We start from the raw sequence: 121,896 nt of genomic DNA on the forward strand, positions 1-121,896 counted from the left end.
GGTTCTATTTTATCATTTAAAAATAAATTGGATAGGTATATGGATGGGAAAAGAATGGAGGGTTATGGTCTGAGTGCAGGTAGATGGGACTAGGGGAAAATAAGTGTTCGGCACGGACTTGTAGGGCCGAGATGGCCTGTTTCCGTGCTGTAATTGTTATATGGTTATTAACACTATCCTACACACACTAGGGAATTTGCACTTATACTAAGCCAACTAACCAGACCTTCAGTCCGAAACATCACCCATTCCTTTCCTCCAGAGATGCTGCCTGACCCGCTGAGTTACTCCAGCACTTTGTGTCTATCAGTTTAAACCAGCATCTGCAGTTCCTTCCTGCACGTGTACCTGTCCAAATGCCGTTTAAATGTAATTGTGGTAATTTCAAGTGTAGAATGAAGACAAGAGTGTTTAGTTGTCACGTGCAGCAACATCAGAACAATGACATTCTCAGTTGCTGCACTTTAACAGGCCGGTTAAAGCAACAACACAGAGATACATGTACTGTAAATAGATTGATTTAGTTTACTATTGCCACCTGTAGCGAGGTACAGGGAATAGGTTTTGTTGCGTGCTATCCGGTAAATGCAAGCAAGCCGCTCACAATGTACAGATAAAGGAGAACGGGCGTAATATATATAATCAATAATATAATGGATTAACAATCAGTAATATTGGGTAATCATCCCGACATATCAGCAGAGGCCCAAGTATTCGCATTACAATTAATGCCCCACAGCGCCGGAGACCTGGGTTCGATCCTGGTTTCGGGTGCTGTCTGTGTGGAGTTTGCACGTTCTTCCTGTGACTGCGTGGGTTTCTTCCCACATCCCAAAGACGTGCGGGTTTGTAGGTTATTTGGCCCTCTGTAAATTGCCCCCTAGTGTGTCGGGGATGGATGAGAAAGTGGGATAACATAGAACCAGTGTGAACAGGTGATCGATGGTCGGCATGGACTCGAGGGGCCGAAGGGCCTGTTTCCACACTGTATCTTTGAACTAATTATAATATTGAACAAATCAACTTACCTATCATATTTGAACAAGAACAATATTATCCCAAGGTTGCAGAGTATTTGAATGACATTTACTGCATAATCCCTGATTGATAATTCATTGTAAAGTGAAGGGCAAAGTTCATCTCTACAAGTTTCATTTTCTGAAGTTAATTTGTAGTTAATATTTACCATCCTGCCTTTGCTTATTTGTTCCCGCGATACATGTATCCAAGACTTACATTTAAAGATGAACAAAATATCAATTTAAAGACAGATATGAACTAATTTCCCCGATTGAGTATGAATAGCGATTTCTTTAACATCACCTCTATCTCCGTCCCTCCCCCACCCGAGTGGTACTAGCTTCAAAGTCGGCTTGTTGGGTCTCATTGTGTGAGAAGGAACTGCAGATGCTGGTTAAACCGAAGAGAGACACAAAATGCTTGAGCAACTCAGCAGGACAGGCAGCATCTCTGGAGAGAAGGAATGGGTGACATTTCGGGTCGAGACCCTTCTAAAGGTTTCAGGTCGAGACCCTTAGAAAGGTCACGACCAGAAACGTCACCCATTCCTTCTCTCCAGAGACGCTACCTGATCCATGCCGGTACAGAGACTTAACGGCAGCGGCACAACGCTTCCGACGGCCCAGGACTCTTGCACTGAGGCTGCTCCATGGCCGGAGCTGCAGCGAGCGACTCGCCAGCCCGGCAAACATTCGCCAGACCTGGCTCCCCGTCCGCATCTGCCTCCGCCGCTGCTTCCATCCCTCCCTCCGCCCTGGCTCTCCACCCACGGACCATGCAGTTGAAATTCTTGTTGATCACCGAATTTCTCACGACAGAGCGTGATAAATTTGTGATCAGCGTGAGAGCGTGAGAATTTGTCGAAATGCGTGAGTCTCATGCCAAAAGCCTGAGAGTTGGCAGCCCTGAACGTATCCACTGACTTGAACTCCACAGCCCTCTGTGACAATGAAAGCTTACTATTTTCCATTTGTTCACAGGGCTTGGATGATGAAAATCAAGCTGAAGGGGTCCTGTTGGGACAGTATACGTATAATGAAGAAGGGGATTCAATCCAGACGTTTGAGGTGCAGGTATGGAAGTGCATAAGGGATCATTGATTCTTTGCTGGAACAATCCTATAACCTTGGCCTTTTCCTGCAAGCTTTTATTTTCCTGTGCCTCAAATATTTATCTATCTTTTACAAAAATAGGCTTTGCGATGTAGTAACTGTTAACCAAAATCTGGCATGTGCCAATATTTGACAGTTAGCGCACTGGTGTTTGAATTGTGATTCTGAGTTTTCGTGCAGACTTCACCCATGTTTGAGTTTAGCTTAAAGATACAGTGCTGAAACAGGCCCTTAGTCCGCACCGACCAGCGATCCCCGCACACCAACAGTATCAATAGACAATTGGTGCAGAAGTAGGCCATTCGGCCCTTCAAGCCAGCACCGCCATTCAATGTGATCATGGCTTATCACCCACAATCAGTACCCCGTTCCTGCCTTCTCCCCATATCCCCTGATTCCGCTATCTTCAAGAGCCCTATCTAGCTCACTGTTGAAAGTTTCCAGAGAACCCTCCTCTGAGGCAGAGAATTCCACAGACTCACAGAGGTCATAGCCACAGACTCACAAGACACATACGAGCTGCCGTATGCAAGGGAATCCCTGTTCCAGCGCAGGTTCGCAGAAGCAGCAGGTACAGTAAACACAGTACCTGGAAACGACGAGGCCTCCATTGTGTCTGGAAACGTGGCCGACGGGCAGGATTTCAGGTCAGACTGACGCGCAGGGGACTTGGACCCCCTCTCCCTACCATCCTCCTGACAAATGTACAGTCCCTTGAAAATAAAGTGGAGGACATAAGAGCAAGGCTGCTTTACCAATGGGAGCTGAGGGAATGCTCTGTGTTCTGTTTCACACAGACATGGCTCACCACCAGCTCCCCAGACTCAGCAGTCCAGCCTGAAGGTTTCTCCATCCATTACATGGACCATACACTGGCATCTGGGAAAGGGAGAGGAGGGGGCGTCCGCCTCATGGTCAACTCTGCGTGGTGCTCAGACATGGCAGTTCTTTCCAAGTCCTGCACGCCGTGGTCAACAAACACCAGACGGCTTGCCCCGAGGCATTTACCACCATTGCCGGGGATTTCAACAAAGCCAACCATAAAGACACCTGAAGATGGCGGTGCGTTCAGACGCAGCGGCTTTGCGCTCCCAAGTCCGAGTTAATTCGGAGCAGCCCGGTACCGAACGCGGCTGTGAAAATAAGGTATTTAAAAACCTCAGAACCCCGAGAACCCCTAGAAACCCCAGTAACCATAGGAAGAAACTCACCTCCAGGACGAGGAAATCCAGGACCCGCATCGCTATCCCGGCGGGTCACACATGGAGCCGCACGGAACTGCTCAATATCGGACATGGCTGCGAGAAACTGGCTTGTGAGTACTACAGTACCCTTACCAAAATCCCGATAGAGCTGGGCAGAACAGCCCCCTGGATCACCACTCCGGAGGGTAGGAGACGGAGCAAGCGACGGGAGTGAAAGCAGAAACGTGGAAAGCGAGCGGGGGTGCAGGACAGGCTACGGAGGGCTCCACAAAGACCATCGCTTCCAAGTGTCTTTCTCGCGAATGTCCGGTCACTCACCAACAAGCTGAATGAGGTAAGGCTCTGGATCAACACCCAGCGATCCCTGAAAGACTGCTGTGTGCTGATCTTCACAGAGACCTGGCTCAGCGCGCTGGTTCCCGATGGGGCTGTGGACCTAACCAACCTGTCACTGCATCGTGCTGATAGAACAAAGGACTCCGGTAAGAGCAAGGGTGGCAGGCTCTGCATCTACATCAACAATGGCTGGTGCACCAACCACACTGCAGTAGAGAGCTACTGTTCCCCAGACCTGGAATACCTACTGCTTAAATGTTGGCCATTTTACCTGCCTCGGGAGTTTACTGTGGTTATCATCATGGCCATATACATCCCACCACAGGCTAATGCTAACCTAGCACTAGCACAGCTGCACTCAGCCATCAGTAAGCAGCAGGATGCTCACCCCGACGGTGCCTTCATTGTTGCAGGGGACTTTAATCAGGTCGACCTACGAGCCGCACTCCGCAAATTCCACCAGCATGTGCAGTGCCCTACCAGGGGCTCAAACACGCTGGATAAAGTGTACACCAACATCAAGGACGCTTACAGAGCTCTCCCCTGCCCATCCCGGGGACAATCCGATCCCCTCTCACTGTTTCTACTGCCTGCATACAAACCCCTCATCCGTAAGACCAAACCTGCAATAAGGACGGTCAAAATATGGCCCGAGGACGCAACCCTACAACTCCAGGACTGCTTTGATCGCACCGACTGGGACCTGTTTGCCCAACAGGCAACCAGTGGTACAGAGATAGACTTGGAGGAGTACACATCCACTGTGCTCTCCTACATCAACTGCTGTGTGGAGACTGTCACAGTGGACAAGCAAATAAAGATGTTCCCAAACCGGAAACCCTGGATGAACGAGGAGGTTCAGGATCTGCTAAGGGCACGCAACAATGCCTTTAAATCCAGGGACACTTCTGCCTACAGTGCGGCCAGGTCGAACCTGAACAAAGGCATAAAAAAGGCCAAAGACATCCACAGGCAAAGGGTGGAAGACCACTTCAATGCCGCGGACATCAGAAGCATGTGGCAGGGTGTCAGGGACATCACTGACTACAAGAGCAGCCCCGCCTGCCCCCACGGTGATATCACAGTGGCCAATGAACTAAACACTTTATTTGCCCGCTTCAAAACTGACAACACCACCAGGAGTGGAGTAACCCCGTCCATGGCGGAGGGCCAGGCGGGGGGGAGGGGGGGGGGGAGGGGGGGGCAGAGGAACAACTCCAGGACTGTTTGGAGTCTGTAGATTAGGCAATGTTCAGGGACTCGACAACGGACCCGAATGAATACGCCACAGTCTCTACAGACTTCATAAAGAAATGTGTGGAGGACTGCATAACAATCAAAACCTTCTGAGTGATTCCTAACCAGAAGCCTTGGATGAACCATGAGATCCGCATTCTTCTGAAGACCAGAACCCAGGCATTCAGGTCTGAAGATAGAGGTCTACAAGAAATCCAGATATGATCTTGGCAAGACCATCAAAAAGGCCAAAAGGGACTTCTGCTGCAAGCTGGATGATGAGTCGTATGTTTGGCAACTGTGGCGAGGCTTGAATGCAATCACTTCCTACAAGGCGGAATCAGGAGACATCTCGAATGTCAGTGAAGCATCACTCCCTGATGAGCTCAATGCGTTTTATGCACGCTTTGCAACGGAGAACATTGATGTGCCTCAGAGCACCAATTCGCCGTGATGGTATTTCGGTCACAGTCACGGAGGCTGACGTTAGAAGATCCTTCAGGGGGGTTGTTAGGTATGTAATAGAAATGGTGTTACCTGCCTCCAAGTTAAAGGGGGAGGAGTGTTAGGTATGTGATAATTAGCATAGGTAATTAGTGTCTTGTGATATCTGGTGCAGGGGGAGACTCAAGGTGGCGTTCTGCAGTAAAGAAGCTTGTAAGATTACTCCCGTGTCCGAGCCTTTATTCAAGTTGTTCAAAGCATCCAAATACACAACAGGGGTGAACCCTCGAAAAGTGCCTGGACCTGATGGTATATCCGGGCGTGTTTTGAACACCTGTGCGGACCAACTGGCTGGAGTTTTTATGGACATTTTCAACCTCTCACTTCTGAGGTCTGAGATTCGCACCTGATCTAAAATGGCATCAATAATATTGGTACCCAAGAAGAGCAAGGTGATGTGCCTCAATGACTATCGACCAGTGGCACTAACGTCTGTGGTGATGAAGTGCTTTGAGAGGCTGATCATGGCGCAAATCAACTCATACCTCGACAAAAACCTGGACCCACTGCAGTTCGCTTACTTGCCACAACAGATCAATGGTGGATGCGATCTCACTGGCTCTCCACTTGGCTCTGGACCACTTGGACAACAAAAACTCATATGTCAGGCTGTTATTCATTGACTACAGCTCGGCATTTAATACCATCATCCCCTCCAAGCTGGTTACCAAGCTTTCAGATCTCAGCTCAATTGCGCATCCCTCTGCAATTGGCTCCTCGACTTCCTCATTCACAGACCACAATCTGTCTGTATTGGTGGAAATGTGTCATCCTCGATAACAATCAGCACGGGAGCACCTCAAGGCTGCGTGCTCAGCCCCCTGCTGTACACTCTTTATACTCATGAATGCGTGGCCGGACATAGTGCGAACTCCATCAAGTTCGCCGACGACACCACTGTTGTGGGACGTATCACAGATGGGGACGAGTCAGAATATAGAAGTGAGATCGACCGATAGACCAAATGGTGCCAACACAATAACTTGGTTCTCAACATCAGCTGAGAGGAGCTGATTGTGGACTTTGGAAGGGGAATGATGGGGACCCACAGTCCTGTTTATATCGACGGGTCAATGGTGGAAAGGGTATAGAACTTCAAATTCCTGGGCGTGCATATTTCCGAAGATCTCTCCTGGTCCCAGAATACTGATGCAATTATAAAGAAAGTACATCAGCGCCTCCACTTCCTGAGAAGATTACAGAGAGTCGGATTGTCAAGGAGTGCTTTCTCGAACTACAGGTGCACAGTAGAGAGCATGCTGACTGGTTGCATCATGGCTTGGTTTGGCAACTTGAGCATCCAGGAGCGGAAAAGGCTGCAAAAAGTTGTAAACACTGCCCAGACCATCATCGGCTCTGACCTCCCTACCATCAAGGGGATCTATCACAGTCGCTGCCTCAAAGAGGCTGCCAACATCATCAAGGACCCCCACAATCCTGGCCACACACTCATTTCACCGCTGCCATCAGATAGAAGGTGCAGGAGCCTGAAATCTGCAACATCCAGGTTCAGGAGCAGCTACTTCCCCACAGCCATCAGACTATTAAACACAACTTCAAACAAACTCTCAACTATAACAGCCTATTGCACTTTATCTGTTTATTTATGTGTGTATATATATTCTACAGTATATGGACACACTGATCTGTTCTGTATTTATGCCTACAATATTGTGTTGTGGTGCAGCAAGCAAGAATTTCATTATCCTATCTGGGACACATGACAATAAACTCTTTTGACTTGACAAACTGGTATTTGGTGTGAAAGGAAACCGAAGATCTTGGAGAAAACCCATGGGGAGAATGTACAAATTCTGGAACCCGGAGCTGTAAGGCAGCAACTCTACCGCTGCGCCTCCGTGCCGCCCTTTTCTCACTTAAAACATATTTGCTTCAGGCAAAGGCTTTATAGAATGCCAAGCTCATTAATTCCAGTAATGGAGATCAAGGTGGCAAATATCAATCATATGATCCAGTGAGTGAATGGGGATGAATTCCAGTGAAGGCAACTAAAGCTTGAAATTCTGGCACGGTGCTGTTTTCATGCAGTGCCTTGAAATTCCTTTTACTCTGGAAACGACAGTATTTACTATGATTGTCCCTGTTGTGCATCTGATGTGGTCTCCGCATTGGTCTTTGCAGGGTGTTGTTGTTCTTTCTTCTTCTGGGGCATTCCCGCAAACGTTCAACGGAATTGATCATGCCCAGGATACTGCGTCATAAAGAACCTGCTTTTTTGTGTTTCTTCCAACCAATTTTCTGCATGATATTTCATCTGCATGTCCCTGCTCATTCATTTCAGATTCAGAATCACACTTTATTCACCAAGTATGTTTTGCAACATACGAGGAATTTAACCTGTCATTATCCAAAGAAGCCTCTCCTAATCCTGTTCAGCTCACACAGCCACCCTGGTTTGGTTAGCAAACTTCTACATATTTTGATCCCTTCGTCCAAATTATTAATGGGACTTAGTTGGACACTTTCTGAAAGTCTAAATACACACCATCTTACTCCTGCTAGTTAACCCTTTAAAAAAATCTTGAATGGATTTCAAGTTCAAGTGAGTTTATTGTCATGTGTCCCTGTATAGGACAATGAAATTCTAGCTTTGCTTAAGCACACAGAAAATAGTAGGCATTTACTATAAAACAGATAAATGTGTCCATATACCATGATATAAATATATACACACACATGAATAAATTAACTGGTAAAGTGCAAATAACAGAAAGTGGTTATTAATAATCAGAGTTTTGTCCAAGCCAGGTTTAATAGCCTGATGGCTGTGGGGAAGTAGCTATTCCTGAACCTGGTTGTTGCAGTCTTCAGGCTCCTGTACCTTCTACAACAAAAACTCATATGTCAGGCTGTTATTCATCGAGCATTTAACACAATCATCCCCTCCAAACTGGTTACCAAACTCGCAGAACTAGGTCTCTGCGCATCCCTCTGCAACTGGATCCTCGACTTCCTCGTCCACAGACCACAGTCTGTTCGTATTGGTGGAAATGTGTCAGCCTCAATAACAATCAGCACGGGAGCACCTCAAGGCTGCGTGCTCAGCCCCCTGCTGTACTCACTCTATACCCATGACTGCGTAGCGAACCACAGTGCGAACTCCATCATCAAGTTCGCTGACGACACCACTATTGTGGGGCGTATCACTGATGGGGATGAGTCAGAGTACAGAAGAGAGATCGAGCAACTGTCCATATGGTGCCAGCGCAATAACCTGGCCCTGAACACCAGCAAAACCAAGGAACTGATTGTGGACTTTGGAAGGAGTAGGAGGGGGACCCACAGCCCCATTTATATCAACGGGTCGATGGTTGAAAGGGTCAAGAACTTCAAATTCCTGGGCGTGCACACCTCTGAAGATCTTTCCTGGTCCGAGAACACTAACGCAATTATCAAAAAAGCTCATCAGCGCCTCTACTTCCTGGGAAGATTACGGAGAGTCGGATTGTCAAGGAAGACTCTCTCTAACTTCTACAGGTGCACAGTCGAGAGCATGCTGACCGGTTGCATCGTGGCTTGGTTCGGCAATTTGAGCGCCCTGGAGAGGAAAAGACTACAAAAAGTAGTAAACACTGCCCAGTCCATCATCGGCTCTGACCTTCCTTCCATCGAGGGGATTTATCGCAGTCGCTGCCTCAAAAAGGCTGGCAGTATCATCAAAGACCCACACCATCCTGGCCACACACTCATCTCCCTGCTACCTTCAGGTAGAAGGTACAGGAGCCTGAAGACTGCAACAACCAGGTTCAGGAATAGCTACTTCCCCTCAGCCATCAGGCTATTAAACCTGGCTCGGACAAAACTCTGATTATTAGCAACCACTTTCTGTTATTTGCACTACCAGTTTATTTATTCATGTGTGTATATATTTATATCATGGTATATGGACACATTTATCTGTTTTGTAGTAAATGCCTACTATTTTCTGTGTGCTTAAGCAAAGCAAGAATTTCATTGTCCTATACAGGGACACATGACAATAAACTCACTTGAACTTGAACTTGAAGGTAGCAGGGAGATGAGTGTGTGGCCAGGATGGTGTGGGTCTTTGAGGATACTGCCAGCCTTTTTGAGGCAGCGACTGCGATAAATCCCCTCGATGGAAGGAAGGTCAGAGCCGATGATGGACTGGGCAGTGTTTACTACTTTTTGTAGTCTTTTCCTCTCCAGGGCGCTCAAATTGCCGAACCAAGCCACGATGCAACCGGTCAGTATGCTCTCGACTGTGCACCTGTAGAAGTTAGAGAGAGTCTTCCTTGACAATCCGACACTCCGTAATCTTCTCAGGAAGTAGAAGCGCTGATGAGCTTTTTTGATAATTGTGTTAGTGTTCTCGGACCAGGAAAGATCTTCAGAGATGTGCACGCCCAGGAATTTGAAGTTCTTGACCCTTTCAACCATCGACCCGTTGATATAAATGGGGCTGTGGGTCCCCCTCCTACTCCTTCCAAAGTCCACAATCAGTTCCTTGGTTTTGCTGGTGTTGAGGGCCAGGTTATTGCACTGGCACCATATGGACAGTTGCTCGATCTCTCTTCTATATTCTGACTCATCCCCATCAGTGATACGCCCCACAATAGTGGAGTCGTCAGCGAACTTGATGATGGAGTTCGCACTGTGGTTGGCTCCGCAGTCATGGGTATAGAGTGAGTACAGCAGGGGGCTGAGCACGCAGCCTTGAGGTGCTCCCGTGCTGATTGTTATCGAGGCTGACACATTTACACCAATACGAACAGACTGTGGTCTGTGGATGAGGAAGTCGAGGATCCAGTTGCAGAGGGATGCGCAGAGACCCAGTTCTGCGAGTTTGGTAACCAGTTTGGAGGGGATGATTGTGTTGAATGCCGAGCTGTAATCGATGAATAACAGCCTGACATATGAGTTTTTGTTGTCCAAGTGGTCCAGTGCGGAGTGGAGGGCCAGCGAGATCGCATGCACCGTCGATCTGTTGTGGCGGTATGCGAACTGCAGTGGGTCCAGGTTTTTTTCGAGGTAGGAGTTGATTTGCTCCATTATCAACCTCTCAAAGCACTTCATCACCACCGGCGTTAGTGCCACTGGTCGATAGTCATTGAGGCACGTCACCTTACTCTTCTTGGGCACCGGTATAATTGATGTCCTTTTAAAGCAGATGGGGACCTCAGACCTCAGAAGTGAGAGGTTGAAAATGTCCGTAAAAACTCCCGCCAGTTGGTCCGCACAGGTTTTTAGAACACGACCGGGTATACCATCAGGACCAGGTGCTTTTCGGGGGTTCACCCCTCTGTAGGATTTCCTGACATCGGCCTCTGTGACTGAGACTGAAATGCCATCACAGCGAATGGGGGATCGGGAAGGCACATCAGTATTCTCCCTGTCAAAGCGTGCGTAAAACGCATTGAGCTCATCAGGGAGTGATGTTTTACCGACATTCGAGCTGCCTCCTGGTTTCGCCTTGTAGGAGGTGATTGCATTCAGGCCCCGCCACAGCTGCCGAACATCTGTCTCGTCCTCCAGTTTGGAGCAGAAGTCCCTTTTTGCCTTTTTGATGGCCTTACCAAGGTCGTATCTGGTCTTCATGTAGACCACTGTATCATTGGAGGTGAATGCCCTGTGTCTGGACTTCAGGAGACTGTGGATCTCAAAGTTCATCCAAGGTTTCTGATTGGGAAACACTCGGAAGGTTTTTGTAGGAATGCAGTCCTCCACACATTTCTTTATGAAGTCAGTAACGACTGTGGCATATTCGTTCAAGTCCGTTGCCGAGTCCTTGAACATTGCCCAGTCTACAGAACTTGTCAAACATTTGTGATTGAAAATCAATCTTGACCCTACTCAGCCTATTTATTTTAAGCATCATGTTAATACTTCTGTATTAATAGATTGCATTATTTTTCATAACTCTAAAAGGCAGATTGATCTGTAACTTTCCATTTTTTTAATCTCCCTCCATTCTGGAATTTGCTACCTTCTGTTTTGTGGGAAAAGCCTACAATTTATGGAATTTTGAAAGATGACAACCACTGTTGCAATCGCCATCTTTCAAAATATTAAGATGTAGTTTGTCCAGCCACGGGGATTTATCATCTGTTGTTACTTTATTTCCTCCAATGCTTTTTTGTTTTACTCTCCCCGAGCTCCTTCATTCAGGATGTATTATTCACAATTTATTTCTACTTCACAATGCAACACTGGTTAGAACCAAACCCGTGGGAGCTATGGGTTAGTGGTGCAATATTGCATTGTGGAACAGGTTGCGTTGGGGGACCAGGCCTCCCGTGTGACAGGGACCCAATGGAGAGCAAACTCAACGGGTCTGCACTTGGTCTAGTTGGTCTTAATTTTTGTTATTTTGGGCGAAGTTCACCCTTTCTGTCTTACTTTTACTTTTGTTACTATCATCATTTTTTTTTGCTATTGTTTTGGGCGACGTTTTGATTGAGTTTTTCAGCGAGTCGAGCATGCTGCTGGATCAGGATGGTGCACAGGTAGAAATTAGTTTATCTTGGGCATAGACACTGTGGGCCGAAGGGCCAGCTCCTGTGTACTGCTCTGGGTTGTGTTTTATTTTTGTTTTGTAAACGGTGCAGGAGGAGGCCATTCGGCCAGCACCGCCATTCATTGGGATCATGGGGGGAGGGGTGGGGTGGGATTGTGAGCGCGCATTCCAGGTGGGGCAAGAGGAAGAGAGAGAGGGGCGGGGGGGGGGGGGATTTGCGAAGAGAAGTGTCATATCTAGCTCTGATTTAATACATTTTGTTCTTGGCTTTGAAAGCAATTGATTTTTATGATTGCTGCATTTAACTACAGAGTTCCAATATCTGTTTGTAAAATATATGGTTGAGAAATGATTGCTTATAACTTAGATAATTAGTAGAGAGATCTGCCGGTAAATGGATCTGTTAAAGAAAATGAGGTGGTATCAATCTGAAACCAAAGGATGCTTGCGACACAATGCACAGTCGATTATTTAGCATCAGAATAAGTTAGGTCTTTATTCTCTGGAGCGCAGAAGGTTAATGGCCGGTTCTCACGGTGCGACCTGACGCAAGATGTCACCAGAGTGAAGTGGTCGTGGTCCAGCACGAGTTCCGCACGATATAACGATAAAGAGTTCCCACGGTACTCGGCAATTCTGTCATTTGTGCGAGTGACTTGTCCGTCTCCCGATCTTTCCCGTTAATCGTGAATGAACATCGTGGACTGTAGTGTAGTTAATCACGTGGCACAAATGATGTCACTTTTTTTCACACACTATATAAATATCCTCCGTTCGTAGAATTGGCTCATTTGCAGACATGCCTATACAAAGTTGGTTCGAGTACAGGCTGGTTGTTATTTTCATTGACGCGCTGTATGCATTAGCGCAACATGTGCATCGAAAACGCTTGCGTGAAGGCAGAAGGGTGAGATTAATTAAAAAGAGAATTAAGAGGAAGTCTCACTGGGTTAAGCCCATGTTTCAACGGAGACCTCAATTTGGACAATATGAGCAACTGCTTAATGTGCTGTGCGAAGAGGATAAAAGTGCATTCAAAAACTTTGTCAGAATTTCACCCGAGCTCTTTAATGAGTTAAAGAATAATTTGGGACCTCTGCTGAAGAAGACTGACACTGTAATGAGAAAGGCACTGGAACCAGGGTTGCGCATAGCAATCACCCTCCGCTACTTGGCCTCAGGCGATTCTTATAAAAGTCTGTCTTACAACTTTCTTGTCGCCACCAACAGCATCTGTGGTATTGTCCGAGAAACCTGTGAGGCGATCATCCAATTTTATTCAGCTGAAGTGATGGAATGCCCCAGTACACCAGATGCGTGGAAGAGAGTTGCACTGGGGTTTGAAAACAGGTGGAACTTTGCTCACACATGTGGGGCTTTGGATGGCAAGCATGTGGCAATTCGTAAACCACCCAGAGGTGGCTCAAATTATTTCAATTACAAGAAATTCCACTCAATTGTACTCATGGCGGTGGTTGATTATAACTACAACTTCCTGTATATGGATGTGGGCACACCTGGAAGTGTTGGTGATGGCCGGATTTGGAAAGAAACCTGGCTTGGAAAGAAAATGGAAGGTGGAACAGCAGGCATGCCTGATCCAGAACCTCTGTCAGGAGAAGACAGCCCATATGCGATGGTTGCTGATGAAGCCTTTGCACTACGGCCCTGGATTATGAAGCCATATCCACAGAGGAATCTAACTAGGGAACAGAGGATCTTCAATTACAGGCTGTCAAGGGCCAGGAGGGTAGTAGAAAATTATTTTGGCATCTTGGCAAACAGATTTAGATGCTTGCTCAAGACAATGGAGCAGAAGCCCAAGAATGTGGAGAGTATAGTATATGCAGCATGTGTTCTGCACAACCTGATCCAAATGAGAGGTGCAGCTGCTGGATCAGCAACATCCATCCAGGACGGTGACATAGTGGACAGTGACACAGGGGAAGTAACACTAGGTGCTTGGAGAAGTGGTGCGAACAAGTTGAAAATGGCCTCACTGCAGCGTTTGAAAGGTAACTTGGGCACATCCAGTGTGAAAGAGCAAAGAGACCATCTCTGCGCTTACTACAATTCACAATTGGGGAGTGTGCCGTGGCAGGACAGCTATATTGATGGGTAGCCGACCACAGGAACACTACTGCATGTTATAAGCTGACTTCCTAGTGTTGTCCTCTGAAAAGTGCTTCCTATAAGATGTTCGTCCGCAAAACCTGCCGTTTAGAACATTGCATTGTCCCTTTAAATGCCTGAGTTCACGCTTGTAGCGGAGGTTGATGGATATAATGTGTTTTAAATAATCTCGCGTGCCTCATTTGTTGTATTTCGTGTTTGCGAGGCCCTTTTACAGACAAATGTTTTGTGTGATGCATCTCCTCTCACTATGTGACAGAATTCGTCTTCTTATATTGTCAAATAGGAATAAAGACTTTGTATCACATTTACCGTGCTGATTGTCTTATTTCATTTTCTACCAAGAGGTGAAGAACACGTTTAAATAGCTGAACATTTCAGGGTCCTGCACACTCAAAAATGTAAGTGAGTGAAAATGTGAATATATCACTTCCATTAAGGTATTTTGTGTTTCAGCATGAGAGGGATTATAACATTAGAGACATTCATCTTGTAGTGATGTATTAATGACGATTTGCAGACATCAAGCTGATAGTAAAAAATAAATTTATTTAGCAGTGAGGTAAACAAGCAATGACAATCAAAATGCTGAGGTAAAAGCTTTATCACACTTCAGGATATAATAAAATGTGGAGCCACCAACATGAGCATCACATCACCACTCACATGAGCACCCGGGATACTCCGCAGCCTTCGTCTCCAGCAGGTTGCGCTTTCTCTCCCTATTTCTATAATCCTCTCTGGATTTGTCATAGAGAATCTCATTGCATTGGTACCACTCCACCAGTTCCCCCTCTTGTTCCCTGTTGAAGTTATATGGCCTTACCTTCTGCCATCTTCCCTTTATGTTATTGTCTGCTGAGGCTATTGGGGAGGCAACAGCTACTGGGGAGGCAATCTCAAATCCACCTTGATCACCCTCTCCCTGCTCCAAGGAGCCCACAGTATCTCTGGCATCTCCTCTTGCCTCTCCACCTGTCTCTCTTGCTGAGTCTCCTCATCATTTACCTGCATGGCTAAAACCTTTCTGACTTTCTTTGACCCCTTTCTTTGCGCTTTTCTGAGAGGCATCTCTGCAAGTCTTACTGTGAAAAAGATTCTCAAACAATGACAATTAGGTGGGACGTCCTCGATGGACACATGGTCCATTGGCGATATTGAGACCACCTTTTTTACTCACCTTATGTCCCCTCTGTCAAGCTTCCGGGTTTACCGTTCGCAGGAGTTCCCATGGTAGCCGCAAGTCATTACGGATATCGCACGGATATCGCACTGGCATCTGCGTTCATACAATGTTGCAACGCTGCTCAAGTCACTCTTGGAGAAATTCAAAACATTTTGAATTTTCTCCCGACCTTACAAAGTTACACGACTACCTGCCGTTAGCGCCACGGAGGTCCTCGGTGGTCCACGAATGCCGTACTGCTATCGCAGAAGGTTCCCATGATGTTAAACTCTTGTTAAGTCTTGCTTCAGGTCGCACCGTGAGAAAGCCCTTTAAGGGGGGACATGATAGAGGTCTTTAAAATGATGAGAGGGATAGACAGAATTGATGTGGATCAGCTTTTCCCTTTGAGAAAAGGGAAGATTCAAACAAGAGGACATGACTTCAGAATTAAGGGACAGAAGTTTAGGGGTAACATGAGGGGGAACTTCTTTACTCAGAGAGTGGTAGCAGTGTGGAATGAGCTTCCAGTGGAAGTGGTGGAGGCAGGTTCGTTGGTATCATTTAAAAATAAATTGGATAGGCATATGGATGAGAAGGGAATGGAGGGTTATGGTATGAGTGCAGGCAGGTGGGACTAAGGGAAAAAAGTTGTTCGGCACGGACTTGTAGGGCCGAGATGGCCTGTTTCCGTGCTGTGATTGTTATATGGTTATATTATATGGAGAGGGAGAGAGAGAGAGAGAGAGAGAGAGAGAGAGAGAGAGAGAGAGAGAGAGAGAGAGAGAGAGAGAGAGAGACAGAGAGATAGAGAGAGAGAGAGAGATAGAGATAGCTCTATCTCTCTCTCTCGATCTCCATCTATCTCTCTCTCTCTCGCTCTCTCTATCTCTCTCTCTCTCTCTCTCTCTCGTCTCTCTGCTCTCTCTCTCCTCTCTCTCTCTCTCTCTCTCTCTCTCTCTCTTCTCTCTCTCTCTCTCTCTCTCTCTCTCCTCTCTCTCTACTCTCGTCTCTCTTCTCTCTCTCCTCTCTCTCTCTCTCTCTCTCTCTCTCTCTCTCTCTCTCTCTCTCTCTCTCTCTCTCTCTCTCTCTCTCTCTTATCTCTCTCTTCTCTCTCCCCCTCCCCATCTCTCTCTTTCTCCCATCTCTCCCTCTCTCTCTCTGACCCACTATCTCTCCCGCTCTGTCTCTCTCTCTCTCTCTCTCCCGCTCTGTCTCTCTCTCTCTCTCTCTCTCTCTCTCTCTCTCTCTCTCTCTCTCTTCTCATCTCGAGTCCATGATCATTCCTGTTTCTAATCAAGAGTTTGGGTTGTTCCGAATGAGTATGCTGCTTGAATCATAACACTAGTGTTTTGAGAATTTGAAAGTTTGCACCTTAAGAGGTAGTTGCTAGACTTGGGCTTAGTTCCTCCCACGCTGTTGAGTGCATTGGTCAGCAAGCTTTCGCCATTCTGTTCGGTCATGTGCAACGTCTTCCACCCTCGATATGTTAGCATCCCAGGCTTCCAAAACCTTCTGGAATTTTTGCCTCCATGTGAGTTTTGGTCGGCCTTTTTTCCTTCTTCCGTCAGCTTGCCATATCATTGCTATCTTAGGTGCACGTTCTGGTGACATTCTGAGTACATGTCCTACAGATTTCATCCTGCGTCCCTCTATGTCCTGGCTGAGAGGCTTTGTGCAGTATCCCAGTAGACAAATGCATTCTCGGGTGTCTTTCCTTTGAGAACCACCAACTTACAAGAGATACAGCTGTATCAATAGCTGAAATGAAGTACGGGAAATCAGTGATGGCATTGCCAGCATAAATATTGACTGGGAATTAATTAATTAAAATGTTAAAATTATTAAAAATATGTTTATTTTTGTCTTTGTAAATGCAGTGGAAAGGAAGAAATGAATAAACCAAACACACGCAGAATATTGAAAATCGTGAACTTGGTGGGTAGTGATATAGATGCACAAATTGTTTTAATATCAATCAATTTAAATAACATTCATATCAATTTCTAAAGTGAAGTTTTCAGTTAATGTTTACGTACTTTATGAATTCTAAACTAATGCTATCTATAATATAACGCAGGTGTAGCGGGCCTGGACAAAGAAGCGATGATTAAAGGTGACCATTCCCCACAAATTCTTGTTGGCCCTTAAGTGTAGTCAGATGGGGGAACCTGTGGACAGCATCCACCCTGGCGGGCAGAAGCACCAGTTGATGGACAAACCAAAATCACTGAGGCGCAGACAAAGCCGACTGAGATGAATGTAGTGCTCCTGCCGCGAGCGACTGGCCACGAGTATGTCATCCAAGTATACGAATACAAAGTCCAGGCCGCTGCACACACAGTCCATCAGCCGCTGAAAGGCCTGCGCAGTGTTCTTCAAACCAAATGGCATCCGTACAAATTCAAACATTCCAAATGGCGTTATAATGGCTGTCTTCGGGATATCGTCGGGGTGGACCGGAATTTGTTTGTACCTTCGCACGAGGTCCACCTTGGAGAACACCGATGCTACGGCCAGATAGGCATTCAGTCCTGAATGTGCGGGACCGGGTACCTGTCGGCGATGGTCGTATCATTCAGGTGGCGGTAACCCCTACATGGGGGCCAGCCCCCTCCCACTTTAGAGACCATGTGGAGCGGTGACACCCATGGGCTATCGGAGGGACGCACGATGCCCATTGCCTCCATCAAGCGGAACTCCTCCCGAGCCAGACGAAGCTTGTCTGGTGTGAGACGACACGCCCGGGCGTGCACAGGCGGGCCAGTAGTAGGAATATGGTGCTCCAACCCGTGCTTGGGGGTGGAGGAGTGGAAGTGGGGTTCAAGGACATCTAGAAAATCAGCCAGCATCCATAGACAACGGGGGGATACGAGATCACCAATGCGGATGAAGACCGGCTCCAGCGTGACGGAGTGCACCAGGTGCAGCCGCTTGACATGCACGAGCAGTGAATGGGCTCGAAGGAAGTTGGCGCCCAGCAGCGTCTGGGAAACATCGGCAATGACAAACTCCCACGAAAAGGAGCTGCTGCCAAAGTTGAGGGAGATGGTGCGAAACCCGTAGGTGCGAATAGCACTCCCGTTCGCCGCGGTGAGGAGGGGTGCCCGCATGGATGTCAGCGATAGAGGGAGGCAGAACACTCACTTTTGCACCAGTGTCCACGAGGAATCGAACCCCAGTGCGGCGATTCCAGGCAAAGACGCGATGAATCACTGACGACCGGCCCCTTCATTTCCCGGGAATGAACAGGGTCGGTGACATTGCCTGACTGCAGCTCCCCAGCGACGATGGTAATAACACCAACCCCCTCTGTTGGCGTCTGGTGGAACTGCAAATGAATCTGGCCGGTTTGAACGCCAGCGACCTCTGCCGGCATTGGGTGGAACTACAGGCGGGCCGTGCTGGAAAGACTTGCCTGCAGTGGAATGCCCAATGGAGTCCGGATTTTGCCATGGGGGCCGATAGGGAACAGCGGAGACGCGGTGGATAGCGGCCCCGACCTGCTCTGAGTCTCCAAACACCGCGGGAAGGACGGTCAGCACTTCCAGGTCATGCTGGCAAGACATCCACAGCGCCTGCATGTCGGTAAAGGGATCCCTGGAGAGCTGCAGGTGGATGTCGAGCGGGAGCTGCTGCAGGTAAGCAAACTTAAATAGGAAACAAGGTTCGTGGTCCCCCATTAGGGTGAGCATGTCCTCCAGGAGGGCACACGGCCGGCGGTTGACCAGGTAGTCCATTCGGAGAATCCGAGCTGCCCGCTCAGATTCACCAAGGCCAAATCTCCTGATAAGGAATTCCTTAAGGCCCCTATATCTGTTAGCTACGGGGGGCTTTAAGGAAAGGCTTAACTCGCTTCGCAGTCACTTGGTCAAATGCGTTGACCACGTAAAAGTATTTTGTTTCATCCGCTGTTATCCCTCGCACAGCAAATTGTGCCTCTGTCTGCTGGAATCAGACGTCAGGCTCTTGGGTCCACAGAGTAGGGAGCTTCAGTGCAACAGTGTTGCTATCCATCACGTCGTGTGATGAATGGTGGGGTCACCAGTTGTAGCGGCCTGGACGAGGTCAGGGAAAGGCCAGACGCCAGGCAGGTTCAAACAGTAGTCTTTAATCACACAGCGAGAGAACCCGTGGCAGACCAACGCCCCTGTCCCTCAATCGGCGAGGGGGATGATCCAAGGAGTGGCCTACCCCCCAGGGACCGCCACACAGGTAAAGTTCACGTTATAAGCGTAGAATTGGGCCAATTGGCCCATTGGGTCCACTGCCAATCAATCATGGCTGATCTCTGCCTCCTAATCCCATTTTTCTGCCTTCTCCCCATCTCCTTGACACCCGTTCTAATCAAGAATTTGTCTATCTCCGCCTTAAAAATATCCACTGACTTGGCCTCTACAGCCCTCTGTGGCCAAGAATTCTACAGATTAAATACCATCTGACTAACAAAGTTCTTCCACCTCTTCTTTCTTATAGAGTGCTCTTTAATTCTGAGGCTATGACCTCTGGTCCAAGACTCTCCCACCAGTGGAAACATCCTATAGCCTGGGACTGGATGTTAAGTATCCTGACAGGGTTTGGGAGGATGCTACTAGCTAGAGACAGACATATCAAAACCCTGGGAACAGGTGAACAAAGAAACATGGTCACATGATGAACATCTGGTGAGAACAGAGCAGCACGTAATTTAATTGCTAGGCAGTATAGCCTTGTGAAGATTAGGTGGCTGGGAACGGCCATTTTGCAAAGGAACTGTGTGAAGAGAATGAAAATGTTGATAAGGAACGAAGATGCGTTTTGTTTATTCAGCCCTTGGATGAGTAACAACTCAAAATGATTGACTTTAGAATTGTGAGAGCCTTGGGTTAGAAAAAAGGCTTCCGTTAGGAGATTGAAGGAAAATTAGTATAAAAGAAGGGCGGTCTGAGACGTGGGCAGCGACAACCCGGGAACAACCATCACAAGAAGGAGGGACCTGAGTTCAAAGCTCAGAGAAGACAAACCCCCTATCAACAGAGTGAATCGGTCCAATTCATTCATAGGGTCAATATCTGACTTTGTGATTTAGTTTAAGAAGTGATAAATTGAAATAGTAAATTAAAGGAGAAGTTATTAGAAGTCAAGTGTTTGCATGCATGTTTTAAGTACTCGAGTGTTAATAAAGATTGTTGTAATAAACATAATTAAACCTCGGTTTAGAGTCTTGTTTGACACGTCAGTTGATACCCTATAGAGGTAATAGGGTCATCAATCCTTTCCACATTCCCTCTATCCATGCTTTTCATTATTCTGTAAGTTTCAATGTGATCCCCTCATCCTTCAAAACTCCAGGAAGTAGATTCCCAGTACTGTCAAACGCTAATGTATTAACCCACTCATTCCTGAATCATTCTTGTAAACCTCCTCTGGACCCTCTCCAGAGCCAGCACATCCTTCCTTAGATAAGGGGTCCAAATTTGCTCACAGTACTCCAAATGCAGGCTGACCAGTGCCTTATAGAGCCTCAGCGTTGCATCTCTCCTTATAGAGCCTTATAGAGCCTCAGCATTACATGTCTTGCGTAAAGGTTTATAGTTAAGTCTGCCTTAACTGGGCTGGTGAGCACCTGGATCAGGATGGTGTGCAGGTAGACATTAGTTTATCTTGGGCATAGACACTGCGGGCCGAAGGGCCGGCTCCTGTGTACTGCTCTGTGTTTTGTTTTTGTTTTGTAAACAGTGCACGAGTAGGCCATTCTGGAGTATTGTGTACAGTTTTGGTCTCCTAATCTGAGTAAAGACATTCTTGCCATAGAGGGAGTACAGAGAAGGTTCACCAGACTAATTCCTGGGATGTCACGACTTTCATATGAAGAAAGACTGGATAGACTCGGCTTGTACTCGCTAGAATTTAGAAGATTGAGGGGGGATAGAAATGTACAAAATTCCTAAGGGGTTGGACAGGCTAGATGTAGGAAGGTTGTTCCCCATGTAGGGGAAGTCCAGGACAAGGGGTCACAGTTTAAGGATAAGGGGGAAATCTTTTAGGACCGAGATGTGAAAAACATTTTTCACACAGTGGTGAATCTCTGGAATTCTCTGCCACAGAAGGTAGTTGAGGCCAGTTCATTGGCTATATTTAAGAGGGAGTTAGTGGGAGATGTGGCCGTTGTGGCTAAGGGGATCAGGCGGTATGGAGACAAGGCAGGTACGGAATACTGATATGGATGATCAGCCATGATCATATCGAAGGGCCGAATGGCCTACTCCTGCACCTATTTTCAATGTTTCTATGTTTCTTTTCCAGTACCTTCAGTGTAGCAATCTTACTGTAGGACTTGTCGAGGACCGACTCAGTTTCTCGGACGAACCTGAGGTCATCCACTTGCTTCTCCAGTTCCCCAACACGGTCCGTCAGGAGCTGCACCTGGATGCACTTCTCAAATTTGTAGCAGCCAGAGGCACCAGCAGTGTCATTGACCTCCCACATACTGCAAGCATCACACTGAATCAGCTTGCTTGACATCTCCTTCTTACGTCTCTCCATCTCCAGTGTTTTGCGTAGCCTCTTCTCCGAAGACTCTCGAGCCAAAGACTCACACATTTCTCACAGGGCACTTCCTTCACTGCCGCTCCCTAAGAGCCGTCCTGCTTATATTGACTGATATATTGCCTAATTTATCAATTTACAAACCAAATTCCTCAGATTTAAACTGTTTGCCCCCTCTGACACACTTCTAACTCCTCCCACTCGGGCTAGAGCCAATCAGTGCTTTTTCCTGCATCTCTTTGCTGCTGTTTCTTCAAAATCCACGAGAATGCAGCTCCATCTTCAGCTCCACCTCCATCTCCAGTTCCATCTCCAGCTCTAGTACCATCTGCAGTTCCAGCTCCATTTCCATCTCTAGCTCTAGTTCTAGCTCTATCTCAATCTCCATCTAAATTTCTAGTTCTAGCTCCATCTCCAGCTCCAATCTAGCTCCTTTTCCAACTCTAGCTCCATCTCCAGGTCCAGCTCCATCTCCATCTCAAGCTCCATCTCCAGCTCCACCTCCATCTCCAGCTCCATCTGCAGCTCAATCTCCAACTCCATCTCCTGCTCTAGCTGTAGCTCCATTACCAGCTCAATCTCCAGCTCTAGATCTTGCTCCATCCCCAGCTCCATATTTAGCACTATCTCCAGTTCTAGCTCCATCTCCAGCTCCATCTCCAGCTCCAGCTCCAGCTCCAGCTCCAGCTCCAACACCAGCCCCAACTCTATCTCCAGCTCTATCTCCAGTTCCTTCTCCAGCTCCCTCTCCAGCTCTAACTTTAGACCCATCTCCAGCTCCAGGTCTAACTCGATCTAAAGCTCAATCTCCAGTGCTAGCTCCATCTCTAACTCCAGCTCCAGCTCTAAACCCACCTCCACCTACAGCTCCATTTCCAGCTCTAGCTCTATCTCTAACTCTAGTTGCATCTCCAGCTCCATCTGCAGCTCTAGCTCTAGTTTTATCTAAAACTCTCCTCCCACTCGGGTTAGAGCCAATCAGTGCTTTTTCCTGCATCTCTTTGCTGCTGTTTCTTCAAAATCCATGGGAGCTGTGAGTTAAATCTGCCTGTGGTATGCCTCTCTTTTTAAACAGTTTTCCCCGACTCACTTCTAACACTCCTCCCACTCGGGTAAGAGCCAATCAGTGCTTTTTCCTGCTTCTCTTTGCTCCTGTGTCTTCAAAATCCATGGGAATCCAGCATAATCTCCAGCTCCAGCTCCCTCCAGCTCCTGCTTCAGCTCCATCTCCAGCTCCATCTCCATCTCCATTCCATCTCCATCTCCATCTCCATCTCCATCTCCAGCTCCATCTCCAGCTCCATTCCATCTCCATCTCCATCTCCATCTCCATCTCCATCTCCATCTCCAGCTCCATCTCCTTCTCCATCTCTATCTCTATCTCTATCTCTATCTCTAACTCCAGCTCCATCTCCATCTCCAGCTCCAGCTCCATCTCCATTCCATCTCCATCTCCATCTCCATCTCCAGCTCCACCTCCACCTCCATCTCCAGCTCCAGCCCCATCTCCAGTTCCAGCTCCACCTGCAGCTCCATCTCCAGTTCCACCTCCATTGCAGCTCTAGCACCATCAGCAGTTCCAGCTCTATCTCCATCTCCATCTCCAGTAGCTCCATCTCCATCTCCAGCTCTAGCCCCCGCCACATAAAGCCAGGCAGCCGCACTGTGCAAAATGAATTTAGGGCTGCGAATCGGTGCTAAAACAACAAAGACGCCAAAATCTTTCCTACCCTCGATCTCCAGGCACTCTTGGCAGTCCGCCAACAACATCCATACCCTCGGCAATGCAGAGAAAACTCAGGAATTTCACACTGGTGGACGAATCCCAAAGCAAAGGAAAGTTTCAGCAGTCCAACGATAAGTTAAACTATGAAGCCTCTCTGCCTCTGTTCCTTCTCCATCGACAAAATCCTTGATAGGCTGCTTCAAACCTTCTCAATTGCAGAGAAAAAAGCATGACCTCTCTCTCTCTTTTTTATTCCTTTTCAAAAACTTTATTCAACACAGTCATATGATACACGACAAAACATAATCTGAAATTACAATAGTTCAATTTCAAGTTCAAGTTTATTGTCATGTGTCCCTGATAGAACAATGAAACTCTTGCTTTGCTTCAGCACACAGAACATAATAGGCATTGACTACAAAATACATGAATAAATGAACTGAAGTGCAAAATGACAGATAATAGGTTATTAATGTTCAGAGTTTTGTCCGAGCCAGGTTTAATAGCCTGATGGCTGTGGGGAAGTAGCTATTCCTGAACCTGGTTGTTGCAGTCATCAGGCTCCTGTACCTTCTACCTGAAGGTTGCAGGGAGATGAGTGTGTGGCCAGGATGGTGTGGGTCTTTGATGATACTGCCAGCCTTTTTGAGGCAGCGACCACGATAAATCCCCTCGATGGAAGGATGGTCAGAGCCGATGATGGACTGGGCAGTGTTTACTACTTTTTGTAGTATAACAAAACACTATAACAAATAATCATTATAGTACAACAGTGCATTCATGTTTACAATACTCTCAACCCCACATGGTGACCACCGCCCACGGAAGGCCTCCAAAGTCCCCGTGGACACTGCGTGTTCCCTCTCCAGGGACACACGTGCATGGACGTAAGCCTGAAAGAGGGGCAAGCAGCCGAATCTAGCTTGACCATCGACCGCCCGCTGCCTGGACCCACGAATGGTCATCTTGGCCAGGCCCAAGAGAAAACCGACAGGGACGCCCCCCCCCCCCCCCCCACACACTCATCTCTCCCCACACCCTGCCTTGTGTCCAAACACTAGAATCGTAGGACTAAAATGCAACCAGAACTTTAGGAACAACCCCTTGGTACAGGGGCAGTAACCTCTTACACTCCATATAAGCGTGGAATACGGTCTCTTCCTTGCCACAAAATATACAGGCAGCGGACGAGCCTGTGAACCAACTCAAAAGTTTATTACACGCCACCGCTCTGTGCAGCACTCTCTGCCCCAGGTCCCCAATGTAAAGGGAGACAACTCCTTTGTCGAGAGACCTCCACTGGGGCCGCCCCCGTCTTCGGGTGGTAACACCATCCGCCATGTGTCGGGATGGAAAACAAAGGCAAGGAGGTTCAGAATGTGCAGGAACATTCTGTGCAGTGAGCGTCTCTTCGCATCACGAAATGGCACGCTGGTCATCTCAGAGAGGCGGCTCTGGTTGTGTGGAGCCGGTGCCCGAGAAATAACCCGGAGCCTAGGCACGATGATGGAGATCTGACAGAGCAGGTGAAAGCTCAGTCAGAACCACACTAGGCGCGCTCCTCTCCTCGACACCCGCCATGACAGAGTGAGGACTGGCCAATCCCGCAGCCGCAACATCCCCCTCCCCTCGTGGAGCAACACGCTGGCTAAAAAACAACCAAATTCCTCACTCTTAGCACATCCCGGTAGAAAACAGGCAAGCCCCTTAGGGCGGGTCGACTGATGCCCGCCACCGGGAGCCGCGAGACCCCCCTTAGGCAACGACCCTGATGGAAGAAATACGTGGCCAGAGCGTGCCATCTAGGGGGGTTTCTTTACATACATATACCTCTGCAGAGTCCTGAGATGGAGAGCCGCCACCTGGGTACGCATGCATACCAAGGACTGGCCGCCCTCAGACTCAGGACTGCTGCGGAAACCCAGTGCTTCCTATTTCCCCAAAATAAATCTACCAGCTTCTTCTGTAAAGCAGTTACAAATATGGAAGGTGGGAAAAGATTAGCCAGCCGGTACCATAACATGGAGGCCACCAGCTGGTTTATGACCAGCACCCTTCCCTTAAAGGAAAGAACTCCAAGCAGGCCTGACCAGCGCCCCTGCCGGGCAACCACTTTCATCTCCAACTCCTGCCAGTTTGCCGGCCAAGCATCCTCAGTGGGACTCAGGTACACCCCCAGATAAAGGAGGTGCGTGGTGCTCCACACATACATTGTCATCCTCCGCACATACTCTGCAGGTCACCAGGATCAGTGAACATGAGCAGTACATCATCGGCATACGCCGAAAGAACCACCTCCACCCCCGGGCCTGTAAGGGCCAGGCCTGTCAACCTCCTCCGAAGAAGACACAGGAACGGCTCCACACAGACCGAGTACAACTGACCCGACATGGGGCACCCCTCCCAAAATGAAAGGGAGCCAACAACGCACCATTAACTTTCACTGCAGCATACAAAAGCCGGACCCGGGCCACAAAATGCGGTCCACATCCGAACGCTTGCAACGTCCCGAAGAGGTATTCATGCTCTACCCTATCAAAAGCCTTCTCCTGATCAAGAGACAGAAAAGCAGCTGACTGACCACTACCCTGGGCTGGATGAATCAGGTCCATGTGGATGTTATCCTGAATGGACCGGCCAGGGACTGTATAGGACTGGTTAGGATGAATCAGTTGAGACAATACGGAGCCCAGGCGACTTGCCATCGCCCGTGCAAAAACGTTATACTCTGTACATACGAGAGAGACTGGGCGCCAGTTCTTCAACAAGCGGAGTTCGCCCTTCTTGGGCAGCAAGACAACAACTGCCCTACGCCACGAGAGAGGAATCTCCCCGATCGCCTGGCTCTCCCCCGTCAACTCATCCAGCCCGGGGGACTTACACCTCCTGAGCTGATTCCGAATCAACTCCTCCAAAGATAAGGGGCCATCAAGTAGATCGGCCACCTCCCTATCTACAGTCGGTAGACCCTCCCACAGGTCCTGCTGAGCATCCCTGCTGAATCCACCTGCGGAGAACAGGGACCCATAAAAGGATCTGACCAAGGCACTGATCCTCTCTGGATCAGTGACAGAGGAGCCATCATCTGCGAACAGCTCCACGAGCTGCTTGTGGGCTCCCCGCCCTTTCTCCAGAGAGAAAAAGAAAGGTGAAGCTCGGTCCAGATCGTGCAGCATCTGGACCCGCGACCTCACGTAAACGCCTCGAGAACGCTCAAGTTGCAGGTTCCTCATGGCTTCCTTCTTCTCCTGAAACTCTCCCCATTTGCAGGTCACCACCAACCCGACCCTGGCGAGACTCTATGTGGAGTAGCTCCCTCTCGAGCCTCTCGACTGCTGAGTCCCGCTGCCTAAGGGAAGAGAAGCACCTCTGCCTCTCTCTCCACTTAACCCAAAACCGACTGAATGACTCCCAGAAACACCGATCCTCCAGCATCCTGTTATTAAAGTGCCAGTACGCGGACCCAGCCTGAGCGCACGCTGGATTAAAATCCACACGCACTAGACAGTGGTCCGAGCACGGCACCAGCTGCATTGAGGCGCTGAGACACGGGAAACAAACGCTCGGGAAATATATATTCAATCACTGCGGGAACCACCGCCCTCAGACCTCCGCGATTCCAGTGGAATCAGGGTGGAGGTCCCGCCATGTATCAACCAACTCAAAGGAGTCAATCAATCCTCTCAGCGTATTCGCTACAGCAGGGGCACACTGAGTACCAGAACGGTCTCGCACCTCAAGTGTGGTATTAAAGTCCCCACCAAGGAGACACACTCTCCCCAATCAATAGTACTTAACAGAGCAGTCACCTCCTGAAGTAGGCCGGCCTGCATCGTGCCGGATCTAGGGGCATACACGTTAATGAAAGGCAACGGCATGCCATCCAGGCTCACGGCCAGATGGAGCAAACGTCCTGGCATAACTTGTTGCACTTTTAGAACATTTGGCAGGAAATTCTGGGCCAACAAAAAGGCCACCCCACTCGAATTTGAGCTGAGATGGCTCATGTAGACCCCCCTTCCCACTCCAGTCGCCAGGTAGGTTCATCACTGACAACGGTATGCGTCTCCTGCAGAAAACACACTGCAAATTTCCCCTCTCTAAGGACTGATAAAAGCTGAAATCTATAAAAGCTCGCACTGCTTCCATTTAAGTTTAATGTGGCTATTGCAGGCACACTAGATTGAGAACCTCGCACTCAAGACTCAAGGTCTCAAGAACTCTCTCTCTGAGGAACTCCAAAAAGTCTCCAAACTGGTACATCTCAGAGTCAGGAAGATCACTATCCTTCTTGCCAAGCAAAGCCTCGTTAGTCTTAAGCAAAACTGTCAGATCAACCTCCGTTTGCAGCCTCCGTTTTTGTTCTGACGGTACGGCTTGTTCTTAGGAACTCTCGCACCTCACGGATAACACTTGCCTTAGAGCCTGGGCAATCAGCCAACCCACTCGCACCTGAAAAATCAAACTCATCTGCACAGCGCTCAAGGTCATTGTCAGAAATCGAAAGACCAAAACTCTCTGAAAGTTCACTGACCCCACTACACGAACTGGCCTCGTCACTCACCCCCTCCTCCGGCATGACACCACCCCCAGGATCAATGCCGGGGAAGGGTCCCGAATCCCCTGACCACAACAAGCAGCCCACTGAATTCTCTCTCCCTCTCCCCCACCCAAATCACACTAGGTTCTTGTTTTCACCCGACGAACAGTTTCCTTTATCATTGTCACCTCTTTACATATCTTTCATTCATTGTTATTTATTTCTCCACATCACCGTCTATATCTCTCGTTTCCCTTATCCCTAACCATTCTGAAAAAGAGTCGTCCCGAAATGTCACCCATTCCTTCTCCATAGATGCTGATTGTCCCGCTGATTTACTCCAGCATTTTGTGTTCATCTTTATGTAATAGATGGATACAGGTGAGGGGGGAGCGGGGTGATTGGCAGATGGGTGGACAAAGGCCAAAGATGGGAAGAACAGAAAAGGCTGTGAGTGAAGATGAGCAGAATGAAAAGCCAGGGAAAGGGATATTGGTGAAAGGGGTAGGGGAAAAGGGGGAAACGTGTCCCATTCAGGTGATGTACAGGGAAGAGAGAGGGAAAAAATTGGATGGACACAAAAGCTGGAATAAGTCAGAAAGTCAGACAGCATTGCTGGAGAAAAGGAATGGGTGACGTTTTGGGTCGAGACCCTTCTTCAGACTGAGTCAGTGAAGAGGGAGACTAGAGATATGGAAGGGTGAGGTGTAAAAATGACAGAACTAAGCATTAGCTTAGTTCTGTCATTTTTACACCTCACCCTTCCATATCTCTAGTCTCCCTCTTCACTGATCCAAATGACAAATGACAATGTTAATGGAAATGCCATTGTTAGCTGTGGGCTTGGTGAAATCAAGTTACAGACAATGAACCTCAACAAGATGACTTTAAAGCTGGTATGACTGGTGGGGGAGGGATGGAGAGAGGGGGGATGTCAGGGTTACTTGAAGTTAGAGAAATCAATATTCATACTGCTATCAATAAAAGAGAGGTAGGTTGTTGGAGAGTTAACTAAAATCAGAGAATGACATTTCTCAACTCGAACAAAATTTGACAAGGAGCCAAGTGTCCCAACCTGAAATATTGCCCATATTTTTCCCCAGCACTTTTTGCCTATATTTGGCTGACAAAAGGAACTGCAGATGCTGGTTCATGCACAAAAAGGCACAAAGTGCTAGAGGCAGCATCTGTGGAGTACATAGATAGGTGGCGTTTCGCAGAGTGCTAGAGGAACTCAGCGGGTCAAGCAGCATCTCTGGTCAACGTGGATAGGTGACGTTTCAGGTTTGAAGAAGGTTCGTGACCCAAAAAAAGCCCCTATCCATGTTCTCCACAGATAAACACAAAATGCTGGAGTAACTTCGCGGGACAGGCAGCATCTCTAGAGAGAAGGAACCTTCTTCAGGCTGAGTCACAGAAGATGGAGACACAGAGATAAGGAAATGGAAGGTGTTACTCCAGCACTCTATTGAATGGTGTCAGGTTAGGAAAATGGGAAGTACAACGAGACCTGGGTGCCCATGTACATCAATCACTGAAAGTAAGCATGCAGGTACAGCAGGCAGTGAAGAAACCTTGTTGGCTTTCATAATGAGAGGAGATGAGTTTAGGAGCAAAGAGGTCTTTCTGCAGTTATGCATGACCCTGGTGAGACACCTGGAGAATTGTGTGCAGTTTAGTTCTACTAATTTGAGGAAGGTTGTTCTTGCTATTGAGGGAGTGCAGCATAGTTTCACCAGGTTAATTCCCTGGATGGCGGGAATGACATATGATGAAAGAATGGGTCGACTAGGCTTGTATTTGCTGGAATTTAGGATGAGTAGGTATCTTATAGAAACATTTTAAATTCTTAAGGGATTGAACAGTGTAAATGCAGGAAACATGTTCCCGATATTGGGGATGTCCAGAACCAGGGGTCACGGTTTAAGAATAAGGGGTAGGGCATTTAGGACTAATATGAGGAAAAACATTTTCACCCAGAGAGTTGTGAATCTGTGGAATTCTCTGCCACAATTCACTAGATGTATTCAAGAGAGAGTTGGATTTAGTACATAGTGCTAATGGAATCAAGGGATATGGGGAGAAAGCATGAATGGGGTACTGATTGTGATTGATCAGCAGTGATCATATTGAATGGCGGTACTGGCTTGAAGGGCCGAATGGCCTACTACTTTTTCTTGTGTATGCCGTGTGCAGCCTAAAGTTGTAGATCAAGGATAGACATCCAGGCCAGGACAGCATCAATTTCTGGGTGGATGACTTTGATGCCACCAGGGAAAAGCCCCAGAGAGCAGTCATTCACGATGTGTGGGATAGGCTGGTGTCTGCAGTCGCAAGCAGGGCTGTCTGTCAACCCCCACTTAGCCATTGCTAGCGACGGAGGTCAAAACCCGGTGGTTTCACTGTGGGGTCTGTGATGACCTCTCTGTTGTTGGTGTTGACATCTTTCCAGGCTCAGTCTTGGAGTCAAAGTCTTCCAGGGATTTAATGGAAAACCAGAAGGGTTTGCGGGACTTCAGAGCATGTTGGGTAGATTGCATACTCCTGTACCTAATGTCTATGTTTCTATGTAAAAGCTTTTCACTCCACATCACCATCTACAGTGGCTTTCAAAAGTTTTCATACCCCTTGAACTTTTCCACATTTTGTCACGTTACAACCACAAACGTAAATGTATTTTATTGGGATTTTATGTGATAGACCAACACAAAGTGGTGCATAATTGTGAAGTGGAAGGAAAATGATACATGGTTTTCAAATTTTTTTACAAATAAAAAGCTGAAAAGTGTGGCGTGCAAAAGTATTCAGCCCCTCTGAGTCAATACTTTGTTGAACCACCTTTCGCTGCAATTTCAGCTGCAAGTCTTTTGGGGTATGTCTCTACCAGCTTTGCACATCTAGAGACTGACATTTTTGCCCATTCTTCTTTGCAAAATAGCTCAAGCTCAGTCAGATTGGATGGAGAGCGTCTGCGAACAGCAATTTTCAAGTCTTGCCAGAGATTCTCAATTGGATTTAGGTCTGGACTTTGACTGGACCATTCTAACACATGAATATGCTTTGATCTAAACCATTCCATTGTAGCTCTGGCTGTATGTTTAGGGTCGTTGTCCTGCTGGAAGGTGAACCTCCGCCCCAGTCTCAAGTCTGTTGCAGACTCTATCAGGTTTTCTTGCAAGATTGCCCTGTATTTGGCTCCATCCATCTTCCCATCAACTCTGACCAGCTTCCCTGTCCCTGCTGAAGAAAAGCATCCCCACAGCATGATGCTGCCACCACCATGTTTCACAATGGGGATGGTGTGTTCAGGGTGATGTGCAGTGTTAGTTTTCCGCCACACATAGCGTTTTGCATTTAGGCCACAAACTTCAATTTTGGTCTCATCTGACCAGAGCAACTTCCTCCACGTTTGCTGTGTCCCCCACATGGCTTGTGGCAAACTGCAAACGGGATTCTTATGGCTTTTTTTCAACAATGGCTTTCTTCGTGTCACTCTTCCATAAAGGCCTGATTTGTGGAGTGAACAACTAATAGTTGTCCTGTGGACAGATTCTCCCACCTGAGCTGTGGATCTCTGCAGCTCCTCCAGAGTTACCATGGGCCTCTTGGCTGCTTCTCTGATCAATGCTCTCCTTGCCCGGCCTGTCAGTTTAGGTGGACGGCCATGTCTTGGTAGGTTTGTAGTTGTGCCATACTCTTTCCATTTTCGGATGATGGATTGAACAGTGCTCCTTGAGATGTTCAAAGCTTGGGATATTTCTTTATAACCCAACCCTGCTTTAAACTTCTCCACAACTTTATCCCTGACCTGTCTGGTGTGTTCCTTGGGCTTCATGATGCTGTTTGTTCACTAATGTTCTCTAACAAACCTCTGAGGCCTTCACAGAACAGCTGTATTTATACTGAGATTAGACTACACACAAGTGGACTCTATTTACTAATTAGGTGACTTCTGAAAGCAATTGGTTGCACTGGAATTTATTTAGGGGTATCAGAGTAAAGGGGGTTGAATACCTTGATCAACTGCAATACTGACACTCCTGATTTTCCCTTCTACCTCTCAAATTGTAGATTAAAACTTATCATATTATGGTCACTACCTCATCATGGTTCCTTTACCTCGGGTTCCCTTGTCAAATCTGGTTCATTACACAACACTAAATCCAGAATTGCCTTCTCCCTGGTAGGCTCCAATACAAGCTGCTCTAAGAATCCATCACGGAGGCACTCCACAAACTCCCTTTCTTGGGGTCCAGTACCAACCTGATTTCCCCAGTCTACCTGCATGTTGAAATCTCCCATAACAACCGTAGCATTACGACATGCCAATTTTAACTCGATTCAACTTGCACCCTATATCCAGACTACTGTTTGGGGGCCTGTAGATAACTCCAATTGGGGCCTTTTTACCCTTACAATGTCTCAGTTCTATCCATACTGACTCTACATCTCCTGATTCTGCACCAGCTCCTCAGCCCCACATTCAGATCCCCTTTCTCCCTGTTCCTGCCCACACCAGCACGAGGAACTGGAAGCAAACTGGAGATAACCACCCTGGATGTCCTGCTTTTCAGCCTTCTTCCAAGCTCTCTGAATTCACACAGCAGAATGTTTTTCCTCTTCTTCCCGACGTCATTTGTGCCAACATGCACTACCAGTTCCGGCTGCTCTGCAATCGGTCCGTGACGTCCTGGATCCTGGCACCAGGTAGGTAACATATTTTTTGTAAAGATTCTATTAGCTGTGGAGGCTATTTATTGGAACATATAATATTAGTAAGGGTTTGGACATGCTAGAAGCAGGAAACATGTTTCCAATGCTGGGAACAAGCATCCAATGAGTCTAGAACCAGGGGCCACAGATTAAGAAAAAGGGGTAGGCCATTTAGAATGGAGATGAGGAAATACTTTTTCACACAGAGAGTGGTGAATAGACATTACACAATAGGTGATGGAGTAGGCCATTCACCCTTCAAGCCAGCACCACCATTCAACGTGATCATGGCTGATCATCAATAATCATTACCCCGTTCCTGCCTTCTCCCCATATCCCGACTCTGCTATCTTCAAGAGTGGATTGGCTGTGGAGGCCAATTCACAGTGTTGAAAACACGTCACAGGTTTACCGGATTTCCCGAGTACCCACCGTTACTCATACGAGCCGCTACGTGACATCCACGAGCTCCTATGTACCCGCTATGTACATTACAAGAGCTCGAATCAGGGGAGAACTCGGGAGAACTCTTGAATTACCTCATACAGTGGGACAGGCCCTTTAGCCAATCCTCAGCCTTTCCCTCTGACTCACCGACTCCCAACCAACACTAGTTCTTGCTGCTCCTGGCTTCACCTTTGTGACGTCGGGGCCTGGGAAGGCGGGACCTGTTCCCATTGGCCTTTTGCGCTGTGCATCAATGGTCAGGGGGCGACACTCTCTCCCATTGGCCTCTTACGCTGCCTGTCAGTGGGGGGGAGGGAGGGGGGCAGGATCCGGTTGCCGGTCACATGATACGTGTCGGTACGTCACCATGGTCGAAGGGAGCTCAGAGCCTGGGAGCTTTTTCTTTTGTGACCTTATGCTATATAGTGGCTCGCCACTGCTGTACACATTGTTGTGCTATTGAAGTGTTCAGTGCAAGGTCTGCAGTAGTGCATGGATTATCCACCAATGGGTATTGCAGTAGGTGTTGCATTGTCTGGGTCTGTGTACCACAGTCGCAGGTTGTTGTACCCTCGATGTAGCCCCATTTGTGCATTGTCACCCTTGACCACCCGACCCCGGTTCGTAGTCGAATGAGACATCTCCAGTTCAGCCAGTGTTCATCAGCACCTGGTGATGAGCACTCTACTGCTGGTATGTGCCCATCTTGGCTGAAATAGGGACAGTGCCAAGTCTGTTCTTCCACATCTGGAGGCGAGCTTCAGTTGGTGTTGTTTCCAATGGGGTGATGCTGGTTCGGAAGCTCTTACAGGATTTTAACCACCAATGAGGGGCACATGGTTATGTAATGGGTGTCAATCATCTGTCAGTTGTTTCAGATGCTCTGTCCTACTTGCAACGGCTCTCCTGATGTCTGGGGGAGCGATGCCAGCCAGAGAATGGGCAGCGGAGGACAATTCTCTGGAAGCTTTTAAGAGAGAGATAGATAGAGCTCTTAAAGATAGCAGATAGCAGAAGGGATATGGAGAGAAGGCAGGAATGGGGTACCGATTGTGGATGATCATAGAAATGACCATTGGCTAGCCAGAGAATTGGCAGTGGAGGCCAATTCTCTGGAGGCTTTGTCCGTAGATTGGAGACAACCAGCAATGCTACGGCAGCTGGCATTCAAGGATGAGTCGATCTTCTTCTCATGTGTAGATCTCTCCCAAGCAGGGCAGGCGTATTCTGCAGCAGAGAAGCAGAGTGCTAAGGCTGTAGTACGTACTGTTGTTGGGTTGGTACCCCGTTTGGTGGTGGTGAGTTTGTTCAATATGTTGTCGCGGGTGCCCACCTTTGCTTTAGGTTTTTCCACATGTGCTTGAATGTTAAGCAGCGGTCGAGTGTGACTCCAAGGTAGACTGGGTTTGGGCAATGTGTTAGTGGGAGTACGGATCATATGACGTGTAGTTGATGGTTACCCTCTTGGTTTCTCAGGCGGAATGCACAGACCTGTGTTTTGGATGGGTTGGCACGCAGCTGGTTTTCCTCACAATATGAAGATAAACCAGTGAGTGCCTCTGTCGGCGTTGTCTCAACCTCTTGGAACTATGTACCCTGTGCTGTTATACAGAGATCATCTGCATTGAAGAAACGCTTAGTTACCAAGTCAGTTGGCTGGTCATTGGTGTAGATGTTGTACAGGATCGGTGCCAGGACACTTCCTTGAGGGAGGCCATTCTTCCGTCGTCGCCATCTTCTGCATTTCCCTCCTTTCTCGACAAAGACCCTTTGATTTTGGAGCATTGTTTGTATTCGCTCGGTTAGATGCAGATCTTTTGTCATCTCAAGGATCCTGTAGAGGAGTCGTTTGTGGTTGATAGTGTCATATGCTGCTGACAAATCGACAAACACTGCTCCCGTGATTTGCCCTTGTTCAAAGCCATGTTCGATATGTTGCGTTCGATTGAGGAGCTGGCTTGTTGTGGACTTGCCTGGGTGGAATCCTGCCTGTTCTGGTATTAGGTTCATCTACATATGGAGCAAGGAACTTGAGGATGAGTATCTCAAATAGTGTGTAGGTGTGGCAGAGTAGAGAGATGGGTCTATAACTCTTCGCCTCTGAGTGGTCCTTCCCTGGCTTCAGTAGGGCGATTACTTGAATCTGGCGCCAAAGCTTTGGGATTATCAGATTGGCGGAGCATGAGTTGTAGAAATTTAGAAGCCACTCTCGTGTCTGGTCCAAAGTGCTTGATTTTCTCAGTGGATATGTCATCTATCCCTTCTGCTTTCCCATCTTTAAGAGTTGCGATACCGGCCTCTAGCTCTTCTGTTGTGAGTTTATGAAGTATTTATGGTGTATTTAGTGGAATCTAGTTTTTGCTTCTTGGTAGAGGTTGATGTCCAGATGGCCTTTAGTTGTTAATATGTATGAGGTTTTGCAGAAGGAGCTAGGTCCAGCTGCAAATGCATGCTTGGGATTGGTTGGGAAATGATGGGTTACAATAATGTAGCGAACTATGTTGCATGGTCTTCGTGCGGTTACTTGTGATTGGTCCAGGAGAGGAGCCTTGTCCAAACTGTTTACTTTACCTTGTATAATATTTCTTTACTTAATAGAATTGTTTCCCACTAAGTGCAGCGATGTTATAAAACCTACCTTCAGCGGCGCTGCAGATCTGCCACTGGCTGTGTGTGTGACTCGAGCCTTTGAGGTGGGGGCTGGATTAAAATGCAGGTTTGTATTGCTTGTCGGAGAGGGATTTCCTCGGGCTTCTAGTTGAAGAAGAAAAATCGATCGGACTTCCGTTCACGTTTTTTTTAATCGCTGGACAATTTAATCGATGGATTAAAGTAAAAGGTGACATCTAACACCCTCAACGCCTTCAACATCACGGATCGCAATATCAGGACAAAACAAATGGCTTTGGAAGGAGTAGGAGGGGGACCCACAGCCCCATTCATATCAACGGGTCGATGGTTGAAAGGGTCAAGAGCTTCAAATTCCTGGGCGTGCACATCTCTGAAGATCTTTCCTGGTCCGAGAACACTAAAGCAATTATCAAGAAAGCTCATCAGCGCCTCTACTTCCTGAAAAGATTACGGAGAGTCGGTTTGTCAAGGAAGACTCTCTCTAACTTCTACAGGTGCACAGTAGAGAGCATGCTGACCGGTTGCATCGTGGCTTGGTTCGGCAACTTAAGCGCCCTGGAGAGGAAAAGACTATAAAAAGTAGAAAACACTGCCCAGTCCATCATCGGCTCTGACCTTCCTTCCATCGAGGGGATTTATCGCAGTCGCTGCCTCAAAAAGGCTGGCAGTATCATCAAAGACCCACACCATCCCGGCCACACACTCATCTCCCTGCTGCCTTCAGGTAGAAGGTACAAGAGCCTGAAGACTGCAACAACCAGGTTCAGGAATAACTACTTCCCCACAGCCATCAGGCTATTAAACCTGGCTCGGACAAAACTCTGATTATTAATAACCCATTTTCTGTTATTTGCACTTTATCAGTTTATTTATTCATGTGTGTATATATTTCTATTATGGTATATGGACACACGTATCTGTTTTGTAGTAAATGCCTACTATGTTCTGTGAGCTGAAGCAAAGCAAGAATTTCATTGTCCTATACAGGGACACATGACAATAAACTCACTTGAACTTGAACTTGAACTTTATTTCACATATAATCTTGCTTCTTGGGGTGGCTTTAGTCTAATTTTATGATCCAAAAATGTTATTAGGCCCCATACGAATCGGCAGTCTTGCCTGCAAATATGGGCTTAAAATTCACGGCAACGGCAACGTTCCAATCGATCACATTCCAGAAACACCCAATCGCAAGATGATTTAAAACCTCTTTTTTTTTGGACAATCATGTCATAAGCTCATCTAAATCGTCTATATTTTGTGTTATTGTCTACCCATAATCAATATTTTTATACTAAATATCCACAACAGTTTTGTCACATGTATTATGCAAAAAATAATAATTTTGATTATATTGAGAGTGGATGTTTCTAGATTATTTGGATACTTAGGCTATTTAAAATGTTTTGCCTTTTCTTAAGAAATGGATGGATGTTTAGATCTAATAATAGAATTTAGATGAATTGATTAGATGAATTTAGATTGATGATTTAGATAGATGATTAGATTGATTTGATGAAACTGATGAATCTGAATTTTTTGTTGGGTGTTTACTATTTGTTTTTGTGTTTAACTTTATAATTTCTATCTTTTTTTCTAAAACTGCAAATAATAACTTTTTTCTGTTAATGCTGTTCAGTGTTTTTTTTCCTTTATATTTTAAACTGATGACTCCGAAGAAGAAATGCAAAATTGTCAATCGAAATGCCCAGCAAAAGAGACTGATTTAGACAGCATTCACAGAGACTATCCGAATTTGGACTACTCCAAATGATCTACACGACATTCTTAATGGGAAAGTAGTGGGCAGAAAGGCATGTCATGCATGGTTTGAAGAGCAAAAACCTGTAGTTTACAATGCCAACAATGAAAAGTTGAGGAAAAACATGGTGTTCAGAGTTGCTTATTGGTTACAACCTGAGGAGTATGATGATGCTACTGATTATGATATGCCAATGTACCAGCTAGCAACTGATCTTCTCCATAAGGACTTGGTCTATTGCTAGAAATTGTAATTTATTTACCTATTTGTGACGGACTTACAGCATATAATACAATAATATTAAAGTTCTGATTTTGAGAATATCACATTTTTGAATTTCGAAAATATATTATGTGATGTTTTGTGATTGGGTTCGGGAACTGTCATTTAATGTAATTTGTAACCCTTATTATGATTGGCTAGTGGGGGTTCCCCTCCCCCCCCGCCCATGTATATTGCGTCAAGAGTCCGTAAGGTATTAAAGAGGGGAGAGCATATTGGGGTGTGCCGATCTTCTGGGATAGCGCATGGGAGTGTGCTGAACTTCTGGAGTTGTTCTATTCGCATGAGGCTGATGGGCTTGAACGAGTAGAGACAAGGATCGGAGCGGCGGTATTGGACTAGGTATTGTATTGGTGTTCTATAGTAAAGAGAGTGGGATTTCACTGTTTTGTATTCGGTGTTTGACTGTCCCAGACAAGGGGAGTAAAATTAGGACCGGAATTACAGTCTCATAGGCAAATGAATCTGATTGGAATTGCTTCTTGTGTTTCTCATAGAAACATAGTAACATAGTAACATAGAAAATAGGTGCAGGAGGAGGCGATTCAGCCCTTCGGCTGATCGTCCCCTATCAATAACCCGTGCCTGCCTTCTCTCCATATCCCTTGACTCCACTAGCCCCTAGAGCTCTATCTAACTCTCTCTTAAATCCATCCAGTGACTTGGCCTCCACTGCCCTCTGTGTCAGGGAATTCCATAAATTCACAACTCTCTGGGTGAAAAAGTTTTTTCTCACCTTAGTCTTAAATGACCTCCCCTTTATTCTAAGACTGTGGCCCCTGGTTCTGGACTCGCCCATCATTGGGAACATTTCCTGCAACTAGCCTGTCAAGTCCTTTTATAATTGTATATGTTTCACCAGAGAAGACACCCAGCAACTGGTGATGTCCATGAATTGCAGACTTCAAGCAGTCATTGCATGCAAAGGATATGCAACAAAATACTAAACATGTTACTTTCATTGACATGACATTGCTGTGTCCCAAACATTATGGTGCTCTTGAAATGGGGGGCTACATATAAACACTGCAGTAATTTCCACATGGTGAAATTAAAATGTATAAAAATGGCCTTTATTAAAATCTGACAATGTGCACTTTAACCACGTGTGAGTTTTTCTATTGCAAATCTCAAATTGTGGAGTTCAGAGGCAAATAAATAAATGATGGGTCTTTGTCCCAACCATTATGGAGGGCCCTGTATTTCATTGTAGTACAACTTGGCTCCAGCAGGTTAACGAGCAACTGCAGCCGGAGCCTTGCGGACGTCCAAGAGCGGAGAGCGAGCGTGATCCTACCGTTCAGAGTTGAGGGGTAATTGCCGGGGGATGGAAAGCGGTGACTCTGGATTAATCCTGACACCTGAGATGGCCCACGGGGGGGAGCTGTCAACGACGGGTCAGCTCGGACCTTGCATCCAATCCCAAGAATGAACACAACATGCATTCTCGACAGGGCCAAGGATGGCTTATTTTAGGAACTATGACGTGAGAGGCAGGGCGACGTGTCATTGGTCTGACCCCCTGTCTGTCAGCGTCAAAGGTCAGCGATTGGTCCATCACATCACTGGCCGGGCCCACAAGCACTCCAGCACCAATCAACATCTTTGTGAATCTTTTGCCACACACTGCTTCTAACAATAAATGCTTCTTGTAGTTGGTCTGTGACCAGAATAGCAACACACACACACAACACTCACTCCCAAGTATTGACACACACATACACACCAATATCTTTTGTATAGCAGCTCCAACACGATGTCCCTACTAACTCTTGTACTCAATGCTCTGACTGATGAAGGCAAGCATGTTTGACAAACTGCTGCTTCTTCATCACCCGGTCTGTCTATCTGTGTTATCATTTTCAGAGAATTATGCACTCGTACTAGTCTCTCTCCCCCTCTCTTTCTCTCAATAAGTTTGTGGACAGCAGCAGCAGCAGCAAAATTGGTGAAAGACAGGATTTTAAAAGCGATTGACTCTCTAAAATTGCAGCAGGGTCCAGATCAACTGGAAATGTGGGCCAAGGAATGACAGATTGAATTTAACTTGGACAAGTGCAAAGTGGCAAGTTAAATCTGTGCAGGAACAGCAGCAGGACTTACACTGTAAATGGCAGCAGAGCCCCAGAGAATGTGGTAGGTGTATACAGAGGCCGCTGAATAGTACGAATGCATGATTCTCTGAAAGTGATAACACAGATAGACCGAGAGGGTGATCAAGAAGCAGTTTGTCAAGCTTGTCTTCATCAGTCAGAGCATTAAGTACAAGACTTAGGACATCATGTTCGAGCTGTACAAGAAATGTTGGTGAGGCAATACAGTGTGTTGGGGGGGGGGGGGGGGGGGGAGAGAGGGGGGGGGGAGGGGGGGAGAGAGAGAGATTGGGGACAGAGGGGGGAGAGGGGGTGCAGTGGGGAGAGAGAGACAGAGGGGGAGAGAGGGGGGTTGTGGGGATAGAGGGGGGAGAGAGTGGAGAGTGGGGTAGTGGGGAGAGAGGGGAAGGGTGTGGGGGGGAGAGAGGGGATGGGGAGAGAGTCTTACGGGGTTTGCCTATTATCTATCGGGATGTGCTAAGAGTGAGGAATTTGGTTGTTTTCAGCCAGCATGTTGGTCCACAGAGGGAGGGGGATGTTGTGGGTGTGGGAGTGGCCAGTCCTCACCCTGTCATGGCAGGTGTGGAGGAGAGGCGTGTGCTTAGAGAGGTTCTGACTGAGCTTACCACCGCTCCGTCGGATCTGCTCATCGGGCCTAGGCTCAGGAATATTTCTCGGGCACCGACTCCACACAACTTGAGCCCCCTCATCGAGATGCCCAGCGTGCCGTTTCATGATGCGAAGAGACGCACACTGCACAGAATGCTCCTGCACATTCTGCACCTCCTTGCCTTCGTCTTCTGTCCCGACATGCCTTGGCGGTCCGTGTTTCCACCTGAAGATGGGGGCGGCCCCAGTGGAGGTCTCTCTACAAGGGAGTCATCCCCCTTTACATTGGGGACCAGGGGTGGAGTGTTGCACAGAGCGGTGGCGTGTAATAAACTTTTGAGTCAGTTCACGGGCTCGTCGGCCGCCTGTATTTTCTGTGGTGAGGTAGAGAACGTGTTCCACGTGTATATGGAGTGTGTGAGGTTACTGCCCCTGTACCAATTTCTGAAGGGGCTGCTCCTCAAGTACATGTTGCATTTTAGTTCCATGATCCTGGTGTTTAGACACAAGGCAGGGTGTGGGGAGGGCCGATCGGGGGAGGGGGTGTGGGATATCACTGTCGGTTTACTCTTGGGCCTGGCCAAGATGGCCATTCGCGGGTCCAGGCAGCAGGCGGTCGATGGTCACACCATGGTCGGCTGCCAGCCCCTCTACCGGGCCTATGTCCATGCTCGCGTGTCCCTGCAGAGGGAACACACAGTGTCCATGGGGACTCTGGAGGCCGTCTGTGAATGCTGGTCGCCCCGGGGGATCGAGGGCATTGTTCATATTGATTACACCATTGTATTATAATGACTGCTTGATGTATTCTTTATGTACTTTGGTCAAGCTATAATACTCAATTTGGAAACAAATACAATTATCTTTAAAATTAAGAAATTTATCATTGTTAATGCCAATAGCGAATAACCCTTTATTTATACCATCTCTTATTGATAAAACATATAACCAATGGGAAAGTCTCGGAATTAGAAGGATCGGGGATATGTACAAAATGGGAAACCTACTATCATTCCAACAATTACAATTAAAATTTAAACAACCAATATTTTAAATATCTTCAGATTTGCGATTTCATGAAAAAAATATATACAAGGATATCAAAAAATAACTCCTGAATTATTGGAAGAAGCAATCAATATTGAAGCTGACTCACAAAAATTAATATCATATTTATATAATAGTATTCTAAATATAGACCTACCATCGACAGAGGCACTTAGAGAAGTGTGGGAACGGGAACTAATGATAAAAATTACGAAGGTTACATGGGAAAAGTACTTGATGTATATTCACAAATGTTCGATTAATGTAAGACATAATCTAATTCAATTAAAAATTTTACATAGATTATATTATTCAAAAACAAGATTGAACAAATTTTATCCAAATATATCCGCCATTTGTGATAAATGTCTATCCCAAAATACTATAACGCACTCCTTAGTTTCCCGCATAAAACTTTATAGATTTTGGAGTGATATTTTCGAAATATTTACTAAATTATTTAAGATAAGAATGGAACCTAATACTGAAATGATTATATTTGGCGTAATGGAAGATGGGAATAAATTGAACACATCTCAAAATGTATTTTTAAATTATGGTTTAATAATAGCAAAAAATGGATAATTAAAGTTTGGATAAATACATCAATACCAATGCTTAAAATGTGGATTGCAAGTATGTTGGACACCGCACATCTTGAGGAAATGCGATTCCTCTTAATGGATAAATCAGACCAATTCATAATGAGTTGGTCTCCATTTGTCGTCTTTTTGGAATCATATGGTGCAACACAATTGTAAAATATAACTGTTTCAGGACTGGACGAGGGTTGGTCAAGATTATAAACAATGATCTCCTTACTTCTTTTCTTTGTTTTATTCTCTTTTCCTATTTTCTTTTCTTCAACTTTTTTCACTCATTCTTTTTTCTTCTTCTTCTTCACACACTATATATCTCACGTCTTTCTATCCTTTACTATCTAATTTCTTTTTCTGATAATCTTGAACAAGTTGGGTCAATAGACAATAGGTGCAGGAGTAGGCCATTCGGCCCTTCGAGCCAGCACCGCTATTCAATGTGATCATGGCTGAAGAACATTAAGGTGGCTAAAACAACAGGGATTGGCCAGATCTTTCCCAGGCTATTGAAGGAGGCATGAGAGGAGATAGCTGGGACCTTCAAAGAGATCTTTGTATCTGCTTTAGTTACAGGTGAGATCCCAAAGGACTGAAGTATAACCCATGTAGTATTCGGCTGAAGGCAAGGGCATATAAGGTAGCCAGAGATAGTGGGAGGGTAGAGGATTGGGAAGCATTTAAAGGTCAGCAAAAAATAACTAAGAGATTAATTAAGACGGGGAAAATAGACTATGAAAGGAATTTAGCAAACAACATAAAAACTAATAGTAAGAGTTTTTATAGCTATATAAAAAGAAAAAGGGTGGCTAAGGTGAACGTTGGTCCATTGGAGGGTGAGACTGGAGAGTTGTTGGTGGGGAACATGGAAATGGCAAAGGCATTAAAAGAGTATTTTGTATCAGTCTTCACCATAGAAGACACAAAAAATATTCCAACGCTGGATAAACAGGGGGCGGTGGGAATGGAGGAGCTAAATACTATTAAGATCACCAAGGAGGTGGTATTAGGGAAATTAATGAGACTGAAGGAGGATAAATCCCCTGGGCCTGATGGATTACATCCAAGGGTCTTGAGGGAGATAGCGGTGGGGATTGTGGATGCATTGGTGATAATTTTCCAAAACTCCCTGGAGGCAGGAACGGTCCCAGTGGATTGGAAAATGGCCAATGTAACACCTATATTTAAAAAAGGAAGTAAACAGAAGGCGGGTAACTATAGACCGGTTAGTCTAACATCGGTGGTGGGTAAAATGTTAGAGACAATTATTAAAGAAACACTAACGGGGCACTTGGATAAACATGACTTCATCGGACAGAACCAGCATGGTTTTGTGAAGGGGAAGTCCTGTTTAACAAATCTGCTCGAATTCTTTGAGGAAGTAACAACCCGGGTGGATAAAGGGGAACCGGTGGATGTGGTATACTTGGACTTCCAAAAGGCTTTTGACAAGGTGCCACATAAGAGACTATTGCTAAAAATAAAAAATTATGGGATTGGGGGTAATATATTAGCATGGGTAGAGGATTGGCTAACAAATAGGAAGCAGAGAGTGGGGATAAATGGTTCATACTCGGGATGGCAACCGGTAACTAGCGGGGTTCCGCAAGGGTCGGTGCTGGGACCCCAGTTGTTCACAATTTATATAAATGATTTGGAGGAGGGAACCAAGTGTAATATATCAAAATTTGCGGACGATACAAAAATGGGAGGAAAAGTAGGGGATGAGGAGGATAGGAAGAGTCTGCAAAAGGATATAGATAAGCTAGGTGAGTGGGCAACAACTTGGCAGATGAAGTTTAATACTAATAAATGTGAAGTCATTCACTTTGGGAAAAAAAATGATAGGGCAAGTTATTTTCTAAATGAGGAGGAGCTGCGTTGTAATGCAACGCAAAGGGATCTAGGGGTATTAGTACATGAATCACTAAAAGTTAGTATGCAGGTGCAGCAAGCAATCAGGAAGGCCAATGGAGTTTTGGCCTTTATTGCTAGGGGGATTGAGTATAAAAACACGGAGGTCTTGCTGCAGCTGTACACAGTATTAGTGAGACCACATTTGGAATACTGTGTACAGTTCTGGGGTCCATACTTAAGAAAGGATGTACTAGCCCTGGAGGCAGTGCAGCGAAGGTTTACAAGATTAATTCCTGCAATGAGGGGATTGACATATGAGGAAAGGTTAAGTAGGCTGGAACTCTACTCTTTGGAGTTTAGAAGAATGAGAGGCGATCTCATTGAAACATATAAGATCGTGAGGGGCCTTGATCGGGTGGATGCACCGAGGATGTTCCCAATGATCGGGGAAACTAGAACTAGGGGACATAGTTGCAGAATAAGGGGGGGCTCTTTTAAAACTGAGATGAGGAAGAACTTCTTCACCCAGAGGGTGGTTAATTTATGGAATTCACTGCCCCAGGGAGCAGTGGAAGCAGAAACTTTAAATATATTTAAGACTAAAATAGATGGTTTTTTAGCTGCCAAGGGGATAAGGGGCTACGGGGAGAGGGCAGGGATATGGACCTAGGTATGGTTAGTATAGTAAGACCTGAGTGATCTCCTGGACAAGTGTCGATCGCCTGGATTGGGGTCGGAGAGGAATTTCCCGGATTTTTTTCCCGAATTGGACCTGGGTTTTTATCCGGTTTTTTGCCTCCCCCAGGAGATCACGAGGTTTTTGGGGTGGAGAGGGGTGATAGTGGTATAAAGGGGAGGGTAGTGTCTTGTGTTCTGTGTCTTGTGTCTACTGTTTGTGGGTAAGTGTGTCTGTTTAGTGTTCAGCCATGAGCGAATGGCGGTGCGGGCTCGACGGACCTGGTGGTCTACTCTCGCACCTACTTTCTATGTTTCTATGTTTCTATGTTGCTTCATTGTTTAAGAGGGGCAACAGATAATAGTCTAGAGAACTTTACATCAGTGGTAGGGAAATTACTGGAGAAGATTCTTAGGGATAGGATTTATACAGTCAGTGTGGCATTGTGCAGAGGAGGTCATGTCTTCAGAACCTGATTGATGAGGGCACTGGATGTTGCTTATATGGACCTTCAGTAATATTTCAGCAAGATCCTCATGGTAGGCTGATCCAGCACATAGGATCCATGATGATCTGTAGACTGGATTAGTCCTGGATAGAAGACGGGATAGTTGTGGAGGGATACATTCTGACTGGATACCTGCGACCTGTGGTGTTGTAACAGGATCAGTGGCAGGATCTCTGTTACTTGAGAGAGGAACTAGCTGGGTTAGACAACATGGTTTTCATGGATAAGATGGGCCAAAGACATTCTGTGTAGGTCCACGATTCAATTTTCTCAAACATCCACTGTCCATTAAAGTTCTAGAGGTGATCTTAGAGGTGTATAAAATCATGAGAGGAATGGATAGGATGAATATGGGTCTTTTACCCATGGTAGGGGAATCAAGAACAGGGGGAGTATCAAAGAAGGACTGCAGATGCTGGTTTACACTGTAGACACAAAAAGCTGGAGTAACTCAGCAGGACAGGCAGCATCTATGGAGAGAAGGAATGGGTGACATTACGAGTCGAGACCCCACGGGGGGAGATGGGTTAAGGTGAGGGCAGGATTGATGGGAACCCGGGGGGACACTTGGACAGGTATGTGGTTTGGGTGGGTTTATAGCAATTTGGGCCAGGCACGGGCAAATGGGACTACTTAGATGGGGCATTTTGGTTGGCATGGATGATTTGGGCTGAAAGGCCTGTTTCCATGCTGTATGACTCTACAACCTCTATATAAATTATTTGGATGAAACAAAAAAGTGGGCTTATTGACAAGTTTGCAAAAAAATGAGGAATTGTGAATAGTGAGGAAAGTTGTCAAAGGATACAGCAGGATATAGATTTGTTGGACATTTTGCAGAGAAATGGCAGGAGTTTAATCCATACCAATATGAGGCGTTGTATTTTGGGAGGTCAAATGCAAGAGGAAACTACACTGTTAATGGCAGGACCCTTAGTACTGTATTGATGTACAGTGCTATCTTGAAAGTGACAATACAAGGGAAAGAAGTGGTAAAGAAGGCACATGGCATATTTGCCTTCATCGTTCAAGATGTTGAGTATTAAAGTAGGGAAGTCATGTTGCAGTTTTATTAACCTTTAGTGATGTCATTTTGGAGTACCATGTACAGTCCTGGTCACTTCATTACAGGAAGGATGTAGGGGTTTTGGAGGTTCAAGTGGATGGTCGACACAAAACTCTGGAGTAACTCAGCATGACAGGCAGCATCTCTGGAGAGAAGGAATGGGTGATGTTTTGGGTCGAGACGCTTCTTCAGTACCTGGATCAGAGATTATTAGCTGTAAGGAGAGGTTAGATAGATTTGGATTGTTTTCTTCGGATCTGATGGGCAACCAGATGGAAACATATAAAATTCTGTGGAGATAGATAGGGTGGAGTCAGTCTACTTTCCCAGTGTGAAAATGTCAAAATACCAGAGGGCATCGTTTTAAGGTGAGAAGAGGAGATTTATTAAGCAAGTTTAAAAAAAAAAAAAAACATAGGTGTTGGAACAATCTGCCTGGAGAACTGGAAATTTCCATGTGGAAAGATGCGTGGATGAACCAGCAGTTTTGTGAAGATTCTATAAACATCAGGTTCTTGTGAACTTTTCCAAACTAAATAAAAAACAGCACAAATGTTAGAAGTGCACACTATATTCACAAGTACTTTACTCAGAGAGTGGTAGTGGTGTGGAATGAGCTTCCAGTGGAAGTGGTGGAGGCAGGTTCGTTGGTATAATTTAAAAATAAATTGGATAGGCATATGGATGAGAAGGGAATGGAGGGTTATGGTATGAGTGCAGGCAGGTGGGACTAAGGGAAAATAATTGTTCGGCACGGACTTGTAGGGCCGAGATGGCCTGTTTCCGTGCTGTAATTGTTATATGGTTATATGGTTATAAGTACAAACTTGTTGCAGTCAGAACTGAAACAAATCAAAATATTTAAGTTTACACAAGGATTCAAGAAACTAGGAATAAAACCCATTATCAGAATTAAGGGCTATATTAAAAAAAATCTAATTTCTTTCTATTTCAGCAGACAGTGTATTGAAATCTAGTTGGTAACATCCTGTACCCAAATAAATCTCCCTTTTTTGTGGTGATGATCCACCAGGTTCAGGATGTTTGTATAAATACCAGACTTTAATTTGCATCTTTTTTGCAATGAAATTGTCTTGTAGTTTGACTTTTAAGGCTATTTTTATGAAAAAATAATCTAAAAGAAGCCATGTTACAAATTCATCAGGCTAAGGAAAAATATTATGTAAATAATTTTTTAATTTACACAGAGTCATCGTCAATATATTTAAGTTCATTTATTAATAGCATTGAACATGTATATAAAAGACAGTGATCGAATGATAAATTAAAGATTACAGGACGTTAGAAGAAAACATTTTCTCAAATAGGAATGCAGTAGTTTGGAATGAAATGAAACAAAATCAAATTAGGAAATCCACCCACAAGCAAGATGCGACAATGAATGCAAGGCAGTCATAATTCAAAACAAAGATTTGACATGAATTCACTATTTTCCTGTGCGCTTCTGCACCAGCTTGATTTATGATGAACTAGATACAGCTAACTTTTTTAGATGGTCCATAAAGACCTGAAGGCTAACATCATCAGTCAGGATTGGTGCTCCAGATTCCTGAAGAATGCATAAAAATTAACTTATTATCAGCTACTATTAAATAATCCATTATACCTAAATACAAAAATAGCTTCACATAATCTGCTTCAGCTCATTGTCAAATTAATTTCTGCATAGTTGATTTTTATTTCTCTTTAATTTAAAAGTATTTGGACACTTTTCTGCTACTACTAATAATTTCCATCAATATAGTTTCTGTAACAGTTCAATAGGCAACAACGTATTTTAATCATTTGTTATCTAGCAATAGAAACAGCACTGTTTTACATTCAGTCTTAGATTACTATTAATTACTAAGCAATTGGACTTTATTTTGGCAAGTTTTATAGTCAATGGCAAAAACGTTGCACTCTCACCATCGACGGCACCACTGTCTCCCCATCTCCCCAGGCCCACAACCTTGGCGTGATCTTTGATTCCACCCTCTCCCTTGAGCCTCACATCCGCCATGTCATTAAAACCTTCTTTCATCTCTGCAACATCGCCAAACTCAGACTCTCTCTCACACCGCCCGCTGCTGAAAGACTCATCCATGCCTTCATCTCCTCCCGACTGGACTATTGCAACTCACTTCTCCTTGGCATCAGCTCCACCTACATCAACCGACTCCAACTCGTCCAGAACGCAGCTGCCCGACTCATCACCCACACCAAATCCTGGCATCACATCACTCCAGTCCTCAAACAACTTCACTGGCTTCCCATCTCCCACCGGATCACCTACAAAATCCTGGTCCTCACCTACAAAGCCCTCCACCATCTGGCCCCCCCATATCTCACTGACCTCCTCTCCCCCTACCAACCCTCACGGTCCCTCAGATCCACATCAGCCGGTCTCCTCTCCATCCACAAGTCCAACCTCCGCAGTTTTGGGGACAGAGCCTTCTCCAGGGCAGCTCCCAGGCCCTGGAACTCCCTCCCCCAACTGATCCGCAATTCCGTGTCCCTCACCATCTTCCAGTCCCGCCTCAAGACCCATCTCTTCACCTCTGCCTATCCTTAGCCCCACGTCCCCGTCCCTTTTCATCTGTGCATGAATTGCCTCATACTGTGTTTTGTATTGAATTCTGTCTTTACTTTGTGTACTAGTCATGTCTCTACTATTTATTTCATTCCCCTTACATGTTTTTCCTCTACATGCTCAATTTTTGTAAGGTGTCCTTGAGACTCTTGAAAGGCGCCCATAAATAAAATTTATTATTATTATTATTATTAGATGTGACATGACAGATTAGAATTTACGATTTTCACAAATTTTAACGAAACACACTCATGCTAAAGTGCATTTTCACAGGTCTCTCATATCTAATACAATTGGTTATTATTCATGTGTGAATTGTGATCAGCAGATTAGCAAAATGCAAACCCAGTGTACAAATCGTCCCGCATTACATAGCACACCATGCACACTTTTTAAGTGCAGTTTGGTGGATACTAAGGTGGAGTTGTGAATCATTTTCTCTCCTCTGTCTGTGTGGCCAATTACTAAATACTGTCTTACAGACTAACTGAAACCAGATCAGGGTAATAATCTGTACCCTTTATTCCCATTTAAAAATCAAAAAGACTGTTGTAGGGTCATACAACACTGAAACAAGTCCTCAGCCCAACCTGTCCATGCCAACAAAGCTGTCTTCATTGACTGGTCTTGTTTGCCTGCATTTGACCCAGATCCCTCCAAACTTCTATTCACAAACCTGTCCAAATGTATTTTGTATGTTGTAATTCTACCCGTCATTACCACTTCCTCCAGCAGCTCATTCCCTATACCCAACCCCATTTGTATGGAAAAATGTGCCTCTTAGGTCTCCTTTAAATCTTAAACCTGTGCCTTCTAGTTTCAAACAAAAAACTGTGACAGCCTATCGTATTTAGGCCCCTCACGATTTTATAAGCCTTTGTAAGGTCAAACCTCAGCCTCCTTCACTTCAGGAAAAATACTCAACCAAAATACTCAACCAGTCCTGATACCCAAGCTTTCCAAACCTGGCAACATCCTTATGACTCTTTTCTGCACCCCCTTCAGTTTAGTCACATTCTTTCCATAGTATGGTGACCAGAACTGCATTTAATACTGGTTCAAATCACACTTTCCTATCTGATCTTGATGCAGCTTTTGATGACCCTATTAACTGTCCAAGACACCACCAATTTGGGAGTTATTGACAAATTTTCTATCCATGCCAACTGCATTCTCAACCAAATAGTTAATATCCATGACAGACAACGGTGGACCCAGCACCAATCCGAATTTGAAAAGCAAAACTTCCCGACCACACCGTCTCCTTCCATCAACCTAATTTTGAAACCAATTGGCTAGTTCATCTTGTAAATTACTTAACGATAGTGACATACATAGCAAAGAAAGTGAGAACACAAAATAAAACTTTTGGGTTTGTTGGGTGTATATTAACCAGTAAAAGTGCCTTTCTAGAGAATACCAACCTGTTCACAAGCATACATATTATTATGAGTCTGTGATGGGTTCACTTTTGATAGAAGAAATCGAGCCTTAAAAAGAGAAAGCCAATCACCATCAACATAAAACACATTTGTTTCTTCTGCAAAACACCATTAAGTTTCGGACAATGAGAATCTTAAGAGCCTTTGCTATAAAGGTTTCTGGCTAAAAGTTTTTCCTGTAAACTTATAATGTTACAGTAAGCAGCAGTGGCACAGTCCCACACTCCAAAGATGTACAGGTTTGTAGGTTAATTGGCTTGGTATAAATGTAAATTGTCCCTAGTGTGTGTAGGATAGTGTTAATGTGCGGGGATCGCTAGGCAGCGCGGACTTGGCGGGCTGAAGGGCCTGTTTCCGCGCTGTATCTCTAAACTAATAGCAGCTAGTACAGACAATGTTATAAATGGGCATGATATGAACTCATTGTTTGTTAGCTAGAAGAGAATGTAATGTAATTGAAACCTCTACCAAAGATTTATTTCAGCGTTTCTACGAAGAGGAATCTTTTACATTGAATGTTGAAAAACGTAGGTACCTGACTCCCTCCATGTTCTGTGTCAACATAACGTGGCATTGGGAATCGAGTCTGCAGTATTTCCTGTGCATCATCCAGTGGAGCTTGCAGAAGCTGTTTGAAGTTTTCATACTCTTGCATGTCCTGATATCCAGCTTTCCGCCATTGAGAAATGGTCTTAGAAAAAGAACAAAAACTGAATTAAATATTCACAGCAAATTAATTTTAATTACACTTATCACTTTCCCCTCAATAATCTTTCAATTGCAACATTTGAAAACAAAGAAATAGTACTTTTAATTGGTTCAATATTTAAAAGGACATAACTTGATTTAACAACAAAATGGTTTAGCTATTCTTTATAAATCATAATAACGTTCAATCTATGCAGTTTAAAACAACTAGTTATACTCAAAGGATTTATATGGATTAATGCTACAATCTAAATAAAATGTAAATATAATCATTAATCAGCCTTTATTATTCTACATGCCTCAGGAATATGTGATATTCTAGCTGATTGAGTTTTGGGCTTGTCACTTTGCTCTGTATCATGAGACAAGCATTTCAGCACCAGAAGGTATAAATCTCCTTATAAGCTTCTGACAATAATTTTTCATCAAGCATTTTATTCCAATGTTGCCCCAAGTGCATTTATAAATTAAGAAAATTATCTTTATTTAATTTGAACTTTTGAATCATGTTGTTATATAAAATAGTCCATTCAGTAAAATACAACTTTCAAGGGATGGTTTCTCTGGACTACTTTCATATTGTCTAAACTAAAGATTACTAATGCTTTCAGGTTGCTCAGCTAAATTAATTCAAAGGGATTTTCCTGTGTGTGCTTTTTTTGTATATCAAATAGTATTTGCAAAGACTACAAAATATGCCGATCCCTAAAGTTTTGACTTTATGGTTAATAAGGTTTGAAAGGTAATGACTAGAGCCAGGATGTTTAGGCGCTAAAAACCTCTGAAATAGGCAGGCAAAAAGGCATAATAAAATTACAAAAAAGGCACGAAAAAGGCATTTATTGACAAAAAAAAGCATAAAGCATTTATTTTGACCACCAAAATATGGTTAAAATGATAATTAAAGGTATACTACATTAAATGACCAAAGTTGCCTGGTTGCACATAACTACCAGCATTTTTTCAAATTATCTGGTGTTAAACTATGCCGTCGGTCAGACAGAATATGCTAGTTGTGAAAAACTTCTTTCTACCCCAGCTGAGGTCACTGGTGCATACCTGAAACAAGCTACAAACTCTACATTCATGCCGATATCTTGTGCATTACAACTACCTTTGAGAACTTCAGATATGTTTTGTATTTCTTCAAGATCTTTTTTAGCTAAAATCACCCTCTCACATTTTCCTTGTATGTCTTCACCTACATCGCCAGGAACTTTACGTACAAAGTACAGCAAGTGAAGATGTAAACAACTGAGCAATAGTTGTGCGTTTTGACTTCTCCAATACTTCCAATGTCAAAAAATACTCCTTTGATGGTTGACCTGCCTCCAGTGTACCAATGACCACATTGGCAACAAATCTTCCCGCAGCATCAGTTATCTCGTCTACTGAGATCCATATTTTGTTGTATGCAACTTCATCTCTAATTTTCTGCACAACAATGTTGAAGTTGCTGTCAACATAATTTTTCCGTAATGACTTGCTTGGTACATGTTTCTCTGGGTATTTCCCTAAAACACCTCAGAGATTTATTTTCCAATTTCCACAGTGGAATTCCAGCATCGATGAATGCGTTGCACAGATCACTCGAAAACTCAGATTTGCGATTGGAGCCAGCAGTAAATGTCGTGAGGAGACAAGCTTGCGTATTTCCTACCTTCTGTTTCTCTGCCGCCAACTTGTGTTTAACTGTTTCTACATGCATGGAGATGAAATATTTTTCTCATGATTCACTGCTTTCTCACATGCATTGCAAAACAGCACACAGTTGTCTGCAGAGAATATATCACTCCCGTTCAGTTTTTTACAAGGCGTTGACTTGACTTTAGGCATTTTTACGCTTGCTGGGGTTGATCCTACAGGAGCGGAGATGCAGACCTCTACAGGAACGCCAAGTACAAGCTAAGAAGAGGAATCAGAGCTGCCAAGGAAAGGTTGAGGAGCAAGTTCTCAGCAAATGACTCTTCTTCAGTGTGGAAGGGCTTGCAAGAAATCACAAGCTACAGCTGACCAACGACCTGAACGAGTTCTACTGCAGTTTCGATAAACAGAAACTTAACCCTGGTAACCCCAACCGACACTTCACACCTACTCACAGTTTGACTCCAGTTTGAAAAGACTGGACCTTCCCCACCTACTCCTCCCCAATCACCACTTACAGCCGGGTTTAGCCCAGGTGGTGTAAATTTTCTTGTAAGTTACGTTAAAACAGCAAAAAAGGTTGATTTGGGCACTCAATCGTGAAAAAGGCATTATCTTCCTGAAATCATCAAAAAAGGCACATGGCATCTATGGCAAAATCCTGGCTCTGGTAATGAATATAGTTTAAAAGGTAATAAGTTTTATTCTATTTTTAGCCTTTGGACAACTTGGAAAGGTTTTAATGAAATGAGATTTATGATTACTAGATGAAAACAACGTTGCAAAAAGTTGAACAAAATTAATAAATATATTTAATGCATTGTTCTTGAAGCTGAATAAAAGACCTTTCAATAAATATAAGATTATTTAATGAGCATCATTAATCCAAAACCATTAAAGTAAGCACAATAAATCAATTAGTATAGGTATAACGTTTATGAATTTTGCATCCTTAAACACTGACCTCTCCATGGTAGATGACAATCTGGAAGAAAGTGTCCATGAGGAGTATTCGGTCTGGTAAGATGCTGCCACTGTCTAAAAGCACAGGCTGAGGAAAAGATGAATAAACGTTTGCCATAATTACTTACGAAAAAGATAACCAATGCTACACAATGCTGCGGGCGGAGCACCAAGGCAGATTCCTTGTATGTGAATACTTGGCCAATAAACGTATTCATTCATTCAAATACAGACGATATTTATGCAGAATAGCACACATATCCCCAAGCATGCTCTAGGAAATAAGAAGGTACTTCTGCATACCGATTGTGAATGTTTGAAAATGTTTGAAAATCTTCCCCCAAATGACATCTAGTGCTGGGCTAATGGTCAAAATCAAGCCTGAACAATTTTTTGTTAACCGCAAGATATTAAGAGGTATAGGCAATTGTCAGTGAATGGTGGCATAAATTTGAAGGATTAAATGACTGACTGACCCTTCATATTTTCCTATCTATCTTGATCGATTCAAAACCATTCATCAATGCTCATGCAGTTCCAGTAAAAGTGGCTGGACAGGAATCAGGATAAAGAACATCTGCAATTGATTCTTTAACCATCCAGAAGTTGAGGTCAGTTATACATTGCTCCAACTCAGACCAGGTAAAACTACTAACGAGCCACTCAACTTATTTTTAAAATGTGCCACATAAAAGTCTCTGAATTAGCTGATGAAATAAGAGATATTTTGTTTATAAACTCTTCAACAATCAGTCATGCAAGATTTCTAATTTGTGACCAAACCTCACCTCAGGGGGTCCATAGAAAGAATAAGAGTAGAGAACAGGCTGAATCATGATCAGTGACTGCGTCAGGTCTTGTCTCATGAAATGATGACGGTAGTATGATGATTCATCAGGACTATTATTGAAAACTTGAAGGAAAGGGGATCTTCTCAGATGGAACATGAACTAAAATGACAACATAAAATCACTCAGAACATCACTGAATATATTCATGCTCTAGATAAAAAAGCTACCTAGTTTGATGAAATTAAAACTTGCATCTATCTTGCTAAAGAGAAAACGTTTACTCAAAAGTAAAGCTATCCTTCACCTCAACATTTTATTAAAAAATACTTCCATTAACAACCTTTCCTTGTAACTTGTTGGGATATTGGGATTTTCTGAATTAGGGGAGGAAGAGGATGTACTCCTCATTTAAGCAACCATTAATATTGTAATTCTATAGATCATAGGTGAACTATTCCCTCCCTTCAATAATCTTGCAGACACTAGAGCTACCTATTGCCATCACACCTGAAGGTTATGGATCCCACTACCCTTTGTATTCTTCATCCATGAACTAGGACATGATTGGTCGTCCATTCATCCATTCTAGGAGGGGATGAAATCAGAACAGAGACTTTTTTAACCCACAAATGTTAGTACACACATTCTGCAGTCCAACACCAGGCTGATTAGAAACAGGAACCCTTGCTGACATATCCCTGTTTTCTGGTTACGAAGGGTATTCCACACTGCTCGAGGTACAACCATGTAACCCAGTGGAATTGAGTGACTGAATCAAGAAACTAAACAAAATATTTTTTTTCCCCTGAAGGTATTATGGTATGTATCTATTACAATATTTTAGAATATGTTGACATATTTTGCCAGTCTGCAGACCAGACTGCATTTTTGGAATATAATTTTAAATATTCTCCAACAAATTCATTTTGCTATTCTACTTACCTGCGGATAGAGGGAAAATGTTTCAGAAAGCTTGAAAGAGTTGGAATCATCTTTGTGGAACTGGCCAAATTTCTGACACTGATGGAAAAAGTGGAAGAGTAATTAGTAGTTTTATGGTTGCTTCAATCTTAAATTTAATTAGCTGTCCTTCCAAGTTGATCATAAGTTCTTGAAGGGCTTACCAGTCGGATTAACTGTCTGTCCAACCAACGAAGCACATCGGGTCCTTCTTCAGACTCAGCTTTGAAAACACCCAGTCTTGCCATCAGCACAGCTGATGCCTCCTGATCAAATGCTGCTTCTATATGCTGGAGTTGGCTCTGTGCATCCGCCCAGCTGAGAATCCAGGCAAGTATTAAACAACATTTCACTGCACAATCAATGCCTAGTAAACACCTAAACACCTCCCCACCACCTGTGTTCCAAATCATTTTGATTCCGTAATGAAATGTGATAATGTCAAGTATTATTGCATCACTCTTACATTGGAAAACAAAATTAAACTAGTCTTTATCCTTCCCTTTTCAGATTCAAAATGTATTCTCAGAACTGACAGTCTTTCATTGAAGAAAGCTCATTTAGAGAAGATTTCAAAATGAAGAGAAGACATCGATATCTTTTCGTTTTGCTGGTGTTATTAATGACATCACTTTTTAGGTTTGTTAATTTTGTACCCGAATGAAAGAGAAGCAGAACATTTAGTTGTCGTACAATCCAAAACTTGTACATGATGAAAAAGGCTGCAAAATACACATATTGGAAGACATTCAGCAAACTTACTTTCTGGCTACTGTAGTAACTCGGATGCGTCTCTGACTGCTGGAATGCTGGTAATGGGTGACAAACTGAATAGCACCTCGTCCACCCTGAGGGATTGGTGCATTATGCTGCAAAATTTAGTTGAACAGAAACTAGATATCACTGAATTCAATATTTTTTACAAGTTTTTATATTTTTCACACTTTACACACATCAGTCAGAGTATTGAGTGTAGAAATTGGGAGGTCATGTTACAGTTCTATCAGGCATCGGTGAGGCCACACTTAGAGTATTGTGTTCAGTTTTGGTCACCCTGTTATAGGAAAGATGTTGTTAAGCTGGAAAGGGTGCAGAGAAGATTTATGACAATGTTGCCAGGACTCAACATCAACAAGGGCCAGAGCTACAGGGAGAAGTTGAGCAGGTTAGCACTTTTTTTGTTGGAGCGCAAAGGGATGAGGGTTGATCTTATAGAGGTGTACAAGATCATAAGAACAATAGATAACGTAAATGTATTTTACCCAGAGTAGGGGAATCGAGTACCAGAGGGCATAGATTTAAGGTGAAGGGGGAAAGATTTAATAGGAACCTGAATGCCAACTTTTTTTTTTTTTTTAAACACAAAGGTTGGTATGTATATGGAATGGGCTGCCAGATGAGGTAGTTGAGGCAGGTGCCGTCACAATTTTTAAGAAACATTTACACAGGTACATAGATAGGACGGGTTTAGAGGGATAAGGGCCAAATGTAGGCAGGTGGAACTAGAGTAGATGGGGCACGTTGGTCTGCATGGCAAGTTGGGCCGAAGGGCCTGTTTTCACGCTGTATGACACTATGAAATGTGATGTAAACAATGAACACATTACAATACAAGCTATCTTTGAATGTTGAATTTGGTATTCATTTGTTATTTGTTGTTGTTATGTTGCTATTTGTGATATCCTAATTCTTCACCATCGCAACACTAGTAAAAGACAGTAACCACCAATGTCTCATTGTTGCATAATCCAATCTTCCTCTTAGCATGCATTTGAAAAGCATGTTAATATAGAGATTCATTCAGCTTAAATCGAACAGTGTTAATTTGGAAACTTTGCAACCAACATGTTTAATGTATATTCAATAATGGTCTATAGAACAAGTAACAAGATGAGTGAACAAGTAATTTGCATGAACCTCTCAAGTTGACATATTTTTGAGTAAATTTGGACAAATTACAACTTGCTAAACAGAAAATATTTACTTAACAAAAATAAAGGTACATTCTCACTGGCCCTCACCTCAGAACAGTAGTGCACTGCTTTTAGGCATAGCTGGTGGAGGAAACATCCTCAATCAGTCAAATGAGGCCACCAACCCCATGGTAGAAGGTATGACAGTTCAGAAGGTAAAGAGAGTTAGATATAGCTCGTAGGGCTTATGGAATCAGTGAATAAGGGGAGAAGGCAGGAACGGCATACTGATTTTGGAAGATCATATTGAATGGTGGTGCTGGCTCGAGGGGCTGAATGGCCTGCTCCTGCACCTATTTTCTATGATTCTGCCTGGTTTACTTATTTTACTTCTTTAATTATTTGCTATCTTTGAAAGTGCTTTCAAATAAGTGATTTTCACTCATTTCTAATTATTTGATTCCACCTGAGCAGTTTTTAAACTATCAGAAATATTTAAAGAGCACTTCAAAAGGCTGTGATTAGTGGTCAGGGCCTCAGGATGCAGCATTCACATCCTCTTACTGCATGGCACCTACTCTGCTTTGTGGGGTAACCCTCATCGATGGACAGTCAGCTCAGGTAGCTCCCCATATCTGGAAGATCAGCGCAGAGGTTGACACAATGATGGCACATTCAAGTTCTTTATTTAGTTCATAATAATTCAGATCTTGTAGAACAGTTAAAAAAAAAAAATCATAAACATGGTCCAACCAAAAGACCGACACTAACTGACACCAGGACAGTGAAAATATGCTTTAAGATGCAAAGAAAGGGAGGAAAGAACAAAACGACCCAGATAGGGTGGATGGAGAAGAAATTAAAAGACAGAAGGGATCATACTGCAACACAAAAGGAAGTTAAATAGAGAAAAATGTGGTTCTAGAGCAAATATAAAAGAAGGTAACTGAGTCAATGTGTAAAACTGCTTAACTCATTGACAAGACTAGAAGGTTATGTGTGGCTGCTCAAAAGGTGATCCTTGGGCACTCATTGAGATCAACTGTAACATTGAAGTAGGAAGAGGACAAACGGGAGTGGGATAGAGAATTGGAGTGTGTGCAGCAGAAAATACCAAACCAAATACTAAATAAATTACTGCGTCACCCAAAACTATGATTGGAACCCTGACTGAGTTCAGAATGGAAGCAAAACAGCAGTTGCTGGTTCTATGATCCAGGAAAGGGAAAGGACGATTGCTGGCAAAATTGTAATTTTATGGCAGGAACGATCCGTTTGGAATGGTGAAAGGGGAGCAAAGAGAAAGATGTTTGATGATGAAGTGCAGAAACAGCAGAGAAATGTCCTTTGTATATGAAAACGTTCGGATTGATCATGACATGAGGAACCCTATTTTACGTTGAGGGAAAAAGGATGTACAAAGTAGCAATGTTACAAAATGTTGAGATTTTAAAAACCAAGTCTTTTATTTATCCCATCAGATAAAGCATAAAACGATGTTTAATTTGACACTTTCATATCTTCAGTACTAAAAAAGTTATGGCCATTTCCATATTCAGAAATTGGCATCTTGTTCCCTATTGCTTTTTCATTGACTTAACACAAAAGCTGTGATCGAGAACATTTAAAAGCTGATAACTTTCTTAAAATTTAAGAGAACTGAAAACATTTATCAGTTATTATAGATTGAAGCATTCTGAAACAAATATGAGACAATCTTACTTAGACGACTTGAAATTAAAGCATATAATTAATTAGTTACCTAATTGTAGCTAATTACAAAATTCAATTACTAGATCTAAACATCTATCCATTTCTTAAGAATAGATTAACATTTTTAAATAGCCTAAGTGTCCAAATAACATTCACACAAGAATTCAGAATATAACCTAAATTTTAAATCTCATTGTCATGGGTTTATAGGCCAAATTGAAGGAATTTAATGTTTAATACAGGTGCACAACCTTTTATCCGAAATTCCAAATAACGAAAAGCTCCAAATAGCGGACCTTGATCCTTTTTGGTCCTTGAAGAAAGGTCCCTGAAGACGTTCACCGAGGGCAGCCAGCAGTGGTGCCAGCGGAACATCCGGTCAGTCCTCGAAGAAAGGGGAACTAAATCCCCACTCATAAAAGAGAAGGTGAGGGTATATTGCACGGGAGGGTTAATAATTGACAATCTGCTGCTGCCTGCCCGCTGAGTTAAAAAGTTCCCACGGTAGACTCACGATACAGTGTATCGTGAGTCTTGCGTGGGAACTTTTTAACTCAGCGGGCAGGCAGCAGCAGATTGTCGCTCCCTTCAGTTTCACCCCACCTACACCCCTCTACTTCCCGGCCATGTGTGTGACCCCTTCCCTCCCCGCTCCAGCTCCCTGCCCATTGCACCGGCGCGGGGGCTCTGCACTGTCTTCACGTCGGCGATGCCAGCAGGTCAGTGCCAGTCACCAGAGACGTCAGGACCAACGGGACACCGACCCCCAGGCCCACTGGAAGCACGGAGATCCCAGATCAGCAACTCCAGCCCAGCCCCACTCCAACTCCAGAGGAGTAGGGGCAGAAGCTGATGGTGTGCAAGGTAGGTCTTGTTCTTGGGGTGGCGCAGCTCGGGCTGTGGGCGAACTGCCACTTGTCGCCGTAGCGGCCCATCGGGGAGCGGATTCCTCTGGAGTTGGAGAGACAGGGAGACACAGCGGCTTTTGAGAATGGTGGGCAATCACTTCCAAAGTTCTGCCCACAGCCAGTACACCAACGGTGCTCCGGTGGCTGGGACGGCGTTCTGGCGGCGGTGACCTGAGTCCGGGGTTGAGCCGCGGGCCAGCGGCTGCGTATGCTGGACTGGAGGGCGGCAGCTTCGACCACCCCCGGGCCGCGGTGTTTGAACCGGCCCGTTTGCGGGGTTCGGTGAGCCGCGGGACTGTTGTGCCATCGCCCGGTGGGGAATCGCCTCAGCGCAGAGGGAGAAGAGGAGGGAAGAGACAGTAACCCTAAGATTTTTGCCTCCACCACAGTGAGGAGGTGCTTGGAGGACTCATTGTGGTGGATGTTAATTTGTGTTTATTGTTGTTTATTATTGTATGATTGTATGTATGACTGCAGGCACGAAATTTCGTTCAGACCGTAAGGTCTGAATGACAATAAAGGTATTCAATTCAATTCAATTAAATACCTCTCCTACACTTGTCTCCTCCACTAAGATCATCTCGCAGAGAATGATCCCAGCCTAACCCTCCCTATTCTCTCCTATTCTGCAAGAAAAAACTACAAATGATGAGAGGGATAGACAGAGTTGATGTGATCAAGCTTTTCCCTTTGAGAATAGGGAAGATTCAAACCAGAGGACATGACTTCAGAATTAAGGGACAGAAGTTTAGGGGTAACATGAGGGGGAACTTCTTTACTCAGAGAGTGGTAGCGGTGTGGAATGAGCTTCCAGTGGAAGTGGTGGCGGCAGGTTCGTTGGTATCATTTAAGAATAAATTGGATAGGCATATGGATGAGAAGGGAATGGAGGGTTATGGTATGAGTGCAGGCAGGTGGGACTAAGGGAAAAAAAAAAATTGTTCGGCGCGGACTTGTAGGGCCGAGATGGCCTGTTTCCGTGCTGTAATTGTTATATGGTTATATGGTTACATTGAACTCAAACTCGCGATCGAGTAACTGCCGGGATCGAGGCGCAAACTCGCGACCTTGCGGACATGAGCCGAGCACTCTACCACTGAGCCAGCCGTTAAAATCTACGCTAAAAATCTTCCATTCCGAAAGCCGAAAAATTCCGAATTGCGAAAAGTGTCTGGTCCCAAGGCTTTCGGATAAAAGGTTGTGCACCTGTACCTGTAAATTAATGGCCATTTAAATCAGCTTGCGAGTGGGATTTTCTGGAACGGGACCATTTGGAACGTTCAGGATGCGATGAATTTATACCCCCATATCTGCAGCAAATACACTGCCGGTTCTTTGGGGGAAAAAATCATCGTTTCGCAACTTAAAATGTGAATTAAATACATCTTAAGAAACACGTTTATACATAAAAATAAACTACTATCTTTTACTTGGTCCTCCATAAAATCCATCCCCGTTTTCGGCATTGACGGCTTCAGAAGCTGATTTTAAAATCATTCCAGCGATTAACTTGTCGGGTGATTTTTTTAAAAAAAACACACAGAACGGCCGTAGGAACGATTCTTTAGCAACATCTTGCACTCCAACAAATATAATTCAGGACCAGGTCGGGAAAAAACCCCGTTTTAACCCCGCCCCCCCCCTCCCCCTCAAACGCGCCAAAATCGCGCACACGGCCAGTGGCAGAATTGCAGCGCCTCTGAAGGTAAGTTTTGTAACATACCTATACAAAGCCAAGCAAATATAAAGGAGCCTGCCAACAAAGATGGGAATCCTGAAACATGGAAAACAAGACAGCAGATGCACTAGCAAAACAAATGATATCATCAAGACATATTTAATGGAAATTGAGATGGGGAGAATGGAATGGTCTAATTCTGATGGAAGGTCTTCAACCTGAAACATTTACTCTGTTTCCCAGTAATATGGCCAGACCGAAGGAAATTTAATTCAGCCAGGCCAGAGGAAATTTCCATCCTGAAATGGATGCATTAGACACGAGGAAGAATATTCAGTCAGCTCACCTGATTGACCACTTCAAAATAGATACTTAAGGTGGTGCTGGGATCCAAGCCACATATTTTCCACTGGCATGTACCACCAATACCCAATTCCTTAAACAATAAAAGAATATGAAAAGTTACCAAAGTACAGAACTTCTGAATTATCTTTACATACTAAATAGAGGAAAAAATATGACCGGAGAAAAAATTAAAGCTGCTGCAAAAGTTAGATATTTCAGATCATCTTCAATAATTAAGTCCAGCTATATTTACATTGCAACCTTGTCATGGTCGGGGAGCTTGTGTGTCTCAGTGACCCCTAGAGCTATGCCAGCGGGAGATTCGTCTCCTGTTAGGGTCTCCCATGCTGGACGGGTCGAAGGGTAGAGGCGAGACGAAGAGCGATCCACTGGTCCTCCAGGTTGGACGTTGAGCACAGGGCTAACAACCCTGTCTCGTAAAACAAATATGTTATGGAAACAGCAACTGAAGGAATTAACACTACTGAGTGGAGGACCTTCGTTGCTGCCCTACATGCCAGGAGGCATAATAGGCAGTAAGTAAGTAATATTTGCATTGGTTAGAAAATTCGGCAAAAAAATGCTGTCTGAAAGGATTATATTTTACCCAGATCTATGCATTGCCTTTATTACTTTTTTCTTGAGACTTAGTGGGAAGACTCTGAAAATGTTTTCTGATCTTATTCAATTGCAGAGCACGCACAAGAGTCGCAACTCCTGCTTCTGTTTCTTAAGTTCTTCTATAGATAATGTGCTATTAAGTTTTCCATGTAAGTTACAAGACTTTGGATTACCAATAACAAAAACATCCTGCCCGAATCCAGCTGACATTTTTAGCCACACATATCATGTAAATCAACTTACATTTTCAGATACTGAAGGGCCTTTGGAGTTCAGCGACACACAGGTCCCTATTGCTCCGGCAATTTTAAGTTCTCTGGTTGTCTAAAATAAAATATTTTACATAGGAAAGTCAGTATAGTGAATTGGCTATTTCTCTTTCACAACTACATCTGCAATAATGACAAAATAAGAGTAAAAAGCAATTTTTTAGAATACAAATAGCCTGGCATTATTCTCCACGCATGTGTACCAGAAGATTATCTAATGGATTTGTTGATTAAAGTTCAAAAGTTGCCTTGTCACTCAAGACAAATGTCTTTGCAAACATCATCAGATAGGTGGAAACTGTTGGTTGCCATAATCAGGCTGGTAGTTGGGAGAGAGGCCACATGCCTTTTGTTTTATCCTTATATCTCAATAAGTTGCAATGATCTCCCAATAAAAAGTATCCACAGCACAAGAGACACAAATTCCACCAAAGGCTCAGAGCAGTTAGAATCATAGGGTCATAGTGTGGAAACAGGCCTTTCGGCGCAACTTGCCCACACCAGCCGACATGTCACATCTACATTCGTCCCACCTTCCTGCATTTGGGCCATGTCCCTCTAAACCTGTCCTATCCATGTACCTGTCTAAATGTTCCTTAAACGTTGCGATAATACCTGCCTCAACTACCTCCTCCGGCAGCGCGCTCCACATACCACATTGTGTGAAAAAAGGGTGCCTGTTGATCGAGATCAGCGACAACAAAATTATAAGATTGCTCTGAATTATCTTCAGTAGCAAATAAACTGCATTGAATGTCTGAAGAAGGGACTCGACCCGAAATGTCACCTATCCATATTCTCCAGAGATGCTGCCTGACCTGCTGAGTTACTCCAGCACTTTGTGTCCTTTTGTGCACAGAATCAGAGCAATGAACAGTAACTGGAATAAGGAAGCAAAGGCCTGCAGGTAAAGTGGATAGATGATGTTTCAGGTCAGGACCCTTCTTCAGACTGAATGAACGGGGGTGGGGATGGAGGGAGAAAGTTAGAAGAGAGGAAGGGCAGGACAAAGTCATGCAGGCAATAGGTTGATACAGGTGAGGAGGGATTTTGCTAGGCAGATGTTTGGACACAGGCCAGAGATGAAAAGACAGAAGGTGTAAAACAAAGGTATTGAAGAGATGCAGAATGTGAAGTTAGAGGAAGGAATATGCATGAAAGGGGAGGGGAGGGGAGAGGAGATATAGTTGCAAGTCCAGGTGGGGCAACAGGGAGAAAGGGTGAGAAAAGAAGGGAGTGTATAAGGGGGAAGAAGGGAAAGGGGAACAGTAGGTGCAGGAGTAGGCCATCTGGTCCTTCGAGCCAGCACCGCCATTCACTGTGATCATGGCTGATCATCCACAATCAGTACCCCGTTCCTGCCTTCTCCCCATATCCCTTGACTCCGCTATCTTCGAGAGCTCTATCTAACTCTCTCTTGAAAGCATCCAGAGAATCAGCCTCCACTGCCTTCTGAGCCAGAGAATTCCACAGATTCACAACTCTCTGGGTGAAAACGTTTTTCTTCATCTCCGTTCTAAATGGAATACCCCTTATTCTTAAACTGTGGCCCCTGGTTCTGGACTCCCCCCACATTGGGAATGTTTCCTGCTTCTACCTTCAATCCCTTAAAAATATTATATGTTTCAATAAGATGCCCTCTCATCCTTCTAAATTCTAGTGTATATAAGCCCAGTCACTCCATTGTTTCAACATATGATAGTCCCGCCATCACGGGAATTACCCTTGTAAACCTACGCTGCACTCCCTCAATAGCAAGAATGTCCTTCCTCAAATTTGGAGACCAAAACTGCACACAATACTCCAGGTGTGGTCTCACCAGGGCCCTGTACAACTGCAGAAAGACCTCTTTGCTCCAATACTGAACTCCTCTTGTTATAAAGGCCAACATGCCATCACAAAGCAAGGTTTCTTCACTGCTTGCTCTACCTGCATGCTTACTTTCAGGTTACGTAGTTAATTACAATGGGAGAATTGAATGTTCATACCGTTGGGTTGTTAGCTACAACAAGGTGTTGTTCCTTCACGCTGAGTGGCCACATGCAAACTGGAGGAACCACACCTCTAACAACCCTAATCCCAACAAACAATCTGAAGAGTGGTCATGACCCTAAATGTCATCTACCCATGCTCTCCAGAGATGCTGTTCGACTCCGAGTTACTCCAGCACTCTATCTTTTTTTGTAAACCAGCCTGCAGTTCTTTTTTTCTGCCTTCAGGTATGTTATTCTTATTCCAATATGTGATTTACCTCCTCCACTGAGGCAAATCACCACCACGGCTAAGTAGCCACATACAGTCCACCGGCAGACTATATTTCATGGTAACTTATCTTTCCAAGCCTGACTCTGTCATCAGATGTTCAAATAGATTTGAACAAATTCAGCAGACAAGTAGAAACAATTTTTCAACTTTTTGAATTTTCCACTATCAGTTGTCACTCCCACCTGGTGCTTTTAAAATTAAAAAAAATTAACTAATGGACATCTAAACACTGATGAAGAAAAAAAACAATCATGCTGACAAGATCACATCACAAACTGTACGAGTAAAAGTATAACCATTTATTACAGATTCTGAACTATTGAGATTTTGCTCACAGATATTAAGTCTTTGTGGGCATCATTATGAATATGCCCTGCCTTGGTTTAACTTTCCAAAATGCTGAACATCTCACTTGTCCAAGTGAAATTCCATTTACCATTCCTTTGATCATGATCTTAGATAACCTTCGTGTCCACTACACCACCAGTTTTGGGGACATCTGCAAACTAACCTACATTCTCATCGTTAATATATGTGGCAATCAATATTGGACCCAGCATTGAACCCTGCATCACACCACTGGTCACAAGCCTCCAACCGTCAACCCCTCACTACCACCTTCTGTCTACTAACACTTGACAGGAAGGCTCTGCAGAGTAGTGCGTTCAGCCAAACGCACTATGGGAACTACACTCGCCCCCCTGCAGGACCTATACATCAGAAGGTGCAGATCCAGAGCCAGCAACATTATGGGGGACCCCTACCACCCCAGCAACGGACTGTTCCAGCTGCTACAGTCAGGCAAACGCCTCCGCTGTCATGCTGCGAAAACAGAGAGGATGAGACGGAGTTTCTTCCCACAGGCCATCAGGACTGTAAACTCTTATCTCACCAGGGACTAATTTACTGTACTAATTTACTGTTGTGTTGTGTCCTTTTAAAATTGTTGTTTTGTTTCCTAATATGTAAATACCGATTCTGGTCTATTCTGTTCTGTAGTTTTTGCACATTCCGCAGGCATTGCCACTTTCATTTCACTGCACATCTTGTATGTGTATGTGACAAATAAACTTGACTTGACTTGAACAGCACCTAATTTCCCACCCCTGGGTAGTCCACACCAGCATGACCACTGAATTCTTCAATTTTAGGTAGCCTGCACCCACTCTGTCCCTTTCTGTTTCCTCCAATCTACCCTGGTCCTCTCTCACATCTTCTCCCTTCCACCTTCTTCTGTGCAGTTAGCTCCTCACTTGTTCTGCTGCTACCACTTGCTACCCTCAATTAGTTCCATTCTTCCCCTTCCATTCCAAACAGATTCCAGAAACTGTAGCTTTTTGTTCTCCTTTTATCACTTCAAGTCAATCTCCACCTTTCCCTCTCTCATTTAACTTTCTGCAAATCAATGGTTCAACGGTACTTTATTGTCACGTGTACCTAAGTGCAGGCCGTCAGCGACTTACATTGTAGGGGAGTTACATAACTTGCATTTACGTAAACAGTTCACAATAGACCCCATTCTCGTTTCCTGAATGACCTGTGTTATTGCAATGTGAGGATGGCGAGGAATTCCCGTCCACTTCACAGATATAAAAGAAGCGCCCGGACTCGCTGCTCTTCCAGTTTCTGCCATTGTCAGTGCGACACTGGGGAGGCGAGTGAGAACGAGGGTGGCGGTACAGAGCAACCTTTCCACAAGATGCACAAGTGAGCCCTTCTTCACCAGCTGCCGCACCATCGGGTTGACCCAGCTGTTGCTGCGGCTCACACTGTAGCCTCTGGCCGACAGTGCTTTCTCCCCTCTCACCGTCTGCCGCTTCTTCTTGTCGACCTAGTCCCCTTTATACATTTTAAGTCCTCCCACACCTCCTTCATAATGTTGACATCGGTGTTTCCTCCCCTGAACTCACTGGTATCCATGACCTTCTCCACGGTAAATAGAGAGAAGCATTCATTTTGCAACATTACCCTTCATGATGCAGGGAGTAGTAGATAGGGAATGGATGTACGCAATAAAACAATCATTAAAAATACATATTTCAACTACAGGGAAACAATATTAAATGGTTTGTGAAACCATAAACTTGGTGATAATGTCTACTCAGGTGATAGACGGTCAAGCCAGTACTATTTAAAGTGCTAGACCTGTATTAAGATATTTGCTTACCTTAATCTCTAAACTGGCACCAAATGACATTCTGAAATCTCCTTGCAGACCTTTACTGAAAACCCTTTGGAATGTTTGCTTGAAGAGGGAAGTGTTGAACGAGTCTGCCATCACGATGTAACCTCTAGATGTGGAAAGATGGAGGCAGGCTGTGAAGTTATTTCACTACAAATATCCATCAGTGTAAATTTTTAAATATTCAGTAAACAAACACAACTGTTACAGGTACACACACTGAACTTTTTTTTCTCATTTATTAAACAGAGTACTATGTTTTGAGTACTATCTGAGGAAAGGTTTCAGCCCGAAACGTTGCCCATTTCCTTCACTCCATAGATGCTGCCGCACCCGCTGAGTTTCTCCAGCACCTTGGTCTACCTTTGATTTTCCAGCATCTGCAGTTCCTTCTTGAACAACTATGTTTTGCATGGTAGACAAAAATGCTGGAGAAACTCAGCGGGTGAGGCAGCATCTATGGAGTGAGGGAAATAGGCAATAACCATATAACAATTACAGCACGAAAACAGGCCATCTCGGCCCTACAAGTCCGCGCCGAACAATTATTTTCCCTTAGTCCCACCTGCCTGCAATCATACCATAACCCTCCATTCCCTTCTCATCCATATGCCTATCCAATTTATTTTTAAATGATACCAACGAACCTGCCTCCACCACTTCCACTGGAAGCTCATTCCACACCGCTACCACTCTCTGAGTAAAGAAGTTCCCCCTCATGTTACCCCTAAACTTCTGTCCCTTAATTCTGAAGTCATGTCCTCTTGTTTGAATCTTCCCTATTCTCAAAGGGAAAAGCTTGTCCACATCAACTCTGTCTATCCCTCTCATCATTTTAAAGACCTCTATCAAGTCCCCCTTAACCTTCTGCACTCCAGAGAATAAAGACCTAACTTATTCAACCTTTCTCTGTAACTTAGTTGTTGAAACCCAGGCAACATTCTAGTAAATCTCCTCTGTACTCTCTATTTTGTTGACATCCTTCCTATAATTGGGCGACCAAATTTGTACACCATACCCCAGATTTGGTCTCACCAATGCCTTGTACAATTTTAACATTACATCCCAGCTTCTATACTCAATACTCTGATTTATAAAGGCTAGCATACCAAAAGCTTTCTTTACCACCCTGTCTATATGAGATTCCACCTTCAAGGAACTATGCACGGTTATTCCCAGATTCCTCTGTTCAACTGCATTCTTCAATTCCCTACCATTTACCATGTACGTCCTATTTTGATTTGTCCTGCCAAGGTGTAGCACCTCACATTTATCAGCATTAAACTCCATCTGCCATCTTTCAGCCCATTCTTCCAAATGGCCTAAATCACTCTGTAGACTTTGGAAATCCTCTTCATTATCCACAATGTTACGGGTCGAAACCCTTCAACGTTTTGACCCGTAACGTTGCCTATTTCCTTCGCTCCATAGATGCTGCCACACCCGCTGAGTTTCCCCAGCATTGTCTACCTTCAATTTTCCAGCATCTGCAGTTCCTTCTTAAACACTATGTTTTGCATATCCTATTGTGCTGCTGCAAGAAAGAATGTAATTGTTCTATCTGGGTCATATGACAATATAACACTCTTGACATTGAAGAATAGATACTAATAGGAGCCAGTAATCAAACCGAGTGATGAAAATATCTTATGCAAACACTACATTATATATAACATCTGCTTAACTAAATGAGAACTGAGGTTTGAATATGTTTGGTCGATTGTGGAATTATTCAGTTTCCATCAGGCTCAACAAAATGAAAATTAAGCAGTTTCGCTCAATTGTAACAAGCTTTGACTTACAAATGATACGCCCAGCTGGCAATGTGAAAAGGGTCCCGACCCAAAATGTCACCTATCCATGGTCTCTAGAGATGTTACCAGAGCCGCAAAGGTACACCAGCATTTTGTGTCTCTTTTTGTAAAGCAGCATCCGCAGTTCCTTGCTTCTACCTACTATCTTGTTTTCTTTACTACTGGATTGTCAATGCATGGAATTAAACAGACATTAACAAATGCACAGAGGAATGGGCTCATCAACAGTTCTTCCATTTCTGGAATCACAAGAGTGGAGAAAGGATACATGACTCTAGCATCTCCAAGTGTCCCATAAATAAAGTAATCTGAACATTCTGAACTCAGCTTCCAATGGGGCAGGCCACAAAATAAAATGCTCAATTTGACATCCTGTTCCAACGAAACATCTTGGCATATACTATGAACTTATCTGCCCACCCCACCAAAAAAGTCAACTGACCTGGTGATAAATGTCATCAACCTGAAACATTAACTGTTGTTTGGCTCCCACAGATCAGTCTGGCCCACCGAGTATCTCCAGCATTTTTTAACATTTCAATTGACCTGGCACAGATTTTTCAAAGGAGCTCTTTTCATGTGAGTCTTCCTGTGCCTATGGGTTTTGTCTGGCCTTTCTTGATAACTGCATTGAAAGATGTCTTCTGTGTCATTAGATTCACGTCTGGTGTACAATGACTGGAGTACAAGATAAGGGAATAAAACGTTTGCCTAACAACCAAGATATCATTAGCCGTAGCAGTGTGAGAGTTTGAGGACATTCAAGTGTAGTTTTGTCAAGTGTAATGAAGAATCCACAATTTTCCAAAGGGGCTTACAAATAAACCTTCCCAAAACCAGCCTGTCTAATATAGACCATGCACAAAGATGAAAATAATGAGATGACTATTTCTGAAATTAATTTTAATTTGTTGGCAGCAGAGAAAGCTGTTCATTTTGAATTACTTTCATAGGTGCTCAGTCATTGGCAGTCATTTCACAAGTTAAAATTTTAAGTAATTTTTAAGTTACTCATGAAATTAACCGATAAAACCAGTAAATCATTCAGTCGAAACATAGGACACTGAGGATGCTGGAATCGAGAAAAAAAACCAATCTGCTGGAGGAACTCAGTAGGATGAGCAGCATCTGTGGAGACAGAGAAACAGTCAGCTCCATCGATGCTGCTCATCCCACTGGGATCCTCCGGCAGATTGTTTCTTGAAATGACTCTGCTGATTTTCTTTGTCATTTACAGCACAGGTGGAGGATGAGACAGGAAAAAAAAAAATAGTATTTTTGCGCTAACTCATTACTTAAATCACAGTATGTTACATGATGTTCAAGATGTTCATATGTAAGATTAAAAAAAAGCTCTGTTCCATTACACTGAGCCTGTGCAGAGATTTTATGACATGGCTAATCAAATGCCTCTTAGCAAATACTTAACCTCACCATGACTATCTGCAGTCAGTTTCTTAATCCCACTAGAAAAGGAAAGACTCCAGTGTTTGCCTCAGATTGCAACATCATTTTTTTTTTTAATGTTATTTGATGGGATCAATGCTACCATCCAGTGGCCACAACTAGGAAGTGCATTATTTAATCACAGAGTTTAGTATGCAAAATCTTAGAAGCAAATGCAATCAAAACTTTAAGGAGGATTAATGGAATTGAGCAAAAAAATCCACGTATATCTCGGCAATTCTATTCCTAATATTTTCCAGCAATAGACTGATTATTTTCATGCACCAGTGGAAAATATACCTTTCTCAGTGGAATGAGAAAAAGTAGCACAACCATTTACTTTTCTGTACAAAGCATGCCACACTTTTTCCCCCCAGTTAAATTGGAGGCATTCTTCTCCAATAATTAGACCCCATACTGCTTGCTTTCTTTGGAAAACACATACCCAGACAGGTTGCAGCAGCACTTTAACTCCAAAAGTCCAGTCTGATCCAGAGAACAAGCATAGATGTCAATGCAATGTCCATTCACTGCTGCACGGTTCGCCAGAGCCTCATAATGCTGTAGGAAGCAAATTATAAGAAGATTTTAAACATGTAACAGAAGAAATATTATCCCAATAAAGGTAAGAAAGGAAGAACAACCCCACTCATGTTGCCAGCAGTGAAGAGGCAGATGTGCAAGAATGAAGAAGAGAACTTCCGTAACCCTTTACTAAACCTCGGGATATCAGATTGATTTGTCATTAAGGTATCGGGTTTTTGAGGTCAAATGCGATTTGTGCATTGCAGGTTTCCAAAAAGAGGCGGTGGATATGGCAGCATTGTAGTTAACCAACTGAGCTTGTATCCAGTGGCATGAATCACAGAATATCAATATTTAAATAGTGCTGTGGAATATTCTGTTTTCACATGAGGAGCTTGGCATCGGTCTACAGTATATTCTTGTGTTCAAGAAGGAACTGCAGATGCTGGAAGATCGAAGGTACACAAAATTGCTGGAGAAACTCAGTGGGTGCAGCAGCATCTATGGAGCAAAGGAAATAGGCGACGTTTCGGGCTGAAGAAGGGTTTCAGCCCGAAACTTCGCCTATTTCCTTCGCTCCATAGATGCTGCTGCACCCGCTGAGTTTCTCCAGCAATTTTGTGTACCTACAGTATATTCTTAGTTACTACAGTTTGCCTTCAACCCACCTGCTTTTTGCTTGAAGCTTTGAATCATCATGATTTGCATGATTTGGGAATGATGTGATTACATGTGCTATTATTTCAAAGTACCACCTAAAAAGCTGGTTAACTGAGACTCCTGGAAAAGCAGGAATATCCATCAGTCGTAAGGAGGTTATATTTTTCCAAGGAGGCTTTGTCAATGTCCGTAAACCTGTCCCAATGTCTTCCTGGTAATACCTTGTAGTGACGGAGATCAGAATAGAGCATGTATTGGTAGTCTAGTGTTGGGCATGTGGCCAACAAAGCCTGCCCGTGGGAAGAAGCTGAATGTGAGAAGAGCTTTAATGCTGATGAAGCTGGCCTGGGAGAAGGTGCCGACATTAGCTCACATCCTGCCAATGGATTTAGCACCATACACTAAGACAGTCTACATCTTTTATGGAATTGAAAAGGAATTTGCATTGCTACATGAAGGAAACATTTGAAGAGCAACGGGGATGGGACTAATTTATAGTTCCTCTGAGAGCTGGCATAGGCACAATGCTGTAATTGCCAAGTAATCCTAGCAATAAATATCTTTTTGCCAAACCCAATGGTTCCCACATTTTTCTATTTCCAAACAAGGTAATAAAGATAAGAGCGTGGCACTTGATCAATTATCTCCGTAAAAGGAGAACATAAAACAATCTATAGATGTATAAAGCTAAATGGGTTAATAGGGATGACTAAAATGACCATAGAAACATAGAAAACATAGAAAATATGTGCAGGAGTAGGCCATTCAGCCCTTCGAGCCTGCACCGCCATTCAATATGATCATGGCTGATCATCCAACTCAGTATCCCATACCTGCCTTCTCTCCATACCCCCTGATCCCTTTAGCCACATCTAACTCCCTCTTAAATATAGCCAATGAACTGGCCTCAACTACCTTCTGAACCAAGATAGGAGAATGAATTTGTGAACTAAATGTGCAAATCATTTAGTAACAGATTAATATTTTTGTCGTTTATGTTGAAACAGATATAATATTCATGTGCAATCAGTTCATTTAAACAACCGTAAATGAGAATAAATTACTCTTAAAATGAGTGGATTCTTGCACTAAATGAAATGTACTTGGGGAATATACCATATCATTCACTTGCCCAAATCGCAGATATTTTACATCAGAGACTGTACAAGTAATAACATTTGGTCTTCATTATACTCACGGCAATGCCAAAAACAAGTTTATAAAAGACGACTGACCTTGGTTGCTTTCTTCAGAAACCGTGCGTTGTCCTTTTCTATATCATGCCAGGAACGGATCGGTGTTTTTAGTTCATCGCCCACCACTATGCCTGGTCCCTGGGTTGGTGGTCCTCCAGTAAACAACATTATTCTTGCTCCAGTATTTGGAAAACTGCCCTGTGGCAAAGAATCCAAAATCAATACCCTGTCACCCAAAATGAAAATTGTGTACTGTGCAAGTTCAAGGGTATTCATCTTCAAAGCACCTTTTCATAAAATAATTTGAAACAAGAGGACTACAATGGCAAAGAGCATGGTTTCGGAAAAAAAGACCTCCACATAAACACACTTCTTCCAATAACATCTCTTACCTTAAACAACAGTCTTTTATATGGTACCTTACCAAATATCAAATATTGTAATTGATATTTTCTATTAAAATCTCAGAATTCTGAAGAATACCCACTGAATAACCCATGGGTTATAAGATTTCTATTGTGCACACTTCCAATCAAAAGCATAAATCTCAGAAAATGCTTCGGGATAGGACAGTTATTTTCCATTCCATCATTCTATAAAAGATACTTTAATAACACAGGGCAAGGCGCGCATTAAAAAATATTTAGCGGGTCATTAATATGACCAATGTCCCGATTCTCTGAAAGCTGTCTGCATTTAAGGAATTTTCAATTCTCTTTGGAAGCAATTGCTGTATCTTTCTTCCAAACTCCTACCACAAATAATTGCCAGTTGAATGAGGAAAGCTCAGAATGGTGTATGTTGATATTTTTCCTTCATAAAGGAGATAATCGGATTACCCCATCTCCCGACAAGTATCTTAGAATTATGTATCTTCTAATTGGAGTATAAATAAAAGTAATCCAACACGATCTTGCGTATGTTCCTGACAGGGGATCAGGCAATAAGCCATGAGAAGCTTCTGATGTCAAAGTCCCCCAGAAGGGCCCAAAGCCCACAGACATTCAGTTCAATACCTCAAGCAAACCGACAGCAATGGAAAGAGCTACGCCAGTCGAACGCAAAGGTCTTTTCCCCTGAGGTACAGGCCACGGATCCCTCTGAAGCTCTCCAAGCAGATCAGTCAAATTCATATCAATTTTATGAACTGGCTGCAAGAACCTTAATGAAAAAGAGCACATCATCTTACAATGTAAACTGAAATATTCATAAGTGTAAAGTATCACAGTAATGCCTTTCAACTCTTTAAGTAATGCAGGAATTGGTGGACAAAGATTTAGCTCAGAGGTGTTTTACCTAATTGTTTTCCATGTGAAGACAACTGAACGTAAAAAGAGAATGTGCATCCAATGAAGTGTTTGATGTAATTAGAAATACCTCCCTTCCCCAGACTCATCAATCTGATAATGAAAATGACGGATGGAAGATGCTCATGAGCACTCTACATTAATTAATAATTTGAGTGCAAGGTGACAAGGAAATACTGTATCCTGGAATAGATGTGAACAAGTCTAATCAGAATTAAATGGAGCCACTTTGCGAATCTTTGAGATAATCTGAGAATGAAGTATGAACTGTAGCACAAAATTTAAAGGTAGATAAGACACAGACTCACTTTGAAACCAATTGCAAAAAGTAAGATTGATAATAGATGATCATACCAGAATGGACACAAAACAGCAGGTTATCATTTGAATTCTAACCAATAATTACAAAATGATCAAATCTTCATTATAGGCAACAAAAGAAAATGGGAGCCATAGGAGCCTCTTTGACCCTCAGACATATCATGTAATGCAACAAGGGCTGATCTGTTCTGGGTTTCAACTCCTCTTGCCAATTACTAATAGTCCTCAAATCCCTGAAATATATAACTACCTCTTCTTGAGGTATCCCCAGTCACTTAGCTGCGACATCCCTCCAACATAGAGAATTCTAGAGATATACCACCCACTACAAGAAGAAACTACGCACCTTGGTTTTAAATAATCCTTATGCTGTAACTAGGGGCCCCATTCTTCAGGTTAGGGGGCGCTGCTCTGGCGGCTGCCTTGTCAGCAGCGCATCAGTTTTTTTCAACTTTTTCTTATTTTTTAGTATGTTTTAAAGTATGTATTTTGTGTTTCTCGGTGTGTTTTGTGTGGGGGGTGGTGTGGGGGGGTAAGGGGGAAACCGCTTCGGTCGCCTCCTCCATGGAGAGGCGACTTTTTCCAGGTCGCCTCCCCCGTGGCCTAACATCAAGGATCGGCGCGGCCTTTCCCGGAGACGCGCCCGGGCGCAGGGTGGACTCTCGGCGTGGAGCGGGCAAGCCCTCGCTGGGGCTCGCTGGAAGGGAGCGCTCCGTTTCGCTGGCCCGGGGCAGCCGGCAGCCTGAAGTTGCGGCCTGAAGTCGCGGTCTGCAGAGCTCCAGCTGGTGGGGGACCCGGGGGAAGAAGAAGCCATCACAGCCGGCCCGCGGCCAACTTCTACCGCGGGGCCGGCATGGACTTACCATCACCCCTGGAGGGGAGCTTCGACCGCCGGCCCTGCAGTCTACGGTGCTTCTGGCTGCGGTGGAGACTTTAAATCTCGACCGCCGGCCTGCGGCCTACAACAACTTAAAGCCGCGGTCTCCGGTGAGGAAGAGCCGATCCTGGACTGACTCTGGACTCTGGTCCTGTCCATGGGGGGGAAATGGAGGAGGACTGGCCAAATTTTTGTGCCTTCCACCACAGTGATGAATGCTGTGGTGGATGTTTGTGTTACATTTTTATTGTGGTTGTGTGTTCTTTATTATTGTATCGCTGCTGACAACCCAAAATTGCCCCTCGGGGACGAATAAAGTGCTTTGAATTAGAAACATAGAAACATAGAAAGTAGGTGCGAGAGTAGACCACCAGGTCCGTCGAGCCCGCACCGCCATTCGCTCATGGCTGAACACTAAACAGACACACTTACCCACAAACAGTAGACACAAGACACAGAACACAAGACACTACCCTCCCCTTTATACCGCTATCACCCCTCTCCACCCCAAGAACCTCGTGATCTCCTGGGGGAGGCAAAAAACCGGATAAAAACCCAGGTCCAATTCGGGAAAAAAAATCCGGGAAATTCCTCTCCGACCCCAATCCAGGCGATCGACACTTGTCCAGGAGATCACTCAGGTCTTACTATGCTAACCATACCTAGGTCCATATCCCTGCCCTCTCCCCGTAGCCCCTTATCCCCTTGGCAGCTAAAAAACCATCTATTTTAGACTTAAATATATTTAACGTTTCTGCTTCCACTGCTCCCTGGGGCAGTGAATTCCATAAATTAACCACCCTCTGGGTGAAGAAGTTCTTCCTCATCTCAGTTTTAAAAGAGCCCCCCCTTATTCTGCAACTATGTCCCCTAGTTTCCCCGATCATTGGGAACATCCTCGGTGCATCCACCCGATCAAGGCCCCTCACGATCTTATATGTTTCAATGAGATCGCCTCTCATTCTTCTAAACTCCAAAGAGTAGAGTTCCAGCCTACTTAACCTTTCCTCATATGTCAATCCCCTCATTGCAGGAATTAATCTTGTAAACCTTCGCTGCATTGAATTGGAATTGAATTGAATTCTAGTCTCTCCCTGTGGTGGAAACATCCTAATATCTAACCTATACACATAATGCTGGGGGAACTCAGCAGGACAGGCAGCATAGGTGGAGGGAATGGGCAGATGATGTTTCTTCAGACTGATCTAGACTCGCTACTGCAAGCATGCGTGCTTCCTCAGCACTTGACTGCGCCACCATCTTGTCCCACGTGGCTACTGCCAGGTCTCCCATTTTGAGCACACCAATGATCTAAGTTATCTACGCTTCATCTGCCGCTTCTTGCAAAAGTTCTCACTCCATGCAAGAACACTGAAGACGTGACCCGACCCAAAATGTCATCCGTTCCCTCCACAAGTGCTGACTGAGCTCCAGCACTTTGAGCACTGGGCAAGTGAATTTCTTCTAAATCAGCTTCAATGCTCATGTACCCTTTCTTAAATAAGGGAGCTAATAACATACACATACTTAAAGCATGTTCTCACCAACGCTGTGTACAATTCTAACAATTATTTTCTATATGTAAACGCCAAACCCCTTGCAATAAAGGCCAATATGCCATTTGTCTTTTTAACCACTTGCTTCAGCTGCCAGCTAACTTTGTGATACTTACACAAGAACACATAGATGTCTCTGTACACTGACTGGCAATCTCGGCTTTTAGATATTAATCTACTAACTGAAGTGCAGGTCCACGCAATTTTCTACTTTAAATTCCATTTGCCTGCCAAGATTTCACCCACTTACTCAATCTGTCTATAACCTTTTGGAGAGTACAAATATCCTCATTGCAGAATGCCCTTCCACCTATTTTATGTCATCAGAAAACCTGGAGACCATACACTCTGCCCCCTATTGCAAGTCATTGAGACAGATAGCAAACGATTGAAAGACATGAACTCATTCTTGGGGCACTGGAATCGCTCCATCCTTCCATCGGAAAAAGACTTGTTTCTTCAAACTGTCTTTTATGAGATAACTAATCTTCAATCCATGTTCACACACATCCTCCAATATTGTGAGTTCTTATCTTGCAAAACAAACTTTTACGTAGGCTTATAAAATATCTACGCATCTATAGGCCCCCCTCTGTCAACTCTACTTGTTACATCCTTGAAGGAATCCAGCAAATTAGTCAAACATGATTGTCTTTACATAATTCACATTTACTTGGTTTGATTGCATTCAACACCTCTTAATGCAAAGGTACTTCTTTCCTCATAACAACCACAGATGATAAGCTTCACTGGTCTATTCCGCTTTTATCTCCCACCATGCTTGAACAGAGGAAACACATTTACGGTTCTCCAAACGGTTCGCCACTTCCCTTAAAATGTTTAAGTGCAGACCATTGGGTCTTGGTGACTTGTCCATCTTTATTCCCATTAGTTTTTCCAAAAGCTTTTTCCTTGTTGCAGTTTGCAAGAGAAGACGGTTTGTTGCATTTGTTTAAGAGAATGGCACATTGTAAAGAATTTACAAAAAGAACATTTGGAAATCTAACTTCTTTTATATTATAGATATTTTCCTCTAAATCATTGCTAACTGCAGATATAATACCTGCTGGATAAACCAGGGTGCTCTTGTGGTTGAGGGGCGCTTCCTTGAACTCCTACTGGTGGTTTTGCAAGTCCCAGCATATCCTGTTTAAAAAGGGAAAATGAGAAATGAACATATATTTTAATACATGAAATGAACCATGCTCCTTTAAAAGTGGCTTGATGTCAATGACATAATACTCCAGAGGTCATTTTTTTCTCTTCCACTGCTCTCATATTCGCAACAAAATTGACATCAAATAATAAATAAATTCATCTTTAGCAAGGAGAAATAAGTTTGATTTTGAATAATTCAGTTTTATACCTTCTGATATGCAAGAATAATTACATTCTAAAAGTTGATCTTGCTTCAAGTTTCTTTACAACAAATATTAGGTAACCGAATTAACCCTCCAATTCATTCACCGCATAATTCTCATGTTTTTGCACACTGAATTCAACAGTAACTTTTAAAACAAAAATGCTTTTGTTTTTTAAAAACAAAAAAGCGTATTTTCTTCTTTTTATATTTATCAACCTACTTTTAAAATGGAACACACTTCATCAGCACAGCCCTTTCCTCCATCAACAGCATCTATGTGATTGTCCTGAACTACTATCTGCCTCATTGAAGACCCTCAGACCATTTTTGATCAGACTTTACAGGCCTTATCTTGCACTAAATGTTATTCACGTTATTCCCTTTATCATGTATCTGTACACTGTGAATGGCTCAATTGTAATCATGTATTGACTACGTCTGAAGAAGGGCTTTGCCCCGAAACGTTGCCTATTTCCTTCGCTCCATAGATGCTGCTGTACCCGCTGAGTTTCTCCAGCATTTTTGTGTACCTTCGATTTTCCAGCATCTGCAGTTCCTTCTTAAACACTGTAATCATGTATTGTCTTTCCGCTGACTGATTAGCACGTGACAAAAGCTTTTCACTGTACCTCAATACACGTGACAATAAAGTAAACTAAACTAATGAGGTGCTGCATCATGAAAGTGACCTCTATCATCAAGGATCCCCACCATCCAGCTAAGGCCCTTTTCTCTCTGCTACCATCAAGCAAGAGGTACAGAGCCTGGGGGTTGCACAGAACAAGGTTCAGGAACGACTACTTTCCTAAGGACAGCAGGTTCTTGAATCAACCTGCAGAACTCTAATCCCACCTCGACAACAGAACACTACGGCCCACTACCATGTTTTTTTCCCCCCTTTCGCAACAATATATTTTTTTCCCCACAGTCTTCTTTCTTTTTATTTTTTGCAGAATTTCATGCATCATTTATATTTTTGTGTGTTTGTCAGAGTCTGTGCCTGTGATGCTGCTGCAAACAAGATTTTCATCTTACTGTAGTTGTGCATATGAAAATGGTGTGGTCTTGCCAAATACATGGAGCTAAAATCCAAGAAGGATCAAGATAATAAAGCAGGTACACAAAATTGCTGGGGAAACTCAGCGGGTGCAGCAGCATCTATGGAGCGAAGGAAATAGGCGACGTTTCGGGCCGAAACCCTTCTTCATAACTTCTTCAAGATAATAAAGCATACTGATTCTGAAATAACTGTAAACTATCATAGAATTTTAAAGCACCAAAGGAGGACATGATCTCATCATATTCACACCACAAGTTATTCAGATCAATTCCACACCCCAGCTTTTGCTCAGAAACATTGAACATTACAGCACATTGAATGCTCATCCAGCTTGGTTTCTGCTTCCAATACCGCTTCAGGCAATGAGCTTCAGACCATGACATCTCTTTGGATGAAGACATTCAAACCTTTTGCCGATTCACTTAAATAAAATATCCCTATCCCTCCTGAATTATTGGTTTCTTTTCCAAGGGAAAATAATTCTAGTATTCATCCCACCTCTTCCTCTCTAATTCTATGTTTTGAGATACATTCCCTTCAGCCTTCTCGACTCACAAAAAATATTTGCGACCAAGCTCTAAATATACTTTTTACCATGACAATTAAAACCACTATTACCTCTCTCTTACTATAACAGTTTCTATAATATGGTGACCTCAACTGTAAGCATTACTTTAGTTATGGTCTAATTAATTTTTTTTACACAGTCCCAGCAAGAATATCCTGTTTCTATAACTATGACTCTACCAATAAGGTTAAGCAGTCCTCTTCTCATCTCAAACAGTACCTTGGGATCAAGGACGACTTGCTTCCACTACACCTCTGCGGGATACTGAAGTAGCTGATGAGGCCAATGTGGGAACTGCAGACTCTCCATGTGCGGCTGGAAGTGTTTGTCAGGTTGAGCGGATACTTTAGGAGATAGTGCTATTAATTATGCTAAGATTCTGAATATTCCTGACAAAGGGTCTTTAGGTCCTTAGTGCCTACTTGAACTCTGCTGCTCCATTTTGTATCGTTCTCAGGCTAAGGATTCCCACAATAAAAAGGGGATGTTGCTGTTTTTCAGTATCTTCGTAAATCATTTCCTCTGTCTAGCTGATAATCTCTTGCTGTAATGAAGCTTAGACTAGAGTATCTAACTTGTTGGGTATAGAGTGTGTCCATTGAAGCTGGCTGAATGGAATCAGACACATAGCAGTTGCCAGGAAAACATAACATGCTGCTTGTGGATCAGGAGTATTTTGCTGAGACAGTGTTGCTGTCTCTACAATGCTTTTAAGGTGCCTACTGAATGTAGTCATGTAAGTGAGGCATGCAAGGTGACAGGAATCATTGCAGCCAAGTAGGCATGCTTGAATTAAGATCTTGATCTTCCTTAATCATAATCTCTATATTTATATTTGTAGCCGATGTGTACTACAAAGAGCTTGCACTGATGATGGAATCACATTGTAATGTCTTTCGGTCACCATAGCAACATGCTTCCTATCAGAATTAATTTTGAATCTGACTGCCTCTTTTGCAGTCTGTCCTGTGGGACTTTGTCAGTTATTTTGTTTAAATCTACAGACCACATTAAATACACTTTCCTTATCAGCAGTCCTCATTATCTGTTCAAAAAGATTCAGTCAAATTCCTGTCACAATATTCCATTAAGAAATTAATCTGTCAGATTTAAACAATGCTTTATAATCTTCACTTTCATAAACCAGGATAGACTGATATTACAAATGCATTAACTTTGATTAGAGAAAGACAAAAGTAGAATTACAAAATATTAAAGCTGAAGAAATATAGTTTTCAATGCACAACCTTTTTTCCACCCATAGGTTTTAAAGCCAAAATATCTGTGGGATTTAGTATATGATTTCTCTTAAATAATAAGCAACATATAGTTTCAACTTTCCAGCAATCTAAAACACACCTGGATTTGTTTTGCTGACAGGTCCTTTGTGCCTCTGAAGACATAACTTTTGGAAATCCCCTCACAGTTCAGTTCATGGACCTGCACCATTCGACCAAAAGTAATCAGACCAACCAGTGAGTTGGGAGTGAGCAGACTCAGGGACATCTGCAGGGATTCTTTGAGGGCCTGTAGATCATCTTCCTCCAAGCAAGTGTCCACCACATACAAGAAGATGAGAGGGGCAGATGAACCTCGCTGACCAACACAAAAATAAAGAACAATTAGTGAATTAATGTTCTTACTTCAATGTAACCGTTTCTTATTAACCGGTTCTGCCAAATTATGTAATATACGGAATATTAATGCAATGAATAGGCATGCTTCTCATATTACCTGAACAACATATTCAATAGTTGAAAACTGAGGCAGTAGTTCAGCTGGTTGATTCAATTCGGAAATGCCCGAGTAAGATGGTGAAAACTACAAATTAGGTCATTTGGAAAAATCAGAATATGGAAGAATTATTAGTACAATGTTGTTGCTGGCCTTGATAAAATACAGAAATAACTTTTCTTAGATTCAGCCCTTAGTGAGAATAATGTGAGATATCCCCACATGAATATTGGGCACCTATTTAATATCAAGACCTGTCATTACACAATTCTAACAGTTAATATTGCTGGCACATTCAATTCAATTCAATTTATTGTCATTTGGACCCCTTGAGGTCCAAACGAAATGCCGTTTCTGCAGCCATACATTACAAACAAATAGACCCAAGACACAACATAATTTACATAAACATCCATCACATTGCTGTGATGGAAGGCCAAAAAAACTTCTCTCTCCACTGCACTCTCCCCCCCGATGTCAGAGTCAAAGTCAAAGTACCCGGCGGGCGATGGCGATTGTCCCGTGGCCATTAAAGCCACGCCGGGTGATGCGAGGTCGCACACCGGGTCTTGGTGTTAGAGCCCCCGGCGCGCGCTCGCAGAGACCCGCCGCCATTCCAAGCCGCGCGGGGCGGTGATGTAGGCCCCGCTCCAGGTGCTCTTCAACCCCGCAACTCGGGCGGGAGAAGTCGCCGCTGCGGAAGCCCCGAAAAGCGGACTCCCTCCAGGGACCCGCGGGCTCCCGGTGCCGTTCGCCAAACCCGCAGTTGCAGCCTCCGAATCTCCGGGGGTCGGGCCGCAGCAGCGTCCACCACAGCTCCACCCGCTCTGGACTCGGCCAGCTCCGTGACGGTGAGGTGAGTAGTCGGCACCACAGCCCCCGGTCTTCCTGTTGGAGGCCGCTCCTCGTTGCAGCCCCAACGACAACGGAGACCCGACAAAGAAAAGGTCGGGTCTCCCGTGCAGGGAGAGATTTAAAAGTTACCCCCTCCCCCCCACACCCCCCCACACACATACCCCAACAAAAATAACAAAAACTACATAAAAACATAGACATAAAATAATAAAAACGCAGACGGACTGCAGAGGCCGCTGCTGACGAGAGTCGCGCCGCCTACCGGAACATGGTCCCATAATTGAACATTGGTGTGTGCATGGAAGCTAGCTAACTAAGTGAATTGATGGTAGGGCAGTAGACATGGTTCACAAAGACTAGAGCAAGGCTTCTGACAAGGTCCTGCATGGCGAGCTGGTTAAATGTCAAGGTATCTGAGGAATGTTCGCAAATTGCCTCCAAGAGAGTGAGAGTGCGCGAGAGAGAGCGTGTGTGTGTGTGTGTGTGTGTGTGTGTGTGTGTATGACTTGAAGGAGAATGTAGGTGGTACGATTAGTACGTTTTCAAAACAACATTTGAGTAGTGATGGATCTCAAAGAGGTTTGTCTAAGGATTCATCTGTACATTTATCAGCTGGGCAGACAGGTAACAGATGGAATTTAATGCCAGTAAGTGTGAGGTTATGAACTTTGGCAAGTCAATTTCTGTTAGACCGGGTACCTAATTAGTGGTTATGTGCAGAGAAGCCTTGTAGCTCCAAGAAAATGGTTACAGAGCCAAACAGTGTGGTGATAAATATATTTGGCAGGCTTGACTTCATAGGTAGACGCAGTGAGTAAATGAATTATGTCATGATGCAGTTGGATGAAATATTGGTTCAACCACACTTGTTAGCCATACTGCTGGAAGGATACAATATCATGAGAGTGCAGATGAGATTCACCAAGATTATTGCAACGAATGGAGGGCTGTAGTTATAAGAAAAGATTGGAATATAGGATGTTGAAGGGCAACTTTAGAGCAGTTTATAACATTATAAGGGTCATTAATAGGATAAACAGAATAGTAAGATTAAACGAGAACTTACCAGTTTGAAGTTTGATCTGTATTTTATGAGGAGTTACCATGAGGGATTACGTGAAGAACCCCGCCAGGACGCATGCGTGTCATTCTTCAAATCAGCGGTGTGAAATCACAGATAACTGTAATGACTAAACATAGTAAGATTAGAGAAAAGTGGTACCAGTTAAGTATATGATCAGGGTGGGAGCGGAGGGCACATAATCCCTCATCGTAACTCCTCATAAAATACAGATCAAACTTCAAACTGGTAAGTTCTCGTTTAATCTTACTATTTTACTTCGGAGTCACGTGAGTGACTACGTGAAGATTTTAAAGCTCTGTGATTTCATGCCGTGGAAACGAGTCCATGCATCACGTCTGCCTTGACTGTGGGAGGAATAGTGTTAACATAATTGCACATGATTCGTTATTGAAATCATAAAATTTATTAACACAAATTATAACCCCTTTTATGGGTTTAATTAATTTACAGAATTTAAATTTTTTTCTGCAAATGTTCCAGTTTTCATCACTGGTTTATTGTAAAATGACTGGAAAGTTCTTTCCCCTGACCATCCTGCTGCTTCGAGGACTTGGTCCATGGGCACATCCAGTTGTACTGCTGCCGATGTAGCTGCAGCCCTGGTGGAATGAGATTTAAAAACGTTAGTATCCACCCCAGCCTGTGTCAGTACTTGTTTCAGCCATCTCGAGATGGTCTGGACCGTCACTCTTTTGTGAGGTTGTTTATGGCTGATCAGCAGTCCCTTCTCATTGCCTCTTAGGATTTTTGTTTTCTCCATGTATAGTGACAGGTGTCTAACTATACAGAGACGGTCATCTGCAGGGTATGACCTAAATTGGATATTGAGGCCTGCTGATCCCTGTCTGTTCTGTTTTACTAGTTCGTATATGTGGAACGTAATATCGTCAGGTGAGGAGGTCATGTTGTCCAGTCTGAGTTTGTGCAGTGACTGAACCCTCTGTGCCGTGACAAATGCCATTAACATGACTGTTTTTAAAGTTAGTCTGTGTAGGGACAGAGTAGATGCTGGAGACCAGTTCCTGAGTGCTTTCAGGACAATGCTTACATCCCAAATTTGGGAGTACCTGGTTTTTGGGGGATTCGTATTAAATATTCCCCTCATGAGCTTAGTTACCAGAGGGTGAGTCCCTACCGTGTAACGCTCTGTCCCTTGCCATAGGTAAGTCGACAGGGCACATCTGGCGCTGTTGATGGCACTGTAGCTGAGCCCCTCATCATAGTGGAGGCCTGCCAGATATTCCAGAACAGATGGGATGTTCATATTTCTGTTGGTGATTTTGTTCTTATGACAGTACATTTCCCACTTCCTGATGTAGACCAGATATTGTTTTTTAGTTGATTCTCTTTGGGCCGCCGAGATGATGTTCGCTGTTCGGTCCGTTAGTCCCAGTTGTAGAAGTGGTGTTTTTAAACACTACAAATTAACAGGTTCAAGCATTTATGGCATGGATGGCTATCCCCTGTCACGGGATGTAGTAGTAAATCTGGTCTATGTGGGATGGTAATACATGGTTCTAATACCATGTTTTGTACCACTGGGAACCATGGTTGTGTAGGCCAATCGGGTACTACCAAAATACCAGACGCAGAGTCTTGTTGTATTTTCCTTAATACCCGACTGATGAGGCAGAAAAGAGGGAATGCGTAAATAAACAATTTCCCCCAATGCAGCGAAAATGCATCTGTTGCTGCTGCCCCAGGGTCTGGTTCCCATGAAACATAATTAGGTATCTGGTTGTTTAGTCTGGATGCGAATAGATCGATATCCGGTGTTCCATATTTTGCTGTAATGTCAGCAAATACCATTTTGTTTAACATCCATTCGGTGTTTTCATTAAATTTGCGTGACCTGGTGTCTGCCACTAAATTTAGTCTCCCTGGAAGGTAAGTGGCTGATATCCAAATATCTCTCTGGATGCACCATTGCCAAATTGAATTAGCGAGATTGTCACATGATATCGATTTGTTGCCACCCATGTGGTTGATGTATGCTACCACAGTGGTATTGTCTATTTGTAATCTAACATGCTGGTGTTGTGATCCAGTACAATATGACTTTAGGCCATGGAATGTACCCAACATTTCCAAGTAGTTTATACCCAGTGTGAGTAAGAAGGATGCCTCCTGTGCTGTCCATCTACCTCCACAGCTGGTGATGGTATTGGTGGCTTCCCACCCAAGTGCACTGGCATCAGTTTGTAGTACCATAGAAGGGTTACTGACAATGATTGGGTTGGAACAAAGCCAGATGTTATCTATCCACCATTTTAGTTCCGTTTTGGCTTGGATTGGTAGTCTCATAGGTCTGTCAAAGTGACCTGCATTGATTTTTAGAGCTTGTATTTTTGCTCTCTGTAAGTTTTGGTAATGTAGAGGTCCAAATTGTGTGGCTGGGAAAGCAACCACGATTTTACCAATTACTTTTGCTACCAATCTGATGGATGGGTTTCTGATGTCAATGAGGTTATTGCAAACCTCTATTAAATCTCTTGCCTTTCCCTTTGGCAGTGTCACCGTCATGTGAACTGAGTCAATGGTGAATCCCAAGTAGTCCATAGTAGTGGACGGTGTTAGTTTAGATTTAACTGGATGGATGATAAATCCCAGTTTTTCAAATAACTGTTTTGTGGCTGTTACAGTTTGTATGGCCAATTCCAAAGTTATGCCCACAATGAGTATGTCATCTAAATATGCCATAACCATATGTTTACGTTTCCGTAGAAATGCTAGGGCTGGTTTTAAGATTTTTGTAAACAGCCTGGGGGCTGATGATAGCCCATTTGGCAATGCTTTATATTGCCAGGGTTGTCTCATCCAGTTGAATTTTAAGTAACATCTGTGGTCACCTCGTATGGGTACTGAATAGTAAGCATCTTTTAAATCGACGCTGGCCATGAAGTAACCTTTGGAAATTAATTGTTTAGCAGTAACAAAGTTAAGTGAATGTATTGAACAAATGTGTTCAATTTTGTCAGATCTATGATGATGCGACAACCACCATCTTTAATGGTTTTGGTAAAAATATTGGACACAAATTCTAATGGTTCGTGTTGAGTTATTTCAATTACACCTTTTATGTAAAGCCGCTCCAGTTCAGCTTGTGCTTCTGATTTTTCTTTATCAGAGAGCACGAACTCTCGGTTCGGTCTATGTTGAACTGGAGGGCTGTACTCGTGTATAAACTCTATTGTATATCCCTGGATACTGCTTAAGATGTAAGTATCGGTTGTTAGCATGCTCCATGCATTCAAAAACCAGTGTAATCTCCCACCAACCTCCATGCTCTCCATATTATTTAGGGAACCAGACCCACCTACCTCCATTGTTACCAGTGGCAGGATTACTTCTTCCTGAAGTTCTTCCGTTGTTGTTGCGCTGGTGCTTGGTTTTTCGGGTTGGTTGGTGCTGTTGTTGGGGTTCCCCGCATCTTCCAAGAAGGCCGGCCTGGGCCATGGCCTAAAAAAGACTCATGTTTAAAATGCCGTGCCTTCGAGCTTTCACCAGTTCTGCTGGTGGGTGCGTAGGGATGCTGTCTTTGGCTGTAGTGGGTTTTTGCAGGTGTTCCTTTTATTAACCCCAAGGTTTTGGCTTCCTCATCAAGCTCTTTTACCTGCTTCGATAGGTTTCCTCCGAACAGGAGGATGGGTGGTTTTGTGGCCCCAGGTTTGCACAGTCCCGCGAATTTTGGGTTGAGTGTCGGCTGTATGGCACTTTTCCTGATGCTGTTTATTTCGTGCTGGGTGTTACAGAACAGTGCCAGCGCATCTTGTTGATCCTGGGACATATTCCTGTCGTTCACTGTACGGGCAAATGCCGTTATTCCTGCGGTCAGCAATTATAGTACTTTTTGTAATTTCACATCCATACTTCTGACCCCTGGTCCGATGTGTTTCCAGATACAGTTGTTGATAATTGGGACATTTAGGGAAATGCAGTTGCCCGGTGCCATATGTCTTCCTGTGGTGTCCAGTACAGCCTGCTCTTGTAACTGGTTTAATGACATATAGTCAATACTGGCAGCAAGCTTTGGCTCCAGATTTTCCCCAGTCTGTTCTGGCTGTATGAAGTTTGCCACCATATCCAGCAAGTTCTCATTTTCTCGCACCCCATGCACACTTGTCTGTTCTTCCGCGGACCCCTCTTCCAGGTCAGCTCAGAACTGACCCGCAGTGCTCCCCTCCGATGAGGTGGAGACACTGTGCAGCCCTTGAAAAGGTACTGCTGTGGGTTTGTCATAGGGCCCACAGTGACCTGACTCCATCTCCCGGACCCGGTCACGTTGGAGCAAATGCTCCACACACCGTTCCATTCGGGTCCAGCGCTCTCGGTCGCTGGCCGCCCGCGGTGTTTCAAAGTCGGACTCCTCCGAGTCCACGACCTTGTTAGTTTTGTGTTTTGCCTTGCCGCCCGGCCGCGTGGATTTGGCCGGTGCGGTGGCTACACAGGGCACAGCTGATCCCACTACGGGTGATCTAAGTGCCGTCGGCTGCTCTTGCTGGCTGCCCGCTGCTCCGCGGTCCTCCCTCACCAGCTTTGTCGCAGCCCTCGTCTTCTTTGCTTTCTCCATTTCCCTTCTGTAGATGGGAAAAAGAACAAAAAAGACCGCAGAGTAAAACCCTACCTGCAAATAGCGGCTTTTTAAACTGCCGCCGCGGGGGAACGTCCTTCCACCGCGTCTGACGTTTCGCAATGCGTGTAGCGATATGACACGCATGCGCCCTGGCGGGGTTCTTCACGTAGTCACTCACGTGACTCCGAAGTAAAATCTGGAGTTAGAGGGCACAGATTTAAGTTTGGAAATTTGTGATAAAAGAAAAAGCTAGACATTCGGTAGGGTAAGCATGAATACACTACATGCTGGTTATGCAAGTAATAAATGTTCAATATTTTGTTACTACTGAAAATAAACCTCTGTAAAGTACAGCAATATGTAGCGTCATTTTAGCATGAATTATGCTGATTGTTCTAATTCTGTCCTTGGTACACAAGCAAAGTTCGCAAACATGGCAAATAGAGGGATTCTTCTTCACAAAGGAGGCAAAGAACACCAGTTCCTCTTTATTTGTAAACAGCGTTCTTTCTGTTTGGCATTGATTAAAACATAGTCTAATACCTTTTAACATAGAATAACTTTTTTTTTAAACTAGTGCCACTCCTGAAATGTGCACCACATTGCATGTATGCAGATATGGAACATTAAAATAAAATACACAAAAAAGTTATTTCCCCTTATTTTCCAGCCAACTAATTTCCTTTTAATAGTTTGCATATTGAAATATACACAATTTAATTAGAACTTACCTGGTTCCTTTGGAAACAAAAATTGCACGCCCAGAGCTTTGCTCGATAGTCCACCTGACTGTTTAAAAATAGGTGTAAATCTCTTAGTTACTTTAGTAAAACAAGAACTCTATTCCACCACTACATGTATATACATTAATAATTATGTTTGGTTTTAATTTCTAAATGAGGTAACTTTATCTTTCATTTCATTCATTATTGCACTGGTGCGCATGTCTATATACAAAACGCAGATGAAACTTGTGATGGGCAGCATGTAATAGAAACAAATAGAAACACTCAAGAGGGTCAGGCAGCATTTGTAGAATGAGGACTATGGAATGAACCCTTTGTTCTTCCAGGGTGTCTTCAATCAGAAATGTCAATTCCCTTTCTCTTGCCACAAATGCAGTCTGATCCCTTAATTTCTTCTGGCATTTTCTGGTTTTATTTCAAATTGCATTAAAAAAAAAATTCAAAACCATATATTCTAATTTGGTAAAAAAACATTAGACTGTTTAAAAAATTGATTTAGACAAATAGGTGCAGCAGTAGGCCATTCGGCCCTTCGTGCCAGCACCGCCATTCAATATGATCATGGCTGATCATCTAAAATCAGTACCCCGTTCCTGCTTTTTTCCCCATATCCCTTGATTCCTTTAGTCCCAAGAGTAAATCTAACCCCCTCTTGAAAACATCGAGTGAATTGGCCTCCACTGCCTTCTGGGGCATGTTTTGTTTTTTTCCCCCCATTGTGAGTTGATGTCTTCAGATGCTGAGGTGGTTGTCTGATGAGGTGTACCAGCACACTGTTTCGAATGCAAAGTTTCACTGGTGCTCAGAGGGTTTTTGTATTCCTCCACGTCTCCTTTAGAGTTGTATAATGGCTATCGTCAAAATAATCCTTCGACAGTTACCATGTAAATGAGCCAGATACGTTTTGGTATATTACCTCCGATGTTGGATTGTTGCACAAAATGCATTATAAGAGTAATTAAATCAATATTAAACCCCGTTTAAAAATAATCCAGTGTTCTGCATTCACTGCATTTTGTAACAAAACCTTCCATTAATTATTATTTTAATATAGTTGAAACATCATCAGCTATTTTATTTAACATAAATACAGTCTTATCTTTAAACTGTGACCCCTTGTTCTGGACTTCCCCAACATCGGGAATAATCTTCCTGCATCTAGCCTGTCCAACCCATTAAGCCGAATATTGTGCCCCTGTTTGGTCCAGGTCATCCCACACACACCATGTGGATACCCAATTGAACTCAACAATGAGGATCATCACAGGAACAATCCGCTCAACACCACTCCCCTGGCTCCCTGTCCTATCCAACATAGCCCCTCCACACATCCGGCGAGTAGTCCTCACTCAAAGGATGCTCCAAAAGACCAAAAACTCCCCTCACCTGCCAATTCATATGGACATCTTCAACCCACCCACTGCTCGACTTCCATCTAGACGACCAATTTGGAAGAACCCACCACCAGCTGATTTCACCATCCAATCAGCTTGGAAAAGGGAATGGGAGTCCAAGGACGTCCCAAATAAACATCTGGTGTCAGACCTCACCCTACCGGTCCCTGGCACCAATCTCCCAAGGAAGCAGTGGACGACGCTGAATAGATTCAGGACTGGACATGGCCCCTGCTTGGCCAGCCTTCACAAATGGGGCAGCAGTCCAACCCCATGGTGTGCTTGTGGAGAGCAGCAAACAATGCAACACATCATTGAAGCATGCCCTCAACAAAGACTCAAAGGAGGACTTGTCACCCTTCATACAGCAGATCAAGAGGCAACTGCTTGGCTAAAGGACTTTGCATTCGCTAAATAAATAAAATAACCCATTAGGAATTTTGTAAGTTTCTATAAGATCCCCCCTCAATCTTCTAAATTCTAGCGTGTACAAGTCGAGTCTATCCAGTCTTTCTTCATATGAAAGTCCTGCCATCCCAGGAATCATTCTGGTGATTGTTGCCTATTTCCTTCGCTCCATAGATGCTGCTGCACCCGCTGAGTTTCTCCAGCAATTTTGTGTACCATCATTCTGGTGAACCTTCTCTGTACTCCCTCTATGGCAAGAATGTCTTTCCTCAGATTAGGAGACCAAAACTTTACGCAATACTCCAGGTGTGGTCTCACCAAGGCCCAGTACAACTGCAGTAGAACCTCCCTGCTCATACTCAAATCCTTTTGCTATGAATGCTAACATACCATTCGCTTTCTTCACTGCCTGCTGCACCTGCACCTACTTTCAATGACTGGTGTACCATGACACCCAGGTCTCGTTAAGGCACGCCTTCATTCTGTTAGCGCTGTTTGCTTTCAATACTGTCCAACAGTGAACACTTGACAAGGTAACACCTTGTCCATGACCCACAGACAAGCAGCAGGCTACTAACTTCATGACCATCACCGATCTCATCACCTCTGGCAATTTTCTCCCCTTCACAGCCTCAAACCTCAGTTCCCCAACCCCATATTGCCCATTTCTGTCTCTTTCACAAATCCACAAGCAGGACTACAGTGATTGTTTCTGCCTGCTCCTGCCCCACCGAAAGTATCTCCAAATACCTTGACTCCATCCTATCTTCCTTCCGACCTACATCTGACACACCTCACATGATCTTCAACACTTCGACAACTTTAATTTTGACAGTTCTCATCTTTATCTGGAAGGTCATAGGACTCTCTAGTTCTTCCTTGAGCAGCAGTCCACTCTGTTCCCCTCTATTAACACTCTCCTCTGCCTTGCAGAACTTCTCCTCCTCTCACTTTCTACAAATCAAAGGTGTACCCATGGGCAGGCAGTCGCATGGGCCCCAGCTATGCTTGCCTTTTTGTTGGTTATGTCAAACAGTCCTTGTTTCAAACGTGCACTGGCACCACCCCACAACCCCTTCTCCACGACATCTACGACTGCATCGGGGCTGCCTCCTGCACAAAACTTGCTGATTTCAACAACTTTCCCACTAACTTGCACCGTCCTCAAATGCACGGACTATCTTTTCCCTTTCTCAATCTCTCCTTCTCCATCAGAGAGGACAGACTTTCGACTGATGTCGACTAAAAACCCACTGAATCCCAGCTATCTTGACAAAACCTCTTCCTACCCTGCCTCATGCATGGACACCATCGACTACTCTCACTCTCTCTGTCACATTTGCATCCAAGATGCGGTTTTCTACTCGAGGGCATCCAAGATGTCTGCTTTTAGTAAATGTAGTTTACACGCTACTGTTGTGAATGAATCCTCCATCCGTGTCACCTCTGTGTCCTGCAGCTCTGCTCTTGCTCCCCCTCCCCCTAGATTGAACAAGTCCCCTGGTCTTTACATATCACTGCACCAGGTTCTGCATCCATGACATCAATCTCCTACATTACCACCACCTAGACTTTCCCTTGACTCACCACAGTTTCAAGAAGGGTCCCACTTAGTCACATCTTCCCGCCCACGACCCTTTCTGCTTTCCGTAGAAACCACTCTCCCTGCAAACTAATGGTCCGCACATCTTTTCCCCCTCAAACTGCCCCTCCCGAGGTACTGCAACTGCAGATCTACACCTCCTTCCTCACCTATAACCAGAGACCCCAGCAGACCTTCCAAGTGAGACAGAAATTCACATAAACCTCCTCTAATATCATCTACTGAAGGCAGTGCTCCCGATGATGGGCTCCTTGGGCAACAGCAAGCGTAGACTGGGTGACCGTTTTACTGAAACGGTCCTCCTAGGCCTGGTGGATCTCCTGGTTGCTCCCCCTCCACCCAGACGGAACAAGGATAAAGTTCCCCTAGTTCATACCATTCACCCCACGACCCTCCGCATCCAACACATCATTCTCAGACATTTCTGCCACCTTGAACTTAATCCCATCACTAGCCACATCTTCCCATCCGCACCCCTTTCAGTGGAGACCACTCCCTCTGCAATTCCTTGGTTTGCTCATCCCTTTCTACACAAACTGCCCCCTCCACAAGTACTTCTCCCTGCAACCGCATATTCCGCTCGGGTAGCTCACAACCCAACAGTATGAACATTGAATTCCCCAAGTTTAGGTAACACCCCACCCTTTGCCTTCTTTCCTTTCCCTTTCCCAACCCCAGTGTGCACCCATTCTCCCACTCTTCTCCTCCCCCCTGCCATCCCTTTCCACCTTGTCTGAAGAAGGGTCTTGACCCAAAACGTCACCCATTCCTTCTCTCCAGAGATGCTGCCTGACCCGCTGAGTTACTCCAGCTTTTTGTGTTCTTTACAATGAAACATTACCAATTCAAACTATTGCCATTACTTTACCAGCAGTATCTGGTGCATAGAACTGAATGTACTTTAAATGTAATCTTTTAGTTTCTAAAATTCCAGAGAATAAGTTAGAATGATTTCATATTACAGCTGGACATTTCGTCTTTAGGATACAATGAAATGTAGATATCCTACCAAAGTGGATTAAGTACAGCTCTGCAGGTAGCTCTGCTGCACAGAACAGGTTCATACTGTATCGGTGGTAAATCTGGACGCTCTTTTAAAGGAGTGAAGAGACAAGCTAGAGGGACCACCATGCGCGTAGCCTCGAGTCGACTGGATGGCCATACATTCCAGCTGAACCGAATGCCATCTCGTTCTTCGTTTTGTTGAATAAATTCTAGATATGACGCCATGATTGCTGGAGACTCCTGCTGAAACAAACAACCAATGAAAATTGTGATCTGCTCCAATACATTATTTGAAAACATGAAATTAAGAGAAATTTAAACATTTCCATTTGCATTTTTATATTAAAAATAAGTTTCTCATGAAGACAAAGGGAGGAACTGCAGATGCTGGTTTAAGCCGAAGATAGACAGAAAAAGCAGGAGTAACAGCGGGTCAGGCAGCATCTCTGGAGAAAATAGGTAATGTTTTGGGTCGAGACCCTTCTTGAAACTGTGAGTCAAGGGAAAGTGAAACGAGAGATATAGATGGTACTTAGCACAAATGAATGGTAGATATGCAGAAAGCAATGATAATCAAGGAAATGTGGAGTCCACAATGGTCTCCACAGTGTGTTGGCAGTGTGATAGGCGATAACATAGAAAAATAGGTGTAGGAGTAGGCCATTCGGCCCTTCGAGCTAGCCCCGTCATTCAATGTGACCATGATTGATCATCCAGAATCAGTACCCTGTTCCTGTTTATTCCCCATATCCCTTGATTCCTTTCACCCTAAGAGTTAAATCAAACACTCTTGAAAACATCCAGTGAATTGGCTTCCACTGCCTTGTGTGGCAGAGAATTCCACAGATTCACAACTCTCTGGCTGAAAACGTTTTTCCTCATCTCAGTCCTAATAAAGACCCCTCATTCTTAAACTGTGACCCCTGGTACTGGACTCCACCAACATCAGGAACATTTTTCCTCCATCTAGCCTGTCCAATCCTTTAAGAATTTTATGTTTCTATAAGATCCCCTCTCATCTTTCCAAATTCCAGTGATAACAAGTTATACAGACAGTGGAACTCAACAGGAGGACAGTAACACTGGTTTGACGACTAGGGTGGGGGAGGGACGGGGTCTGCCTCAGCCTATGTGATCTCCTGGTTGCCAAACACTTTAACTCCCCTCCCCATTATCACACTGACCTCTTCGTCCTGGGCCTCCTCCATTGTCAGTGTGAGGCCAAACACAAATCGGAGGAACAACACCTCATATTTTGCTTGGGCAGCTTACAACCCAGCGGTTGATTTCTCTAACTTCAACTATAACACTTGCATTCCCTCTCTCTCCATCCCTCCCCCACCCTAGTCATCGTACTAGTTTTACTGTCTCCTGCCGAGTTGCACCGTTATATAGACAGTGGAACTCAACAGGATGACAGTAAAACAATGGACCGTTGCGAGTTTTGATCACCGTTGCTTTCAGCATATTTTCCATTAATATGTTCGAAGTACTATCTATATCTCTCGTTCCCCTTTCCCCTGACCCTCAGTCTGAAGAAGGGTCTCGCCCCAAAACGTCACAATGTTACCACCAGCAGGAAATACATTTGGAAAAAAATTATTTACACTGAAGCAGTTGAGATTGTGCCACGTAGCGATTGAATGAGACTGTGTTGATCCAAGTAAACATGCTTGCTGCATACATTCCATGGGGGAATCGAGGGCAAAGGGAACTGGATGGGGAAAGTAAACAGCAGGTTGCGTTGCAAATACAGGCGGCGTTCCTTACTGCGTATAGGCAGCGGCTTCAGAACGCAGCTCCAGTGGTGAGGATTGCACAGAGCATATCAGGGAAAGCAGAGGAACAACTCATCGACTGTTTTGTGTCAGTAAACTGGGCAATTATCCAGGACTCAGCAACAGAGATGAATGAATACGTCATGGTTGAATGTGTGGTGGAGAGTGTTCCCACCAAGACCATCTGAGTGTCCCCTAACCAGAAGCAGATGAACCAGGATGTCTGCTGAGGCCCAGGCGTCAGGCATTGAAACTTGGTGATGCAGCATCATATAGGAAGTCCAGGTACGACCTGGATAAGGCCATTAGAAAAAAGAGGAGACATTTTAGGTCTAAATTGGAGGATGAAATGGACCTTCGGCACCTGAGTAACCTCATCAATGCCCCTACTTCCTTAGAAGATTGAAGATTGCCGATAGTATGTCGGGCGACACTCTATCAAACTCATGCAGGTGCAGAGTAGAGAGCAGACAGACTGGCTGCATTATGACCTGCTTTGGCAATTCAAATCTTACAACCAACAGATCAGACCAAAGCTCCACTGTCATACCACATCTGATCATCAATGATGGTGGAGAATTAAACAGCTAATGGGAGATAGTGGCTCCATGAGGGCATAGTTTTAACAATGAGAGGAAAAATATCTAAAAAGGACCTCAGGGGCAACATTTTCACACAGAGGGCGGCACATACATAGAACGAGCTACCATAGGAAGAGGCAGCAGTGGTTTAATTATGACATGATATAAATGATTTGGAGTGATATGGGCAAGTGGAATTCGTTCAGTTGGGCTACTTGGTCGGCATGGATGAGGACCTGAAAGGTCCACTTTGATGTCGTATAGCTTTATGATTCCATCATTCTAAGACACCTTGTATCCTCCATGACGGTAGGGCACAGTCAGAGTACTAGAGACAAGCTATTTAGTGTATCCTGAGCTATGAAATCAGATGAGATTCCCACTGTTAACATTGACAATCTGTGCTCCAAAATTAGCTGCAATTCTAGCCAAGCTGCTCCACTACAATTACAACATTTATCTGACCATGTGGAAAACTACCCAGAGATATTCTATGAATAAAACACAGGACAAATCCAAATCTATTTATTGTCTGCTCAGTCTACCCAGCAATGTGATAGATGGTGCGATTGACAGGGTCCAAGCAGGATTTCCTCAACGAAAACCTGCTCACCATTACCCAGTCTTCATTTCACAGGTAAAAAAAGACAAAGTGCAGGAGTAACTCAGCTGATCAGGCAGCAGATCTGGACACTGCCTTTCTAAATAGGTGATGGTTTGGGTCAGGACACTTCTTCAGACCCGCTGAGTTACTCTAGCACTGTGGGTCTTTTTTTGTAAACAAGCATTTGTAGTTCCTTGTACTTGCTTTTGTAGGACTATGTGGCTCCAGAACTTATTACAGCCTTTAGTTCATGTCTGGATCAAAGAAGTGAATTCCAGAAGCAAAACGAGAGAGACTGTCCTCATCATTAAGGTAAATTTTGACTGAGTGCAGCTTCAAGAAGCGCTGGTGAAACTGACATTAATGATCATCATTCAATGTTTGGGGTCATACAGTGAACAAAGATCAGGCTGCAGTTGGAAAAATGTCAACCATTCCACCAGAGGACAGGATTCCTTCAGTGCAGTGCCCCTTGCTCAACCATCACCAGCTATTTCATCAACACTCTTCCTTCCATTATAAGATGAGAGGTGGGGCTGTTTGTCAAAGACTGTGCACTGTTCAATTCCATTCACAACTCCTCTGCATACTTATATACCCAAGACCTAGATAACATTCACGCATGGATGGACAAGTTGTGAAGGACAACTGACAACAATTTCCAACTAGAAAGAATCTAACCACAATGAGCCCCTCATATCAATACCCTGGGCCAGACGGGAGGGAGGGTGTCTGGGGGTGGGGATTTGGGTCACCATTAATCCGACACTCATTTGAAGTTGGCCACATAAATATGACTACAAAATCAGGCCAAGATAAATTAAACTGAACAGACGCTGGGTGCCTTACAGCAATTATTTGCATGGACTAATTCACCACCACTGGCTGAACCACAACAATTTACAATGTTGTCATCTTGACCAAACTGACTACCAAAACTGAGATCAATCTTCAAAACAATACGAGTTCATCCCTTATCCCTATTTTTGTTACTTCTGGAATACACTCCCAGTGACACCCTCTGTTACTTTCAAGATCATTCATTGGCATCTTCCTAACTGAAGCGAAGGTAAAGAACTGTATCATTCAATTCATCGCAGTTGTCTATCTTCACTGTACACTTCATCAATATACAGCTTTTATATGTACTCAACTACACTTGCTCATTGAGAGGGGGGGTAGAGAGGGGGGGGGGGGGTGAGGGGGGTAAAGAGGGGAGAAGAGGGGATGGAGGGGGATAGAGAGGGGATGGAGGGGGGTAGAGAGGGGGATAGAAGAGGGGGTAGAGAGGGGGATAGAAGAGGGGGATAGAAGAGGGGATGGAGGGGGAGAAGAGGGGATGGAGGGGGAGAAGAGGGGATGGAGGGGGAGAAGAGGGGATGGAGGGGGGAGAAGAGGGGAGGGAGGGGGATAGTGAAGAGGGGATAAAGAGGGGATGGAGGGGGATAGTGAAGAAGGGGGTGGGGAAGAAGGGGTAGAGAGGGGGGGGGAGATGGAGGGGATGGAGTGGGGTATAGGGGAGGGGTGGGGGGGGGTAAAGGGGGGTATAGAGCGGGGGGGGGGTGAAGAGGGGGGTATAGAGCGGGGGGGGTGAAGAGGGGGGTATAGAGCGGGGGGGTATAGAGCGGGGGGGTATAGAGCGGGGGGGGGTATAGAGCGGGGGGGGGTATAGAGCGGGGGGGGGTATAGAGCGGGGGGGGTATAGAGCGGGGGGGGGTTATAGAGCGGGGGGGGTATAGATGCGGGGGGGGTTATAGAGAGGGGGGGTTATAGAGCAGTGGGGGGTATAGAGGCGGGGGGGGTTATAGAGCGGGGGGGGTTATAGAGCGGGGGGGGGTATAGAGCGGGGGGGGGGTAGAGGGGGGGGGGGGGTATAGAGCGGGGGGGGGGGGTTATAGAGCGGGGGGGGTTATAGAGCGGGGGGGGGTATAGAGCGGGGGGGGGTATAGAGCGGGGGGGGGGTATAGAGGGGGGGGGGTATAGAGCGGGGGGGGGGGGTATAGAGCGGGGGGGGGGTATAGAGCGGGGGGGGGTTATAGAGCGGGGGGGGGGTATAGAGCGGTGGGGGGGTAGGGTTATAGAGCGGGGGGGGGGTATAGAGCGGGTGGGGTATAGGCGGGGGGGGGGTATAGAGCGGGGGGGGGTATAGAGCGGGGGCGGGGGGGGTATACGAGCGGGGGGGGGGGGTGGGTATAGAGCGGGGGGGGGGATATAGAGCGGGGGGGATAGAGCGGGGGTGGGTTATAGAGCGGGGGGGGGGGTATAGAGCGGGGGGGGGTATCGAGCGGGGGGGGGGGGTATAGAGCGGGGGGGGGTATTAGAGATGCGGGGGGGTCACTAGAGCGGGGTGGGTATAGAGCGGGGGGGGGGTATAGAGCGGGGGGGGGTTATAGAGCGGGGGGGGTATAGAGCGGGGGGGGGTATAGAGCGGGGTGGGGGGGTATATAGAAGCGGGGGGGTGTAGAGCGGGGGGGGGGGTAGAGCGGGGGGGGGTATAGCGCGGCCGGGGGGGGTTAGAGCGGGGGGGGTTATAGAGCGGGGGGGGGTATAGAGCAGGGGGGTTATAGAGCGGGGGGGGTTAGAGCGGGGGGGGTATAGAGCGGGGGGGGGGGTTATAGAGCGGGGGGGGGGGGTATAGAGCGGGGGGGGGGTATAGAGCGGGGGGGGGTATAGAGCGGGGGGGGGTTATCAGAGCGGGGGGGTTATAGAGCGGGGGGGGGGGGTTAGTAGAGCGGGGGGGGTATAGAGGGGGGGGGGGTATAGAGCGGGGGGGGGTTTATAGAGCGGGGGGGGTGGGTATAGAGCGGGGGGGGTAGAGCAGGGGGGGGTATAGAGCTGGGGGGGGGTATAGAGCGGGGGGGGGGGGTTATAGAGCGGGGGGGGGGGTATAGAGCGGGGGGGGGGTGATAGAGCGCGGCGGGGGGTATATAGAGCGGGGGGGGGGTATAGAGGGGGGTATAGAGCGGGGGGGGGGGGTATAGAGCGGGGGGGGGGTATAGAGCGGGGGGGGGTTAGAGCGGGGGGGGGGGGGCTATTTTTATAGAGCGGGGGGGGGGTATAGGAGGGGGGGGGTTATAGAGCGGGGGGGGGTATAGAGCGGGGGGCGGGTATAGAGCGGGGGGGGGGGTATAGAGCGGGATAGGGGGGGGGTATAGAGAGCGGGGGGGGTATAGAGGGGGGGGGGTATATAGAGCGGGGAGGGGTATAGAGCGGGGGGGGGTATAGAGGGTGGGGGGGGTATAGAGAGGCGGGGGGGGGGTGGGGGCAGTAGAGGGGGGGGGGGGTATAGAGGCGGGGGGGGGGTATAGAGCGGGGGGGGGGTATAGAGCGGGGGGGGGGTATAGAGCGGGGGGGGGTATAGAGCGGTGGGGGGGTATATATTAGAGCTGGGGGGGTAGGGGGGGGGGATTAGAGCGGCGGGGGGGGGAATAGAGCGGGGGGGCTGGTGAAGAGGGGGGGGGGTGAAGAGGGGGGGGGGTGAAGAGGGGGGGGGTATGAGCGGGGGGGGGTATAGAGCGGGGGGGGGGGTATTAGAGCGGGGGGGGGGTATAGAGCGGGGGGGGGGTTTTATAGAGCGGGGGGGGGGTATAGCGCGGGGGGGGTATAGAGCGGGGGGGGGTATAGAGCGGGGGGGGGTGAAGAGGGGGGGGGGTTGAGAGGGGGGGGGTATAGAGAGGGGGGGGGTTCTAGAGCGGGGGGGGGGGATAGAGCGGGGGGGGGGATAGAGCGGGGGGGGGTGAAGAGGGGGGGGGGTGAAGAGGGGGGGGGTATAGAGCGGGGGGGGGGGATAGAGCGGGGGGGGGGATAGAGCGGGGGGGGGGGATAGAGCGGGGGGGGGGGGTGAAGAGGGGGGGGGGTATAGAGCGGGGGGGGGGTATAGAGCGGGGGGGGGGGATAGAGCGGGGGGGGGGATAGAGCGGGGGGGGGGGATAGAGCGGGGGGGGGGGGTGAAGAGGGGGGGGGGGTATAGAGCGGGGGGGGGGATAGAGCGGGGGGGGGGGCGGTTACCTGCCCTGTGCCGGTGCCGGGGTCCCAGGGAGGGGATGGGGTGAGTTGCCGGGGAGGAGGGAGACAGGGGGACTGTGGGGAAGGGGGAGAGATTGAGGGACGGGGTCGCCTACGTGACCCGCGCCGGCGCTGCCTCTGGCTCTGGCTCGTCACCGGCTGACGTCACTGACAGGAAGTACAGCTCAGCGCAGACCGGCTCCGTCCACGTCACCGGGTGGAGCAACGTCACCGGGGAGGAGCAACGTCACCGGTTGGAGAACGTCACCGGGGAGGAGCAACGTCACCGGGGAGGAGCAACGTCACCGGGGAGGAGGAACGTCACCGGGGAGGAGCAACGTCACCGGGGAGGAGCAACGTCACCGGGGAGGAGCAACGTCACCGGGGAGGAGCAACGTCACCGGGGAGGAGCAACGTCACCGGGGAGGAGCAACGTCACCGGGGAGGAGCAACGTCACCGGGAGGAGCAACGTCGCCGGGAGGAGCAACGTCACCGGGGAGTGAGTGAGTGATGGAGGGGGAGGGGGAGGGGGGGGAGCAGCGGTGTCCTTGACAACACCCACCAGCCATATTCTCCTTGCCACTCCCCACCCCTTTGTACTTGCATCCAGTGCCGGATTTAGATGAAGAGAGGCCCTAAGCTGTTCCACTTGTGAGGCCCCCAACGACCGGGCAGCCATGGCGGCCACATCTCCCACAATTCAAAGCGAGGGAGAAAGTGCCCAGCGCCGACCAGTTGCCGTTGCAGTGCGCATGCGCAGGGCGGCCGCTGATGTGCTGGCCGTGGTTGTGCGCATGTGCAAGGCGGCCTGCCGTGCCGGCGGATGAGGAGCGAGCGGAGCCCGGACACGGATAGCGGGGGGAGATGGAGAGAGAGAGAGAGAGATAGAGGGGGGCCGCCCAGAGTTGAACGGTAGGTGTTCTGCCTTGGCCGGAGGCCCCCCTAGACCTCGAGGCCCATCAATTTTTTCGGGGGCCCCCTAGAAAGTGGGGGCCCTAAGCTATAGCTTGTTTAGCTTATACGTAAATCCGGCACTGCTTGCATCAATGTGCTGGGCTTCAGCGATGAGCAGGCCCATGAACGGGAAGTTATTGACTCTCCATCCTGCCCGATCGATGCAGATTGATTTGTGGATTCTCAGTTTCCTGTTCTGGTCAACAATCCGCTTCTTGGTCTTGCTGATGTTGAGAGTAAGATTGCTATTCTGACACCATTCAATCATATTTTCATTCTCCATCCGATACTCTGTCTCGTCGTTACCCATAGTCGTCCAACAACGGTGGGATTTGAATGCGGCGTGGAACGGTATCTGGCCAGACGTTCAGAAGCGGGGGACAGATCACAGCCTTGAGATACTCCTAGCTGATGGTTATCCAGGAGGAAGTGTTGTTGCCAATTTGTACTGATTGCGGTCTGCTAATGAGGATGGCAGTTGCTGAGCCATCTCTGCGTTTGATGGTCAGTTTAGAGGGAATGCTCGCGTTGCACACTGAGCTGTAGTCAATGAACAACAGCTTGAAGTACTCAGTGGGACAGGCAGCATCTCTGGAGAGAAGGGAAGGGTGACATTTCGGGTCGAGAACCTTCTTCATACTGAAAGTCAGGGGAAAGGGAAACAAGAGATACAGACGATGATGTAGAGAGATGTAGAACAAATGAATGAAAGATATGCAAAATAGTAACTGCTGCTCTTCTGCTCAATCATCTTCGTAACATTTTAACTAGTAATATCCCTTAAAATCCGGACAGGGGTCTACTCCCTATGCTTTTTATAAAATATATATGTTGGCACCTGATTTAAACCAACTTCATACGTTACACATTTCAAAAATATCACGGTATATTAATCTGCTTCTCAAATTCTTTATTTTTTAGTTGACATTTACAGCCTAAGTTTGACAAATCTTCAGAAAGTGTAGGGACGATGGAGACTAAAACATTTTAATTGGTTATGATTCCTGAATCTTAATGTTTACTCCTGGATAGAAAATGGGAAGAAAGTATTGGTTAAAATCAATACATAGAAACATAGAAAATAGGTGCAGGAGTAGGCCATTTGGCCCTTCGAGCCTGCACCGCCATTCAATATGATCATGGCTGATCATCCAACTCAGTATCCTGTACCTGCCTCTTAAATATAGCCAATGAACTGGCCTCAACTACATTCTGTGGCAGAGAATTCCAGAGATTCACCACCTCTGTGTGAAAAATGTTTTCCTCATCTCGGTCCTAAAATAGTTCCCCCTTATCCTTAGACTGTGACCCCTTGTTCTGGACTTCCCCAACATCGGGAACAATTTTCTTGCATCTATCCTGTCCAACCCCTTAAGAATTTTGTAAGTTTCTATAAGATCCCCCCTCAATCTTCTAAATTCTAGCGAGTACAAACCGAGTCTATCCAGTCTTTCTTCATATGAAAGTCCTGACATCCCAGGAATCAGTCTGGTGAACCTTCTCTGTACTCCCTCAATACCAATTCAATATACAATAAAAACTTTGATCTTAGTGCATGGCTAGTCCATGGTGTCACGATAGTTGCAACATTCAGGCAATTAAACATCCAAAGTTATACCAAAGTGCGGGAGAAACTCAGCGGGTGCGGCAGCATCTATGGAGCAAAGGAAATAGGCAACGTTTCGGCCCGAAACGTTGCCTATTTCCTTCGCTCCATAGATGCTGCCGCACCCGCTGAGTTTCTTCAGCACTTTTGTCTACCTTCGATTTTCCAGCAACTGCAGTTCCTTCTTGAACATCCAAAGTTATAGGTATTTTAAAAACATTATTAAAGTTATAGATGGTTCAAGAAATATTCTAATTTCAACTTAGAATATTTTAGAACAATTACCTACAGTTTAAATTCAATTTGGAATATTCTGGAGGACCAAGAAACCAAGAACCAATCAAGAACTGATCGTGTCGAACAATCTAAACAATAATTGCTCAAAAGTTCAATTCAACCACTAATGATAAAATATTAATACTACAATGATGTTACTAAATCTTTGCAGAATTATAAATATCAAACTAATAAATTGCTCTTCCAAATCTTTGTGATATTTGTTACTTAAGAAAGAAATTACCATGCTGCTTTTTTGAAAACCATTCCAGGAAACATTTTCCCTGGAGAAGCCAAAGTCGAGCACTCGCCTGGAACTTTATTTATTTATTGTTTTAATATTTTTCTTTGAAAATATTTATTTCTCGTGGCTAGATATGTTGAATCTTTTGCTTTTATAATGTCTGTTCAATACCTCTGAATTTCACCTCTGCGATTTCAATCCATCACACCATCACCCTTCTATCTTATCACAGATCTATTCCTTTCACTCTCCTCTTTTTCTGCATCTTAAACTTGTTTATCGCTTTCTTCTCAGTTCTGATGAAAGGCCATTGAACTGCAATTAGCTCTACTTTCTCCATCGACAGATGTTGAATAATTTTTCGCACAATCTGCTTTTCCTTCACATATTCAAAATGCATAATATTTTGCTTAAGTTCAAAAATAAATGAATTACCAATCTCAGCAATGAAGAAAAAACCCCCTCTTTCTGGAGCTTTGTGCTAAGATTCTGGTTACATCGGTAAACATGGGGAAATAGATGGATGGGGAATTGATGCAGGTCCAAGAAAAGTAATTATGTTCTAAACTAAACTACTAAATAATAATGTTGAATAAACTATTCGCATTTAACATTGTAAAATTAAATTTACAATAACTAGTTGGAGTAATCAGTGTTGCTATTACAGTAAATCCTCATTATAACAGACCGTGGGGCGGGTGGAATGCTATCTATTATTACTAATTGTTCACTATAAATAAGAACAAAAGGGAACAAAGTGCTGGAGTAACTCAGCATAGATACATAGACAATAGGTGCAGGAGGAGGTCATTCGGCCCTTCGAGTCAGCACCGCCATTCAATGTGATCACGTCTGATCATCCACAATCAGTACCCCGTTCCTGCCTTTCATCCACAATCAGTACCCCGTTCCTGCCTTTCATCCACAATCAGTACCCCGTTCCTGCCTTCGTCCATAGTCCTTGATTCCACTAGCCCTAAGAGCTCTATCTAACTCTCTTTTAAATGCATCAAGTGAATCGGCCTCCACTGCCTTCTGTGGCAGAGAATTCCACATGAAAAAGCTTTGCCTCATCTCAAATGAGGAAAATTGGCCTACCCCTTATTCTTAAACTGTGGCCCTTGGTTCTGGACTCCCCCAACATCAGGAACATGTTTCCTGCGTCTAGTGTGTCCAATCCCTTAGTAATGTTTTTCTTTGTTTCTATAAGATACCCTCTCATCCTTCTAAATTCCAGTGTATTCAAGCCCAGCCGCTCCATTCTTTTATCATATGACAGACTTGCCATCCCGGAAATTAACCTCATGAACCTACGCTGCACTTCCTCAATAGCAAGAATGTTCTTCCTCAAATTAGGAGACCAAAACGGCACACAATACACCAGGTCTCACCAGGGCCCTGTACAACTGCAGAAGGAACTCTTTGCTCCTATACTCAACTCTCAATATGAAGGTCAAAATGCCATTCGCTTTCTTCACTGCCTGTTGTACCTGCATGCTTACATTCATTGACTGATGTACAAGGACACCCAGGTCTTGTTGTACTTCCCCTTTTCCTAACTTGACACCATTCAGATAATAATCTGGCTTCCTGTTCTTGCCACCAAATTGGATAACCTCACATTTATCCACATTGTACTGCATCTGCCATGCATCTGCCCACTCACCCAACCTGTCCAAGTCACCATGCATCCTCATAGCATCCTTTTCACAGTTCACTCTGCACCCAGCTTTGTGTCATCTGCAAATTTGCTAATGTTACTTTTAATTCCTTCATCTAACTCATTAATGTATACTGTAAATAACTGCGGTCCCAGCACCGAGCCTTGCGGCACCCCACTGTCTGCCATTTTGAAAGGGACCCGTTAATCCTTACTCTTTGTTTCCTGTCTGCCAACTAATATTCTATCCATGTCAATACCCTACCCCCAATAGCATGTGCTCTAATTTTGCCCACTAATCTCCTGTGTGGGACCTTATCAAAGCCTTTCTGAAAGTCCAGGGACACTACATCCACTGGCTTTCCCTTGTTCATTTTAATTATTACATCCTCAAAAAATTCCAGAAGATTTGTCAAGCATGATTTCCCCTTCGTAAATCCATGACCGATCCTATTACTGCTATCCACTTGCACCACTATTACATCTTTAATTGGACAAAGTCAGCATGAAAGGTAAATCATGTCTGACGAATCTTATAGAATTTTTCGAGGATGTAACTAGTAGAGTGGATAAGGGAGAACCAGTGGATGTGTTATATCTGGACTTTCAGAAGGCTTTCGACAAGGTCCCACATAAGAGATTAGTATGCAGACTTAAAGCACACGGTATTGGGGGTTCAGTATTGATGTGGATAGAGAACTGGCTGGCAGACAGGAAGCAAAGAGTAGGAGTAAACGGGTCCTTTTCAGAATGGCAGGCAGTGACTAGTGGGGTACCGCAAGGCTCAGTGCTGGGACCCCAGCTATTTACAATATATATTAATGATCTGGATGAGGGAATTGAATGCAACATCTCCAAGTTTGCGGATGACATGAAGCTGGGGGGCAGTGTTAGCTGTGAGGAGGATGCTAGGAGGCTGCAAGGTGACTTGGATAGATTGGGTGAGTGGGCAAATGCATGGCAGATGCAGTATAATGTGGATAAATGTGAGGTTATCCACTTTGGTGGCAAACACAGGAAAGTAGACTATTATCTGAATGGTAGCCGATTAGGAAAAGGGGAGATGCAACGAGACCTGGGTGTCATGGTACATCAGTCATTGAAAGTAGGCATGCAGGTGCAGCAGGCAGTGAAGAAAGCAAATGGTATGTTAGCATTCATAGCAAAAGGATTTGAGTATAAGAGCAGGAAGGGTCTACTGCAGTTGTACAGGGTCTTGGTGAGACCACGCCTGGAGTATTGCGTACAGTTTTGGTCTCCTAATCTGAGGAAAGACATTCTTGCCATAGAGGGAGTACAGAGAAGGTTCACCAGACTGATTCCTGGGATGAGAGGACTTTCATATGAAGAAAGACTGGATAGATTCGGCTTGTAACCGCTAGAATTTAGAAGATTGAGGGGGGATCTTATAGAAACTTACAAAATTCTTAAGGGGTTGGACAGGCTAGATGCAGGAAGATTGTTCCCGATGTTAGGGAAGTCCAGAACTAGGGGTCACAGTTTAAGGATAAGAGGGAAGTCTTTTAGGACCGAGATGAGAAAATCATTTTTTACACAGAGAGTGGTGAATCCGTGGAGTTCTCTACCACAGAAGGTGGTTGAGGCCAGTTCATTGGCTATATTTAAGAGGGAGTTAGATGTGGCCCTTGTGGCTAAAGGGATCAGGGGGTATGGAGAGAAGGCAGGGATGGGATACTGAGTTGGATGATCACCCATGATCATATTGAATGGCGGTGTAGGTTTGAAGGGCCGAATGACCCACTCCTGCACCTATTTTCTATGTTTTCTGTTTCTAATAATCGAGTCCAGCATCTTCCCCACCAATGATGTCAGGCTAACTGGTTTATAATTCCTTGCTTTCTCTCTCCCTCCTTTCCTGAGAAGTGGGATAACATTAGCTACCCTCCAATCCGCAGGAACTGACCCAGAGTCGAGAGAACATTGGAAAATGATTCGCGATTTCTAGAGCCACCTCTTTGAGTACCCTGGGATGCAGAGCATTAGGACCTGGGGATTTATTAGTCTTCAGTCCCATCAGTCTACCCAACACCATTTCCTGACTAATGTGAATTTCCTTCAGTTCCTCCGTCACCCTTGGCCCTCTGTCCTCTAGTACATCTGGGAGATTGTGCCTTACCTAGTGAAGGCAGAACCAAAGTACCTGTTCAACCTGTCTGCCATTTCTTTGTGCCTGGAATAAATTCACCTGTTTCTGTCTTCAAGAGGCCCACATTTGTCTTAACTATTTTTTTCCTCTTCACATACCTAAAGAAGCTTTAACTATTCTCCTTTATATTCTTGGCTAGCTAGCTTTCGAACTTCATCTTTTCTCCCCGTATTGCTTTAGTTACCTTTTGTTGATCTTTAAATGTTTCAAATCCTCTGGCTTCCCGCTCATCTTTGCTATGTTATACGTCTTCTCTTTTATTTTTATACTGTCCTTGACTTCCCTTGTCAGCCACGGTCGCCTCTTACTCCCCTTAAAATCTTTCTTCCTCTTGGAATGAACTGATCCTGCATCTTCTGGATTATTCCCAGAAATACCTGCCATTGCTGTTCCATCATCATCCCTGCTAGGGTACCTTTCCAGTCAACTTTGGCCAGCTCCTCCGTCATGCCCCTTTGTTCAACTGCAATACCGACACTTCTGATTTTACCTTCTCCATCTCAAATTGCAGATTAAAACATCATATTATGGTAACTACCTCCTAATGATTCCTTTACCTTGAGTTCCCTTATCAAATCTGGTTCATTACACACCACTAAATCCAGAATTGCCTTCTCCCCGGTAGGCTCCAGTACAAACTGCTCTAAGTATCCATCTAGGAGGCACTCCACAAACTCCCTTTCTTGGGGTCCAGTACCAACCTGATTTACCCGCATATTGAAATCTCCCATAACCACCGTAGCATTACCTTTGCGACATGCCAATTTTAACTCCTGATGGAACTTGCACCCTATCTCCGGGCTACTGTTTGAGGGCCTGTAGATAACCCCCATTAGGGTCTTTTTACCCTTACAATTTCTCAGTTCTATCCACATTGAATCTACATCTTCTGATTCTATGTCCCCCCTCGCAAGGGACTGAATTTCATTCCTTACCAACAGAGCCACCCCACCCCCTCTGCCCACCTGTCTGTCTTTTCGATAGGATGTAAAGCCCTGAATATTCAGTTCCCAGATCTGATCCTCTTGCAGCCATGTTTCTGAAAAGCCAATTTCTAACTAAGCCTCAAGCTCATCCACTTTATTTCTTATACTTCGCACATTCATAAATGACACTTTTAATTCGGTATTCACCTCCCCTTTCACACCGGTTCCTAATTTCACCTGACCTTACTCTTTCCGTCCCATTAATTCGGGTGTCTTTCCTACCTTTTCCTGTACTCTCTTCCCCCTTAACTCCATCCTTATACTACCAATTTGTCAACTCCTCCCCATCACTATTTAGTTTAAACCCACCCGTGCATCAGGTCAGGCAGCATGGGGGGGAAGAGATAGGTGAGGATTGAATTGGGCCACCAATTACTCTGACCACCAGAGTGCAGGTAAGGGTCGGCAATGGCAGGTGTGGCCAGGAAGCGTCCGAGGAAGCTGTGTAGGCCAAGGGTTGTGGCGGAAGGTCTGACCCTGAAGCAGCATGAGCCGAGTTGGTGTTGCCGGGGGTACAAGGGAACAGGGAGGCAGCACGAGCATCCATCGGTAGGTCAGTCCGCTATTACCAAAATCTGTTATACAGTGTAAAGGTCCATCAAAATGAGGCTTACTGTACTGCGCTTTTACCTCAGGATCATTGTTATTCATAACTGTTCGTGAGAAAATACTTGAGATTCTGAAAGATGATATACTCCGCAAGATGATCCATTTTCAAATGGATCTGACAGATCCCTTTCCAATCTAATATTTGTTAATGGCCTACAGCCAGCAATTGAATTTATTCCTTCACTCCATAGATGCTGCCTCACCCGGTGAATTTCTCCAGCATTTTTGTCTACCTTCGATTTTTTAAGGAACAGCAGTTCTTTCTTAAACATTCTGCTACATAATGAGATTTTTAGGCATGGTGAAAGATTTGGATGCACCACTTTATTCTCCAACTCGTATTTCGATGAGTTTTCCTAATGTATTACAGGTACATCTGAGCAGAGATACAAAATGCTGGAGTAACTCAGCGGGCTAGGCAGCATCTCTGGAGAGAAATGGGTGATGTTTCGGGTCGAGACCCTTCTTCTGACTTGTCTGGGGAAAGGGAATCGAGAGATATAGACAGTGATGTAGAGAGATATAAAATAAATGAATGAAAGATATGCAAAAAAGTAACAATGGTAAAGGAAACAGGCCATTGTTAGATGTTCGCCAGGTGAGAACGGGAACTTGGAGCAACTTGGGTGGGGGAGGAATGGAGAGAGAGGGAGTGCAGGGATTACTTGAAGTTAGAGAAATCACAATTCATACCACTGGGTTGTAAGCTGCCCAAGCAAAATATGTGATGCTGTTCGTCCAAATTGCGTTTGACCTCACTCTGACAATGGAGGAGGCCGAAGACAAAAAGATCAGTGTGGGAATGGGAACAAATCAACAGCCATCGGTGAAAATAAATGTGCAACCAACCTGCATGTAATTGTTGAATTGTTTAAGAAGGAACTGCAGATGCTGGAAAATCGAAGGTACACATCTAAAGGGTTTTGGCCCGAAACGTTGCCTATTTCCTTCGCTCCATAGATGCTGCTGCACCCGCTGAGTTTCTCCAGCATTTTTATGTACCTGTAAGTGTTGATCCCTTTAAGGGGGGGGGGGGGGGGTGAGCTGGTATCTTCAGGACCAAAATGACTGACTGTAGAGGGATAAAGTAGAATCAATTTTGGTTCAACAGCCTTACATCAGAACTGGGGAAAGATGAACAGGTTTTAAAGTGCAGAAAAAGAGGAATGTATCTGTGATAAGATGGAAGGTACGGGAATGGTGGTGGTGCAATGTAATAAATCCCAGAAGACATGAAAATACAGAGGTGTAATCTGGAATTTGGCAGGATTGTTACCAATCTAGAATAAAAATCTTAAATATATTCATAGCCAGTCAAAGCTACATATGCCACCACCTGCTTACTTCATTCAATTCCAACCATTAGCTGTTATTATGATTTATGTTACTATGATTTAACATCCTCATCTTGGTTCTTGGTTTCAGGAGATTGTCTTCCATAAATGTACCAGGTTTAATTCAAGAACACTTAAATTGTCCTCCAATTTATGGAATATAAAGGTACCAGGTTTAATTGGCACACCGAAATTGCACCTTAAGAGTTAAAACCACAATATGTACTGTGTAAAATATGAAAGCCCATAGAGTAAATATATGGGTGTTTATTCCAACACACTTGGGACTTCATTGATGCTGGAACAGCAGATTTTACAGAGCAACAGGTGTTTACCCACCCTCTGCCCGCCGATATCGCACTTTTTAAAATATTTTACATGGCATAATTATTTCTAGTGTACCCCATACATTTAAAATGAACTCAGGGGGTCAGACTGCATCTGTGGAGGGAATTGGACAGATAGCATTTCAGGTCGGGACCCTTCTTCAGACTTCAAACTTTGTCCATTTCACTCTGCTGATGCTACCTGACCTGCTGAGTTCGTCCAACGGTTTGATTTTTGCACAAGATTAAAGCATTTGAAGTTTCATGTGACCCCTTTAAAACAGTTTTGGAATAAGGGTAGGTAATATTTGTAAAGGAATTAGGACTAACCAAAATCCACTTGCGTATTATGTTGAGTGAGTTGGAGTGCTAAAGAGCTCTGACTTAATGAAATGTCGGTCATTTGTCTATCCTGTTGAAGAATAATATAGGGCTTTTCCTCTGTACCTGGTTTCAATAGTCAACATTATAAACTTACATGAAACTTTGATACTTTCTTATTACGGGTGTTGATTTGAGCATTTATTTATAAATAATCAGTAGTGTAATAAATGACTTTAAGTACTCCATTGTACAAACATAATGTGTGTAGTTTTTTTTAATACAAAGACTGCAAATGAAGAGACAAATAAACTTACAGAACATATACAATATTTATAATTTATAAACTGGAAGTTAAGACACCTCAAAATTATTGCACTTGCATTTGTTTCCATTTTCCCTTCTTACAAAGCATATTCTGTTACTAGTGAACATATATCTACTCTGGAAATATTTCTCTTGCAACGTAAAAGCCCATCCAAAACTTTGGACTTTTTAAACCAACATACTATGCTGTGTAAAAATTAATTTACAATAACAGTGTTATGTTTCTGCATTGAAAATGTACATAACCAAGATCACTTGCAGTAAACAATATTAACATTTGTTACGCTGAAACATTACATGTTATAATAAACCTAAAGTGGACAGTTTGTCAGCATTTTCTTCTATTTACAGGTGACGTTGAAGCTGCTTAAGGCAGCAGGCGTGATTGGTAATATGTTATGAAGTTCCAGTTTGTTTGTACATAGTACATGCACACAAAGCATTCCGTTATATAAGTACAATGAAAGAGTGCAAAAAGTTATTCTAAAACTTCCTGAAGAAACTAGAGCTAACAAGATTAACAGCATTCTGAGTAGGCTAGTGCAACATACTGCAATAGTAGAAGTACTTGAAAAGGCCCATTAGCTCTATGGTATGTTTTTCACAATATTAGGGAGGCAAATGAAGTATCAAGGATGCAATGTTTTGCCAATTTGGAACATTAACTTTGCAAATGTTCAGATACCATATGTGGAATGATCAATGTGTAGAAGTAGATAGAAATGATTAAAAGCCTTTTGCAAGGGCATTCTTTATGCCCAATATAATTTCCATTTTCTCTTCCTCTGTATCGTCTCTTTTTGATTCGCAACCATGATGCGGGGACACAAGATCATATTGCCAATATTTCCAATCACTGGGAATTTGTTAATGCCACTTAATGTCAAGAAAGCAGAACAGCAGACACCCAATTACTTCAGTTATGGCTTATGGTGGGCCGGTTGACTGTAGGGCAGCCATGGTGTTTCCTGCACTGAGACAACATCTGTCCTATGGTAAAAAAAATTAAAAGAAAATAGCAATTCAAGAAAATTTAAAAAATAACAATGCTTCACTCTGTCTTTCCTACAAATAAGTTCTACATCCCATGGCTTGTCTTCATTCATGTCCCCAATAGAAATGTGACTGTGAATTTCTTTTACGATTCTGGATTAGCAATAAGTCTAAGATGGCTGAAAGATATGTTCTTTTTTTTTGCAATTTGCACATCAGATGCATGTCTGACGTGTGCTGTCATCAGCTCAAGTAATAATTTAACAATATTTGTGACTCTCAGACTATAATTACTACAATGTAACCTCATCCTATGTTCTACTAAGGAACACACCAATATATAAACTACCCATAATGAAAATAATGTTTGCAGATCGGTATTGTTTTAAAACCCAAAGCATTTTAAGTATCACTGCAGATGCTCCACCTCGCATACAATTCATGGAAAGTTCCTTCCTGCCTGGAAGAATATTAAGGCCACAGCAATACAGAATATGGTTGGTTAAGGGCCAATGTTCTCTTAAAAACCATGTTATTTTCAAACACAACAGATTTGCTAGAATAGCTACATTGGATGCCTCACTAAATGTTACATTTCCAAATGTCTAGTCTTATTAACTAGAAAGGGAGTCATGTTGTCATGGATTCATGAGGTAATGTTATTATATCATCAACAGTTACAGGTTCCTCTTTAATTCAGAGCCAAGTACTGAACAGTGGAACATTCAGTTCAAAGTATTGGTTCCATTAGGCCTCAAATTTTCCAGCACTGTTCTTCACAGGACTCCGAGGTGTTCCTTGGGCAATTCTTGATTGTACTATCTTCTCCCACTGCGATAGGTTCTCCCTGGAAACCAGAAATGAAAACGATAATTTTAAAAAGCTTTCCTGCTTTATCATGAGGATCAATTCATCAATAGATAACGGCACTCCATGGCAAGGATAAAGGTATTCTACATGGGACAAATAACCTGCACCAGATGCATATTAGGGACAGATATAAAATTGTATGACACAAGTGTTCACATGTCCTAGTATCAGAAACCAAAGACTTACTACATCCATGTGACTTACATGTGTTTAGTTTATAGTTTAAATTAGAGATACAGCATGGAAACAGGCCCTTTGACCCACCGAGTCCAGGCTGACCATTGATTACCCATTTATAATAATTCTATACACCAGCGGCAATTTAGATCGTCTAATTAACCTACAAACACACACTCCACATATTTACTGCCACATGCACATGAGTGGGTCATTCAAGTCAATTTACTGACTTGTTATAAATTTAAAATATTTTTTACTTCCCACCAGCCTCAGCTTCCAGTCCATCACCCTTTGTAATTTCTGACACTTGCATCAAGATCCCACTGCCACCCACATCTCCTGTTCACCTCTTTCCACCTGCTGCAGGGACTATTCCCTCCCTCCCACTCATCCATCCTCATCCACCCCTCCCTGATCCCTGGCATTTTGCCCTGCAACCGCAGGAAGTGCAACAGTTGTTCTAGCACCTCCTTGTTCATCACTATCCAGCTGCCTAAATAGCCCTTCCAAGTGAGGCAAAGGTTCATGTGCACCTCCTTTAACCTCACCCGCTGCATTCGGTGCTCCCAATGTTGTCTCCTCTACAACAGTGAGAGTGAGTGCAGTGGGCACTCCAAGTTTACATTTGCATTGCCATTTCAAGTCGCATTCCCGTGCCCATCCTATGCCTTCTCCACTGCTAGGGTGGGGTGGTCAGCCCAAAGCAAACTAGAAGAACACCTCATATACCACCTTGTCACTCAATGGTATGAACATTACATTTTCTAATTTTAGGGAATCCTCCCCTCTGGTGCGTTCACACTCTAATCTCAATCCGATTCCCCCATGTTGATGCAGTTCTCATATCCCCCCAACCGTTCCAGGACCTATGTTTGTCCTTCCCCTCCTGGTTCACTTGCAACCTACACATTATTCCCCTCTCCCATCCGGTTCCATCTGCCTTTCACCTTTCCCCTATTGGTTCCCATTATCACCTCACATATCAATCCGCCACTGCTTTATCAGCTGTCTCCACTTAACCCCCCAACCTGGCTCCATTCACCTCCTTTTTACCCCCTTTAAGTCTGTCTTCATCTGTCATCTCAATAGAAGATACAGCTTGAAAGAACCTAGCACCAGATTCAAAAAAAGCTGCATCCCACTGTTATCAGCCTCATATAAGTTTAGGATGTATTCCCAATTCATCTTGTTGCAGCCCTTGCACAATTTAAAAACCTGCTCTTTCTCTCCAGCTGCAACACAATATTCTGCACACTGCTTTCTTTCTCTTTTTACACTAACTGTTGTATTCTTATATGGTATGCTTTGCCTGCACACAAAACTAAGTTTTTCACTGTATGCACAGGTCAATAATAAAAAAACAATATAAATACCAACCTTTCTCTTCGAAATGGACCCATCCTCCTCCCCTACCTCCACTTGCATATCATCCTACACCTTTTAGTCCATCGCTCACCCCTCGCTCCTACGTCACCACTTCCCCTCTCCTCATTATTCTGGCCATCTCCCCACTCATTCCTAACACAGGGTCCCAACCTGAATCATCGACAATTCCCACCCCCTCCTACCCCTTTCACAGGGGCTACTTGTCTTTTAGATAGTATTAAAGTAAATCTTTTAGATAGTATTAAAAATACATTGAAATTAGATCCATTAAGTTTAAAATGATTCAGATACAAATTGTCTCTGGGTACCAAGTATAGGATCTAGACATGCTTTCTTTTCAACAAGGTGAAATAATTAATGAAAGCAACATTTAACATAATCAATATATCAAATGTACAGAAAAGCCACCTGAAATTATCCATTCATTTATTTGAGTATAACCTATGGTTTAAAACGTTTGGTTTTTCCCGAAGATTTCCAATAAGTAATATAAACCACTAATTTTGTGGTCTGTAATTCCTCATATGCTCCACCATTAAAACTTGAATTCTTCCTATGAAATATGTCTCCAATTATTACCACAATATCAGCACACATGTCAGAGGGGAGAATGCAGGTGAATGGGGTTAGGAGGGAGAGATAGATCAGCCATGATTGAATGGCTAAGTAGACTTGATGGGCCGAATTGCCTAATTCTACTCCTATTTCTTATGACATTATGAATATCATTATGCCAGATGGTCCCTTGAACTCTCCGTCGCAGAGGGACAGCCAATTGCTGGGAATTCCCAGCCTCCTGCTTGTCCTGCAGCAACTTCAGATAAACACAAAATGCTGGAGTAACTCAGCAGGACAGGCAGCATCACTGGATAAAAGGAATGGGTAACAATTTGGATTGAGACCCTTCTCCTATCTGAAGAAGGGTCTCAACTCGAAATGCCACCCATTCCTTCTATCTTGAGATGCTGCCTGTCAAGTATTTTGTGTCTATCCTTCAGTGTAAACCAACATCTACAATTCCTTCCTGCAGCAACTTCAGCTATTTTGAAGTTTAGGCACCCAGAACTTGCCCAGATGCGAAATGTCCTTGATTCAATATGATACAGGAAATGCAGGCAGAGCATCCCATCATTTTTCTTCAATCTACTTCTACAAGACTCCAGTGTAATACATGTTTTAGTTTAGTACCCTTATTTATTACTCATAGACAGCAGACATTCATTGGAATACATTAAGATTACTAAACTTATAGAAACATAGAAAATAGGTGCAGGAGTAGGCCGTTCAATATGATCATGGCTGATCATCCAACTCAGTATCCTGTACCTGCCTTCTCTCCATACCCCCTGATCCCTTTAGCCACAAGGGCCACATCTAACTCCCTCTTAAATATAGCCAATGAACTGGCCTCAACTACCTTCTGCGGGAGAGAATTCCAGAGATTCACCACTCTCTGTGTGAAAAAAGTTTTCCTCATCTCGGTCCTAAAAGATTTCCCCCTTATCCTTAAACTGTGACCCCTCGTTCTGGACTTCCCCAACATCGGGAACAATCTTCCTGCATCTAGCCTGTCCAACCCCTTAAGAATTTTGTAAGTTTCTATAAGATCCCCCCTCAATCTTCTAAATTCTAGCGAGTACAAACCGAGTCTATCCAGTCTTTCTTCATATGAAAGTCCTGACATCCCAGGAATCAGTCTGGTGAACCTTCTCTGTACTCCCTCTATGGCAAGAATGTCTTTCCTCTGGTTGGTTTTATCTTCATCCCTTTAGATCTGACTAGTTATATCAATTATATTCTTACAAACTAGTGACCTAGTTACCATTCTCAGTAAATTCTATTTAAAAAAAAACTTAAATCTGCAATTCATTGTTTTGCCAAACACTATGCCTGATCCTCTTTAGCAATCCAATAAAACAAGAGCAAAATAAAAACTGAGTATACACTTCTGGTACAGTTGCAGTGGGGGTATACCCACTGCCCGAGGCTTCTTCCTACTGTGGAAATACATTACTTGAATCAAACTGTTAGCAATTTTGACAACAGATTATGTAAATGAGTTAACTATAATCCCAAATAGTTCAGATTAAGATTTCTTAATCAAAAGTAGAACTCACTGTGTAGGAGCCATTTATGTTTAAGTTAGTTACTGTTAGTCTTTCTGTATCTTTTTCCTCGCTTGTGGGCGGGATTATATACGTAGAAGGGGATGTCTAAATTTTTAGGAGTTTAGCGCAGACTCAGAGATTGGGTTTTTAGTTTACCTCGAGGGATGGTGAGGACAACAGTTTTTACCACGATCACGTTCATGTTCACGAGACGGAAGAAACAGTTTGTAAGACGAAAAGTTATGAATTATTTCTTTGTTTTGTATTACTTCAATAAAAACACAATTAATCAAGAAACAACGACTGGAAAATTCGTTTTTGCTATCTGTTAGTGTGTAAACTATATCTCCATCACATCCCCGAGTAGTAACGGTAATTAAAAGTTGGACATTGAAAAGTTTAGAAATTGCCTTTACATTAGAGTAAAAAACTGGTTCTACGAGTGTAACTGAAGGAGAAAGCTGAATCTCTGCGAGCGACGACCAGCAGGAGTCGAGAAGATAGGAAAGAGAATCGTCAAGCTCAGTGAGAAAGGACCAGCGGCTTTCCTGGAAAAATGCCAGAAGGAAAGAAACATGGAAGCAGGTTAACAAGTTGACCGTAAACCAGAACGTACTCGTGAATTCAGATGAGAATGTAAAGGAAGTAAAATCTAATCTGGTTCAATTGAACATCCTCCGCCTCGAGATTGGACAAAACCATGTCTTTATACAGGGTTTACAACAGGGCCTGAGGAGGAACGTGAAAGGCAAAATCAGTGGTTTTCAAGACGAAATGGAAATATTTGACGGTTTCGCAGAAGACCAGGAGAAGCGGTTATCTGGAATCGTAGCACAAAACAGCTACAGTGGGAAGAGCTATTGATACAATGATATCATTTATTTGTTGTCATTTGAACCTTATTGAGGCTCAAACAAAAAATTGGTTTCTGCAGTCATACACACAAGAAAAAGAACCAAGACACAACACAATTTACACAAACATCCATCACAGTGAATCTCCTCCTCACTGTGATGGAAGGCAAAGTCTTATCTCTCCCCTGCACTCCTCATTCTCCTCCCGATGTCAGAGTCAAAGCCCCCGGCGGGCGATGGTAAGTGTCCCACGGCCATTAAAGCCGCGCCGGGCGATGCAAGGCCCTGCTCCAGATACTTTTCAACCCCGCAACTCGGGCGGGAGAAGTCGCTGTTGCGGAAGCCCAGATGAGGTTGGAGATACAGGTGAACCTCTCGCACCTGGAACGACTGCTTGGGTCCTTGAATGGAGTCGAGGGGGGAGGTAAAGGGACAGGGGTTGCATTTCTTGCGGTTGCAACGGAAAGTGCCTGGGGAGGGGGTGGTACGGGAGAGAAGGGAAAAATTGACAAGAGAGTTGCGGAGGGAGCGGTCTTTGCGGAAGGCAGACATGGTGGGAGATGGGAAGATGTGATGAGTGGTGGGGTCACGTTGGAGGTGGCGAAACTGACGGAGGATTACTTGCGCGATCGTTTCGCCGAACACCTCTGCTCGGTCCGCAAGAACCTACCTGACCTCCCGGTGGCTCAGCACTTCAACTCCCCCTCCCATTCCCCGTCCGACCTCTCTGTCCTGGGTCTCCTCCATGGCCAGAGTGAGCAACACCGGAAATTGGATGAACAGCACCTCATATTCCGCTTGGGGAGTATGCATCCTGCGGGCATGAACATTGAATTCTCCCAATTTTGTTAGCCCTTGCTGTCTCCTCCCTTTCCTCAGCCCTCGGGCTGTCTCCTCCCATCCCTCAGCCCTCGGGCTCCTCCTCCTCCTTTTTCCCTTCCTTCTCCACGCCACCCCCTATCAGTCTGAAGAAGGGTTTCGGCCCGAAACGTTGCCTATTTCCTTCGCTCCATAGATGCTGCTGCACCCGCTGAGTTTCTCCAGCATTTCTGTGTACCTTCGATTTTCCAGCATCTGCTGTGCCTTCTTGAACAATAAGAATAACTACCCAACTGCAGCTGTTAATCGAATATTTACTGCAAGCATAAAGGAGCTGTTGATCAAGCATTACAATCACGACTTCAATGAAAGATCCAGCAAGGAATCAGAAGAAATGTCCCGTGAAGAGGTAAAGTTCTTGGATATTATGAAGCGCTCAGTAAAGATGATAAAGATCAGGCCCATACAAAGTGATTAGAATCCATAGTCTTTTAGCAACTCTGCAGAGGTAACTCAAAGAGCTTTCATCTCAATATGCATACTACTAGTCTAATAGAGAGAGAGAGAGAGAGAGAGCTCTCTAATGAGCCTGTGGGCCGAGCCACAGTTTACACTAATCTACAGATGGACACTCTAGTCTAGACTTACCTTTCAAACAAGAAAGTGTCCGTTTGCCGAATAACCGATGCATTGCCGAGCAGCGCATTCAGAACCTGATACGCAAGTTTGGCAAGAATACGAAATTTCATGATGAATATACATCTTTTCTGAGGGAAATTATTGACAATTATTATGCTGAAATGGTACCAACAGACCAGCTGAATCGAAGTGATGGAGAACTTTGGTATATTCCACACCATGGGGTGTATCACTCAAAGAAATGGACCTTAAGGGTGCTCTTTGACTGTGCAGCAAGGTCTGGAACTTACCAACTCACTCATTGGAGTTCTCATCAGATTCAGACAGGAACCAGTTGCTTTGATGGCTGATATTAAAGCAATGTTTCATCAAGTTAAAGTATCAGAAAGACATAATGATTATTTGCGATTCCTATGGTGGGGAATGCACAGCAAGATCTTGTTGAATACCGAATGAAGGAACATCTCTTTGAAGCGGTGTCATCACCAAATTGTGCAAACTTTGCATTAATGAGGACCGCTGAGGATAATGAAGCTCATTTTCCAGAAGAAGTGATAAACACAGTAAAGAACAATTTCTATGTGGATTATTGTTTAAAATCTATGTCTTCGGATCAAGAAGCAATTCAAATGGTAGTACACCTGACTTCCCTCTGCAAAAAGTGAGGATTCATGCTATCAAAGTGGATCATCAACAGCCGTGTTGTATTGGAAACCATTCCACCAGATAACAGAGCCAAGGAGATCAGGGAGTTGGACAAATACAATCTGTCTATGGAAAGAGAACTGGGATTGCACTGGTGTGTTGAAACGGATGTGTTCAAATTCAGAATCTCAATTCAGGAATGACCATGTACAAGACAGGACATCCTATCTGTGATTGGTTATATATACGACCCTTTGGGATTTCTTGCACCATTTACTCTGCCAGCCAAGTTAATTATGCAGGAGCTCTGTCAGAAAAGGCTTGGATGGGATGAGAGTATAACGCAAATCTTCTCTCAGCGATGGACAGAGTGGTTAGCAGATCACGACAAGATCTCGGAATTCAAAGTGGACCAATGTATGAAGCCTACAAACTTTGGTCAAATCAGATATGCACAGCTGCACCACTTTTCAGATGCTAGTGAAAGTAGCTACGGTACTGTTTCATATCTAAGACTGGAAAATGATGACAACGAAGTACATGTTGCATTCTTAATGGGAAAGGTCAGAGTGGCACCATTGACGCAAATAACGATTCCCAGAATGGACCTTCCAGCAGCAGTTTTAGCTGTCAATATTAACATAATGCTGCAAAATGAATTACAACTCAAGGTGGAGAAATCTATCTTCTGGACTGATTGCACTACAGTGCTTAAGTACTTCAACAACAAAAACAAATGCTTTCAAACATTTGTAGCAAACAGAATCTCTTATGTAAGGGGTGCTACAAATGTATCACAGTGGAAATACGTTAACACAAAGGAAAATCCTGCAGATGAAGCCTCTAGAGGACTAACAGCAGACCGCATCTTAAGCAATAAGAGATGGATCAAGGGACCAGATTTTCTCTGAAAGCCAGACAGAGAATGGCCAAAGCTTAAACTGAAATCTGAATGCCGGAAGAGGCTAAGCATCCTATTATTCTCTCGAAGGATTTTCACATTTCAACACTACTGTTACGACATATCCATAAACAGATCGGACATGGAGGAGGAAATCACATGCTGTCGCAGCTTCGTATGAAATATTGGATTATTAAAGCTAACTCTGCTGCTAGAAAAATAATAAAAAAATTGTACTATGTGCAGATGACAGCATGGAAAAGTTGGAGAACAGAAAATGGTAGACTTACCTCTGGAGAGGATTTTACCTGATAAACCTCCATTTACAGATGTAGGAGTAGATAACTTTGATCCTACAGAAGTCAAGAGAGGATGAAGTCTTGTGAAAAGGTATGGTGTAATTTTCACTTGCATGGCAATCAGAGCGGTAAATCTTGAAGTTGCATTTACACTTGACAGACTCCTGCATTCATGCGTTACAAAGATTTATCTGTCGACGAGGTCAAGTTTTATCATTAAAATCTGATAATGGTACAAATTTTGTTGGAGAGGAAAGAGAGTTGAAAGAAGCACTTAAAGGCTTAAATCAGGATAAAATCCAGTATGGTATGCTTCAGCAAGGGATACGATGGAATTTTAATCCCCTGCGGGAACTTATCACGGCGGTGTTTGGGAACGATTGATCCGCATGGTTCGAAATGTGCTACGCTCTGTTCTTAAACAACAAGTTCTGGACGATGAAGGATTACAAACTTTAATTTGTGAAATTGAAGCAATTTTAAATGATCGACCCATTACCAGGAGTTCTGATGATCCTAGGGACTTAGAAGCACTTACACCGAATCATCTTCTTCTGCTAAAGACTAATCCAATACTACCACCTGGGCTCTTTGTAAAGGAGGATTTGTACGTTAGACACAGATGGAGACAGGCACAATATATGGCAGATCTTTTTTGGAAACGGTGGACACAAGAATACTTGCCTCTAATCCAAGAACGACAGCGATGGTCAAGGGTTAGGAGAAATTTTATTTCAGGTGATATCATTTTGGTGGTTGATTCAAATGCACCACGAGGTTCTTGGTTGATGGGCAGAATACTGGAGATCATGCCAAGGTTTGGTGCATATTGTACGACTTCAGACTAAGAACAACATCTTGGAAAGACAAATAACCAAGATATGTCTGCTTCTAGAAGGCGAAGGCAAAGATAGAAGAATAGCCAAAGAAATCTGAATGCTAACAAATAGTGCATATTTATTTTGTTTTTGATGTATGTTAAGCTTGGAGCTCCTATTAATGTCTATTGGTAATTGCTTTGTTATATACATAGAACAAT

At 44.4% G+C, this 121,896-nt stretch overlaps 1 protein-coding gene and 1 long non-coding RNA gene across 3 annotated transcripts; one reads left to right on the forward strand and one right to left on the reverse strand.

The window, feature by feature from the left end:
- Window positions 1–19,537: 19,537 nt before the first annotated feature.
- LOC116975801 lies at window positions 19,538–28,938 on the forward strand. Its single transcript, XR_004412786.1, has 3 exons — window positions 19,538–19,838; window positions 26,629–26,631; window positions 28,927–28,938. It is a non-coding gene; the product is annotated as an uncharacterized LOC116975801 (long non-coding RNA).
- An 18,566-nt stretch (window positions 28,939–47,504) lies between these two features.
- Window positions 47,505–100,575, reverse strand: LOC116975802 (protein transport protein Sec23A). 2 transcript variants are annotated; one of them, XM_033025021.1, is made up of 20 exons: window positions 100,473–100,575; window positions 93,389–93,628; window positions 88,960–89,017; window positions 81,717–81,803; window positions 81,342–81,578; window positions 78,055–78,137; window positions 73,947–74,091; window positions 72,970–73,128; window positions 70,995–71,110; window positions 67,275–67,398; window positions 62,817–62,897; window positions 61,954–62,043; window positions 56,158–56,264; window positions 55,560–55,713; window positions 55,378–55,455; window positions 54,433–54,594; window positions 53,646–53,732; window positions 50,865–51,020; window positions 50,312–50,377; window positions 47,505–47,864 (listed from the first exon to the last, which is right to left on the reverse strand). In XM_033025021.1, exons 2-20 carry the CDS (start codon window positions 93,607–93,609, stop codon window positions 47,775–47,777), a joined length of 2,301 nt encoding a protein of 766 aa, XP_032880912.1. In that variant the 5' UTR covers window positions 93,610–93,628; window positions 100,473–100,575; the 3' UTR covers window positions 47,505–47,774. The 2 variants fall into 2 exon arrangements, with proteins under 2 accessions (XP_032880912.1, XP_032880914.1); XM_033025023.1 differs by having other exon boundaries at window positions 93,389–93,627; window positions 100,469–100,490.
- Between the last annotated feature and the right edge of the window lie 21,321 nt (window positions 100,576–121,896).

Source organism: Amblyraja radiata, chromosome 8, assembly GCF_010909765.2.
Source record: "Amblyraja radiata isolate CabotCenter1 chromosome 8, sAmbRad1.1.pri, whole genome shotgun sequence".
Lineage (NCBI taxonomy): Eukaryota > Metazoa > Chordata > Chondrichthyes > Rajiformes > Rajidae > Amblyraja > Amblyraja radiata.

What these genes read in the sequence shown, in the direction of transcription:
- LOC116975802 (XM_033025021.1), bottom strand. Translation starts at nt 93,609, where the DNA reads ATGGCGTCATATCTAGAATTTATTCAACAAAACGAAGAACGAGATGGC. An exon ending in GCTGTACTTAATCCACTTTG is followed by an intron (nt 89,018 to 93,388) that starts GTAGGATATCTA and finishes ATTTTTAAACAG; the next exon opens with TCAGGTGGACTATCGAGCAA. An exon ending in TGCTGCTGCAACCTGTCTGG is followed by an intron (nt 67,399 to 70,994) that starts GTATGTGTTTTC and finishes TTCCACATCTAG; the next exon opens with AGGTTACATCGTGATGGCAG.